Here is a 121514-nt window from a genome sequence, read left to right on the forward strand (position 1 = left end):
AGCCGAGACTCAGAATCATTCACACACTTCTCTTTGGAGCTTTTGTGGAAGTTTCCAGAATTCCATAATATTCACCTCCTGAATGGTGGCTGCCCCTTATCAGCCAGGGCTGGGGTTTCCAGTGCCCTTGGAGAGCTTGCTTTAGAGTCTTGGAGAGACGGCCGTGCTCTGCGTTTGTATGTCTGTCACATCTTACCATCATCACACACTGAATACACAACATGTGTCAGGCACTGAATTTGTTTGTTTGTTTTTTGAGACAGGATCTCTCTCTGTCGCCCAGGCTGGAGTACATTGGCACGATCGCCACTCACAACAGCCTCAACTGTCTGGGCTCAAGTGATTCCCCCACCTCAGCCTCCCAAGTAGCTGGGACCATGGGCACATGCCACCACATCCGGCTAATTTTTTAGCTATTTGCAAACACAAGGTCTTGCAATGTTGCTTAGGCTGGTCTCAAACTCCTGGGCTCAAGTGATCCTCCCAATGTGCTAGGATGACAGGCGTGAGCCACCGCCCCCAGCCTGGGTTTGGTATTTTGTAATCCTTCAGGTACTGGGGAATTTCCTGGCTGAATCAATGGAAACCACAGTTTCATAGGGAGACAAGCAAAGAAAGTTCAAGGAACAGAGTTACAGAGAGAGAGAACGAAGGAGAAAGAGGGAGCAACAGAGGGCTGTTGAATCACACAGTCTTAGACCCTGGCCCCAACCCCTCTTCTCAGTTCTGAAAGGAACGTCTCAGCAGCAGTGAGCCTTCTATCACCAGAGGCGCACAAGCAGAAGACAGGTAATGCTTGGCAAAGGTGAGGTAGAGAAGATCCCAGCATCTGAAGCTGCCAAAGTTGGATTAGATTCCCTTAACGGACCCCATTCAACCTCCAGACTCCATGTAGATGATTCCCATGGTCCAGCTGATTCTTTGTGTGTTTTTGTTTTGTTTTGTTTTGTTTTTTTGAGATGGAGTCTCACTCAGTCGCTAGGCTGGAGCACAGGGGCGCAATCTCGGCTCACTGCAACCTCCACCTCCCGGGTTCACGCCATTCTCCTGCCTCAGCCTCCCAAGTAGCTGGGCCTACAGGCGCCCGCCACCTCACCCAGCTAATTTTTTGTATTTTTAGTAGAGACGGGGTTTCACCATGTTGGTCAGGATGGTCTCGATCTCTTGACCTCGTAATCCACCTGCCTCGGCCTCCCAGAGTGCTGGGATTACAGGCATGAGCCACCGCGCCCGGCCCTCCAGCCGATTCTTTTACTGGGCCCTTCACTGATCCTTTTTACCCCAATGTCTTCTCCCATCTCAGGTCCCCTCCCGCAGCCCACAAGCCTGCCCCTGAACTGAGCAGTTTCTCAGTGTGCTCAGAGAGAGAGAGAGAGGGGGGTGTGGGCTGGAGTGAGTGATGCTGGCCCTGGATAAGGATGGGAAACAGGTCCTATAGTTGCTAATGGCTCTTTCTCTGGGGCCCAGGGACCTGGCAGGCACCAACATCTCTGTCCTGTGGGCCAGGGAGTTAATGAGGCAGGTAGGCAGGGTGTGATTCCTGGGAGAGGCAGTAGAGCAGACAGCCCCTGTCCTTTGGGGGCCCGGTACAGGAGTGGCCCCCAGGCCTCCCCATCTCAGCTCAGCTCTGTTCTGGCCTCAGGCAACTCAGGTTTGCAGGAGGTGGAGTTCTGGGAGGAACTCCACACTGCCCAGAACCCTCTTTTGGCTTTCTCGGGCCGGATCCATCTGCTGGGCAGGGCACAGCTGTGCAAGGACCACCAGCCTTTCCTGCTGTCAAAGGGCTCACAAGCCAGGGAACAGGACCCAGGAACCTCAGAGTAGCACAAAGTAGGCAATGACAGCAGCAGGAGAAACTCGAGGTAGACTTCAGAGTGAACTTCCAGGCAAGTGGTGAGTTCTTGGGGCATGTCAGCCAAGGAGGCTCTGGTTTAGGCTTAGCCAGAGTCTGATTAAGAAAAGGAGGGTGGGACTGGGCTGACGGGACTCAGGCTGTGGAGTGAGAAGGGAGGGCACGGGGAGAGAAGGAAGGTTGGGCAGGAGCTCTAAGAGAAGAGGGCTTTTGGGAACTGAGGGTGAGCAGGGGCAGAATGACATCCTTCCTTTACCCAGTGCCTACCGTATGCCAGGCACTGTTCTGAGCACTTAGCTCGTGTTACTTCAGTTAGCCCTCACACCATCAGGCGTGCTCCCCCATCTGACTGAAGAGGAAAGTACTGCATAGGGAGGCTGAGTAACTTCCCCGCAGTCACGTAGCAAGTAAGTGCTGGAGCCAGTGTTAAACCCAAACGCCGATACCCATAGACTTAACTCCGAAGTTATGCAACTGCTTACAGGAAGATGCGGATGCTTCGGGGAAGGAGGGGCCAGGTCCTTGAAGCCTCGTATTGCTCCCTGCCAATTCCTCTCCAGTAATAGTCCATGTCATTGGTGGGTGTGGACCAGGAAAAAGAGACGAAAAGGCAGTGATAAATGCCAGGAAAGTGGCTGGATGACAGTCTTCATCCAGGACAGGTCCTTCATTTCCCCTCCTCCTGCCGTCTCTGAAGCTGGTGGGACCCGGGAAGGTGGCCGACATCAGAATTCACAGAGGCCCCCTCTCCAGTCTCCCCTCAGCTGCCCTCAGGCACGTTGCTGCCCTGGGGCCCCAGAGACGAAGCCAAGTTCCCCAGGCTGGGGCTCTGCAGGAGGGACTCAGAGACTCCTTCAAACCTGGCTTTGAGCCCGCAGGAGAAGAGTGTCTCCAGCCCCCACCCCGGTGTGGTAGAAAAGGGGAGGGCAACTCCGGTAAGGACTCCTCTGCTGTGTCTTGTTTGCTGCTGGATTCCGGGAACCTGGTCCAGAGCAAATGCTCAGGAAATATGTACTGAGTTAGCAGGCAAGCCTCCAGCTAAAGCTCCCGGGCCCTGGCCTGGCCTGCAGGGTGGCCAATGGTGACATCAGCCACTGGGCTGGCTCTAGGATGTCTACATCCCATCTTGTAGCCAGAGTCCTCCCAATCGGGGACTCCCCCTGCCCTTGACATGTGGGACAGAGTGGGGGTGAGAAGAAAGGTCTGACCACTGGGTGCAGACTCCCCCACCCTGCCAGGGGCCTGCACAGCATAACCTAGAGGGCAGTGATTCCCAAGCTGGTCTGCCCTTAGAATTATTTGGGATCTTTCAAAAATGCCAAAGCCCAGACCAACTATGTCATGTCTCTGGGGGTGGGACCCAGGCTTCTGTATTTGTGAAACTCCTCAGGTGATCCCAAAGTGCAGAGAAGCTTGGGAACCACTGGAAGGGGCTTCACACCTTCTCAAAGCCCTTTCAGACCCACTTTTCCATTTGAACCTCAAATTAAACCTGCTTGTTTCACAGGGCAGGGTTTTGTTTTGTCAAAAAATAGATACATATGTGTGTGTGTATGTATGCACATATATATTTGTCAGACTATGAAAGCAATGTGTACTCCCTGCAGAAATTTTAGAAATAAATTTTAAAGAAGAAAATGAAAATTACCCTAGTCTTACCACTTATGATAGTTACTATTGACATCTGTTTTATTTCTTTTTATTTCCTTACTTTCTTACAGCTGAGGAAACTGAGGTAGAGAAACATTAAGTAACTCTCCCAGGGGCCAGGTGCGGTGGCGCCTGTAATCCCAGCACTTTGGGAGGCCGAGGCATGAGAATCGCTTGAACCCAGGAGGCGGAGGTTGCAGTGAGTCAAGATCTCACTCCAGCCTGGGTGATAGAGTGAGATTCTGTTTCTAAAATAAATAAATAAATAAATAAATCACAGGGTACTGGAGCTAGCAAGTAGCAGAGGCAGGATTTGAACCCAGGGTACTAATGGAGTCCATCCCATGGGGTTGTCATGAGGTCTGCAGGGGCTAATGTGTGCCAAGGACAGGCATTATCTGGGCCCACTCCATGCAGGGGTCTGTGAAAAAAGGAGGCTTAGCAGGAATGGGGAAGGCGGCCTTTGGGGCTGGCTGGTTTCTACTTTGTCCTTGTGTGTTTGAAACAGGAGAATGGAGCCCAATGCTACGTTCGCCATACAGCTCACGGCCACACCTGAGCAACTGCTCCGAGTCATCTTTGCTGGGGTCTGTGGCCTCATCCTGCTGGTGGGGCTGTCAGCTAATGGGCTCATGCTGCTGGTGGTGGGCTGGGGCCCGGGCTCCCCCCACCTGCTCCACGCCCTGACCCACAGCCTCATGATGAACATCACGCTATCTGACCTGCTCTTCGTGGCCTGCATGGTGCCTGTGCTGCTGCTGAGCTTCCTGCAGCACAACTGGTGGCTGGGCCCTGCCGTCTGCACCATTAGCCAGGCCACCAACACAGCCACCACGTTCTGCATCTTCTATAGCATGGTGGCCACAGCTCTCCTGCGCCATGTGGCTGTGGCCCGGCCTGACCTGGCCTTCCCAGCCGGCTGGGGCACCCGCTTGCTGCTCTGTGGGGCCATGTGGGCCCTGGGCCTTACAGCATCCCTGCCCAACTGGCTGTTCCAGAGGGTGGCAGTGGAGGAGGAGACAGCGGGGGCTCCCAAGACCCAGGCCTGCCTCTTGCTCCTGAGCCCTGCTGGGACCTCCTGCTACTTCAGCCTGCTGGGAGCCCTGGCCTTCCTGCCATGCATGCTGGGGCTGGGCTGCTCTTTCAGCCACGTGGGCTGGCTCCTGTGGACCCAGCCCGAAGGTCCCATGGGAGAGAGCATCCAGGAGCATTAAGAGAACACAGGGCTCAGCCTTGTGGTGCTGGTGGTTTTTGTGCTGATGTGGGGACCCTGCTCCACGCTGGGTTTGTGGCAGCCATGGGCTACCTGCCTGCCACACCGGCTGCTTTTGTGGCCTCCAGCCTCTGCACCATCCTGGCCTACTCCAATTGCGCTGTCAGCCCTATCCTCTGCTTCTACCTCTCCCGCCCCTTCCAGGCAGGACTCAGGGACCTCTTCTGCAGGCCGATGATGGCCAGGCATCCCAGAGGTGTGGGAGTGGCAGCCTCAGTGGTGGCGACTGTCCAGCCTGGCCGTGACAGGCCCTCAGGAGGCCTGTGGGGCCTGGCAGGGGTCTAAGAGTATAGGCTGATGGATGCGCTGAGATTCAAGGGAGATGGGAAGACCCTTAGGGACCTGACAGCCCACCCCCTCTATTTTACCAGTGGAGAGACTGAGACCCAGAGGGCAGATGGCCCAACCAAGGTCACAAAGCAACTAAATGGCTCAGCTAGAGCTCACATCTCTAGGTAACCAGATGGATCCTCCCACTCCACCTTCAGGCTCAGATCTCTGTAGGCTCCACTGCTCTCTAATTGTGTGATCTTGAGCCTCTGTGTCTCAGTGTTCTCATCTGGAAAATGGGATGATGATAGTACATACCTTCTTCACAGGGTTGTTATGAAGATGAATTTGCTAAACACATGTAAAGTGCTTAGAAGGATGCTTAGTAAGTGCATATGCGTGCTGGTCATTGCTACTATTATTATTTTATTTGTATTAATTCAGGAGTATTTGAGGTGAGTGGACAAGAGGAGGACAGAGGGGCTTCCAAAGGCAGAGAAGTGGGTGGAGAATGATCTGGGGGGGTAACAGCCTAGGGTCCTTAATCCTGAAGGCCAGGAGATTGAGTAGGGGGAGCAGAGGGCCAGCCACAGCCTGGGGGGTGAGCTCAGAGGCAGGACAGCCTTTCCCCTCTCTGCCCACCCCTCCAGCTCTGTTCCACACACCCCTCAGCCCAATAGGGGGACAAAAATCCAGTCAACCATGCAGCCATGACTCCGGGACTGCGAATGTCTGAAGCCCTCCTTTCTTCCCTGTGGCTTCTCTTCCTGAAGCACCTGGGGCAGGGATCCCTTTCAGAGCCCTTTTCTTCTCTCCAGAGCCCAATTTGAGGTCTCCATTTTTCCCACCCTCAGTGCCCTCCCTCTGGCCTGCTCAGGGCAGGCTTCAGGCTTCCGTGTTGCCCTGGAAACCCGGGAGATTGTCTCTACTGAAATTCCCAAGACAGCACGTTCTGCTTGGTGACGGTGTTACCAGCAAAACACACACACACACACTGACTCTGTGATACAAAGCTTGAGAAACGTTGGGTTGAACCAAATCAAACTGGTCCCTTTGCTGTAGGACTTACCAGAGCCTTGAATACCCAAAAGGCCACTGAGACTCTCGAGAGGGACGCACAGCAGGCAGGTTCCCAAACTCCATGCCAGGGAGCCAGTATTCTGTGGAACACACCTTGGGAAAGAATCCACAAGATGCTACGGTGTTGGGCACAGCAAAGATGCTCTTGGTGTCCCGTCCCGCCCCTGGCAGTGGCTCTGCGCCTCAGTCCCCCTGCCAGGCAAGCACCCTCTCCTGACACTTTCCCACAGCCCCTGTGGTGAGATGACATGAGCTGCTGGTTATGGGAACTTCCCTCCTTCCAAGCTGTGACCCCACCCTGTTCCCACTCAAAGCGTATCAGAATGTAAGTCACAGGGGCATGTAATTATAGGGACAGCCGTGAATCAGCACCCATTTACTATAAAATCATAAGAAGTAAACAAGTCCCAAACTTTGGTATAATTAGTTCCAAATTTCTTGTGATGTTCAGGGTGGGAATGGCTGCCTGGAGGGCTAATCTGGGAACAAACTTGCCCAGAGAAGGGAGAAATCCCCTTTTGCTATGATCCTGGTCCCTGATGGCCACAGGGATTTATATGTGAAGAGGAACAAGAGGAGAACAGTGTTTCTTGGGCACCTAAAATGCCGTGGGTCCTGGGCGCATGTCACATATGTCACATGCAACCTTATGTACTCGTCACTCTGGCCACGCGATGACCCTGCAAGGATGGGGTTGGTGGTGACGACCCCATTGCACAGGGGACGCCAGACTCCTCCTCATGGCACAGTGACTCTGGTGCCCACAGATTACCCAGCCCCTCCTGATGGCTTGGCATCAGTACCCCATGGTTGTAGTATTTCCTCGCTCACTGCCCCAGAGCAGGGGCACCCCTGAGGGTGCAATTCTGTGTGTGCATCTCCAGCATGGTCTCCAATACCTGAGTGGGGCCTGGCACTCATGTTTGGTAAATACTTGTTGAGAGAGATGAGTGAATGAGTGATCAAATGCAATAAAGCAATCCATTTATTTTAGAGGAAATTCTGATGATGTTACTCACTTCTCTCACCTCCTCAATGGCTTCCCGTTTCACTCAGTAAATGCCAAAGGCCTCATCATGGCCTACGCGGCCCGTGCATTCTGGCCTCTTCACCTCTCCGACCCAATCTCTAGCACTTTCCCTTCCTGCACTCAGCTCCAGCCACACTGGCCTCGCTCTCCTGCAAATGCACCAAGGAAGCTCCTACCACAGGGCCTTTGCGCCTGCTGGTCCCTCTACTTAGAGCTCCCTTCCCCAGATATCAGCGTGGCTCCCTGTCTTACTTCCTGGGGGCTCACCTCAACCATGACCTCCTCTGAGAGGCCCTCTCTGACCACCTCATCGAAAACATCACCCTCCTTCTCCCTCATGTGTCTTTAGAACTCTTGCCACCACCTGAAATGATGTTACTAGCCTATTTGTTGATGTGTTTGCTGGGTCTCTCCCATATTATCTGTGTGTGTGTTGTAAGCCCTGTGCGGGGACAGGGTCTGTGCTTTGTTCATGGCTGCATCCTCAATGCCTAGCACAGAGCGTGGCACATGGCCTTTGATTGTAAATCTCACTGAACCAAACAATTGAAGGAAGCCAAAGAGGAGAACTGGACCCTGTCAAACAGCAACGTCAGTGCTATTTTTCAGAGAAGAAAGAAAAACTTCGTGCTTTACTAAAAGAACCAAATTTACTTCAGTTTAAGGCAAATTCCACACAGAGACTGTCTCAGAGACGGGCACAGAACCAGACACCGTAGAAACACCACCACCATGCATGACGGGGAAGCAGAGGCAGGCGGAAGACGGGGGCCTGGCCTGCACCAGGCACGGAGAGGTCAGTGGGCTGAGGAGCTCCATGCGGCAACAGGGATTGGCATGCATGACCTGCTCCCCGAGTGGGCAAAGGCTGGGCAGCTGGGTGGGCCCGGGAGGGAGATCCCCTTCTTCCCCACCTTTCCCACAGCAGGGGCAGGAGCTCGGGCTCAGATGCCAGAGCCCCAGACTGAAGGACTAGGGTGTGTTTGGGGTGATGGGATGGGACAGGGTGACCCAAAAGCCAAGGCGGCCTCAAGTAGGGTCACATCTGTTAGGAGTAGGATGGGGGGAGCTGGGCATGGGATGAATGACCCTCAGGACGTCAGACCTAAAGGAAAACCTGGGGCCATCTGGTCAACCCTCTTGTCATACAGACATGGAAACTGAGGCCCAAAAGGTAGAAGGGCCTTGCTTGGGTTCCCACATTAGGCAGTGGGGGGAGGCAGGGCTCAAACCCAGGACTCCTGTCTCCTAGCCTCATGGGATACAGAGCAAAGAGCAGGAGCAGTGTGGGAATGTGGGGCTGAGCCACTCCTTACTCAGGCCTCCAGGTGGGCAGAGGCGTGGGCACCAAGGGCCCTGGGAAGCCTCTGGAGGGAGGAAGGGATTCCTGAAGCCAGGAGTCAACCATGGAAGTACCTGTGGGCCCACACCAGGGAGAGGCCTCCACAGGCCATCTGTGTGTCTAGAACTTGCATCGTACTGAGTTCGAGAGGCACCAGAAAGGGCTCTGTGCTGAGCAGCCTCCACTTCAGGCCCATCACATGGCCTACGGTCCATGATTACAGCACCCCATGGGTCCCCAAGGCTCCCAGTGCATCCAGTGTCCCTGGGAGGGTGCACATGTTCAGGCCTTCCTGCAAACCCATCAGCTTCATGGGGTTCACTGGAAATCGGGCACAGGATAGACCACAGGGCAGGGCTCAGGGACAGGAGTAGACACCATGGGAGGATGTGACGGAGATGGGGGGCTGGAGGAGGCCAAGCCCAGGCTTCAGGGTGACAGGTAAGCAAATAGGATTGCCGGGGGTGGGCGACAGGGACCCCAATCACCCTTATTGTTTACACCTTCCTGGCTGGGTTAGAGCCAGGTACTGGGGAAGAAGAGAAGGGCTGGGTCCCTGTGTACCCCTCTTTCACCCGTACCCCCCTAACTCCCTGGGTTTGGGCAATAAGTGAGGCCAAGAAATTGAGGAGGGGTCTTCAGAAGCCCCACCCCCTGGCAGACTCCCAGGCACACAGATGTCCCAAAGGCCGGGCAGGCCAACTTCGGGGAGTCTGGGGCCCTGGCCTCCCGTTCGCCTGGCCTCTCCCAGGCCCCAGCCACCTGCCTGCTGAGACCAGGTTCAGATGTGCGTGTGCAGGGGGGACGCAGGGGGCGTGCGGGCTGGGGACTGCGAGGGCGAGTGGGTTGGAGCTGCGGGTGGCGGACGCGGGCGAATGCCCTGTGCCTTCATGTAGGACACCAGTTGGTCAGGGATCTCTGCCAGCACGTCTCGGGCCAGGCGGGCCATGCTCAGCACGTGGTTGCCTGTGCGGTCCACGTAGTCCCGGAAGGGTACAAACTGGCAAGTGGGAGGGCAGGGTCAGGCAGTGCCTCCTGTGGGACCCTGGCCCCCAAAATCTCCAGGCCTGGGGTTGCATCCCCACCCACCTCCCAGCCTCTGCTCACTTGACTCAATCCCCCCACCTTTCTGAGTTACCTGAGGGACTGTATCCCCCAACTCCCTGGGTTTGGGCAGTCAGTAACTATAGTCATAGTCACTATTTCATTCACTCGACAAAAACTGAGCCCTATTCCACACCAGGACACACCACTGAACACGATTTCTCCACCTCGGCACTAAGCACAGGCTCTCAGTAGGTGCTTCCGAAATGCCAACTGAATCCCTGACTTCTGGGGCACGTGCCCTCCTGGGTCTCCCCCGACCTGTCCAGCAGAGCCCTCTCTCTCTGGCCTCTCTTCGTTCCTTTTCTCTCTGGGGCTAATCTGGCCAATGCCTAATGCCAGGCCCATCTGGCTTCTTCCCGGGGGTGCCCTCCATCCTGAGCGCCTCCTCTGGCTCACTCCTGCCTCCAGGCCTTAGCATGGGCCGGTCCCACCTCCCAGGTTGTCTTGCTCTGGTTTCTAGCCCCCTATGTTTGGTCTCCACACCTGGGATACTGGGCCCCAATTTTTAAACCAAGGGGGTATGGAGGATGTCGGCTTTGTCTTCTGCATCTCCTAAGCACTAGGGCCTCCTCTGCAGGGGATGAGTGGGGGAAGTGCTTGCGGAAGGTGCATTCTTCCGCGTGACTGCATGGGAATTCCCTGAGGACAAAGATCTTTCTGCTCATTATATTTGCACCGTTCGTGGAGATGCTTACATTGATTCAGTTAACCGAGCAATGCCTATTCTTGGAGAAGGCTGCAGCAACAATAAAGACACTGCCTCGGCCTTCAAGGGGCAGAAAAAAACCAGAACGAGGCTGACCACAGAGGCCTGGAGGCTGAGGAAGGGCTGGCAGAGGGTTCTGGCCTCTGGCTGGGCACCCGCAATGTTAGGAGTGTGTCCCAGATGTGACAGAGGGGGGCCCAGCCCAGAGCACAGCATGGCCGAGGACTGACTCCTACTCCCTTCGGTGGTGGCTGGGCCACTTTGGGGCTCCCAGTGCCTCCCTTCTGGGCCCTTCACCAGGGAAGCCCCCAAAGGGGGTGTGAGGTCCGCCTGGCTAGAGGGGCTCTTGAATTTCCCATGGGGCAGGCAAGGCCTGGGCTTCACCTGGACGATGTCGCGTTCAGCCAGCTTCCCCCGGGAGGAGATCCGCACGTCGTCGCCATCCAGCTCCACCATGGCTGTGAGGGGAGGAGTGTCATGGGGCGGGGTGAGATTAACGGTGGACCCCTGGCCCTAGCAGGAGAGTGGACTTGTCCTTCCATCCCAGGCCAATCCAGGGCCGAGACCATTGGCCCATGCCCCGTGTTAGAGATGAGGAAACTGAGGCCAGGGGCCAGGAGGAGCCCGATCAGGTGAGCCTCTGACTTTGAGCCCAGTGCTTTGGTTCACCACCCTCCCCAGACTCCCAGGGCTGGAGGAGAAAGAAGTGACTTGGGGCCTCCTCCCCACAGCCTTGGGAAGTGGGTGTGGGTGCACACCCAGACCTGACACACCCCTCCCTGAGCAAACAAATGCGTCCCACACCCTGCACACTCACCCAGACACACACGCCCAGGCGGGAGCTCTCACTCTTTTGGGAGGGGTCATTCCCAGGGGACCACAGCCTCTGGGGAAACATCTGGGGTGGGGGCAGGGGTGCGTGGCTAGGGAAGGAAAGGAGGGGAGGGCAGCAGCTGGACTCACCGTCGAACTCTGCCTGGCCCACGCCGACGATAATGATGGACATGGGGAGCTTGGCAGCCTGGGAGACAGTATGGGGGGCAGGGGAAGGTTGGACCCAATTGGGACCCAGTTAAAAGGAAGGAGAAATCAGGGGTAGGACAGGAAGGGGTGGGCAGGAAAGAAATGGGAGAGTGAACATGGAGAGACAGAGGAACACAGAAAAGGGGGTAGGGAGAGGGAGGGCACTCAGAGATAAAGAGCAAAGGAAACCAGGCTGCGCCTGGAGGAGAGAGGGAGGGTGGCGGGGTGAATGGGTCATAGGTCTGCTTTGGTGAGTCACCCCCATCCCCTCTTACAGGGAGACCACCGGCTTGGGGAGCCATGTTCCTGAGCTTCCCCAGCTCTGAGCCTCCCCTCCCACTCCTTTGACCTGGCCAGGCCGGCCTGGGAAAGGGGGAAGCGGTCCTAGAGATGGGTTAATGAGGGAGTCATTGGGGTCTGGAGGGAGTAGGCCAGAGTGTGACTAAGAGGTGGGAACAGAGCTCACCAGCCAGATCTCTCATGATCTGGGCACCCCTTCCACGCCCCAGAATCCACTATCCAGCACCGGACTCTGCAGCCAGAGGCCAGAAGGTGGATGAGGGCAGTGGGGCCCAGTGAGGGAGGGAAATGAGAAGCCACGCCCAAGTCATCTCCAAGCATTTCCCTAAAGTCAAGGAGGTAGGCACACCCCCAGGGTTCCCCTAACGGGGAGGAAGACACCCCTCAAACTGCCTCCCCCACCGCACACTCCTTGCTTACATTGACAATGGCCTCCTTGGTCTGCGCCATGTCCGAGATGACCCCATCAGTAATGATGAGCAGCACCGAGTACTGGGAGCCGTCCTGCACGGCCGCTGCATTCCTGGGTGGGGCAGGTGTGGGCTCAGGTCTGTCTGCGGGACCTCTGGGCATGTTCCCCCCAAACAAGGACCCTGAACACTTTGGAGGGTGGCAGCTCTTGGGGGAATCTCTTCAGGGTCAGGACTCCCTGAAAGGCAAGTGCGTGGGAAGAGACACCCCCTCCCACCACCCAGAGGCAGAGCTGGTGTGGAAACAGAGGCCTTGTGAGTGCCTGGAGGCGGTGGCAGCGGCACTCACCTGGCCACGTGGGTGACCACGGGGGCAAAGTTGGTGGGGCCGTACAGCTGCACGGTGCGCAGGCTGCGGTGGTAGGCCTCCAGGATGCCGTCGATGCCGCAGCACGAGGGGTTCTCCTGGTTGCCATTCTAGGGGACAGAGGGCAGGGAGGCTGAGCCCAGGAAGGAAGGACAGGGGTGCACGATGTGTGGGAACTGAGTCCAGGTGGGGAGGCCAGCAGGCCTGGGCTCCCCCAGGTCTTCTCTGGTGTGGGGTGGCGGGGCAGGGGAGGGAGCTCCCAGGGCCCATCCTGAAGCAGTGCGTGCTTCAGGTGAGCTGGGTCCAAACCTGCTCCTTACCCGGCTCCCTGTACCTGTTCAGAGATGCCCCGAGATCCCTGGCTGCTTCCCTCAGGGAACCTTGGGTAAATCCACTCTGCCCTAAAATGACTGCTGGGTCTCAGCAACTCAGGAAGGACCTGTGGCTGATCTGTCCACGTGCATACTGGGCCCAGCACAGCGCCTTGCACCCTCAGGCATGAGAGGGACGTCTGCTCTGCCTGAGTGTCCCCAGCTCATGGGAGCCAGGGAAAGGGGTGGCCTGTGCAATCATCTCCACAGGGCCCGGGATGCCCAGATGACGCTATGCTCCACATCACCCTGGAGATCCACGTCATCCCATCTCAGCACTGACTCAGGGATACCCAACCCACACCACCTTGTTCACTTTTCTGGGGCCCTGAGGGATGGGTCAGCCACAGCTCGCCTCCACCTCCACCTGCGTCTTGTCAGGAACAAGGAAGCCAGGGCCAGCTGTGGGCAGGCAGCTTCAGACGTGGAGGGGCAGCATCTGTGATCAGGGAAGGGAGTGGATTTCTGGAGCCCCCCTACACACAGCAGGCAGTCTACCTCCACTGAGGCTGAGCCTTAAGTCCCCGGGCTCAGAGGAAGGGAAACGTCCCCCCACCCCCAGCTTGTCACCACACCCTCAGCCTGGTCAGTCCTCTCTCCCACCAGCGGGACCTCCTACCAGCGGGAACTCGTGGGACACTCTGCCATCCGGGGGCAGCTTGGCCCCGAAGCCCAGGGCAGGGAACATCTTGTCACTGTCGTAGTGCTGGATGATCTCTCCGACGGCAGTCAGCGCCAGCGCGTAGGCGTTCAGCTGGTAGGGGCTCATGTAGTGCAGGGATGTGGACTGTGAGGGGTTCCCTGTAACACAGGACATGGGAACCTTTGACCATCTGGACCCTCCAAGTCACCCCGGGTTCAGAATGAAGAAGGGGGTGTCCAAGGGCACCCCTAACTTTTATTAATTCTTGACTCCTCTCTTTCTCTCATACCCCATATTAAATCCTTCAGCAAAACAGATCCAGAATCCCTCCTCTGCCTCTCCTCCTCCCCATACCACCACCCTCTTGCTTATAGGATGCAGCAGTCTCCTAACTGATCTCCCACTTCCTTCTGCCCTTGTGCCTCCAGCCCATACCCAGCACAGCAGCGACTCAGCCTATCCGCCTCAGAGAGATCATGCCTCTCCTCTGCCCAAAACGCTCAATGCTTCCACCTCCCCCAAAATGAAACCCAAAGTCCTCGCAAGAGCCCGCAAGGCACTCATGATCTGGCCTCCAGGTCATCTCCTACCCTCCTCCCTGTCACTCGCCAGTCCCAGCCTCACCAGCCCCTCGCCATTCCCACCTCAGGACCTTGGCGATGGCTGTTCCCTCTACCTGGGACACTCTTCCCCAGATGTCCACTCCCTGGCCCACTCCCTGGCCTCTTCAGGTCTCTGCTCAAGTGTCACCTCCTCAGTGTGATCTTTTCCAAGCAGCCTATTAAAAATTACAGCCTCCCCCAATCCTTCCTATCCTTCTTCCTGGCTTAATTCCCCGCCGAGAGCCGTCTTCGCTACCAATATAGTCTGTATTTAACTTATTTGTTCATTGATGGGAGGTAGTACAGCACAGATTGCCAAGGTACCAATCCTGTCTACCTCCTGCTAGCTATGTGATCTTGGGTAAGTTCCTTAACCTTAGCCTTAGTCTCTTCACCTGTAAAATCAGAGCAATAATAGTTCCTACTTCATAGGATTGATGTGAGTATTACACAGATGCTATCGATATTATGATAACTATCCTCAGTGTTATTATTACTAAGGCCCCTTCCAGCTCTGATAGCCCAGTGCTCTATGATGCTAGGACTTACAGCTACAAGAGGGGCTCCTGACACCTGTAGAGGGCAATACCTGGGCATTTTTGATTGGTGCAAAAATGAGCACTGAGCACCCCTAATAGAGCCCAGAGCCCAAGAGAGGTTGTGATGTTTCTAATCATGTAAAGTTGGGCACTGTTATTGCTCCTAGTGACTCAGCCACAGGCTGACACTGGAGAAATTGGGAGGAGGTAAGGAAGCCAGGGCAGCCCCAGCCAGGTAAGGACTGGGGTCCCTGGGCTGGATCCTGCCTCCCTGAACACCACAGAGCTCAGTCTTGGCTCTGGTTCTCCACTCCAGCCTGTGGGTTGGACTGCACAGAGGAGCTGGGATTTGATCCTGGGGGGGAAACATCTCCAGGGCCCTCCATAGGCCCAGAGTACACACAATCCCATTCCCCCAGGGAGACTGGGTGTTCCTCAAGGACAAGGCTGTGGCTCAGAGCCCAGATTTATGTCAATGGTCCAACCTGGGGATACTTCTGCCATCTTGGTTGTATCTTTGGTCCTCCAGACCTAGGTACATCCTCTTTGGTGAGGAAGAGGCCAGAGAGTATGAGGGTCATGGTCCCAGCCAGGGCCAGATGCCACAGCCCTTAAAAGCTCTCTCCTCCCACCCTGCTCCTCTACCCATCCCCCAACTCACCATTGGAGGCAGTGAAATCAATGGCCACAGTGAAGTTGATCTGGGTCCTAGAAGAGGGAGAACAGCAGGGGAGTCACCTGGAGGGAGGCTGGGCTGTGGGAGGGGGGACAGTGCTAGACATTGGCTACCACCCTGGCTCTGCTGCTTGCCAGGTATGTGGCCTTGGTGAAGTCATTCATCTCTTTCTAGTTCTGGAGAGCTGAGATAGTAATGCCAGCTATGCCCCCCTAAAAGGATTAATGAGCATCAGAAGAGTTATGCAGTAGGAAAGCTCTTTGAAGATGATTGTGTTCTGTGTGGGCATGTGGCTATGGTCGCTTATTTCCTCCACAAACCCTACCCCCTGGGCCCACCTGTGTAGGCTGGGTGAGGTTGGGTCTCACTGGATTGCTGACTCAAATTTGGAGTGAGATTCAGGACGAAAACTCATTTGACAAAAAAGAGAACCAAATAGACATTATGCATCTCCTAAAGAAAGAATAGAATACCACCCATGAAGTTGTCTTACCAAAAAATTGAACCTGATTCTGATTGAGGCTCCAGAGCTGTCTAGTTAGTTACAGGAAATACAAGGGACAGAGGAACACATTAAATGACACCACAGGAGATGCAGCCAGCAAAATCCAGTCTTTGGGAAACTCTGTAGAAGCACTACCAGAGACAGCAGCAGCACCATTTCCTGGGAATATGCTGGGCCTCTCAGACTCTATCTAGCTCTCCTGAATCTTTTTTTTTGAAAAGAGGTCTCGCTCTGTCACCCAGGCTGAAATGCAGTGGCGTGATCACAGCTCACTTCAGCCTCAACCTCCTGGGCTCAAGCAGTTTTCCCACCTCAGCCTCCTGAATAGCTGGGACCACAGGCACACACCACCACACCTGGCTTTTTTTTCTCTTTTTGCAGAGATGGGGTCTCATTATATTGGCCAGCCTGGTCTTGAACTCCTGGGCAAAAGTAATCCTCCTGCCTCAGCCTCCCAAAGTGCTGGGATTACAGGTGTGAGCCACCACATCTGGCTGAATATTAGATTCTCTTGGTGGGGTACAGGAATCTGTGTTAGCAAGCCATTCAGGTGCTTGGGGGGAATGAATAGATGAAAAGAGAATTAAGAGACCAACCCACCAATCACAGCCTATGGCTCTTGCCTGGATTTCTGACTCAAACAAACCAATTTTAAAACTATAAGATAATTGGGGAGATGTAAACATTTACTAGATATTTAGTACTAAGGAATTGTTAATTTTTTAGGTGTGGTTATGGTATTGTGGTTATGTTTGATAAAGAGAGAGTCCTTATGTTTTAGAAAGACATCCTAAAGCATTTGGGGATAAAATATGATGGCTGGGATTTGCTTCAAATTGGATATTGGGAGCCTGAGGTGGGAGGATCGATTGACACTAGGAGTTCAAGGCCAGCCTGAGCAACATAGTGAGACCTCAAAAATTAAAAAAAAAAACCCCACTAAAATAAAAAAGAATAATAAATGACTGAATGAAGGGTGGAGTGCATGAAACAAGACTGGCTATGATGTGGTAATGGCTGAAGCTGGGTGAAGGGTACTTGCGGGTTGATTATACCTTTTCTCCACATTTGCATGTGTTTGACGTTTTCTATAATAAAAAGTTAAATTTTGAGGATTCAGATTCAGGCTTGAGACTTTCTGAGGGCTTGGCCATTCTAGGTTCTCTGCCGGGTCCAGACAGAACAAAGCTGACAAACACAAGTCCCTGATAAAGTCTAGTCTTATGGTTCTCACACATCAGTGAGCATAGAATCACTACGGGTGCTTGCTTAAGAAGATTCCAGGGCTCCACCCCAGAAATGCCAATTGAGTTTGTCTGGAGTGGCTCTCAGAATCTACCTCTTGAAAAAATGTCCACTGCCTTCATCCAGGGATTACGAGGACATGAGGCTGGGATCACACTGGGGAAAACTCTGTTCTAGTAATTCTTAGTTGGGGCTATGGATGATGTAAGATCAGGTAGGCCTCACCTCACTTGCATTTAGCAGAAGGTGCCTATCAGAAACCACAGCTCTATCAGCCCAAGATCCCTGTCACAAACACAGCAGAAGGTCCCTATCAGAAACCACCTGATCACAGCTGAGCTGCTGCTCATGGAACCCTCACCCCCAGGGAAATGTCAAGGACATGGTTAGCAGGAGACCCAAGCCAGGGTCTGCTGGCCACAGACAGTCATCCCCACCTCTTTCTCCTCTTCTGCTGGCTGGGGGCAGAGCATCCAGAGGATTCCAGGCAGTAGGATAGAAGGAGCCGCAAAGCTAGCAAGAACCTGGGTCCCTGAATGACTGCGTGGATCATCTCCCCACCCAACCCTGCCATCCCACAGATGAAAAACAGACCTTTATTTGTATGAAGGCTTGAGGTTAGGAAATTATGTGTTACAGCAGTTGACCTACCATACTCATCTGCTGTTTGTTGTCACCCCCGCTTCAGTGTGGAATGTAGAACGCATGTCTTTGTTAGAGGTAGGGAGACATTTGGAGGGTGAAAGTCCCGCTCCCAGGGCCACTCTTGGGAAGATGATTCTGGCCTGTGGGACTATACTGGAGGGATACTGTTGGACTGGCTCTTCCAAATACAGGGTGAGGGGAAAGGCAGGCCTTACTCTAACTAGTCCTCCCCTGCCCTGGGTTCTGAAAAGCCTTGGGAAAGGAAGCAATTGGAAAGCAGATCCTCTTGTGGGAAAATTACTCGCAGCAGCCTAGTGTCTCCTGCCTAAGGGTAGAACACAGGCTGCTGAGCAACCAGCTCCTCCTCTGACAGTGGGGCCAAAGTACCCATACCCTTCCTCCTGGGTCCAGGTGGGCAGGTGAGGGAGGCCAGGGAGGAGAGGATCCCTAGACATCAGCTTCCTGCCTGGGCATGCGTGCCAGGCTCAGTCCCTGGAGCCAGCTCCCTCACTCAGCCTCTCCAGAGAGTTTAAAGAGAGGGCTGGCTCTGGGGCTATAACCTGCCCAGTATGGGTGGCACCAGCTTAGCTCAGCCTCTGAGGGCTCCTTTTCGATGAAACCTCACAGCATCCAGCCCTTTAACTCATCAGTCTCCATCTTCATCCCACCCCACCCGCTAACTGCAAGTCAGGCAGGCTAGACTGATTCATTACTATAGAATGAAAGGCAGCATGTTATGGGAGAAGGAACCCTGCCACCATCTAGGCGTGTGGCTTCAGGCAAGCTCTGTAAAATGGGGATAACTGTTCTGATCCTGCCCACTGTGTTCTGTAAGTTGGGGGTACTATGCAAATGAAAAAATTAAATAGGATGGACTGGGCGTGGTGGCTCATGCCTGTAATCCCAGCCCTTTGGGAGGCCGAGGCAGGCGAATCACCTGAGGTCAGGAGTTCGAGACCAGCCTGGCCAACATGGTGAAAGCCCGTCTCTACTAAAAATACAAAAATTAGCTGGGGGTGGTGGCGCATGCCTGTAGCCCCAGCTACTCTACTCGATAGGCTGAGGCAGGAGAATTGCTTGAACCTAGGAGGCGGAGGTTGCAGTAAGCCGAGATTGTGCCACTGCACTCCAGCCTGAGTGACAGAGCGAGACTCTGTCTCAAAAAATAAAATAAAATAAAATAAAATAAACATAAATAAAAATAAACAGGATGAGGGGTGTTTGAGAGTTACCAGGTGCTATGGACTGTAAGGGGTGGCTGATTAATGGGATTGAGAGGGAAGCAATTTTGATGGGGGAAGAGTGCAAAGGCAGGGTCTGGAGTCAGCCCAGAGGAGGGGCAGGTAAGAGCAGAGGAGCTCCTGAGTGACTGGAGGCAGGGTGTGTGCTCAGTGGGTAGGAGGAGAGCTTGCAGCCTTGAGACTGCAAGCTCAAGGCAGCAGGGACTGTTGTCATGGGAAAGTGAGTGTGGCTTCCCAGGACCTGACTTCTCCCTCTGCCCTGGAGAACCAGGCAGCCAAGGGCCCACTTGGCTGGGATGAGCCTTTGGCAGCTGCTCCTGCCTGTCTCCTTTCCAGACAGGTGCAGTCACTCACCTGCGGGCTCTTGGCTGCCCACGCCCTGACCTGGCACCTGTCCTGGCAGGCAGCACGCTGGGCAGGCTCTACCCTTAGAGCCAGGCTCCTTCCATGAGCTGCTGGCTGGGGCCTCCTGGCTCCCCCATCTGTCTGGGCCTAGGCACTGTGCCTGGTGGTTCTTCCTGCTCCTTAAACTCATGTTTGACCACCTACTGGCCCCAGGACCAATCCCTGGCTTATCCCCAATCCCGCTGCCCTTACAGGTCCCTAATAACAGTGAGCAGGTTAATCACTGTCCCCCTCCCTCAACCAGACAGATCAGAGGTGTCAGAAGCTCAGAGCTGTAAGGAACCTTAACACTTACCTATTCCGTTCTCTTTGTGTACAGAGGAGGAAACTGATACCCTGAGAGGAAAAATGACTCGCCCAAAGGAATCCAGCAAATTAATGGCAAAGAGAGGCCTAGAGCCTGGGCCTCCTGACTCCTATTGCAGGGTTCTTTCTACATCCCCAAGCCCTTGGCTTTCTGTCACGGAGTCCCTACCAGCTCCAGGTCCTGTCTCTGCATGGAGACCTGACATGACCCAGGCCAGCCTCCTTGGCTCAGGAGTTCCCTCCAAGCTGCTTGGGATCTGGGGATGTGCAGGGCTCTGGATGAGTTGTCTCAGCCCAGACACCAGGGTTTGCTCAGAGCCCAGCACCACAGCCTTCAACCAGGGCTTTGAAGAGGCCAGGGTGGGGCCAGAGCCGGTCCTGTCGGTGTGTGGGGCCCTTTCCCTCTCCCCAAGGCCCATGAAATTGGCTGTATCTCTTCTCACCCTCCTTTGATGTAGTCAAGGAAGGTGCACTCTGACTCCACAGCAAAGGAAAGCAGGGTGACCTTGAAAACAAAAGGGAGCTTGGTCAGTGGGGAGCCTGGGGTCAGGGGAGATGGGTTACAATTCGAGAGCTGACATTGACAGAACACTCGGCATGTGCCAGTTTTGCATGCATGACTGCATGCACTGCCCACACCACCCCATGAAGTACTATTATTATCCCCACTTTATAGCCAAGGAAACTGAAACCCAAAGAGGTGATGCAATGTGCCCAAGGACACTGCCAGGGCAGAGAGGGGATCTGAAACCAGGGTGTGTCTGACTTCAGAGCCTGCACTCTTGACCTTGACGGAAGGGTCCCATCTGTGTCAGTGGAGCCGGGGTCCAAGCCAAGGGTGTTAGTTTCCTCTAAGTGGGCACTGGCTCTTCAGCCCCAGGGACCTAGGGTGGGGTGTGGAGGACAAGGGGGCCCTCCTGGCACAGGCCTAACAACCTGCCAATGCCGACCAGCTTCAGGCTTCCATGTGCCTAGAGCTATTAGTCCTGAAATGTGCCTCTTTGGACTGTGCTTATCTTAAATCTTACTGGTCCCATCTCATCCCTCTCAGACCCAAGACCCTGCCTCATAAGCAGCCCATCCTTTTCCCCAGAGGTAACTGACTACCCCAGGCCCCCTCCCCCAAGCAGAGGCCTTTTAACCTATGCCCTGGCAAAGTTAGCTTTGGCTTTGCCAAGACAGGCAGCTACCTGGCAGCTTATTATCATAACAATTTAGAACCAAGGAGACAAATGAAAGCCTGGCATCCTAGGCCAATTAAATGAGACAAGATTAGGGCAGAGGACCTTTCACCTGTGTAAGAGAATGAACTCCTCTCTGGTAGTTTGGGAGCCCCCTATTCATGAAGATTCAGCTGTTTTTACAGGCTCACTGGGAGGGCCAGGTGAGAGTACCACCCTTACTTGGCAGTAAGACCCCCACCTATTGTGGTTAAGGTGTTAGGCACCTGGATGAACCACAGGCCTCCTTCCAAGTGTGGCAGCTCAGACTCACTAGGAGTGGACCACGGCAGTGGCTTCAACCCTGACTGATGACCATGAGACGCCCTGGGGGGCTCTTAGATCATCCTGCAGCCCAGACCCTTTATAGCCGAGTTTCTGGGGCTACATGAATGTTTCAGAGATCTTCTTTTTTTTTTTTTTTTTTAGCTCTTCACATAAGTCTAATCTGCAGACAGAGTTGACCACTCCCCATTCCAACCCCCAGGATGAAGCAATGCCCTAACTGCCCTGACCATATGGGTTCACCCAGGGGCTCGCAGGGTGAAAGCAGACTTTCCCCTACTCAAAGGGTAGTGTCCCTAGACCAGAGCATCAGCATCACCTCGATGCCAGGTAGAAATGCAGAAATGCAGATTCTTGGCATTTTCACAAGATCCCCAGGGGATTCTGCACACCATAAGTAAGGGATGAAAAGCACTAAACACAGATTCCTGGGTCTCCTAAAGTGGAATTCCAGGGAACTGGTCTGAGCGTCTGTATTTCAGCAAGCTTTCTGCATCCCGGGTGATTTTTCGTGATGAAGATGGAGAAACGCTGGAGTAAAGGAAAGTCAAGAGACCTGGGCCTAGACCCGCTCTGTCTGCAACTCACTGTGTGACCTGGGACAAATCGCATGCCCTCTCTAGACCACAGTTTCTTCGTCTCTAAAGTAAGAAGGCTGGATGAGATCAGTGGTTTTTGAACCTTTTTATTCCCAGCTGGGGAAGGTGCTGTCTTCCCTAGGGGAATTTGGGAAGGTGTGGGAGAATTTTGGGGGTTCTCATAATGACTAGGGCTCTACTGGTAGCTATGGGCAGCGGCCAGGGGTGCTAAACATCCTGTGAGATGAAGAATTTTCCTGCCCAAATGCTGACAGCATCCCCACTAAGAAACACCGCAGCCTTGGACAAAGGAAATATGACTCCAAGCCCCAGTCTGTGAAGCAGTTACAATCAAAGAAGTGGTGTTCAGTCCCCTTTGAATGAGCAGAGTAATTTTACAGTTCACAAGCCTGCATCTCCCATGTGTCTGTCACAGCTGCCCTGTGCAGTGGCAAGGTGGGGATGATTTATTAGTCCCACTTTACAGACGGAGAAAATGAGGTTCCTCAGAGGAACCCCAGAGCTCCCGAAGACCTCTTCTAGGTCTGGAGATACAGTCTGCCTGACTCAAATGACCAGGCTTGGCTGCACTAGCCATGGGCCTCTAGAGTGAGGAAGGAACACAGAGAGGATGAACCTGGGTGTGTTTGCACTGCAGAGAAAGTGGCTTGTTCTAGAAATGCACCGTGAGCTCCACCTCAGGGCCTTTGCATGTGCTGTTCTCTACAGCAGGAATGCTGGAATTCCCTTTCCCCAGTATCCTCAATACTTCCTCCATTGCCTGTCACTTTACCCTTTATACTTTTTCCATAGCACTCATAATCAACTGACACACACAGGCGTGTGTGTGTGTGTGTGTGTGTTTTTCCTCTGTCTCCTCCCACTAGAATATAAGCACCAGGGATTTGGGTCTGTCTTGTTTCCAGCTGTATCCGATGTGCCTAGAACAGTGCCTGGCACACAGTAGCACTCAGTAAGTATTTGCTGAATAAACGTATGAATGTCCTGAAGACCAGCCCCCAGAAGCCACTAGGCCGGCGTGTCATCCCAGGAAGGTCACGGTTAAGCAGGGGCAGCGCCTGTAGCAGCTGCCAGCTCTGGAGTGAGATGTCATGTTGACTCCCATCTCTACCACTTTCTAGCTGTGTGACCTTGGCTGAGTCACTTTCCTGCTTGCAGCCTTGGTTTCCTCTTTCATGACTAGGGGATGATAATATCTGCCTCTCAGGGCAACAACCTGTGAAAAGCACCGACGTGGGGAATTTCCCAGGGTAGGGGCCCAATAAATACGACTTCTTTTCCTCTTCCTTCCTGCAGGAAGTCCCGTGGGTGTCTCTGCGATTCCTCATGCTAGATACAGCCAGCGCCTGTTGTGTGGTCTGCAAGTCAACTCCCTCCCCTGGCTGTTGCTCCATCTGCCCCACCCCTCCCCACCCCATCTCTCTTGCATGTCTGATTCCCACACTCAGCCCGTGCACACACACAGACGCACGGGCCTCCCTGATACCAGACCTAGCTTGGGGCTCAGAATGTCTACACCCGGCTGCAGAGACCGGGGTGGCTACTCACTGTGCCAGAATTCACGTATTTCTTTTTCTTCATTTTCTTTTTCGGGTTTACCACCTGCAGGAAAAACCAGTTACCAGGTAAGGCATGCTTCCAGCAGTCAGGGTGGGTCTTGAGGGCTTCCAACCACCCATGGGTGTGGTCCAAGCCCAGCCCCATTAGGGTGTGGGGTGTGAAGACCATGGGGCCAGGGGAGAAGGGTTTAAGGAGGATTTGTGGGAGACTGGTATTGAGTCTGGGTTACACAACTGGGTTCTCCCATCAGACCCAGGGTCCCACGATCAACCAGGAATATTTATTTAACCTTCTCTCCCACTGCTCCCTGGAACACACACACCCTCCACCCAGTACAGCCAAAGAAGTCTTGATGTTGCAAAGCGGCCCTGTCCGTACCTGTCCCTTGTGTTGGTTGAGGCTGCTCCCCTCACCCAAAATACACCCCCTTCCTCTCCAGCCAATTCCAATCTCCCCTGTTCCTCCTTTGGGACCCAGCCCAAGGGCTGCCCAGGGCCTCTGAGGCTCCCCTCTCCATCACCATCCCTCTTACTTGGCAGCAAGAACCTCTTTAGCTATTCTTTGAGTGTAAGCTTTAACTTCCAAACCAGACCTGTGTCAGATAAATCATGGGGCTAGGCTCAGAGTAGGTGCTCAGAGAAGGCTTGTTGGTGGCTAACTCAGCGGTCTCAACCAGGGGTGATTTTACCCCCAGGAACATTTGGTAACATCTGGAGACAGTTTTGGTTTCCACAACTGAGGGGGTGAGTAGAGGCCAGGGATGCTGCTAAACATCCTACAGTATACAAGACAGCCTCCCACGGCATGGAATGATGCAGTCCCAAATCCCAGTAGTGCCAAGGCCAAGACTGGGCAAAGTGACGAGAGCCACCCAGCCCTGAGGCCCCCCACGAGACTTCCGCACTTACTGTATTTGTATTCTCATTTGACCCTCACCAGTTTTTCTTTGTTTTGTTTTTAATAAGGGAAGTCTAGGCACAACTTTTCCCTAATGTCCCATCAAACAAAGCCAGGCAATTTTCATACCTCCTGTGCTGCCTGTTGGTTTCTGGTGAACTCATTTCCCCTTTCCCTGTCTTTGTTCCCACAGAGGCCGTCAGCTGATCTTTACCGTGGTCTCTTCTGTCTGGGTGAGTATTGCTATCTACTTCCAGCAAGAAGGAAACTAAAGCACAGAGACACCAAGTGATTTGCCTAAGGTCACACAGCCATCTGGGTAGTGACAGGATTAGAAACCAGGTTTCCTGCCCCCGGGCCAGTGGTGCATACATTGGTGCCACCTTGATAACAGATACAAACAGATCTCTTTGACATATATTTATGGGGTGGGTGGAAACATATATTGCTTCTCCCCTGGAATCATCTATCACCTATGTTGGAGAGAGAAGATATGTCCTCAGGGCAAAAAGTGACAAGGGCCATGGAACAAGGGGGATCACAGAAGTATCAGGGGAGTTAGAGGAAGGAAAGACCACTCTAGGTGAGAGTGTCAGCAAAGGCTCTCTGGAGCAGGAGGTCTTGAAGGCAGACTTAGAGGCACAGGAAGGCTCTGGGCATGGAGAGATGGATGTTGGAGGAGGTTCTGTGGGAGAAATGAATAGAACCCAGGCCCAGTTTGATGGCAGAACCACAGGGTGGAAGAGTAAGCTGGGCTGGTTGGAGGAGAGCCTAGAATGCCCAGTGAAAAATGTCTGAATGTCACCCAGCGGCCTGCAGGGAACTCTGATGACCCCAAGCTGGTAGGAGACAAAATCAGAGCAGGCTCTAGGACACTGGGGCCTGGTGGAGGTGAGTGTGAGGGGAGGAGGAGGCTCATCCAGGAAATATTTGCCTAGTTCTGCCACCTAATAATAGCTGTGTGACCTTAGGCAGGTTACTTAACCTCAATGTGCCTCAGTCTCCTCATCTGTAAAATGGGAATAAGAAGTACCTGCCTCCCGGAAAGGTATGATGATTAAATAGGCCACTGCAAGCAAAGTGCCTGGAACAGTTTGGAATGTAGGAAGTATTATCTATAAGTGTCTGTTGCTTTTTTCTTAGACAGGGTCTTGCTCTATGGCCCAGGCTGGAGTGCAGTGGTGGGGTCATAGCTCACTGTAGCCTCAACCTCCCAGGCTCAAGCAATCCTTCCAGGTAGCTGCCACCATGTCTGGCTATTTTTTTTTTTTTTTTGGTAGAGATAGGATCTCGCTATGTTACTCTGGCTGGTCTCAAACTCTTGGGCTCAAGCAATCCTCCTGCCTCAGCCTCCCAGAGTGTTGGGATTACAGGCGTGAGCCACTGAACCCAGCCTTAGTTGCTATTTTTCAAAATTACTACTACTATTATTACTGCCACCATGAATCCATGCGAGAGGTCATGAGGACTTGGGGGTATTGGGACAGGTGCTAAGCTATGGTGAGAACAGCGCTGTCAAGAAGTGACCATGCCTCTTCGGCCCTGGGGGTGGCTATAGAGGTTCGAGAGAAAGAGGGGTTGGGGTGACCAGGTAGACACAGAAGGAAGGCGCTGGATTTGGGGCACAGGTGGGAAGTTCACGTGGGAGGTCTGGCAAGCTGTGCAGGTAGAAACTGAGGGCCTGGGCGAGATGGTGAGAGAGCCCGGGAGAGAAGACCAGAGCACCCTCTTTAGCACTGGAGGATGCCCCCTCCACGGGGTTACCCAGATGGTGAGGTGCTCACAGACACATTCATGGGAAAACAGCTTAAGTAGGCAAGCTGTTAAGATGAGGGCAAAACGGCAGCCCCAGTGCTGCACTGTGCCTCAGTTTCCCAATCTCTCCCTTGAGGGTGTTGAACTATCGGAATGGACAGCATCTCAAACTTTTGCTCCAACATAGCCCTCCCAGCTGGGGAGAATGAACCCGGAGTCCTGAGAATAACCAAAGATTTGGCCACAAGCATGTTTCTTCTAAGCTTTCTATGTTATCTTTAAATTAGCCTGTATTCCACATTTCCACTCTCTAATGTAACTGCTTTAATGTTAAAGCAATGTTCTGTTCTCAGATCCCTGTTTACCCTGAGGTTTCATGCCCCCAACCTCAGCCTCTCCAGCCCCGCCACGGTGAATCCCATGCAGGGGGCCAGCGCCACCTAGGGGCCAGCCCAGGAGCTGCCCGTCCACTAAGTCGCCTCCTTTCTTCTTGGTGGTCAGGCGGGGACAGGACAGGTCTGGAATCCGCCCTCCTGCGCACATTAGGTGGGGTGGGTGGGGGCACTGAGGGGCTCCTAGGGGCCAGGAGCTGTGCTGGCTCTGGGGATGCAGCAGTAAGTGCAACACAACCCCCACCCTGAGGACTTCAAGGTCTTTGAGGGGGTGAATAGTGTCACAAAACAGAAAATAGCCAGAGGGGACCCCAGGAGCACTGACAAGTGTCCACTCCAGGCTCTGGGGTGGGGCGGGTGTGCAGGTGGACACAACTTCCTGGAGGAGGAACACCCACAGGGAGGCTCCGTGGACCAACAGCTCCTACCCAGGAGAAGACAAGAGGGAGTCTCAGGTGGAGGCACCCATATGAATCGAGCCCTGGAGGCTGAGACAGCACGGAGGTTCAGAGAGCCTCAGGTGGCAGGACGGGGATGAATGTGGGAATGGGCAGAGGGAAGGGGCAGGGGCCAGCTCCTAGGGGCCTCCAAAGGCATGTGATGTGTGTGTTTATTTACATGCACAGCCAGGCGTGGTGGCTCACACCTGAAATCCCAGCACTTTGCAAGGCCGAGGCGGGTGCATCACCTGAGCTCAGGAGTTGGAGGCCAGACTGGGCAACATGGCAAAAACCCACCTCTACCAAAAATGCAAAAAAAAAAAAAAAAAAATCTCCAGGGTGGTGGTGTGTGCCTGTGGTCCCAGCTACTTGGGAGACTGAGGTGGGAGGATAGCTAGAGCCTGGAAGTAGAGGCGGAGGTTGCAGTAAGCCGAGATTGTGCCACTGTACTCCAGCCTGGGTGAGAATGAGACTCCATCTTTAAAAAAAAAAAAAAAAAAGCATGCGTACACAGATTGCGGGTGGCTGGCTGGGGAAACAGCATCCCGAATGAAAGAGCTTGGAACTTCACCCTGTAGGTCAGTGGATCTCAGCTGCGGTGGGAGCATCTTTCAGTATCTCTTCCTACCTCCCATGTGCGAACCAGGCTAAGGAGGTGGGTGGAAGGCCCTACACAGGATTTAAGCAGGGGAGCGATGTGGTCAGATCACTATTTTGGTGGAGTACGCTGGTTACTGTGTTGAGGACAGAAGGAAGAAAGGAGGCTATGGCAAAGCCCCATAAGGGGGAGATGATGAGGTTGGTGGTGGTGGCCTGAGATGAAGGGAACGATGTCAGAAAACATGGGTGGTAGGCGAGCAGTGTTTGCTCGTGGACTGGATATGGAGTGAGGGATGGGGATGTTAAGTATGACCCCTAAGGTGCCCTGAGCCCCCATGATGGGAATATTTGAGATGAAGCCGGCTCACCAGGAGGACGTGAGTGCTGCGGGAGGTTTACCTAATGAGTTCAGTTTTGGAAGGCTGAGCCCCAGGAGGGGCCAGCAGACAGCTGGACATAGGAGCCTGACACTAGGGCAATGCCAGGGCCCGAGGCACAGGTCTTTACTGGATGAAGCCTGTTCCCTTTTCAGGCAGTTCTGATTCTAGCAAGGCCTTCCTGCCCCAAACCAGCCTCCCCCTGGGACTGCCAGAGCTGAGCTCCTTTTTCAGCTGATGGCCTTCCGATGTGTGCAGACAGTGCTTCTGCCTCCCAGTGTGGCACTTTCTCTTGTTGATTACAAAGAAGCAGGGATCAACAACTGAGAAAACAAGTCAATTGAATGCTTTCTCCTCTTAGCCCGAAAGAAACGGCTCCTTCTGGGCCTGTCAAGCACCTTTAGAAGCCAAGCTCGGAGAGATCTGACCCCTTCCCTTCACCTCCCTAAATCTCCTCAAAGGAAGCCAGAGAACGGTGGCGTCTGCTTCTCTCTGCCTGGGGTGGGGCGGGGGAGCGGGGACAAAGACAGCTTCTCTCTTTGCAGATGCAGAAAACAAAGCAATGTACTGTATTAGAGCCCTTTCAAAGAAATTCATCCACACTCCATCTTCACAGTAGCCATGTTCAATCTCATTCAGCATGCAAATGTATAACAGGCACCTACTGTGTGCCCGGCAGTGCCCTGGCCAGTGAGGGGAGACAACAGACAGGGCTGTCACCTCACCGGCCCTTGGAAAGTCTAGTTGGAACACAAGACCTGCCCACTCAGAACCGACATACAGGGCAAAGGAGTGGGGGTAGCATGGGATTTGAATTCAGTGATGGAACTCAAGGCCAGCTCTTCAACTTTGCTGGCTGAGTGGCTGCTAGCATGAGGACAGTGCCAGGATGGTAGGATGGTTGTAAAATGTGAACCTCTGGGCACACAGTGCTCAGCAGATGGTGACAGAAGACAGTGCTGACCTCTGGGTCAGGCATTGTTCCATTAACTTATTTAATTCTCAGTTTGCATGGCACAGAGTAGTTCAGAGACTTGGCCATGGTCACACAGCTAGTAAGTGGTAGAGTCAGGATACGAACCCAAGCAGTTATTTGGGTTATAAGTATCTGCCATTAAGTGGGTTTGGCACGAACCATGATGTCTCTGGAAGTTCAGACAAGAAAGAAAGCACGGGGACAAGAGTGGCTGGGAAGACCTCTCAGAGGAGCAGGACCTGAGCTAGATTTGGAAGGTGGGGAGGGAATTGCAAAAGGGAGAGCACACAGTGGAACGCGGTGGCTCAGGCCTATAATCCCAGCACTTTGGGAGGCCAAGGCAGGAGGATCGCTTGAGCCCAGGAGCTCAAGACCAGCCTGGGAAACATAGCGAGATCCTAAATTTAAAAAATTAGTTGGGCATGGTGGTGCATGCTTGTGGTCCCAGCTACTCGGGAGGCTGAGGTGGGAGGATCGCTTGAGCCTGGGAGATTGGGGCTGCAGTGAGCCAGGGCAACAGAGTGAGGCCCTGTCTCAAAAAAAAAAAAAAGGGGGGGAGAACACACACACACATGCACACGTATACACACACACGCACGCGCACACGCACATACATGCGCACACATGCACGCACACACACACGCGCACACACACATGCGCACACACACACATACATGCGCGTGCACACACACACACATGCAGACATTGTCCCTTGAGGGCAAATGCTACTGTTACACCTCCAGAGAGATCAGGTGCCTTGTCCGAGGCTCTCCAGCTCTGGGGCTAGAACAAGGAAGGTATCCTGACCTCATTCTCTTGAAGTTTTCATTCTGAAACAGGTAAGATACTCAGCAGGCCCTGAAACTGTTCTGATTGAAAGCACAAGGCCACCTTGAACTCAGGACCTCAGGTCTCAAGCCCAGAACCTTCGTATACTGGCTCCCATCGTGCTCCTATCTCTCTTGCTTGTGGGAAGTGCTCTTTATGGGGACACTATAACTCAGTGATTTGGAATCAGCCAAGTCTGGGTTGTTTTGTGTCTTGATTTTGCCACTTACTGAATGGTAGAACTTTGGGCAAGTTCTCGCACTTCTCCAAGACTTGGTCTCCTTAACAGTAGAATGGGACAATAACCCCTTTCTCACAGGAAAACACACCAAGCCCCCAGCCCAGTGCATGGCTCACTACAGTCCTCAGTGACTGGGCCACTTAGTAGTGCAAACCCTGGATTTCGGGTGCCCACCTCACCTCATAGATGTTGAATTGGCTCTGCCCACGGGCCAGCTCCCGGTAACTGGTGGTGAACTCCCCAATGAAGTCATGGCTGCAAGGGAAGACGGCTACTGAGACCAAGGCCAGGCTGTGCCCTGCCTCTGCCCAGCCCCAGCCTTGCACACATCCGTTTCTTTGGCTCCCAATTCTACCTGGGACTCCACTCCAGGGGCACATGCCAGCAGACAGGCTGGGTCCATGGGAAGAGAGCCCAGTGTTGCCCACAGAGGAAGAAACCCAATTGTCACCCAGTAAAGAGCAGGACCCTGGAAGAACAGCACCCACTTCTACTTGGATCCTTGTTTGAACAAGGGTATTTGGGGGACAACTGGGGAAATTTGAATATGAAATGAATAGTGAATGGCATTTAAAAATATTGTGGCCAGGCGTGGTGGCTCACGCCTATAATCCCAGCACTTTGGGAGGCCAAGGCGGGCGGATCACCTGAGGTCGGGAGTTTGAGACTAGCCTGGCCAATAAGGTGAAACCCCGTCTCTACTAAAAATACAAAAATTAGCCAGGCGTGGTGGTGGACACCTATAATCCTAGCTACTCCAGAGGCTGAGGCAGGAGAATCGCTTGAACCCAGGAGGTGGAGGTTGCTGTGAGCTGAGATTGTGTCACTGCACTCCAGCCTGGGCAACAGAGCGAGACTCTATCTCAAAAAAAAAAAAAAAAGGATATTGTTCAATGTGTCAAGTATGATAATGGCATTTGTGGGTAAGTGGGAAAGTGCCCTTATTTTTTAGACATTTTCAATGAAGTATTTAGAGGTAAAATACCATGAAGTCTATAATTTAAGCTACATTAGCAAAACATAGATGAAGCAAATATAAAAAAATTTAACAAATGTTAAATTCAGGTGATGGGCTTACAGGTGTTCATTAAACCCTTCTCTAATAAGATTATTTTTAAAACACAATGAGAGCGATGTCCAGCTGGGTGGCTGCAAGTGTTTTCTACAGTGCCCACACCTTCTGGAGTGCTTACATCAAGCACGGCCAAGACTTGTACACAGCAGAACTCCCACTGACCCCAGGGTTGGCTCCTTTAACTTCCCCAGTCACTGCCAGAGGGCCTTGGTCAATGTGCTGGCCTGGGGCATCCAGCCGGAGACTGATGCCTAAGAGGTGTCCCTGGGGCCCCGCCCATCCCCCATGAGCCTACACTGTATTGTGTCTACATATTTACAGCTCTCAGCATTCTGACTATGAGCAACTTCATGGTGGGACCCAGTGGCACCTGGTAGCTGTCCCCAACTGGCACAGAAGAGGAGACTATTCCAGGCAAAGGAGTACGGGAACGCCAGGGTAAGACGAGGCAAATTCCAGGTGGAAACAATGAAGCTGACTGTGAGGTAGCTGAGAGGCAAGGAGGGGAGGGCATAGCGGCTCTGGAGCTTCTTGCAGGATGGTTGGTCTCAGGGGAAGGCGAGTTCCTTGGAAGGGGGCTTGGGTCTCACCTGGAGCTGCATTTGCATAGCACTTTACATAAGATAAAGCAAACCCCCTGTCCATATCACAGACTTGGGAGGTACCAGCGGACACTGGGGGACCCTGAAGTCCTCCTAAGTCACTTCTTGGTAGTGCCACAGAATGGAAATGTCACAAAAGTCAGGGTGACATATTTGGATTTGGCTCAGCCGACAAGTAGAAGCCAGGGAGGGTTCTGGACTGAAGCTTCGAGAGGCCTGCTCCTGTCCTCCTCTATGGATTCCCAGAAGTACTGCCTTCCCAAAGACCCCGAGTGGGAAGCACCCTCCCAGCAGCCAGGGACAGCCCTACACAGGCACTGTCTCACGGCCCATGAGTCCACTCACGCCTCCTAGCTCTCCCTTCCCACAGCCCATTCCCTCAGTCCTGGCTCTCTGCAAACAGCTCCTCTGATGAGCCGAGGGCTGTACGGGTACAATTGGCCTCCCTGATAGGTTGTGGGGAGTCTCTGAGGGCTGGGCTCCTCTGCATCTCCGTCACCCCACAATGCTTAGCCCGAGTCTTCACGCAGAAAATGTGTCCATGAATGCTTGAAGTTCACTGGTGTCTGTGCCCTAGAACATGCACTCTTCAGAAAGCCCTAAATTCTGCCATGCGTGGGGAAATTGTGGGTACTGGCGGGCCCCTGGGCAGCTATTTGGGAAAAAGGAGGCCTCTTATGCCCCTCACACCATACCCTGCAGGACAGAAGTCCTTTGGTGCCTCCGTGGAGCTGGATGGGGAGGAGCTACTGCAGCAGAGGACCCCTCCCCCACCCTCCACACACACGCAAACCCAGGCTCCCTCACCCCCCAGAGCCACTGCGGGTGGGAGCCTGGTCACAGCTCCTCATGGGAGGGCAGGGCCCAAACCCCTCCCAGTGGCTGTCCCCATCCCCACTCACCTTCTCGCCCCTGCCCTCCTGCCTGCTTACCTGCCGTCCCGATCCCAGTCGTACACCTCCACCTTGATGGTCCTGCAAAACAAAGGCCTTTGCTGGGATGGGCCCAACCCCACACCCACGTGGCTGAGGATGGGGGCCTCTTCATGTTCCCGGACCAGATAGGGAGGCCAGGACTCCCTCTGGGCCCCAGGGCCCTGGGTGGGGAGGCAGCGGCCTGAGAGACAAGGATCTCTCTTGAGGCCTTTTAGGAAAGGCCTTAGGAAAAGGGCAGCCAGGGCTGTATAGGGACTGCCCAGAATTTCAAGGAGAATGTGGGAAAAACAGCTGCAGACTTCAGTTCACCCCACCTTCTTCTTGGCCACTGCAGAAGGGGCATAAGCTCAGCATGGAGCCGCACTGTGGATTTACCAGGGGTGGAGGAGTGGGGAGGTGGGAGTGTGGTGCTCCCTGGATCTCAGGCCCCGGCAGGGTGGAGGGGAGGGGAAGAAGACTGCTTGTTGAGGGTCTGAGGGCTTTGGGTGTGGGAGCCAGCCCTGCGCGTCAGGGAGGAGCCCAGGGCCCTGGCTCGGGGATGGCCCGCTGAGTTTTTCCATCCCCACGACTGGCTCCTGAGTGAGGGTGTAATTATCTTCATATTTTAGCCTGGCTGCTTTAATTAGTTTGTTTTGACTCCTATGCATGCGGATGGGCTTTGAGAGCCCATTTTATTTTTAGCCATGTTCCCATGGCAACAGGCTAGCGGACCAGAGCTGGGAGGAGGGAGGTGGAGGGTTGCGGTTAACCCTTGGTGCCAGCTGCTCGATCTTCCAGGGATGCCCAGGGACAGGGGAGCTGCCAGGGTCCCACAGCAGGGTCAGGTTTGGGGAGGTGGGAAGGGCCTGGGGAGCTAGGGTCTTCAGCCTTCAGTTCTTAGTGGGGTGCAGAGAGGCAGGTCCCCGGGCCTATCTTTGTTAACATCCCATCATCTCGCCCATCTCCTCGGGCCTGCCAGGAGTCAGCCTTGGGCTTCTGTGGCCCCCCCAGGAGGAGGCGCTGTCTCCTTTCAGATGAGCATCCTCAGGACCAAGGGTAGGCGACAGATCCACCGCAGCAGGGCAGAAACTGTTCTGAATGAAGGAATGCCCAATAGGTTGTGCACAGACTGGATTTCTGTAAACCAGAACTCCTGTACAATGGGGCAGGCATAGAAGCCCACCATTTAAAGGAATCCTTTAGATTCTTGTGAAAAACAAAAAAATATGTCTCTTTGAGGTGAATTATTGTGGAAAGGAAAAAAAAATCACCTAAGCCCCTGAAGGTGGGTTGATGAGCTGGAAAGAGTGGAAAGACCAGGACGGCCCTAGGCTTGGACCTGGGCCCCTCACTATGGGACCTGAGATGTCACTTAATCTCCCCGAGCCATAAGCCACCATTGAAAGGAGAAGTAATAACGGCCTTGCAGAACAGCTGCAAGAACAAGCTAGTAAGGCCCGCCTGCTGCATGGGAGGGTCTCTACAAAAATGCCTCCTTCTCTCCACTTCATCATTTGGCCTCGCTCTGATAGGTTTTTGTTTGTTTGTTTGTTTGTTTGTTTGAGATGGAGTCTTGCTCTGTTGCCCAGGCTGGAGTGCAATGGCGTGATCTCGGCTCATTGCAACCTCCGCCTCCGGATTCAACTGATTCTCCTGCCTCACCCTCCCAAGTGGCTGGGATTACAGGCGTGAGCCACCACACCTGGCTAATTTTTTGTATTTTTAGTAGAGATGGGGTTTCACCATGTTGGCCAGGCTGGCCTCGAACTCCTGACCTCAAGTGATCCACCCGTCTCGGCCTCCCAAAGTATTGGGATTACAGGCATGAGCCACGGTGCCCAGCCTCTGATAGTTTTTCGTATGAAATTTACTTAAATCAGGGACACTTGAGCCTAGGTACTTGGGCTTTGCAACTTCTGATTCAAGCCTGACTGCCTGGCCAAATCAGTGGCAGCTTTTCAGACACAGACTCCCAAGCCCAGCTCTGGGCAAGATTCAGGAATCTGTTTTCAAGGCTTCCCTAGTGACTGTGCTGTATGTGTTCTGGAGTGATGACCTCCACCCCACTGTCAGATGGGAAAATTGAGCCCTAAGAGCCTCCAGTGACTTGCCTAGAGTCACCCAGCTAAGGGTCTGAGCCAGAACAAGACCAAGGCCCTGACTCCCAGTCCAGGACTTCGGTCATGGCCCCACAAGGCTGAAGTCTCTCTACCCCTGCCCAGTGGCCTCCCAGTCCTTCCCCAGACCGCTAAGCTCTGCAGGGGACCTTCAGAGACCCCAGCAAAGAATAGCTCTCCTCTGACCACCAACACCAGCCCCTCGGGTGACTAGATGGGTGATGGCCACATGCTCAGAGGCTGGAGGAGGACCCCAGTCGTGGTGACAGCCCTGGATATCCACAAAATCACTGGGGAAAGTTTTAATCCCAGGCCAGAGGGCCTAATTTAATTGGTCTGGATAGGACTCAGGCCTGGGTAGTTTTGAAAAGTTCTGTGATGGATTCTAATGTGTAACCAGAGCCACTGACCTTCTCTAGAAGACAGCACTAGTTTTCAAACTTGGTTGCAATTTGGAATCCCCCCGAGAAGCTTTAGAAATACTGACACCAATGTCTTACCCGAGAGATTCATGATCAGTTGGTCTGGAGTGAAACCTGGGCATGGGAATTGTTAAAAGCTCCCCAGGGGGATTTGAACTTGCAACCCAGGTTGAGACCACTGAATGAGATTCCTGTGCAAACTCGGCCTGGCCTCCATTAAGGCTCCAGGGATGGCTGCAGCCTGGGGGTCAGATTAGCTCAAAGGCTGCAATTCCAGCTTTGGGAGAGAAGGAGGTGAGAGAAATAGTGCCCAGAGACAGGGGCAAGACCATGGGGAGAAGACAAATAAGGCTTTGACTACTCTATTCACAGTTCTTTTTTTTTTTTTTTTTTTGAGACAGAGTCTTGCTCTGTCTCCCAAGCTGGAGTGCAGTGGTACGATCTCGGCTCACTGCAACCTCCACCTCCTGGGTTCAAGCAATTCTCCTGCCTCAGCCTCCTGAGTAGCTGGGATTACAAGCGCATGCCATCATATCCGGCTAATTTTTGTATTTTTATAGAGACGGAGTTTCACCATGGTGGCCAGGTTGGTCTCAAACTCCTGACTTCAAGTGATCCGCCCACCTTGGCCTCCCAAAATGCTGGGATTACAGGCGTGAACCAGCGTGCCCAACCATATTCACAGTTCTGTGGCTGTCCACCCTGGTTGGGCTGCCTGAAGTCACTGCAGATGCCACTTGTCACCTGCTGGCCTTGGCTCCCAACCCCTTAGCACAGGGCCAACAAAAGCTGCAGTCCAGCTGACTGTGACTTCTGGGGCTGGCACCCAAGAGAACAGGCTTATTGGGTGTGGGAAAATGAAATGGGCTTCTGCAGACCACCAAATGAACACCTTATCTGGCATACAAAGGCTCAGGACAGAGGCCTAACCTAGGAGGCAGCAAAGTGGGCAGAAAAGACCTTCGGCTGTGGGGTGAGCAGCCCTGGCTGGCAGTCTCAGCTCTTCCAAGTACTAGGTCTGTTGCCCCGAGCAACTGGCTTAACCCTCAGACACTCCCCTCCTTTCCAAATTGAGAAAAATCACACCCACTTTGGAGCTGCTGTGCAAGTAAACTATCTCCACGTGCAGTCAGCGCTGGACACATGTTGCTCTGTTCCTGTCTAAAACACTCAATCCCTTTATCCAAGCTCCTGTCTCCCAAACAATTCCCATGCTTCTTGAAAATATCAGCTCCATGAGGCCTGGGATTTTTGTTTGTTTGTTTACTGCTGTATCTTCAGCTTCTAGAACAGTGCCTGGCCTATATCAGGTGCTGTATACATATTTGTTGGCTGACTGAGAGCTCCTAGCAACTTGATGAAATGGGCTGTGCAGGTAACAATACCTTCATTCTACAAAATCACAAAAGGAGGCCAAGAGTATGTGGCTTTCCGTGAGTCACACAGCTGGTCAGTGGTGATGCCAGGAGTCAGTGACCTGGGCCTCTGGACACCTAGAGCCACAATGACAGAGCCAGATACGTGTAAGCCTGGGCAAGCCAGCAGGGATGAGAGACACCAGCCAAAATGCCAGGCTGCCCCCACGGCACACCAACTAGCTCTATCTATAGTTTCCTCCCAGCTGAGCTGCAAGGTCTGCCTCCTAATGAGCCTCTGCCTGGCAGGGGGAAGGTTTCCCTGCGGCTTACAAGTCCCGAGGGCTGGCAGGCCCTGAGGGGTTTTGCCTTAAATGGACTTGAGTCACTCCAACACTCAACTCTTCAGGAAGAGGAGCATTAGGGCCTCATCTGGGGCAGGCAGTGAGACTGGCAGCAATCTCGGCCCCCAGGTTGCACTGTACAACACCGGGCAGTGCCGCGGTGACTGTGCCTCCCGTCTGAGCTTCAGCTTCTGCATGTGAATACCGAGAACGGTACGACGCCCTTCATCGAGGCCATCTGTGGAGGTGCCTGATAGGGTGCCTGGCCCTCCTGGGAGCTCATCTGTGGCTGGATGCAAAAGAGAAGGAACTCATACATCAAGGGTGCCAGGCAGAAGTGGGAAGCTGCGGTGACTCCTTTCCTCTCTCCAGGTGAGGACTCCACACTCTTAACACCCTGTTAAAAATCTACTCATTCAGCATCAAGGTGTGAGTAGCCTGACCCAGACAACTGTGGTTTAACAGGGACAAATCCTCAAGTCACAGAACATTAAGAGAGTAGGGCAAGTTCCAGGAAGGCAGGGGAAGTGCTTCTGGTCATCACCCCACTTTACCCCACTGGAAGGCTGGCTTGGCTCTGATCCTGATGCCACTTCCTGTGACTTCAGCTCTGCTCAGCTAGGTCACTCAGGTTTGGCCTTGTGTGGACTGGACACATAGCAAAGGCAGGGAGACTCCAGGCCACAGGGCCAGGCCAGAGGCAATTTCAACAGGAGGGAAATGCAGCTTCTCCTTACTCTGGCAAGTTATATAATATCTTCTCTTCTATTTCCCTTGTAAAATAGGCACAGCACTAGACCCGGCTCCTAGGGCTATTGTAAAATTTAAATTCACAAAATAAGATAACGCATTTAAACCAATTAGAATACAACTTGGTCCATGTCCTAAGTCCTCAGTAACTGTAATCACATTACCTGGCTTCTACACCCATCATTCCAAGAACACTGCCCTTTCTCATCAGGCCCGGGTTCTCATCCTCCTGTACCTCTTCTCACAACAGGAGGGGATGCTCCCTGACCATGCCGCCCTCCTCTTAGTTCCCTCCTATCCCTCTGACCATCTCCTCTTCTTTCTTGCTCCTGGCCTCTGGCATCATCCACAGGGCCTCTCAGGGCACCAGATCTCTGGCCACCCCCCTCCTGGAGACCCTAGACTGCTGTCCCCTCCTGCTTTAGCTGTGCCTGGTCCACAGCTGCCTCCTCTCAATGTGGCTGAAACCATGTTTACCTCTCTTTCCCCAACCTCTCAACAGCAGCAGCTCGTTTTCAAACAACAAACATAATCTTTATAACTTAAGAAGGATAATTTTTTAAAAAATGGGTTTCAGATAGGCTGTGAAAAGAACTGCAGAACACAAATCTGTGTGAGTAAGAATCTGGCTTCCGATCACACTGCCCATTTCTGTCGGTGGTGCCACCTTTTCCTGCCCTCAAACGCTGAACCATTATCCCTTCCCCTCTTTCACTCCCTTACCCAGGCAGGTACCAAGGCCTTTTGGGTCTTCCTCTTCCTTCTTGCTGTTCCCCTCTCCTCTCCCCTCTGAATTATTTGGTATTAAAGCCAGAAGGACGTTAATGCTTTGAGGACTAAAACCAATCCAAGCAGCTTCCCTACCTCTAATCAGAAAGCAGAACTGCCCCTAACCCCTGAGCAAGGTGCTCATTAGTAAGCCTCCCCCAGATGCACCCTGGTCACAGCCCTGTCATGCCATGTCTTGGCTATTTGGCAACAGAGCATAGGGATTAACAACACAGAATGTAGAGCCAGGCTGCCGGGGTCCAAATCCTGGTTCTACCACCGGCTGGCAGCAAGACACTGGGCAAGTGACTTAATCTCTCAGGGCCTCTCTGTCTCCTTACCTGTAAAATGTGGCTAGCATCAGCACCTCTTTGCAATGAGCTAATTGTTGGGGGGATTAAATTAGTTCCTATACATAAAGCACTTAGAGCAGGGCCTGGCCCATGGTTAAGTGCTATAGGAGTCTTTGCTATTATTATGACCTGTCTGTCTCCCCACTGGCCTGGGAGCAACCTAAGAGGGAGGCTTGGGTCCAATAGCTCAATAGGCCCCCACAGCACCCAACACAGTGCCTGGGGCCTGACTGGCTTGGAAGACACGGCTGCTGGATTAAATCAACTACGTTCTGTGAGGCTCCAAGAGGTGTCTTGGAAGGAGGGGACAGTGGCCCCATTTTCCTGCACAGGGCCCTCCCCTGCCTACCCTGGAGGGCCTTCTGATACTGGCACCTCCTGAGTGTCTGTTGGGTGCGTGGGTTACACTAGGGCTGGGGGCGGGGGAACAGGCCTGATCGTTCTCGGAGCCAGAGTGACATCCCTGGCCTCCTTGATTAACACTACTGTCAGTCACGTCATGGAAGATCTGCTTCTGGTCATGGGGGAGAGCCATCCTGCAGTGAGATGAGGCTAGGCTCTGCCTCAGAGGGGGAGGTGGGAGCCTGCCCCTCCCACCAAATAAATACCCACCTCCTCCAATGGCCCAGTGGTGAAGCCAGGCCTCCGAGCCCTGCTGCCCCTTTCACTGTCCCTGACAAAGCTGGCTCCTGCAACCCTGGGAGCTCCTCTCTAGAGATACAGGGTTGTGAGGGGTCAGTTGGGCCAGGGATCCCCAATTCCTTCTGCCCTGTGAGACTTTAACTGCCATACTCTCCCATCCCCCTACCTTGAATTTCCTCTCACTTTGTTTCTATCTCCCTTTATTCCCATGCCCCTGTCCCCAGGATCCTCCACCCCTGACTTTCCAGCCTTTCCTGGGCCTTCTTTAGAACTCACTGCTCCAACCAGCCTGTCTTCTCATCCCCTCACCCACTCTAGAAGCCCCAGGAGCCAGCTAGATGTGTAACAGAGGCTTGTTTGACTGCAGCGCTAAGACAGTCTTTGTTCCCAGTCTTATTTTGTGCACTTATTTATCTGTCTAAAATACATGTGCACATCTGTGCTGCCTGTGGTCAGACCACAGGCTCCCTAAAGATGGGAAGGCGACCCTGTTCGCTTAAATCCGCACAGCTAGAGGCGCCACGCTGGGACACAGGAGGCACTCAGTGACCACCTGTGGAACAGACTGTGGCTCTTCTGTCCCAGCCAAGAGGCAGGAAAAAGAACAAGCTCATGTCTCAAACTGGCAGCCTGGGGGTTTCTTCGGAGGGAAACAGGGGTACCTGGAGGCCATTCATCTGCTGATCATCCCCTCAACATGCCTTTTCAGGCTCCCAGCTGCCCCAAGGTGTCTGGTTTTGTTTGTTTGTTTTCTTTTTGGTCTTTAAGGTTTTCTTTTTTTTCTCTTGAGACAGCACCCCAGGCTGGAGTGCAGTGGTGCAATCATAGCTCATTGCAGCCTTGAACTCCTGGGCTCAAGTGATCCTTTCACCTCAGCCACCTGAGTAGCTGGGTCCACAGATGTGTGCCACTACACCCAGATAATGTTTTTTAATGTTTTAATTTTTTTAAATTTAGTTTTAAATTAAAAAAATTTTTTTTTGTAGAGATGGGAGTCTCACTATGTTACCTGGGCTGGTCTTGAACTCCTGGATTCAAGCCCATCTCAGCCTCCCAAAGTGTTGGGATCACAGGCGTGAGCCACCACGCCTGACCCCAGGTGTCTGTTTCGACACCCCAGTGCTCCTGTCGGAGTGGCCCAAAGAGGCCCAGCTTTCGTAGCTGTCCAGAGAGCCCTGCCCGTGAGCCCCCTACCAGCTCACCCACCTGAGCTGCAGCAATCACCAGGAGACAGGGATGGGTTCTCCTGACTCAACAGAAACCAACACAGTCTCACAGCTCCCATTTTGGGTGGTGGCCCCACTCGCTCTCTCGGTGCTTGCTACAATGTATAATTACATGTTTCCTTGTGTGATTATTGGATTAATGTCTGCCTCCCCTACTGGCATGTAAACACCACTAGGTTGGGTGAAGGGTGAAGACTGTACCCTGCTGATTTCCCAGCATCTAGCACAGTGCCTGGTACATGACAGGGGTTCCCTAAACATCTGTGGATGAGATGCTGAATTTGGTATTTTAGGCACACCAGAGCCTCGTTGTGTAGGTTGTGTCGTGTGAGCGTCAATGCAGTCCTGTAGAGTAGGCAGACATTTTAATACCCATTTTACAGATAAGGAAACTCAGGCTCAGACAGGTCAAGGATTGCCCAGGTTGACAGTGCTTTTTGGTCACAGAGTCAGAATTAGCAACCAGGTATCTGGTATCTACACTCAACAATCTACACTCAAATGATGATGAAGATGATAGCCAACATGTAATACATACTACATATGTAGTAGGCATATGTTAAAACAAAAAATCTAGCTTGGGCAACATGGTGAAACCCCATGTCCATCAAAAACACAAAAAATTAGCCGGGCATGGTGGTGCATGGTTGTGGTACCAGCTACTCGGGAGGCTGAGGTGGGAGGATTGCTTGAGCCCAGGAGGCGGAAGCTGCAGTAAGCTGAAATCGGTGAGATGAGAAAATGTCCCTTCACTCCAGCCTGGGTGAAAGAATGAAATCCCATCTCAATTAAAAAAAAAAAAAAAAATCTGCCAGGCATGGTGGTTCACACCTGTAATCCCAGCACTTTGGGAGGCAGAGGTGGGTGCATTGCTTGAGCCCAGGAGTTTGATACCAGCTTGGACAACACGGCGAAACCAGTCTCTACAAAAATAAAAAATTAGCTGGGCGTGGTGATAGGTGCCTATAGTCCCAACTATATTCAGGAGGTAGAGGTGGAAGGATCGCTTGAGCCTGGGAGGTCCAGGCTGCAGTGAGCTGTGATGGCGCCACTGTCACTGCATTCCAGCCTGGGTGACTGAGCGAGACCCTGTCTAAAAAAAGAGAAAGAAATCCCAGAAGCTCTTTGCACTCTACCCCGTTTGTTTATGGCAACTAGGCTGGCAGGATGTATCCCTAGGATCTTGACTCCCCAGTCTGTTGGCCAGGAATTGGGACCAGCTGCCTCTGCCTGCATCAACACCCTGCTTCCCTGCTGCCATCTGCTCCTCCACTGGGAACAATGAAAAGACAAGCTGCTGAGCTCCAGGCCTGGGCACCCGGGACACCCATCTGGGTTTCCCTGGAATCCTGGGCACTTCCCATCCCCCTAACCTTGGGAGTTTGCCACCAGTGGGGATGCCAGACAGAGGGGAAAGAGGTGGGGTGGGTGGGGAGAAGAGGATCTGTGAGGCTGTGAAGAGGCAGACATTGCCGGGTGCAGCAGGGGAAGAGTGGAGGGGCTCACCAAGCCCCAGCCTGTGCAGGGCACCCCCTACTGCACAACTCCAGAAGGCCTCGTTTCTACTGATGGGACTGACCATGTCAATATGAATGGGGCCTCCCTCACTTGTGCTTGGGGAGGGCCCAGAAGCAGAAGGAAAAAAGAAGGGACATTTTCTCATCTCACCGATCGTAGTCGCCGTTGCAGAGGGCTCTCACGGGAATGGAGAAAGTTTGCCAGACTGGATTTAGGGTGTTCTTCATGACCTCGGTCTTGTGGCAAATGGTGAACCTGGTGAAGAAGAAGAGAGGGAAAGGCTGTCAGGCCCAAACCCAAGGGAGGTGAATGCAGGTCAACAGAGGAGTCAGCTGGTTTACATCTCTGGTTCCTGGACGACGGAAATGATGGCTTCAAAAGGTGATGAGCTGCCAATCACTGACAGCAGCCAAGCTGACACTAGGCGGCCATTTGCTGGAGATCCTGCAGAAAGGGTTCCTGTACCAGGTGAGGACCTGGAGGTGGGGACAAGTCCCAGGGTGTCAGGAGCCCTGGGTTCTAGCCTCTGCTCTGGGGCCACCTCACCGTGTGACCTTGAGCAAGCTCTCCCCTCTCTGGGCCTCCAGCTCCTCACCTGTAAACCCAGGCAGTTACCCTCTATCAAAGATTCTCCATCTGCAATCCACAGAAGGATGAGCAGATGAACCTCAGGGGTCTGTGAACCCCAGAAACACTAGGAGAAATTAGATGTATGGGTCATTTGTGCCTGCTGCTCCCCTGGCCTAGAATATTCTCTCCTCCACTTCCATCTTTGTGACTCACTCCTCACTACCTTCAAACGCCATCTCCACGAAACCTCCCCTGACTACCGTATCTAAAATTGACAACTGCCTGGTCTCCTGCCTCTCACATCCCCTAGACTCCTCCCAGACTTTTTTTTTCTATTTCATTTGTCACCATTTGACATTTTGATATAGTCTATTTTTTCCTTATTTATTCTGCTCATGGTCTGTCACTAAAATGTAAGTTTCATAAAAGCAAGGATTTTTGTCTCTTTTGATCACTGGCACATCCCTAGTGCCTAGAACAGTGCCTGGCACTTCATAGGTATTCAGTAATTCTTTTTAAATGAATCAATGTATTTCTTGGGGGGCGAGTTTCCATAGCTTTCACTGGTATGTCAATCCAATGAAATTAAAGCCCCTAACTTAGACAATCTCTAAGACCCTTTTTGCTTTTCCCGTCTGAATCCATGAACCTGTTTTGCAAACTGAAAGTTTAGAATTGACTTATCCCAGATGGGCCTGAATCTGGTGTCCCTGCCCACGCCCCATGCCATGCTTGGCTGGACCCATCCTGGAGGCCAGCCCTGCCACATGGATGGGCAGTCACTACCAGGGCTGAGCTGGAGGCAGGGGCGTCTCTCTGAGATCTCCCACAACCTGCCCCAGCTACATCTCTGGTTGGAAAGGTCACCCAAATAAGTGCCTGGGCTCCACCCATACCCACACAGCCGGTGTCATTTCTTCTCTGGCAATTTTCAAGTCAAAATGTCATTCTGTCACCATGGCTTAGCGTTTTTCTTCTCTGCTCCTTCTCGCCCACCCACTGGAGTGTGGAGATGCATGTGGGAGACCTCCCCACACACCCCAGAGTTGGTGGTGAGGATGGGAATGGGGATGGGAGCAGGAGGGGCCACAGCTGCCCCTGACTGGGGCAGGCAGGTGGGGCAGGAAGAGGAGCCTGGGGCAGTGGGGGGAGGGGAGCTGGAGGGACAACAAGGAGTAGGGAATGGGTGGTCCCAGAGGGATGGGGGATGATACTGTGCAGAAGCCCTGCTAGGCTCCAAATACCACCCCCCAACCATCACACAGACCCTTGTGGACCCTCTGCAGCCTCCCACCTCTGGAACCACTGACTTCTCCCTTTCCCTCCTCTCGCTTGAGAGCCAAGCTTCACCAGGTGTTCTAAGTGATCAGGTGCAGCTCCAGGGGCACAGCAGGTGCCTCCTTGCCTTGTCCCTCCTCCTGTGGCTGGTGTGACAGTTCCCTCTCCTGGCTCCCTCACTGACCTTCCTCCTAACTGGGGGTGTCTCTGCAGGCCTTCCACTCCTTTCCCGGCAAACCCTCAGTGACCACCCTGTTCTCACCAGCGCAGCCATCGCCCTTTCACAGGGGCGAGATACTGGCCCACCGCTAGGCGGGCCTCCGGATCAGTTTCTTCAGTGCCCCACGGGATCCCCTAGAAGGGATCAGTGTCTCCTTGCCCCTGGAATGCTCCAGCTCACACTTGGAATGAAACTTGCCCCCAAATAAACTCCCACGACCTCCCGGGTCTGATCAGACCAGTTCCCCTGCTGCTCTGCAAGCACTCTGGGTTCCCTTGGCTCCACTGCCAGGGAGAGGGCTCTGACTTTGGTCCCATCCAAGTCCGGCCGAGTGAGGTCCCCTTATTGTCCTTTTGCCCCCTTCCTCCCCTCCCCAGTTCCTTCCCCTGCATTTCCACGGCACAGCTCCAGGGTGGGAGCTGGTAGTACCTCCCACCTGTTCACCATGTCGGTCACGAGGCTCTCCCTTTCCCCACACCCTCCCCACCCATCCTACACAGCGCTCTGCTAGAGCAATCTTTCCCAAGCACCCTTTGCAGCGCACCCCTCTCTTGCTCCCAAATCCCTCTCCTCCTCCTCCCAGCCGGCCCCAGCCAGACAAGCCCAGCTTGACCCTGACTCTGCCTCCCTGGAGGGGGCCTGTGTGGACGCCCGGAACAATATGCAGGCCTTTTCCTCCCCAACATGAAGTCAAGTCAAAGTCAACAGAATTATTTAAAGAAATCCTTCTGGGAGTCCTTTGGTGAGACAAAGAATCCTTTTGTCATGCAAATGATCATACCTAATTTCCCTTGTTTTGTACGTTCAGGAAAACTGATTTTTAAATCAGTTTTCCCTTTAACTGAAACACACCTCCTCCTCGCTGCTCCCCTGCCTAACCCCCCACCACCACACACACACACACACACACACACACAATTTCAAGGGGAATTGGGGGGACAGTCTTTCTGCCCTCTGGGCACACTTGCTTTGCCCAAACGTTTCTCCCTTCTCTAGCCCTTTATTCTTCCCTGCTCCCCCCACCCCCACGGCAGGGACCCATTTTCTTCCTCTCCTTTAAAACCTGCTTCCAAGTTTCCCTTCTCCAGCAGCGCTCCTCTAATTAACCTCCCTGGCCCCATCGCTTCCTCATTCTGCAGAATCCCAGCCTGTAAGTGGCCACAGCCTGCCAGAATCATGGCGCTTAAAGAGACTGTGGAGACCACATAATCCAACTGGTTCATTTTACAGATGAGAAAACAGGCCCAGAGAGGGGTCTTCACTTGCCCAGGGTCACACAACAGGGTGCTGGGGAGGACCTAGGTCCCCAGACCTTCCACCCAGAATCTGTCTCCCTGCATATATTACTGACCTACATTTGCCAACATGTTGTGTATGCTTCCATTTTATTGTGGGTGGCTTCTAGATTAGGGAGAAGAGAGGAGGAAATAGGGGCTTCAAAGTCTGGAGTTCCAAATGAAGCCTATGGCAGAGTGTGGGGCCAGGCAGCAGAAAGGGTCCAGACTGGCCCTGTTGTGTGGGCAGTAGCGGGGGGCCAGGCTGGGGGCTGCTCAGAGGGCTGTGAGGACAGGGGGCTGGGCTTGGAGATAGGAGCTGATTTGTGTAGAATGAAGGAGCTATCAGAGGTTTCCCATGAGGGACTGGCCCCCTATTCCTGCCCTAGCCCTGTTTTTGCCTAATCCCCCCACCCTCCAAATACCTAGCTCCCACCACTCAGTACTGTTGCTAAGACCCACAGAATGGCACCACCAGCTTAGAGGCTGCTGCCACCTCCCACCGACCACACCTAGGTGCTCAGGGCACTACCCTGGGGCCCCGGACTTCCACCCAGAGCCCTTGCCCTCTCTAGAGCAGAAGGAGATGGGCCCAAGCCACCCTGCCTGGCAAGTCACCACCACCCGTCCATCCTTGACCCCAGAAGGGACGAGAAGGCGCAGTGCACAAGTGCCCCCAGAAAACTCACGTTCCATCCTCGTTGCTTCTGTAGAATACCAAGAAGGGGTCAGATTTCCCAAAGAAATCTTTCTTGTCCAGCTTGTTGGCACAGAACTGCATGGTGGCGACATCCTGGTGGGAGGGAGGGAGAACGGGGTGTGAGGCAGGAGAAGGTGGAAGCACAGCTCCCAGACCCTGGCAAGCATGAGGAGTCCAGGCACTAGCCCTGGTTGGAATGCACCGACTAAGTGCCAGGCCCTTATTCCATCCTCAGACGGCCCCCCAGCAGGCCTAGCAGACCACTTGGGTGGGGAAGCACGTGGAGTCCACAGCTGCCCCAGTGTGAATCCTAGCTCTGCCACTTTCTCTGTGTGAACTTGGGCAAGGTAGGTGACCTCTTGGAGCCTCAGCTTCCCCTCTGGAACATGGGGTTGATGATAGCACACATCTTGTGGGGTTTTCATGAGGACAAAATGAGATCAAGTGTGTGACATACTTGGCAGAGTGAGGCACGTGGCAACCCCTTGATGGATGTGAACACACGTGGTTTCATTACACTTTCACTGAGCGGCTCGGAAAGGTGACATAGCAAACCCAAGGCCAGTCTGAGCTTGATCTGCAAGCCCCAAAGCCCTCTCTCTGGCCACATTGCCTCACCACCTCACACCTATGTGTGGTTCCTGGAGGAAGTTCGAGTTTCGGCATCACTTTCACACCCACCAACTCATGAGAGGCTCACCCAATGCTCTCAGGTAGATACAGTGGGGTCTGTGGCCCATTTCACAGCTAAGAAGCCAAAGGCTCAGAGCAGGGAGTGGCTTCCCCAAGTTCACCAAGCAGAGCCCACCTGCTGAGTCCCCAGCCCTGCTCCCTGCCCCAGCTGACCCAACACGCAGAGGTGTCCCGGCCCTGGTGAGGATCTCTGGACCCCTCAGCCCCTCAGCTCTCTGGGGCCAACGGGGCACCGGGCAGAGATGTCCCTGTTGTCCCCTTCACCCCTCCCGTGTGGCCTCTGCAATTTGAAAACTCTGCATCCTGACAAATCACCTTCGAACCAGCTGAGCTCAGGGCTCTGTCGTCCAGACCCCAGGACTTGCCCTGCTTTTGGGGTCACTCCGCTCCCTCACACATCCCCCCTTCCTATTTTTTTTTTTTTTTGAGACGGTGTCTCACTCTGTCGCCAGGCTGGAGTGCAGTGGCGCCATCTCGGCTCACTGCAAGCTCCGCCTCCCAGGTCCATGCCATTCTCCTGCTCAGCCTCCTGAGTAGCTGGGACTACAGGCGCCTGCCACCACACCCAGCTAATTTTTTGTATTTTTAGTAGAGATGGGGTTTCACTGTGTTAGCCAAGATGGTCTCGATATTCTGACCTCATGATCCGCCCGCCTTGGCCTCCCAAAGTGCTGGGATTACAGGCGTAAGCCACCGCACCTGGCCCCCCCTTCCTCTTAATGAGGGGGAGTGTCTTGAGAAGGGTGACCCACAGCCCAGTGAGGACCAAAACGGTGGCAGAGAAGAAGACGTAGCTCCCATGAAGTTGAAGGACTCAGTGACAAGGTTCAGCGGTGGCTACGGTGGTTAGGAATACGGCTGCTGGAGCCAGGCTGCCTACTTCAGTCCCAATCCCATCCCTCCTTAGCTGCGTGACTTAAGGCAAGTTATTCACCCTCTGTGTGCTCAGTTTCCCTACTTATAAAATGGAGGTAATGGCAGTGCCCATCTCATAGGCTCGTGAGATAAAGTGAGTTAACAGGAGTACAGCGCTGTGTGCGTGTGAGCTGTTATTATTTGAACACCTGTTTCCCTGCCCAGCCACAGTGTGTGTGACCTCTGTCCCTGCCCCACTCCCACCTCCAGCACCTCACATGCCTTCCCTCGGGGACATCTGATGACAACAAACACAGCCTCCATTCATTCACTCACTCACTCATTCATTCAACATTTATTAGATGCCGTCCGTGTAGGACAGTCACTGAGCTCAGCACTTTACACCCCTTATCATATTTAGTCCTCAAAATAATCCTTTGTTACTTTTTACAAGTGAGGAAGCTGGAGGTTGGAGAAGTTAGGTGACCTGACCGAGATCACCAGCTGGTAACTGGTAAAGCAGAAAATTCACACATAAATAAACTAATTTCAAAGTCATGCCTCTTCCAGTACCACTCTGCCCCCCTGAAAGAGAACAAATTACATTTCACCACTTCCCTGTTTTCTTTAGAATTGGCTGATTTCTTCAGACTCTGGGCTTGCCTGGGCAGGGAGGGGCTGCATTCCGGTTACCCTGGGATGGGGAAGAGGCTGTAAGCACAGGTGGTGCTGGAGACAGAATGACCTGCCCATGGAGGTGCCCAGGTAATGACGACTTTTATTATGCCTCTCATCATCGCCCACAAGACAGGGAGAAGGAAGCTAGATTGGGGGCTTCCAAGGCCCTAGAAGCTCCAAGAATCCTGGAGCCTCCAGAGAAATCTAGGACCTCAGGCCCCGAATAAAAGAACAGCTGACTTACTGAGCACTTACTAGATGCTAGGACCTGTGTTAAGCCTTCATACTTTATACAACCACACAAAATAACTCTTGTTTCCCTATTTTACAGATGAAGAAACTGAGGTTTTTAGAGGTTAAATCATATGCCCAAAGTCCTAGAGTGCGTAACTCAGACAGTCAGATTTCAGAGTTTTCACTCTTATCCCTCCAGAAAAGTCCCTAGGCTTCTAAAGCAGCAGGGCAGGCACACCCTCCTCAGGAGAAAGTTCTAATCCCATCTCATGCTGGATGGAAGGAACACTTTAAATGCCCCCCAAGGGAGCCCCATCCATGTCCTGGGACAGGGATGTGGCCCAGGACTTGATGGGCTACTCGCTGGCTGTATAAATTGGGGGGCCCAGAGCAGATGGAAAACGTGAGGCCCCCTGTTCAAAAACAATCAGGAGATTCAAGATAGTGACAGCAGAGCATTAAACCAAGCACAGGTCCCCGTATGACTACACAGGCCACACGCCTCTGCAGCTGGCCCTGTCTCCTTCCCACAGAGGTGACCCGCAGTGGCATCAGAAAACCACCAAGAGAGGCCCAGATTCCCAGGGGAGCAGCAGGGATGGCCCCAGCAAGGAACTCAGAGCTCAGAGCTCTAGTCCTGGCTCTGCATAGCCTTGAGCAGGTCACTCAAGCTCTCAGAGCCTCAGTTTCCTCGTCTGTGGAGCGTCGAATGGGATGACCACCACAATCCTTTTAAGCTGAGCAGTAGATGCCACATGGGAAACACTGAAATAGCTATCTCTTGTGGGGAGCAGTGGCACTCAGGGGACAGTGAGGAAAGCCAGGATCCCCCCAGCCTTCCCAGCCCTGGCCAGGGTTTGGTTGTCATCATCATGACCTCGCACAAATCTGGAAGTCGCCTGAGTGACACTCTTACCTGGAGAAACACAGGCAAGCCACCCAGGACCTGTTTAGCTTGCACTGGTTGACTATAAAATGCATACACTTGAAACAACCAAACAGAGGCCACAAAATCCAGAGACAACAGCTCTTAGTTTTGCTTCCTAGGAAACCCTCAGGCCCTGTGAGATCAGGAATGGGGGAGAAATATTAGAAAAAATGAAAGAACTTGACAGGCCATAAGTTCCAGGGACATTCAGTGCTCCACTGGGAGGGCTGCTGTCTCAGCCTAGCACCCGATGGCGAAAAATGGCACAAAGGGACAGGCACAGTGGCTCATGCCTGTAATCCCAGCACTCCGGGGGGCCGAGGCGGTGGATCACCTGAGCTCAGGAGTTTGAGACCAGTCTGACCAACATGCCAAAACCCCGTCTCTACTAAAAATACAAAAATTAGCCGGGCATGCCTGTAATCCTAGCTACTTGGGAGGCTGAGGCAGGAGAATCGCTAGAACCTGGGAGGTGGAGGTTGCAGTGAGCCGAGATCGCGCCACTACACTCCAGCCTGGGCAACAAGAGCGAGACTCTGTCTCAAATAATAAAACAAAAACCAAAACACACACACACACACACACACACACACACACACACACACACACACACACACAAAACGGCACAAAGGAGCCAAGGGCCACCTGGTTGGAATCCTAGCTCCGCCACCTCCCGGCTGAGCAGCTCCTAGTGGGTAACTTAACCTCTCTGAGGCTGGGTAATGTAGAAGAATAGCGCCCCCTTGTGAGCCTGTGGAGAAGGCGAAAGGAGATGGCCTGTGTCACATCCTCGTCCACAGTGCCTCACACAGAGCAGGAGGTAACACTTGCAGAGTGCCACCTCATACTGGGGTGAACCATATGAAATTGCCAATAATCAGCTGTTGTTTGCCTATGAAAATGGCAATATAATATGGTTCTACCCACACAGGCACACAGAGGGGAACAACACACACTGGGGCCTATCAGAGGGTGGAGGGTGGGAGGAAGGAGAGGATCAGGAAAAATAACTAATGGGTGCTAGGCTTAATACCTAGGGGTGAAATAATCTGCACAACAAACCCCCATAACACAAGTTAACCTACATAACAAACCTGTACATATACCCCTGAACTTGCAGTAAAAGTAAAAAAAAAAAAAAAAAAAAAAAGGTTCTACCTAGTACGTGCTATAGTAGGTAGATATAATGTTATATGTATTAATTCATTGAATCCTTTCAACAACTCTATGAGGAAGGCACTGTTATTCCTTTTTTGTTTTTCAGACAGGTTCTCTCTCTCTCTCTGTCACCCAGGCTGGAGTGCAGTGGTGCGATCTCCGCTCACTACAGCCTCAACCTCCTGGGCTCAAGCGATCCCCCTGCCTTAGGCTCCTGAGAAGCTGGGACCACAGGTGTGTGCCACAATGCCCCATGCCCAGCTAGATTTTTAAATTTTTTTTGCAGAGACAGGGTCTTGCTATGTTGCCCAGGCTGGTGTTGAACTCCTGAGGTCAAGCGATCTGCCCACTTCAGCCTCCCAAAGTGTTGGAATTACAGATGTGACCCACTGCACCTGGCTATTATTCCCATTTTAAAGATGAGGAAACCAAAGCACAGAGAGGTTAACACCCTTGCTTAAAGTCACACAGCTAGCAAGAGGTGCTAAGATGGGAACAAGACAGTCTGGCTCCAAAGATTAATAACTGAGATTCCAAATGATGACCTCAAGTCATCAAGATAAGTTTAATTACATTCTAACCTCAGTTTGAGAAGTCAGAGAAGTGTGAAATCCATTTTAGAAAGGCCTCTGTGCAAACTAGTTAAAATTAAAAAAAAAACAAAAGATTGGCTCTGAAACTCAGCTAACTGGAAAAATCCGCCAGTGTGCAACACTTTCTCCCTCTAACCCTGATGGCAGATAAGTGAGGCATTGCTGGGGGGTTGGCAGCTGATTTTGTTCCTTAGCCTTATCTGCCCTCCCTAATACAATCTAGACCCAGAAACATTTGCCAAAAGCCCACTGTGATCATCTGCATTGTTGCACCATTGTAGACTCTGTGGGGGATAAAACAGGCCTTCAGAGAAATTTCTAGACTGAAACGAAGGCAAGCTTCCTCCCTAATGGGTACCCATGCCACAGGGAAGTCCTTGAGACAAAGAGTGTGTAACTAACCGCCTGGGGGCTGTGCCTTGGAAGGTCACTCTGCCTTTCGTCAACAGTCATAGGAACAAGTGGAAGCTTGTGAATGGTTCAACCCCTTGATATATGTGTGAACCCAAGAAGAGGCTGGAGAAAGTGGCAATAAGATGGACAGGGCCAGCAGGATAACAGAGCAGCAAATTCTGGCTGAGGGTCAGAGGTTCAGCTGTTTGACAGCCTCAGCCTGAGAGCCGTGCTCTCTGAGCACATGAAATGCCGTGCCCTCGGCTGGGCATGATGGTGCACAACTGTAGTCTCAGCACTTTGGGAGGCCGAAGTAGGAGGATCGCCGGAGCCCAGGATTTCGAGACCAGCCTGGACAACATGGTGAAACCCCATCTCTACTAAAAATACATAAAAATAGCCATGTGTGGTGGTGCGCACCTGTAGTCCCAGCTACTCAGGAGGCTGAGGTGGAAGGATTGAGCCCAAGAGGTGGAGGTTGCAGTGAGCCATGATCATGCCACTGCACTCCAGCCTGGACAACTCCATCTCAAAAACAAAGAGAGAGAGAGGAAAAAAAAAAAAAAAGAAAGAAAAGAAATGCCATTCCCACCAGAAGCATCACTGGAATCAATCACAGAGAAGATAAAGCAGCTCCTGCAATATATAATTTCCTGCAATTTCTGTCTTTCACCCTATCTTTTTAAAAAACATATTAAGTTCTTCTAAAACATCAGGATTGCCTCCATTTGCATCTCTCCGCATGTTAATGGGGCTGCTGGGGAGATTATAGCAAACAGCCTTGCTCTCCAGAGTGGCCTGGTCTGCTCTGGCATGTTAGCCCTCCCTCCCCTGAAGAGGGCTGTGAAGGTTAGAGGTCAGGGGGAGAACAGAAGAAGGCTGTTGGGTCTCAATGGCAGCTTCCAGATTCAGAACAAGTATGAGGTGAGTGCAAAATTTAAAGGGGACTCAAAATTTTGGTCATCAAAAAAATTTTTTTTAATGTGACATTTAAAAAATCAAAATCAATGCAAAAGCTATAATAAACAGAATATCAAAATTTTAAATGAAGACATTTTATAAGTGAAGCAGAGGCACAGAAAAGTAACTTGCCCAGGGTCACATAGGGAGTAAGCAATGGCTTTTGGTCTGGATCCAAAGCTCAAGTTCTTAATCACCGTGCCTTACAACTTACATGCCCTAAGAAGCACTTTTAAAGCCAGGAACAGTGGCTCATACCTGGAACCCCAGCTACTCAGAAGGCTGAGGCAGTAGTATGGTTTGAGGCCAGGAGTTTGAGACCAGCCTGGGCAACATAGTGAGACCTCCATCTCTAAAAAAATAACAATTTAAAAAATTTAGGCCTGACGCTGTGGCTCACGCCTGTAATCCCAGCACTTTGGGAGGCCAAGGTGGGCAGATCACTCGAGGCCAGGAGTTCAAAATCAGCCTGGCCAACATGGTGAAACCCCATCTGTACCAAAAACACAAAAATTAGCCAGGTGTGGTGATGCATGCCTATAATCCCAGATACTCGGGAGGCTGTGGCAGGAGAATTGCTTGAACCCGGGAGGTGGAGGTTGTAGTCAGCTGAGACTGTGGCACTGCACTCCAGCCTGGGTGACAGAGCAAGACTCCGTCTCAAAAAAAAAAAAAAAAAAAAAATTAAAAAGAAGGGCCACGGTACATTTATTTTCTTCTCCTTAAAATGTGCTGGATTTTCCAAACCTCCTAGAATTAACATATTGTCTTTTTTAGTCAGAAAAAAATAAGACATCAATGAAAAAGAAAAAGAATCAGCACTCCAGTAGGAGGAAACACACCAGGAGCTGGGGGTGATTCTGTGAGTAGGGCCCTCTAGGAGGAGGAGGCTGGAGCTGGGCTCATGGGATAGGACGGCAGAAGCAGGAAACCTGGGACGTCAGCGAACACCCCACAGGCTGGAGGTTATTTGTACACAGATGGTGGGCACAGAAGCTGGTCTGAGAGCCTGGGCCTGTCTTTATGCATCGACTGTAATAACCACGTTGAGGCCAAGCTAGCTTTTCTTTGTTGTCTTAATGACTGACTTCCCAAACAATCCAATCAGTTGTGTATCTGTTGATTTGGTCATTCAGAGGCCAAAAACCCCAGATTGACCGTTTTCCCTCCCACTCACTGAGCCTGTGTTTCTGGGATACTAACCAAAATCCATCAACTGATGTTCAAAAGAAAAACAGGACGATTTGGATATGAGGATGTTCACTACAGTATTATTTATACTGTTTCCTAAAAAGAACAGCTTTGATAAATTATAGCCCATCCATACAATAGAGAAATAACATGCAGCTATTAAGTGCATGTTTTCTAAAAATGTATAATGATACAGGAAAAGGCAGGCTATAAAACTGGATACTATATTATATCAATTATAAGAAAAATTACGTACATGGACACTCAGCAAGAAAGCCTTGGAGGAAGCACATCAAAATGTCAACAGTGATTATATCTGGGTGACTTTTCCATGCTGTTTATATTTTTCTGTATTTTCCAACTCGTCCATAATGAATATGTAATTTTTTTTAGCATCAGGAAGAAATGCTTTTGTTTTGTTTTGGCTTTTTAAAAGCCAGATAGATTATTTCTAAGACCAAAAAAATTCAAACTAACCTTAAGAAGGGTGATGTTTGAATGCTGGTTACACGGGATGCTCATATCGGTCCCAGCCACAACACACGACTCTCCTATGTATCAACCTGCATACTTCCGAGTCTCAGAGAAACTTCACCACCTCCCCCACTTAACTTGACTCTTCCTTCTCATCTCTCTTTCTCCATGGCTCTTCCTTCTTCCCTCATCTTTCAGGTAGAGAAAATGGCCTCTCCCTGAAGCTTGTCTTTGGAACAACAAAAGTTTTGATTGTGTTGGGATCCAGGCTGCTAAGTTCCCCAGCTATGAGGTCCCACACAATCTGGCCCCAACTCCCACCATCACCACCCACAGTCTCATCTTTCCGATTCCTCATCCATCACTCCTGCCCCAGGGCCTTTGCACTGGCTGTTCTGTCTGCTTGGACCAATATTCCCCAGGTAACTGGAAGGGTTCATTCTCCCACCTGTCTATATATATTGGCATATTACATAGTATCTACACATTTTCCTTTGGGATAGTCAAGAGTGTGATAAAATAGTTGTTGTAAGAAGAGGCGCTGGATCTGCCAGGGCTGAGGACCACTGCTGTAATGTGATTGCTGGCTGGCATTTCTATCTCTCATACTAAATTAAAAATTCTGGGACAGCAGGGACTCAGTCAAAGCATATTTCCTGAACTGAAATGAAAGAATACATGAGCACGCTGGTGACACCTAAGGGGTAGGGAGGCCCCCAGGGGCAGTTATGGTGTGAAGTTATAACTCCCTTTGCAGGAGAGAGATGAGGCACACCCTTCTTCCTCCATCACTGCCTCCTCCATGACCACCGCCACCATCCTGGCTGGGACGGCCAGTTGGGTGGAAGGACCTGACTAGGAGGTGGTAAAGATGTACTATCCTGAGCCGGGAAGTCCTGACTCCAGAGCAAGGCAGGTCTGGGTGGCTGACAGGTCTCTAGGGGGAACCAAGGGGCTGGTAAGTGGAGGGCAAAGAGCTATCCAACCGTCTGTATTGACAACAACCCCTACCTTTTCTTTTTTTTTTTTTTTTTTGACAGGGTCTCACTCTGTGCCCCAGGCTTCAGTGCATTGGTGCAATCATGGTTCACTGCAGCTTTGACCTCCCAAGCTCAAGTGACCCTCCTACCCCAGCCTCCTGAGTAGCTGGGACCACAGGCGTGCACCACCACACCCTGCTAATTTAAAAAATTTTTTTTGTAGAGATGGTCGGGGGGGGTCTCACTATGATGTCCAGGTTGGTCTCGAACTCCTGAGCTCAAGCTATTCTCCTGCCTTGCTCAGCCTCTCAAAGTGCTGGGATTATAGGCGTGAACCCCAACCTCCACTGCTCAAAGCCAGCCTGCCTGCTGAGGGCAGTAGCCCCACAAGGAACAGAAGGTCGGTGACTGTTCCGTGTACCGTGAGGACTCGAGGCTCCAGGGGTGAGGGAAAGACTGAGGATTAGGAGTCCAAGGCCTGAGCTAGAATCCCAGCAATCTTAGGCAGACCACTAACTTCTCTGCATCCGTAAAACAGGGTTACTCACACCTACCCAGCCCCCCAGCCTTGCGGTCAGAATCAAATAAGACTAAATAAGAGGGTCTCGGTAAACCAATGTTGGCCAGTATTACAGGCAGTAACAATCGTTTTACTGCTTATTACAGGCAGTAACAATCGTTTTACTGCTGAGCAGAATTGAACCTTGGGTGATTCAGAAGGCCCTTCGGGAGACCAGCCTCATCACTGTCAACATCAAGTACCATTCGATAGTATTTGGATCAAATTCTGATTGTGGGAACTTCTTTGACATTTAAATTCCAGATGAACAAGGCTTTTCTATAACCTGTCAAACTATGCTGGTGACACACTGGAGTCCACTGTCATCCTTTGCTGGTTCCCACCCGCCCACGTCGTCCCCATGGATGAAGAGAGGGTTTGTCTACTTCGGCAAAATGTATTCATTTGAGCAGGAAGCCCTGCTCTGGTGAAAAATCATCTCTCAGACCCCACCCTCTTCCTTTGATCCTCCCACTGAATGCTGAGCTGGAAAGACGAAGCAAAGCTGTTCAGATGTAATTATTTTAATTCAGCCAGATGCTGGGAATTAGTCTCTTTTCCTTGCAAGGATTCTAGGGAGAGACAGAACTCAGCTAAAGATGCCCCAGAAGAAAAGGAGCTGACAATCTCAGGAGGAAGGGAGGGCACTCTCTGCCCCTGACATAGACCCCTGGTGCTGGAACAGCTTAAATCAAGAAAACTGCTGCTATCCCTGGGTGAAGGAGTAGGGAGGACTGGGGAAGAAGGAGGAAGAGGAAGGGTTTAACACCTGATAGGTATTAAACCTAAGACTGCTTACCAACCCCTGGAATGCTAGACCAGTAATGGCCACCAGCATTGTCTAGAGCGTTAGAATTTCCAAAGCGCTTTCATGTATGTGACTTTATTTGGTTATAAACTAGGAAGAAAGTCACCAGCTGGGCTAGAAGCTTGGGGAAACGCTGAATTTAGGTTCAAGGAATTCAGATGCACCCTTTCCTAGGCATCCGTTAGACACACTCACGTTCATGAACTCCTTTAATCCTCACAGCAACCCTATCAGCGCCAAGCTGCAGGTGGAAAACGGAGGCTCTGGGAGCTGCAACAGCTCTGTTCCACAGGGCAACTGATTTCTCTCCCTTGTCTGAACTCCAGTGGCATCCAGATCCTCAGCGGACACGTGTGTTTTGTCCATGACCTGGTGCTGAACACTCGGTCTGTGCTTCCTAATCATTCAGTCCCATATTCGTGATGGGTCCTCGGGAATGCCTACTGCACCCCGAGTCCTGCCCTGGGGGTGCACATTGGGTGGGGTTCATTCCCACTGTCAAGTGCCTTCAGATCCACTGAGATTAACAGATAAGCAACCCGGGTGAGCAGTCACATATGAATTTTTTTGGTCATCTCTAGACTGCCCTGTACGATCGATTCTGTGTTCGTGTGTCTTATTCTTCCACTGGAAGTCCTTGGAAACAGAGTTTGTAACACCACAGTCCAGTGGTTAAAGACCTTGGCTCTAGAACCAAACTGCCAAGTTTCAAATCTCTTCTACTCAGTGGCTGTGTGACCTTGGACAGATCAATTAACCTCTCTGTGCTTCAGTTTCCTTATCTATAAAAGTGAGGAAAATTAATGAGGACCGTAATTCATCAGATGTTATAACACATCATACTACATACTACATTATATATTATAATACATTAGATAAGTAAGTCAATACATGTAAACCACTTAGCACAGTGTATGGCCCAAAATAATGACTCAATTAATGTTCTCTAACACTGTTATACCTCTATACCAGCAGCTCTCAAAGTATGGACCAGGAACCCCGAGGGATCTGTGGGGTCAAAACTATCTACATAATAATGCTAAGATGAAGAGTTTTCCAGAGGTTATCTGACAGGGATTTCACAACAGATTGACTACAGAAGCAGCTATGAGAATCCAGATGTCTTCCATTAAGTCAGACATTAAAGAGATTTGCAAAAATGTAAAACAAGGCCACTCTTCTCATTAAATGATTATTGGGAGTTATTGTTGTTTTTCAAAATATGTGTTATTTTATTTATTTATTTTTTGAGATGGAGTCTCGCTCTGTCGCCCAGGCTGGAGTGCAGAGGAGCCGAGATTCCAATCTCAGCTCACTGCAGCCTCTGCCTGCAGGGCCCAGCTAATTTTTTGTGTTTTTAGTAGAGACGGGGTTTCACCATGCTGGCCAGGCTGGTCTCGAACTCCTGACCTCGTGATCTGCCTGCCTTGGCCTCCCAAAGTGCTGGGATTACAGGCGTGAGCCACCGCGCCCGGCCCCCAAAAATGCGTTATTTATGTTGACCCGTAATGGGTTCAACTATCGTTATTTTTAAAGGAATTAAATTATTTTTAAAGGAATTAATACATACATTAAAATTCTGTTTAAATTTCTAGTAGGGTAAATATTGATTGATAGCTGATCCATAGCACTGACCTCCCAGGAAGGTAGGAAAATCTTGTTTCTCCTGGTCATCCCTCCCAGCTCCATGGGAAGCTGTGTTCCCAGGGTAGCCCAGGCTTTGTTTACGCTTGCACCCTGCCTCTCCCTGCATCTGTCCCAGCCTCCTCTTCTCTCCAAGCCCCACCACTTTCCCACTTTTATAGCCACTCTTAGGTTAGATGGTGGTGCTTTTGGGGCTGAGCCCGGATCTTAGAATCAAGCTGACCTGGAGTAGAATCATGGCTCTGCTGTTTGTCATCCTTGAGCAGGTGACTTTGCCTCTCTGAGCCTCGATTTCCTCATCCATAGAATGGGAGTAACATTTTAGTACCTGCCTCTTAGGATGATTGTCAAGAGCAGCGATAACTTATGTAAAGTGCCTATTACTTGACAAATACTGACCATCACCATTATGATACTTTATCATTATTATTAATCATGAGGTCCCCTGAGCCCCTTCTTTGTGTGCTCAGCTGTCCCCATCTCCTGCTCCCCCACAGTCCCACAGAAAAAGCAAGACCAAGGGCTGCTTGGGACTGCAGACTTCTTCCCAACACATGCGTACGCACAGACACACTCCATCCGCCCCATGCAGGGTGTCACCCTACTCCAGAGCTGAAAGTGAAAAATGACAGCTAAATGTCAAGCACCCAGGCTTCCTTCAAGACTGAAAAGGTCTTTGCTGCCACAGTGTTGGTGCCAAGGCAGTCTCGGCTCAAGGACACGTGAGTGGCGGCTGTGATGGGGAGGGGAGGGAGCCCTGGCATGGGAGCTAGGGGACGGGGCTCAGCTGGGCTCTGCTGCTGACTGTGGGTGAGCTCCTTCTCCTCTCCGGGCCTCAGTCTGCTCAGCTATAAAAAGGGAAAACACCCACTAGCTCTGATGTTGCAAAATTCTATGACAGCCAGGTCAGCATCAGGAGCCCTGTCTACCCTCGATTCCCTCCAGGGGCTCAGGGAGGCCAGCCTGCACTCCATCACCCCCACCCCAACCACGTCCTGTGCTGGAGTCCTCTGCCACTCACCCTACAGTTGCTGAGCTCCTCAGCGGACAGGATGATGGTGCCACATTTCTTTCCTGGGACACCACTGGGAGAGGAGAAGATGAAAGAATGGAAAGCCAGACAAAGACAGAGCCATAAACCTGACACTCCCTCAATCAGCCCCCTGCCCATCCTCCCCCTCCCCCTACCATCCAGCAGATCGCCCCAAAGCCCCTGAGAAGACAGAGTCTCCTGAGATCCTTGTGGCAGTGTGGCCTAGTGCACTGCTTCCTGGGACCGGGTCCCCGAGCCTGGAGCTGCCCCACCCCTGCTCCCCGAGAGCCCACCAGGAAGGGTAGTGCCTGCAGTGAAAGTCCTAGAATTGGAAAAGCATCCAGACTCACCCGGAGGCTTCCAGACCAGTGGTTCTCAAACTTTCCATCCAAAGACCACTTCTGTGGGCAAAAGACCTCATGGGCTAGCCACCCCACCTCACACCCAGCTGACCCCCAGCGTCCCGGGACAGTCCAGCTCTGAGCCACTCTGATGTGTCACGGGAGGGAGGAAGGCAGGAGGGCTGGTGGCCCTTGCTGGCAGCTTGCCCAGGCTCCTTCCCATGGCTACCTCCCCTTAAATGCCTTGGCTGGGGTCTCCCTGGGAGTGAGAGATCCCAGCCGACTGTGCAGCTCCCCAGTGAAGTAGGCAACCAGGTCAAGGTCCGTGAAGTCGGTCCACCCCAGCACATCCCTCCAGGAGGGCAAGTTCTTCGGCTGGGGCTCCACCCAGGGGAACTGAACCACCTCTTCCCCTGGTTAGATAGGACCCCCTCCTTCAGGCACCATCCCAGCCCACTCTAATGTTTGGGACTAAGCCAGAGGTGGGGGAGTCCCAGTGTAGTCAGGGGCCACTGGGAGGGAGAGGAAAATGTCGGATTGTCCAGCAGCTCTGTGACTTTGGGCTCATTCCTGTACCTCTCTGAGCCTCAGTTTTCTCCCCTATATAATGAGTGTGACCGTATATACCACACAGTGCTTGGCACAGAGAAGGCCCGCAGTGAGCAGCATCCCCCTCCCTACACCCTTTACTTCACAATTGTGCAATGCTGGTAAAATCCAGCCTCACACCTCAGGCCAGCCACAGGGCCACCAGCATGCTGTCTGTGGAACACACTTTGAGAACCACTGATGGAGCTCTTCCCAGCACCAGCTATTGGAGGGAGAGGCTCTCAAACAGAGGAGGCAGGGGAGGAAGGGAAGCCGGCCCTGGAGGGCTGGCAGGACAGCCCAGATCTCTCCAAATCAGGTGAGCAGAGCAGGGGCCACATCTGGGGCATCCCCTGCCACGGACAGGGGACAGTGCCTGCCAGGTTGTCCCCCTAGACTTGGGCAGCTGAGCTGAGTGCCTCAAAGCCCTTCCCCACCCGCTGGTCTGGTCCTCCATGGTAGTAAAGACATGATTTGTTTGCCCAGGGAGATAGAATCCTCCACGCCAGCCTCCTCCGCCCCATGTTTCTCCATCTGTTCCTCTCTTTGCCTCTGAGTCCTTCTTCTATTTCCGATCCTTCTTTCCCTCCTCTCCAGCCCCAACCTGCTCCCACCTTCTTGGCCTTCCTTTCTCTCTCTCCCTCCCTCCCTGTCTTTGTATCTCTGTCTGACTCCTGCTGCCTCCCCAGTTGCTGCTTCTCTACTCTCCAGGTGAATTAGCATCCATGCTCTCCCTGGGCTGTGAGCATCCCTGGGCCCGCTGGAGGCCCCTTCCCCACCTGCAGCTGGTGCAGTGGCATATCCAGCTGCTGCAACCTCAATTCCTGAGAGCTCTCAGGGAAGGCCAGGGGAGCTCTGCTTACCCCAACAAAATGCCCTTCTGCAGAGGCCCCTCCAGGCAGAGGTTCCCTGCCCTGCACACCCCCACCTCCAGCCCCGGTGGGTGAGTGGGCGTGAGAAAGAAGCCAGGGTGGGAACTCCCCAACCGGGAAAGAAGGGGAGGGAAGGAGGGGGAGGCTCTGCGTTGGCCACATTTGCATGAGGCCAGCCGAAACCAGATGGTCAGGGTGGTGGAGTGAGGCTGGCCCACCGCAGCTGGCGAGCAAACGAGCAAACGTGAAAAGTGGGGATTCAGCTGGATCTACTCTGTGGTGAGGAGGAGGCGGACATCCAGCAGCCAAAACAAGGGAGGGGAACAGGGGGGAAAGGATAAAGACAGGGGAGGAAAGAGGGGGAGAGAAGGGTGGGGATTGGGGGCCTAGAGAAGCCAGGCCAGGGAGAGGGGAAGGGAACAGAGAGTGCCCAGCCCCACTATTCCTAGACAACATCCCCCACCTGTAAGCCCCACCCTCTCTCTGAAGTCCCAGGAGCCACTGGGGCTTGAGATGCCCAAGCTCTAGCTTGGATGGGGGAGGGGCCCACTGCCGAGTGGGGGCCTCTGTTCAGGACCCAAAGAGCCTGGGAGCCTAAGGAGGAACCCAGGACTCTCTGTCCCCAGATCAGGGCCAAATTCGCAGTGATGGGAGCAGGGACGAGGCCCAGACTCTGAGGCCCCCTTTGCAGAGCTGGCTGAATGTCTAAGGACTCCAGGGCCAGAGATGTCTGGCAACCTACCCGTTGGACACAGCTGGCATGGGTTTGCCCGTCCTGGAATTCAGGCTGAATGCGCCTATCCTGTGGAGAGAGAGGGGGAGAGAGAGCATGCCATGAGCTGAGTACCCCCACCCAGACAGGCCAGCGCACTTGGCATCCAGATGCTTGGAGACAAGCGGCTGCTCTGGAAGTCATTAAAACACGATCAAAGCCACAGGCCAGAGCAAGTGGAGTCCTTCTTCTGGGCAAATTCCTCTCCTTCAGTGGTTCTCAAGGTGGGATGCCCAGACCAGCAGCACCAGCATGTCCTGGGAATGTTATTAATAGGAATGTAAATTCCCAGGCCGAGCCCATACCCACAGGATCAGGAACTCTGCGGGGTGGAGCCCGGCAATCTTTGGTGACACTGGTACCTGCTGCAGTTTGGGAACCCCTGTTCTCCCTTTCCAGACTCCGCATCCAGACTGCAAGATGGGGAGACTGCTGGAAGAATCACATGAGATCATGATATGGGCTGAACTCTATCCCCCAAAATTCATGTATTGAAATCTTAATATCCAGGTCCTCAGAATGTGACTATATTTGGAAATAGAGTCTTTTTAATTTTTTTATTTTCATTTTTATTTTTGAAACAGAGTCTCGCTCTGTCACCCAGGCTGGAGTGCAGTGGCGTGATCTCGGCTCACCGCAACCTCCACCTACCAGGTTCAAGTGATTATCCTGCCTCAGCCTCCCAGGTGGCTGGGACTACAGGCACGCACCACCATGCCCGGCTAATTTTTGTATTTTTAGTAGAGACGAGGTTTCACCATGTTGGCCAGGATGGTCTCGAACTCCTGACCTCAGGTGATCTGCCCACCTTGGCCTTCCAAAGTGATTGGATTACAGGCGTGAGCCACCATGCCCAGCCTGGAGATAGGGTCTTTAAGGAGGTAATTAAGGTAAAATGAGGTCATGGCAGTGGACCCTAATCCAATGGCTGGTGTCCTCATAAGAAGAGGTGACTAGGACACAGAGGTGTACAGAGAGATGACAATGTGAAGACACAGAGATGAAAAAGAAGACAGCCATCCTCAGAAGACATGAACTCTGTTGACATCTTGATCTCTGACGTCTAGCCGCCAGAATTGTGAGAAAATCAATTTTTCTTATTTAAGCCACTCAGTTTGTGGTATTTGCCACAATGGTCCCAGCGAACTAACACAGATTTCACAAGCAAAACACTGACCCTCATGCCTGGCCCAAAATAGATGCCCAGTAAACAGGAGCTGTTCACAGGGTTTAGTCAGGAAGACAACTAAACTAAGACACGTGAAATCTTTGATGGGGTAAAAGGTCCACCTCCTCCTCCAACATTGCCGTCAACCTCTGTATTTTATTTTATTTTATTTTTGAGATGGAATCTCGTTCTGTCTCCCAGGCTAGAGTGCAGTGGTGTAATCTCAGCTCACTGCAACCTCCGCCTCCTGGGTTCAAGCGATTCTCCTGCCTCAGCCTCCCTAGTAGCTGGGACTACAGGCATGTGCCACCACGCCAGGCTAATTTTTATATTTTTAGTAGAGACAAGGTTTCTCCATGTTGGTCAGGCTGGTCTCAAACTCCCGACCTCAGGTGATCCACCCGCCTCGGCCTCCCACAGTGCTGGGATTACAGGCATGAGCTACTGCGCCCTGCCAACCTCTATATTTTAGATCTTGCTTGTCCTTTAAGGCTCAGTTTCAAAAGCCATCTCCATAGGAAGTCTCCCTCAATACTCCCCCACCCCCAGAGGGTGTTTCCTGTCACCAACGGTGGACCAGGTGAGAGCAGGAAGGAAACAAACCCAAATGACTAGTGGCTTTGGACCCAGGCAGCTGGGAGTTGGGAAGCACAGACACCCTCCCTCATAGGGCATCTCCATCCTGGCAACCCAGGTAAAGCCACAGGTGGGGGTGCTGCTGGAAAGAGCAGATGCTAATGGGTATGCTACACTCAGCACATGGTTAACACTGAAGTGGGCACAGGGGCAGATGTTCCTAGAGAAAGAATATAAAATTACGAATGAAAACTGTTAGAAATAAGTCCTAAGAGGGAGGGGCCTAGCAAATATGAATGTGAATTTTGTATGCTTTTTTGCAAGAGGCCCTCAAATTCTATAAGCTACAGAGACCCCCAAGACAGGGCTTTTCCCCCGTTCTCAATAAATGATAGCTATTTTCACTGTTTCCTAGGAACCCAGAGATGAGACCTTTTGGGGGCCAAGGAAACATTTCCAGGGGCCCTGAAGTTATCATGAGTTACTGGGGGTCGCGGGCAAGGATCTGGAAGAGAGACCACACACACACACATTGCAGTTATTATTATTATTTTGAGACAGAGTCTCACTCTGTTGCCCAGGTTGGAGTACAGTAGCCCAATCTTGGCTCACTGCAACCTCCTGGGTTCAAGTGATTCTCGTGCCTCAGCCTCCCGAGTAGCTGGGACTACAGGTGTGCACCACCACGCCCAGCTAATTTTTTTGTATTTTTAGTAGAGACAAGGTTGCACCATGTTGGCCAGGCTGGTCTCGAACTCCTGAGCTCAGGCGATCCATTGCCTTGGCCTCCCAAAGTGCTGGGATTACAGGCGTGAGCCACCGTGCCCGGTTCACACTGCAGTTATTGATCATGGTGAGGGGACAGCGTCCAGTGGGAACTTGGCAGAAGCAAGTGGGGGGCTGATGATCTCCCTTTCCCGGCCTCTTTGCCCTGTGGCCTGGATGCCTGTCCCAGTCTGCCCTCTCTTTCCTGGGCCCTGCCCAAGAGTGTCAACCTAAAATAATCAAAAGCCTCGGGATCCAGTTAAATTAGTTTATTTAAATGCAAAGTGTGAGGGTGGCCGTCCAGAGAAACATGGACACCAAAGAATGGTGACCAGTGTTCCCCAGTGTGGGGAAAGGTAAGAATCGTTTATACAGGCAAGGGCCCTGCCCCTGGTACTTCCTGAGAAATAGGGACAAGAGAGGTCACCCTCACCACCTGGCCAGCCCTGGCTGGTCCCTGAAGACATCATCAGGCTCCACTGTGAGAAGCCTTGGATTCCTCATCCCAGAGCCTGCTTCAGAGTAACAGCTTTTCCCTAAAAGCAAATTAAGGTCAGGGACCATCAGGGACAGGATGGGACGGGAGGAGCCTCACTGTACCCAGCTCTGGCCTACAAGCTGTGAACAATCTTAGGAATATGCTATGTGAGTAGAGCCCTGGGTTCAAATCCCAGCTCCCAGCTCTCCCTCTTCCTAGCTGTGTGTCCTTGGGCAAGTCACTTCCCCTCTCCGGGCTTCAGTTTCTTCTTCCACACTATGATAGGGGTCATGGTGGGAATAGACTATATGGTGTCTAGTCTATTCCCTCCTGGGCCTTCCCAGGAGATGGGACTCTAATAACGCAGCCTGGGTTCCCCTGAAATACCTGGATTACAAGCCCCGTGAGAGCAGTGAGGCATGGGGTCTCTTTATTCCTAATAACACTGCAGATGCCAGTCATAGCCAGCTGACTGCTTTGTCCCCATCCTGAGCCAGCCCCCAGCAGAATGGGCGGGAAGTTGGCCTACCACTGGGAAAGCAACCCAGACACTCACGTGAGGGGCTTTTCCAGGCGGCTCCCAGGGGACCCCACAATCTCTCCAAGGGTGCAGAAGGCCTGGCCCAGGAAATCCTGCATATCCAGGGAACAGAAGAGACCAGTGTCACCCACTCTGCTCACAGCTATCCCACCTCCCCCATCACCCAATTCCTGGAAGCGTGAGGGCCCTTAAATGACAGGACGCAGCGTCGGACACACATTCCATCACAGCAAAGCCCCAGGCTCACCCAGAGGATGGCATTTCAGAAACTATGGAATTGCTGAGCAGTCACTGGCAGAACTCACGTGTTTGGATAAATCAGGACTCTTAGAGTCAACGTCGTATCTGCAGGGGACACAGAGAAATGATGAAGGCAGCTGCGGACGTTCTGCCCAATCCTGCCTGGGTTCTCAAGTTGAGTCAGGGCCCCTGTCCCCCAAAAAACAGGTCCCAACACAGTGAATATTTCCAGGAGTAATGGCTGGAAGGCATGACAGGGAGCCTTCTGGGTGCTGGACATGTTCTGTCCTTGAGCTGGGTGACATCAGAGGGGTGGAAACGGATGTAAAAATGCATCGTGGAGTAGGCACAAAGATTTATGCGCTTCACTGTATATATGTTATACCTCATTAAAAACGGAAAAAACTAAATCAATGAGCTCTGTTCACAGGTGGCTAAGCCACCTTACCTTTCACTCCCTTCACTCACAGAGTTCTCCATCTTTGCTCTTTGCAGCCAAGCCTTGGCTGCCCTTGCTTCTGACCTTCCCTTATAGCTTCACCTTACCCAGGCCTGCCCAGCTTGCCCACAGGCCTGGTCACTCAAGAAGGAGGGAGGCATTGACACCTTCACCTCAGCCGGCTGCAGGCAGCATGATGCTACAGCTGGCCTCCTCCCCTCACCTGGGGCCTGCTCACCGGGGGCCTGCTCACCTGGAGCCTCACCTGCAACCTTCCCCCAGCATCTCCCACCCACCCACTGGCATCTCTGTGGCCAAACAGCCATGCTAGGCCCAGATGACTCCTGCTGAGGGATGGTCACTCTCTTATCAACCTTCTCCAAAATGTCACCAGGTGACTTCTCTACAATAGGCTGTGTTGACTCTCCTCAGCCTCAATACCTCCCATCTCTCCCTCCAAAGTCATTTCCTTCCACTGCATTCTTTCCTTTTCTCCCTAAGATCCCAAACCCCCTTCTTTCCCACTCTGACCACTCTTCTGTGGGGCAAAGACTTTTCAAACCATCCCATACCCCATAAAAACAACATCACAAACTTCCCAGCCTGTTTACCAAGACTGAAATTCCACCCTGATCTTTAATGTCAGGAGAAAGGCACTCTCATGTTCCGACGGATGCTGGATGCCTGAGCCCCATCAGCCAGGCCACCTCTGCAGGCGGGGAGGCTGCAGGGACCCTCTCCCAGAACACTCTTAGATGGAGGAAGCAGCCAGTGGGTACCTCCTGGTTGCCAGGGGAGAAAAGGGCTCCCAGAGGCACAGCCAAGAGTTGCCTTCAGGATCTTTCCTCAGCAGACATTCCCCAGCACCAAGCAGCTTGCCTGATGCCATCCCCAACTTAACTGAGACGAACTGGGGTGAATGCCATTGTTCTCTCTCTTCTTCCCCCTTTCCATCTCTCCTGGTAAGGGTGCAGGCGACTTCAGCTAATTGTCACTTCTATCCCAGGCCAACCCTGGGCTCCCACTAATTTCTCAGCTCCTCCCTCAACCACAGGTCTGTGGTCCTACCTGCCAGCAATCTTCCTCCCCACCTGGCTGCATCTTCAGCACCATCTTCCACTTACAGATCAAAACGGAGGTTCTGCTTCTCCTCGAAAAAGTAATCCACAATGAACTTGCGCACGAAGTCAGGATTGAGCGTGTTGTCGATGACTTCGGTGCGCCCAAACTGCAAGAGAAGATGGAGGGTGAACCTCAGGGCCGGGCTGGTGGGGCCGGCTGGTGGGGCAGGGGAGAGCACTGGGCTCAGAGCCCCTTAGTCCTGGTTCTGGCAGTTATGAAAGCCCTGTCTCTCCAGGCTCCTGACATCCATTCCCTCCCAATCAAAGCATGAGTTCTTCCATCTGACAGTGGAAGCCATGTACATTATGGCTCCAACCCGTACGGCTTCTCCCCATCTCCATGCAAGCTGATGGTCTTAATACCTGAGCAGGCCCTTCCCTTCACCTGGCCTCCCCGTCTCTGCCAGTGGCATATCCTCATTCCTTCAAGGCCTGATGTAAATGCCACCTCCTCCAGGAAGCCTTCCTGATTCCTCCAATCAGAGAATTTTATTTCTCTGAGCCTCCACCGAACTTGTGCCCCCTCCATGACCACCATTCTGAGAATTGATTCCACAATTAGGTGTGTACTTATTTGATTCCCCAATTGCAAACACAAGGGCATAGGCAGGGACTGTAGGAGACCACCTCCTAAAAGATCCCCACCTTTTGGTATTCGTGCCCTTGCATAATCAGCTCCTCTCGAACGTGGGCTGGACCTAGTGACACACTTGTACTGAACAGAGTATCGCACAAGTCATAGAATGTCACTTCCAAGGTTATGTTGTAAACAACTGTGACTTCCGTCTGGGCACCCTCTCTTGCTCTGTCTTGCTTGCTCACTTGATAAAACCAGCTGCCATGTTGTGAGCTGCCTTATGAAGGGGCGGCAAGGAAAGGAGGAGGCCCCAGGCTAATACCAGCGAGGAACAGTGGCTGTCAATCTGCCCATCCGTAAGAATTGGAATCCTGCCAACAACCACTGGGTGAGCTTGCAAGCAAATCTTGCCCAGTTGAACCTTGAGATGATTGAGGCCCCAGCCAACACCTTCACTGTGACCTTGTGAGAGACCCTGAGCCAGAGGACCCAGCAAAGCTGCACTCAGATTCCTGCCTGCTGTTTAAACCACTAAATTCTGGGATAATTTATTACTCAGCAATAGCTAACTAATTCAGAGACTGAATTGTCTTGGTTGCCCTTGCAGCGGATATTCTAGAATTTTGTACATAATAGGCAGTCAATAATTGAATCCCATTCAATTTTGCAAATGACTTTAGGCCAAATCACTCCCCATCTTTGGGCATCAGAATCACTTGGTAAAATACAGATTGTGGAGGGCCTCACTCCAGAGGCTCTGACTCAGTAGGTCCAGAGTGGAGCCTGGGAATCTGCATTTTAAAAGTCCTCAGGTGATGCTGATGCTGTGGGTCTGGGGACTCCACTTTGAGAACCACTGGGCTAGGTGGTGTTCCACTGGGATCCAAGTCCCCTGGAGGCTCCATAGGCCATAGAGGAGGGCAGAATGGGCACGATTCTAGGCCAACCATCCCATCAAAGCGGCTCTCTTTTATATCTGCTCAATACAGTAGACATTTTGAGCAAAATTTTTGTTTCAAAAAAGGGGTGAGGGGCTAAGAGGTGAAGTTTAAACCCACTGCATTTACAATAGACTATCATTCAGCCTTAAAAAAGAAAGGAAATCCTGTCGTGTGCTGCAACATGGGTGCACCTTGAGATTACGCTAAGTGAAATAAGCCAGTCACAGTAGGACAAATAATGTATGTGTCCACTTACAGGAGGTATCTAAAGTGGCCAAATTCATTGATGCAGAAAGTAGAATGGCAGTGACCAGGAGCAGGGTGGAGGGGTATAGGGGGAGTTGTTTATGGGTATAGGGTTTCAGTTTTGCAAGATGAAATGTTCTAGAGACCTGTTTCACAACAATGCAAATACATTTGTAACTCTACTGAACTGTACACTTAAAAATGGTTATGATGCGGCTGGGCGCGGTGGCTCACGCCTGTAATCCCAGCACTTTGGGAGGCCGAGGTGGGCGGATCACGAGGTCAAGAGATCCGTAAATTCAATAACAATCTTACAATGCATAACCCCTGTTCCAAAAGAGTTCCTGCATTCTCCTCTCCTGCTCTTATTCTTGATGAATACCTCCTGCCTTCAGACAAAAGGAACATGTCTCTTAATGGCTTTCTTGCAAAATATTCCAGGTAAACACCCAGGTTTGAGAAAATCCTCCTTTAAGGAAGGGACTTACTTCCTTTCTCTCAATACACTTGCCCTCCTCCTTCAACAACCTCACAGCATCCCTCTAGTAGGATTTTAGATAAGGCCCAGCCCAGAAGGAGCAGACATCCTATATGCAGTTTTCCTCCCCACCCCACCCCACCCCCATCCTGGCCAACATGGTGAAACCCCGTCTCTACTAAAAATACAAAAATTAGCTGGGCGTGTTGGCACACGCCTGTAGACCCAGCTACTCAGGAGGCTGAAGCAGGAGAATCGCTTGAACCCAGGAGGCAGAGGTTGCAGTGAGCCAGGATTGCGCCAATGTACTCCAGCCTGGTAACAGAGTGAGACTCCGTCTCAAAAAAAAAAAAAAAGGTTATGATGGAAAATTTTATGCTATGTGCTTTTTTCCCCCAAAATTAAAAAACAAAAAACATTAGCTAGGCATAGTACCATGCACTTGGGGTCCCAGCTACTCAGGAGGCTAAGGTGGGGGGATGGTTGAGCCCAGGAGGGTGATACTGCAGTGAGCTATGATCACACTACTGCACTCCAGCTTGGGCAATAGAGAGAGACTCTGTCTCTAAAAACAAAAACAAACAAAAAATCCACCACACTGTATGCTCCATGAAGGCAGAGGTGCTGTTCGTTACAATATTTACCAGAGTCTCAAAGTAGTAAGACAGGCAGGTGCAAAGCAAAGTATTTTAAATGGGCATTAATCCTTCTTAATAATCTTGAGTGTCAGAGTGTCAGTCTTCCTTGATGGGGCTCTGCAGTCCAGGAAAACACCAGCACATGGGCCCCTCACACATGTGGTAGATGAGGCCCTGGGTTACCTGGGGCTTACCTTGAGTGTCCCCCCTACCCTGAATTAAGTTAGGAACTTCCAAAGGGGCTGGGTGCGGTGGCTAACACCTGTAATCCCAGCACTTTGGGAGGCTGAGGCGGGCGGATCACTTGAGGTCAGGAGTTTGAGACCACCCTGGCCAACATGGTGAAACCCCATCTCTATTTAAAAAAAAAAAAAAATTGAGCCAGGCTTGATGGCACATGCCTATAGTCCCAGATATTTGGGAGGCTGAGGCAGGAGAATCACCTAAACCCAGGTGGAGGTCGCAGTGAACTAAGATGACACCACTGTACCCCAGCCTGAGCGACAGAGAAAGACTCTGTCTCACTGGAGAGGGAAGCTCCCACTCCAGGTAACATGGGGTCATCTGAGGAGCACTAGATTTGGCATCTTTTGTCCCTCACTCCCTTGGTGAGTCAATCTCATGTTCCAATCAATCTCATCGGCTAAATCTCTTCCTTTGCTGTGGCCTTGGTCTGGCCTCATCACTTTCTCACCTTGTCACCTCGACTACCATGGCAACCTCCTAAGGGGCCCCCAATATGCGCCAATTCCTAATGCTTGGAGCCTCCGCTCCCTGGCCATCCTGTTCTCCAACTCCCCACCCCTCCTATGTGCGCCCATCATCCTCCTGAATCTCCAACGCTGCACTTACTGTGCGGCCTGATAATGATCTACTGAGTCTATTTCTACCCCTCTAGATTGTGAGCTTCTCAAGCAGGAGGAGAATCCAAGTTCTCCTCATCTTTGTAGCCCAGGACCTAACACAGCATTTAATACACAGTCTCAGGTTTAGATCATAATAGCTACTGTTTATTGAACACATACAATGCACCAGGAGCAGTTTTAAACATTTTGTGCCGTATGGATATTGACCGATTTTGCATCTATGTGTAAATTCATTTCAACATTCCTGATCACCTATATGTGTGTGTTGTTTGAATTATTTGAACTGGTTGCAACATCTTACTGGTTTCCTCATTAATTAACAAGCTTTGATCATAAATACTTGTCATGCTAATTTTAAACTTGTATGGCAGTCATGATTTTACCTTTTTAAAAAATATATGCTTTAACAGGTGCTTTTTAAAAATACCCATGCTCAGCCCCACCACAGACCAATTAAACACAAATCTCAGTGGGTGGGGCCTGAACAGCTGTGCTTTTTTAAAGTTCCCTAGGTGATCGTAATGTGCAGGTGGAGTTGAGAACCACTAATGAATGAGAAGACAGCAGGAGGAAGGAAGTAAACTAACATTTACTGAGCCCCTACTGAATGCTCAATAGCTTAAGTGCATCATTAAGTTATCTCATTCAATTCTCACAAAAATCCTGTGAGGTATTACCCATTGTACAAATGAGGAAACTAAAAATCAGAGAGGTTAAGTAACTTGCCCAAGATCACACAGCAAGGCAGAGCTGGGACCTAAACCCAGGTATATCTAACTCCAAAGCCCATTATATTTTCACTGCATCTAACTGTGAGGAGTCATCAAGCATTATGAAAATCAAATAAAGATGAGGTTTACTTCACAAGCATTTGTACAAGTCCCAGTATGTGTCAAGCAATGGAGAGGACATCAAACTGAATAAGACTGAGTTCCTTTCCCACTCCCTAAATTCAATAACAATCTTACAATGCATAACCCCTGTTCCAAAAGAGTTCCTGCATTTCTCCTCTCCTGCTCTTATTCTTGATGAATACCTCCTGCCTTCAGACAAAAGGAACATGTCTCTTAATGGCTTTCTTGCAAAATATTCCAGGTAAACACCCAGGTTTGAGAAAATCCTCCTTTAAGGAAGGGACTTACTTCCTTTCTCTCAATACACTTGCCCTCCTCCTTCAACAACCTCACAGCATCCCTCTAGTAGGATTTTAGATAAGGCCCAGCCCAGAAGGAGCAGACATCCTATATGCAGTTTTCCTCCCCACCCCACCCCACCCCCAGCATAGGCTCCAAGGAAAACACCCATTAAGGAAGATGACAAGGCTGCTTTTAAAATGGCACTTGCAGCTTCAATAGAGGGGAATACCCTAGAGATTGATTCTGCCTAAGAAGACAATGGAGCTCCCCTGGAAACAGGACACGGAGGGGAACTCCAAGCCCACCCCCAATAACTCCTAGAGCAGGAAAGGGGGCACATGAGCTAGGCTGGACAGCGACAGATTACTAAGACTCAGAGGTAGTTAAGACATGCAGATCACAAACAACCGCAAATCCACAATCTGGGGACTTACTGAAGATGTTTTATAGCCTTCATTACTTGGACGAATAACAAAGGGGAAAAAATGCTAAAACTTGGATTTTAAAATCTGAGAAGCCACCAGGTCCTGTCAGGCCCAATTTATACCCCATTAATGATGGCAGGAACACAACTGAAGAGACATTGAAAAAAAAATCAATTTGGCTGCTGTATTTCATTCTACATAGACTTATAGAGTTTTCAAGCCAGAAGGGACTTGGAGAGATGAGATATTAGCACCTGAGCACTGGGAACCACAGGATGGCATGCAATCTAACTGCTGTGCAGCAAATCCTGCTTAGGGAAGGAGCAGGGCGGTTAACCCCTCACCACCCGTAATACAGAGCGCAGCCAGCCCTGTTCATTCTGCCAGCTCCCTGGGCATGCCTGTCCCTGCTTCCAAGCCTTTCTGAGCTCCTCTGTCCACACTTTGGGCTCTGAGGATACTGGGAGTGGGGGATCCTCACGTTGCTCACAGACCACCAAACACTGGTAAGCACAGGAATTCTGATGAACAAAGGCTGAATGATGCCCAAGCAATCTGCATGCAGGATGTGATGCAGAGAGCCCTAGAGAATTGTTAGGGAAGGTGCGCAAGTGTGCACTGGGGAGGCTGAGGGATGAGAACTGGGCAGGAGGCTGAGTGACAGGGGAGGTGACAGGGGACCTCCCTGGGCCCCGGGGCTGGGACGGTCTCCTACTGGTCAGAAGGAAAGAAAAAGTACAAATGAGAAGGAAGCCTGGAAATGAGGGAATGTGCCTTCTGAAAGACTCTCTCCCTGGCAACAAAACTCAGTGGAAAAAGCTTCTGACATGCCCCAAAAGATGGTCCCGAGGGCTCCTAAAACCTCTATGACTAAGCTGCATGAATATCAATTAAGCAGCGTTAATTACATACCATCAGTTCCAGTGAGACCCTCAAAGTGAGGGCAGACTTGAAACTTCTTTCAGGACTAAATTAGGTGACTCTCTGGGACTCTGCTACACGTGACAGCTGGGATGTATGGGGCAGGTAGGCAGCAGTGTCACCAAACTGCCCTCAGAGGGAAGCCCAGAGCAGGGCTGAGGTTGAGAACCCAGGTTGGGCAAGCAAGGTCTTCATGCCCCACATCCAACTATGGGGCCAGGAGGGGACAGCCTCTGTCAAGACACGGGTGCCCAGCCTGTAGGGGGCTCTTGGGGCTGGCGGTTGGGCCTGGGCTGATTTAGAGGATGGAGAGTCTCGGGCTGCTGCCTGCTGCCCGCCCCAGCTCCAGTCTTCATCCTACAGGAGATTGCTTCCCTTTGAATAGCATCACTATCGTTCCCTCACCCTGTGGCTTCCAGTGGGGTTTGGCCAGTGGGAGACACTGGTAGGTGGGAGACAGGAAGAGACAGAGGTTGGGGTATTTCTTCCCACTCCTGCCCAGCCTCAGCTCCATGGTTCTGGGAGAGGCTGCTTCCCTCCAGGACCACAGACCCCACCAGGCAGGCCCTCCACCTCCCACTCAGAGAGCAGCAGTGCCTTCTCCCATCACCACGGCAAGCCTGGGTGGTCACAGCTCCCTGCTGTTGCAAGTCCCCAGGTGATGCTCTATCCCTTGTGGATTTCCCCAAGCTCATCCATACCCTTGAGAGAAATCTCTTCATTAAAATCTCTCCAGTTAAACCCTCTGAGTTTCTCTTTCCTGCTGGGACCCTCACTGATAAAATTTATCTCTCACAAACATGTTTACACACATACAATTTCCAACTCAATTGAACGTAAACCAAGACAGCCCCTGCCTCCACCCTATTCTGCTCAGACTCCAGTGTATAACATTCATGTCACCAAGAAAGTGCATGACTCCCGATCATGCAGCAAAGATACCAATGTCCTGTGCCAGCCCTTTGGGATGCGGGATCTCAGCACTGCTGTCCCATTTAAGGGCCTCACTGGGGGCTCTCAGGGGCCATGGCCCCCCAACACCTGCCTCCTCCACATTGTAGAAAGTGGCCATCCTGGCCCCATCCACATAGGTGCCAGAGTGAGGACTGGGGGATGGACAATTCCTAAATAAGAGTCAGGGTTTGAGGCTCCTAACCTGGGCTTTATGTGGGTTTGTGACATCCTGAAATTGAATGCAAATGTCTGTCTGTACATGCCTGCATTTTCTGGGGAGAACAGCCAAGGTTCCCTCAGAGGGAAGCACGTCTTCAAAAAGCTTTAAGAATCACTGGTCCTAGCTCTGAAGACAGGTCTTAGGGTTTCCCACATAAAGCAGTAAAGTGAAGTCGTTAATAGTGCAGAGTCTGCGGCCAGGCCTCTGGGTTCAAATTTTGGCTCTGCTACTCCCTGGTTATGTGACCTTGGGCAAATGCCTTTACCTCTCTGTGCCTCAGTTTCCTCTTCTGTAAAATGGGAATGGCAATTTATCTACATGTTATGGGACTGTTGGAGGCCTAAATGATTTGATTTACATCATATACTTAGAAGAGAGCCTGGGACGTAAGACATGCTCTGTACATAAGTGATCCCACACTCTGGTTCTTTCTACATCCCTAACTCTGGTTCAGCCATCCAGGAACTGTGCTCATCTCCCAAGCCTTTAAACTCAGCTTTATCTCTAAGATGCTCCCAGTCCTACCACTAACATTTCCTATTCAGCTCCCACTCCTTTCTGCTCATCTTCCGCACCTGAGAGGGTTTTCGTCCTCCATCTAAAGGGGTCTCCGAAAGCCCCAGCTCTCAGTGGTTGCTCTCTAGATATCTTCTGTATGCGGGGTGAGACTGGAGGCAAATGCAGGGCTGGCCCTTTGCTCGAACAAACCAACTTCTCCATCAGGATCCAGGCCCTACCCTCCCTACGGGCTACCCACAACACCAGGGTCCTTAGTACCCCAGGCCTCAGTTGAAAAAAGGCCGCAGAAAACCTAAGGTTTTCTTAGAGACCTGGGGCCTAGAGAAGAAACTCACTGTGGCCACCAGCAGGGAAGGAAACGAAAGGCAGGAGGAGCCCTTGGGCATGGAAGCCACGTAGTGAAAGTAAAGGAGAGAGGTCGCCCGCTCAGCCTCTGATCATGGACTAGGATGTGGAGAGAAAGGCAGCCCAGGAAGAGGTGCCCTCTCTGTTGCTTCCAGATTTCTTTTCTTTTTTCTTTTTTTTTGAGAGGAGTTTTGCTCTTGTTGCCCAGGCTGGAGTGCAGTGGCGCGATCTTGGCTCACTGCAACCTCTGCCTCCTGTGTTCAAGTGATTCTCCTGCCTCAGCCTCCCCAGTAGCTGGGATTACAGGTGCCCGCCACCACGCCTGGCTAAGTTTTGTATTTTTAGTAGAGGCGGGGTTTGGCCATGTTGACCAGGCTGGTCTCGAACTCCTGACCTCAGGTAATCCACCCCCCAACTATCGGCCTCCCAAAGTGCTGGGATTACTGGCGTGAGCCACTGTGCTCAACCTGCTTCCAGATTTCTAAAATCTGGGCCCCTTCTTCCTCCTCATCACCCACCAGCTGGGAGGCAGCAACAGACAGCACAAGGACATCTCCCGGCATGTGAGTCAACTCCCCACAAATGCCCATGGCTGCAGAACACTGGGGCCCAGGGCCAGGGAGGGCCCAGGACCCTCCCAGGCCTGGCTTGTGTTGCTTACGATCTGCCTGAGACACCCCCTGAGAGGGTGTACCTCCCTGTTGCTAAAACAGAGTAAATCATTCCTTCCTCCAGATGGAGGACAGAAGGGACATGCAGGGAGTGTCTGTTGCAGAGCTGGTCTCCAATACTGATAGTAACCCTCACAGAGCCCTACTGCGTGCCACGCACTAAGTGTTATCCATATGGTCATTCATTTAAGCTTCATAACAACCTTCCGAAGCAGAACTATTATCCCCACTTTACAGATAAGTAAATTAAGATAAGGCTCAGAGAGATTGAGAGACTTGCCCAAGGTCACACAGCTAGCAGGCGATAGGAACAGGATTCAAACCCAGGCTGGCTGGCTCCAAATCAATAAGGAGTTGATATAGTCACTAATCAGTAAGAGGCTTATGCTGCGAATGGAGGCTGGGACTAGGTCTGACAGTTTTCATCCCTGTAGTTTCTCTACTCCCTAGCGCAGTCTCTGAACTTCTGGGATTACTGTGCCTGCTCCCTTGTTAACACTCCCTGTGGGTCTGGGTGGACCCATAGATCAGGTCATAATGTGAGTGTCCCTGACCTAACACCCTGCCCAACCTCTATCCCTCTCCTTGCAGCCCCTACGCAGAGAGAGAGAGAGAGGAGAGAGAGGGAGGAAGGAAGAGAGAGACAGAGAGAGAGAGAGATTGAGAGAGAGAGAGGAGGAGGAGAGAAAGAGTCCTCAACCCTCCTGTGATTTCCTTTTAAAAATGTTAACAAGTTGGGCCAGCACTTTGGGAGGCAGGAGGATCGCTTGAACCTAGGAGTTCGAGACCAACCTGGGCAACATAGTGAGATCCCATCTCCACAAAAAATAAGAAAATTAGCCAGGCATGGAAGCACACGTCTGTAGTCCCAGCTACTTGGGAGGCTGAGGCAGAAGGGTCAATTGAGCCCAGGAGATTGAGGCTGCAGTGAGCCGTGATTGTGCCACTGCACTCCAGCCTGGGCGACAGAGCAAGACCCTGTCTCAAAAACAAAAATCCAAACAACAACAACAAAAAGCCAAAACAACAACCAAAAAAAAAAAATCAAATTGACTTAGGACCTGATTTTAGAGCTGGAAGGAACCAAATCCTCTCAATTAACACATGAGAAAACAAAGGCAGAGAAGGTGGGAGGGGGGCTGTTCTGACCACGGTCACACAGCTCATTAGGAAATGGATGCTGACGGGTACCCCAGCCAGTGGGGCTCCCAGCGCTGAGTGGAGCCCTGGTTCACCCAGAAGCCTGTGGACATCCCTGCTCAGGTTTCTTCCTTCCACCCGATCCTCCTCCTCCTCCTTCTGCTTGGTATCCTGACTTCTCAACTTCGAAACACTTCCACACATCCACGATCTCATTTAACCCCCTCCAATGACCCCGTGGCAATGAAATTATTATCATCTCCACTTTACCAATGAAAGAACGGAGCTCTTGGAGGCCAGAGAAGCCCTCCCAGAGGCAACCCACGGTGGGCGAGGAAGGGCCGGGACTCCCAGGAGTGAGAAAGGCAGAGCATCCCTGGTGCTTACCACAGCCCCTACCTCAGGCATGCGTGGGTGGCTCTCTGCAAGCCTGAACAATCTTCATGGCCCTGGATTTAGGCAGCTCTTGCCTTTTTACAAATTACAGCTGGATTGAGCTTCGGAGCCATCCCCCAGCTGCAAAGCCCCCAGGGGCTGTGCCGGTGGGATAGGAGGCTGGAGCTGACAGACTGCTGTCTACCTCACAAGCTGCTCACCCTTCCCCAGCCGTAGATCCCCCAATACTTTTCATATATTATTGATAGCTCCTTAATTGGGGATTCTAAAAGCCTCGCTGCAGAGCCCAGCCCTGGCCCCTCATGAATCATGTTCACCAGGATTAAAATTAGAGGCCAGAAGGCTACCTGACTCAAATAGAAACGGAAAAAGGGAATGTGCTTTCCAAGGCTGGCCCTGGGAATAGGAGCCAGGTGGGGGCGCCCCGTGGCTGGGAAGAGTGGCCTGAGATCTGGGGACAGGAAAGGAGGGCCTGGGGAGGCAGAGGAGCACAGAGGATCTGGCCATGCCAGGCCTGCCACCATCTGGGGTCTGGAAAGTTCTCTCTGGTTCTGTCACTGAAGGAGTCCAGAATTCTGTGGCCACCCCTCCTCGTTGCAGTGAGGAAAACCAGGCCCAGAGAGAGATGGGGCTTGCCTAAAATCACAGGGAGTGAGCCATGACCTTGGCACCTTTCGTTTCGTAGGCCTGGTGACCTCCCAAATGGCTGCCTGTTTTGTTAAGGCTTCCAGGTAAGGCAGGGCAGAGGTGGAGACAGGGGCCCTGAGTTAGGGAAGCCCAGGCCCTAAAGGCCTCCCTGTTCTCAGGCCTGGTCAGAGAAGCCTCCCTATCTCGCCCAGAGACCAGGGTCAGGGTGTGAAACTTTACCAAGCTTAGAATGAAAGACTTCCTGCCAAAAAGCTTAGTTCCCAATTAGCCATTGTTTCAGATAATCTGTTCAATCATCCCAGCTCCTGGGGGAATGACCCTTTACCAATGAGCCTGGCTGCCAAGCTGCCAACAAAACACTCTCCACCACCTTGTCCCCACCCCCAGCCTTCCAGCCCCGGGTCTGACTGTAGAGGGTGGGGGCCCTGAGCAGTCCCCACCCTAAAGGAAGCCAAGCATCATGGAGGGGGCCCTGGGACTTGTCCCCCAGCTCACTCCAAAACATCGATAGCTCCTGCCAAATGGCATCAAGGTGTCTGAAATGATACTGTCAATGGTTCCTTCCTCCAGATAAAGCATTGGTTTCTTACTTAGGGCTTCTTATAAGAAGAGCCATTATTGAGCTTTTTCTGCAGGCCAGGCACTTTACACGAATTAGCTTATTTACTCCTCACAGTAGGCTTGTGAGCCTAAGTGCTTGGCCAAGATCCCCCAGCTGGGCAGGTGGTGGGCCCATTTTTAAACTTGACTTTGGAGTGCACACTTTCAACAGCTCAGCCACAACTGTAAAGCGCACCTGGACACTAACACTGAAAAGCAAATAGATCTATCAGCCACCAGGGGACCTGGCCTAGAACTCAGGCTTTATTAGAAAAGCCAACTCCTTTCTTCAAATGAAATCTCAGGCTCATTTCTAATGTATTACACAGAAATAATGAACACCTCTGCTTGAAGGAGGAAAGGGAGGCAGGGGCTACACACACATTCACAGTGGGTCCTGGAGCTGCTACCCTCAAATCCTGAGGATAGAAAAGCACACTTTGGGCTGGGTGCAGTGGCTCATGCCTGTAATCCCAGCACTTTGGGAGGCCAAGGCGGGCGGATCTCCTGAGCTCAGGAATTCGAGACCAGCCTGGCCAACATGGTGAAACCCCATCTCTACTAAAAATACAAAAATTAGCTGGGGGTGGTGGCATATGCCTGTAATCCTAGTTACTCGGGAGGCTGAGGCAGGAGAATTGCTTGGACCCAGGAGGTGGAGGTTGCAGTGAGCCGAGATTGTGTCACTGCACTCCAGCCTGGGCGACAGAGTGAGACTGCGTCTCAAAAACAAACAATCAAGAAAAGACCACTTTGAAAGTCAGTGGCCTGGGCAGAGGAGAAGACCAGGGACTCCAACTCGGAAAACCACATTCACATCCCAGCTCTGCCACTTTCTAGCTGAGTTGCTGGGCAAAGCCAGGATCCCTCTGAGCTCTGCTTCCTCATCTGGGTGTGGTGAGGGCCAAGGGAGATAGTGGGGTGCTGCTGATGTGGAGACTGTACAGGGTAGAAGGCATATCAGTCACCCTCTTATTTAAGGAGGGGCAGGAAAGGGATAGAGCCTCTTTACAGCTTGCCTGATGGTACTGTTTAATAATAAAAAGAATATTTACAGGTCCTGAGCACAGGCAGGCACTGCTAAGTGATTCTGCCATGGGGTCCCTACCACAGTCCACTAAGCGGGCATTGGGAACCCATTTTATTGATGAAAAAAACTAAGGCTCAGAGAGAGGTTAAGAAAGTGGCAAAGTCAGGATTCAAAGGGACATCCCAGACAGCACCTCACTGTGCCAAAGCAGGTTTTAAAGCCCTGACCCTAAGACTGTCAGTAGGTGGCCATAGCCCCATCTGGTCCCTAAAGTAAAGCTTTGGTCCTGGACTGCCTAACCCTGATCATGGGGAGTCAGAGCCCTGAAAGTTCAGCTGCATGACAAGAGCAAAGGCCACTAAAGGCTTTCCAAGTGACCTAAGGCTCAGGAGGGACCTCTCCTTGCAGAGGCAGACTTCTCTGCAAGAAGGAGAGAGTCCAGAAAGCCTACCCCAAGCTTGCCTTGGAGTCCACCTCTTAGAGAGGCCTGCCTTCCGCTTTTTGCCTTAGCAATGCTGATGGTCCACTCATTCCTTTATATCTTTAGATAATGGTCTATGTGGAATGACCAAGGCCAGGTCACCAGGGATCCTAAATTGGGCTCAAGGCCAGGCAGGCAGAGGGTTATTTCTTTTCAGATTTAAACTCTTGGCATTGAACGAACTGGATCCCCTGTGTTCATGCCCACCACAGTCTTGTTCCAAAACCTCCACAAGACTGCAAATTATCTTCCTGCTTCTGCCCTTTCCCCTGCAGTCCACTCTGCCCACAGTGGCCAGGGCTGTCTTTCTGAAACATAAACCAGGCTGCATCACTCCCCTGCTTAAAACCCTTAAATAGGCCAGGTGTGGTGGCTCACGCCTGTAATCCCAGCATTTTGGGAGGCTGAGGAGGGAGGATCACCTGAGGTCAGGAGTTCAAGACCAGCCTGCTCAACATGGTGAAACTCTGCTTCTACTAAAAATACAAAAATTAGCCAGGCATGGTGGATGCCTGTAGTCCCAGCTACTTGGGAGGGTGAGGCAGGAGAATCACTTGAAACCGGGAGGCAGAGGTTTCAGTGAGCTGAGATCGAGCCATTGCACTCCAGCCTGGGCAATGGAGCAAGACGCCATCTCAAACAAAACAAAATAAAACCCTCAAGTAGCTTAGCATCACACTTAGATCAGTATCGGAACTCTTTATATGGCCTCTGAAGCCCTACAGGATCTGAACCTGATGACCTTTGTGACCGTATTGTCCACTGTCTTAATTGTTCACACCACTCAAACTACACCAGCCTTCTTTTTGTCCTTGAAATGCAGTAAGCTTGTTCCCACCTCAGGGTCTTTGCACTTGCTGTTCCCTCCACCTGCAACACCCTGCCCCCCAGAATGATGCATGGCACCACTCAAGACTCAGCTCCAGTGCCACCAAGTTTGGCTTAGTTCACAGGATCTCCAAGGGTGGCCTCTCCCACTGTGATGGAGTGCCCAGGTCAATGGTAGATTGCGGTTAATATTTCCAGGCATTCTCACAAGCATTACCTTAGTTAGTCTACCCACAAAGGTCTCTTAGCCCCTTTTTATCGATTAGTAAGCTGAGACTTGAGAAGATAAATAACTCACCTAGGTCACACAGTTAGTAAATATCAGAGCTGGTATGAAAACCCAGAGTTTTGGACATCAAGTTCAGGCCTCATCTGACAAATGCATTTGACTGTTATTCATGATGTCTTTAGGGACCAGATGGGAAAATATAGCACATAGGTGGCTGAACGGCCTACCCCAAAGGTCAATTAAAAAACTGAAGTCAATCTGGGAAAAGATCTCTAGTGGAGGAACGCAGTACTCCATCCCATTCAATTCCTTGTCACCTGTGTCGGTGAGGACTACAGCTGACCCAGGACCAAGAGGCATAACCAAGATGCTGAATGCACGATCGTAATTCAACATGGTCTCCATAAACTGTAACAACGGACTGAATCCAACAAACGACACATGATGGCAATAAATGTGAAATCACAGATTTAGGTTCAAAAACTCATTGCCAACTCTGAGGTAGGGAAATTGGCAAAGCTATTTGGACAGCAACTCATGGAGAAAGACACAGAAGTCCCCAAACTCAGTACGAATTAAGTCAAAAACACCTGCCAAAAGATCAGTGGCATACTAGATAGTGTCGCTAGATGTGTAATCCTCAGAAGCAGACACAGAATGCAGAGGCCAGCAGGGAGGAGCGTGATGATCTAAGGCAAGCCCCTGTGTGGAGGGAGCCAGCCCATGATGCTCTGGGCTGCAGAAGGGGATGGCGGGGACACATGCTGTCCAGGAGGGTGCTCAGGTCGGTAAAGGGATAGAAAACAGTGATATGAAAAGCCTCAGTTTCCTCCTCTGTCAAATGGGGCCAATAATAATAATAATACCTCCTTCATAGGACTGTTGTGAGGATTCATTGAGTTAATGCAGGTAAAGTACTTAGAACAGTGTCTATGGCCAGGTGCGGTGGCTCACGCCTGTATTCCCAGCACTTTGGGAGGCCAAGGCAGGTGGATCACTGGAGGTCAGGAGTTCAAGACCAGCCTGAAACCAACCCCATCTCTACTAAAAATAGAAAATTAGTCAGGCGTGGTGGTGCACGCCTGTAATCCCAGCTACTCAGGAGGCTGAGGCAGGAGAATCACTTGAACCCGGGAGGTGGAGTTTGCAGCGAGCAGTGATCGTGCCATTGTACTCCAGCCTGGGCAACATAGCAAGACTCTGTCTCAAAAAAAAAGAACAGAACAGTGTCTGGCACCTTGCTGTCATGTGTTTGCCATTATCATTACTGTTGTTGATGTCGTCTCTCTGGGTTGAAAGTGAGCTCCTCTGGTTGTAGGCAGCATCTGGTCCCCCTTTGCACCCCCAGCATTCATCCCCCAGCACATAGTAGGTGCCTGCTGTAGTCTGAATGTTTGTGTCCCTCTGAAATTCACGTTGAAATTCTTATTTCATTGTGATGGTATTCAGAGGTGAGGCTTTGGGGAGGTGATTAGCTCAGGAGGGCAGAGCCCTCATGGATGGGCTTAGAGTGTGTTCATCCCTCCCACCATGTGAGGACACAGCAAGATGGAACTGGCCCTCACCAGACATTGAATTTGCTGGTGCCTTGATATTGGACTTCCTGGCCTCCAGAACTGTGTAAATAAATTTCTGTTGGTTATAAGCTACCCAGTTTATGGTATTTTTGTTATAGCAACCTGAACAGACTAAGACAGTGCCCAACACATGCTCACAGAGGTTATGTGAAGACACATGTCAAGTTGCCCCGAGGAAGATCATTCAGAATATTCAGAGATAAACCATCAATCTCAGCTGCTGGTGAAAAGTTTAACAGGCTAATTCTCCTCAAAAAAGAGACTGAGTGCTTTGGCAGGGACATGTGGGTGTGGTGGCTGGGGCCAATGACTGCAGTGGTATGGGGCGATCTGCTGGACACCCTAAGATTCTGTGATTCCCATTTCTTTTCCAAGAGGCCCTCAGCCAAGACAGCTGCCTGGTGAGGGAGGGGCAGGGATCTCCATACCCACTTTTCAAATGGGAAACCTAGAGGGGTTCCCTATCATGTCCCTCTTCCCAGTGGGAGCATTTCTGGGACTCTTCCCACCTGGCCATCCTGCCTTAGTTAGTCTACCCACGAAGGTCTCTTAGCCCCATTTTATAGATTAGTAAGCTGAGACTTGAGAAGATAAATAACTCACCTAGGTCACACAGTCAGTACATATCAGAGCTGGTCTGAAAACCCAGGGTTTTGGACATCAAGTTCAGCCCTCATCTGACAAATGCATTTGACTGGACATGCAGAAGGCCCTGGCAGGACTTGATGCAAACAGTGCTTGATTTTCTGGGCTAAAATTACATCTTGAGTCAATTTTCATGAAATGTGGTGACAGATTTAGGTGCTGGGAAGATGGAGCTTTCTCAGAAGGCATAAAATGACCCAAATCGTTAAAACCAGCTGAAAGCCGGCAGCCAGGGGCCACGAGGGCAGATTTCATCCCTCCCGGGGTTGGCTCGTCTGCAGCCTCACGCAAACCCTACTACGTACAGAGAAAGTGCTGTGCCTGCACTGGACTTCCCCTGATCACAGGATTATTATTTCTCGGCCAAGATTATTATTTCTCGGTAACAGAGAGGTGATTTGTTCCTGAAGGGCAATGAACTAGACGGAGGAGTGGCGGGAACTGGTTCCTGTTTACTTGCAAGGGCAGTCTTCCATCCCAGAGGCAGTTCCATAGAAACAATCTGGATTTTTCTTTAATTCTCCATTCCTGATACTTTCCTCTGTGGGTCGCACAGAGAATCGAGCAAGGAATTACAGCCCCTCTCCCATCCCCAGTATGTTTGTTTGTTTGCTTTCGAGACAGGGTCTCGTTCTGTTGCCCAGGCTGGAGAGCAGTGGTGCAATCTAGGATCACTGCAACCTCTGTCTCCTGGGTTCAAGCGATTCTCCTGCCTCAGCCTCCCAAGTAGCTGGGACCACAGGTGTGTGTCACCATGCCTGTCTAATTTTTAGATTTTCAGTAGGGACGGGGTCTTGCCATGTCGGCTAGGCTATCCCCAGTATGTTTAGATGCATCTTCCTTTCTCCAGAAATAGCTGTGTGAAGGCCGGGTGCAGTGGCTCACGCCTATAATCCCAGCACTTTGGGAGGCTGAGGCGGATGGATCATCTGAAGTCAGGAGTTCAAGACCAGCCTGGCCAACATGGTGAAACCCTGTCTCTACTAAAAATACAAAATTAGCTGGGCGTGGTGGTGCATGCCTGTAATCCCAGCTACTCGGGAGGCTGAGACAGGAATGTCATTTGAACCTGGGAGGCAGAGGTTGTAGTGAGCCGAGATCACGCCATTGCACTCCAGCCCGGGCAAAAAGAGTGAAACTCTACTCAAAAATAAATGAATAAATAAAGCTCTGTGAAACAGCATGTGCCCTAGGGGTGGCCCACGTGGCTGAGCTCTGCCATCTTCACTCCTGGAGTCTGGGCACGGGTCCTGCTCACCTCTCATAAATGAGGTCAGCCTCCTTGATCTCTACGGACCCTTCTGTTCTGACATTCTCACTCTACAACTCCAGCTGTCCTCAGCCTGACATCCATGAACTCCCTGTATTGACTCTTCCTGTATCTTGCCAGCCTCACATCCTGATTACCAGCCATGCTCCTCTGTCTGTGCTGGACAGCCCCCGTTGGCCCCTCTGCTTCTACTCCCAGCCTTTCCCCACACTGCTCTGTGCCCAGGAAGACTGACCCAAGTTGACTGCCCCAATGATCTGTTGGCCCTAGGTCTCCTACTGAGGTTCCACCAATGGGAGGCACCAACAGGAGATAGGAGGGCGGGAAGAGACTGAGGTTGCCTGAGTTGACTCTGTCCCTCCAGTGGGGCTCCTGGTCCTGTTTGGAAGTCCCTTGGGGTTCTAGAAACCAGGACTCCCCTTCCTCCCAAGGCCTGGAGTAGTAATGGCTCCCTCCTATTGCTACCCTTGAGACTCACCATCTTTCATTGATTTCCTTGAACCCCATCCACCCCTTTATTACATCCCTCAACAGTGCAGGATGCTACTGGGCCCCTGGGTTATGTCTTCGCACGTCACTGAAACCTGAAACCCAGCTCAACTCAGCTCCTCCACAGACTCAGGCCAGTCCTGCCCCCGTCTGTAGGATGAGGAGGTTGAGCCAGATGATCCTGAAAGTTCCTTCCAACCCATATCTCCTCTGTTCCACATCATGCACCCCAGGCAAATGGCTTGTGTTTGGGCTCAAATTCCATTTAAAAAAATCCAAATGACCTGTCAAAATGCCTTAGTTGAATGTGGCCTTCTGGCTGCGACTTTCCCTCCCCTGAACTCCCATTTTCTTCCATCCATACTTCCCTTCTCGTCGTTTCCCGTTAGGATTGTTCATCCACATGCATCTCCCCTCCCAGGCTGCAAATCTAGTTCCAATTCACACATTTGGTGATGCTCTGTTCTTTTGACCCATCTCCCTATTTTCCCCAGCGCCTGGCACTTCATAAATGCTTCCTGTTGCAAATATTAACTGAGATGGGAAGAGCAACCAGGAAGGCCCCAAACACTTTGGATGATGCCATATAATGAATATTTACTAAGCACTGACCATGCACCAAGGCACTTTACTTCCGTCATCTCGTTTCACCCTCACCGCAGGCCTATAAGATAGGAGTTACTCTCAGACGCCAGATGTGGAAACTGAGGTGCAGAGAGGTTAAGTAACTTGCTCTAGGCCCCACCTCCAGAAAGGGCTGGAGCCAGGAGCAAGCACAGGTGTATTCCACACCAAGGCCACCTGTCTTCCCTCTACTCCATCCTGCGGTGGGTGTAGTAACAAGATGTGACTTGGACAATCAGAAACCCTCAACCAAATGAAGACAACTCTCAATTACAGAATGTAATTAATGGCTCACCAAAGAGTGCCCTTCTGAAGAGCCCTTCCAGACTTTCCTTCATGAATCACGAGGACATGAACACATTCCTGGTTTTTATGAAGCACAGCCAAAAGGCCTCAAAAGTCATTAGTTCACTTAAGCAGGCTAAATGTTTCCCTAGCAATCTGATTTATGCTTTAATTGGCATAGACTCTTGGACAGGGTGGAATAGTAAACTTTAGCCCAGCCCCTGTGGAAATATTTCCCACATTTTTTTTGTTTTTGTTTTTGTTTTTTCTGAGACAGGGTCTCGCTCCGTCAACCAAGCTGGAGTGCAGTGGCACGATCTCAGCTCACTGCAACCTCTACCTCCTGGGTTCAAGCAATTCTCCTGCCTCAGCCTCCCAAGTAGCTGGAACTACAGGCATGGGCCACACCCAGCTAATTTTTGTGTTTTTAGTAGAGATGGGGTTTCTCCACGTTGTCCGGGCTAGTCTCAAACTCGTGACCTCAAGTGATCTGCCCGCCTCCGCCTCCCACAGTGCTGGGATTACAGGCGTGAGCCACTGCACCTGGCCCCCACATGTTTTCTTTCTTTGTTTTTTTTATTTGTTTTACAGATGAACTTCCCAGATGTTTCATGAATAAAATTCACCCCCTTCAACCTCTTGGTCCCACCAAGTCTGGGTACTGGGGGCAGAGGGAGACAGTTCCGGCCAGTCCACCAACGAAGAAGGGAAATTCATTAATAAAGCCTGGGTTACTGAAGTGTCACTCAGACTTGATTTCAGGCTTTATTAAGTCTTTATTAAGTCTGGGAAGGCCTCCTCACCCTCAGGCTCTTGTCATTGGTCATTTTGTGCACTGTCCCCCTCCCTTCCCCTTTCCTTGGACCCTGGGGACAAGCCTGCATCCTTCTGTTCTTCACAGCTGCCTCCTACCCCTCTCTTAGTGGAGACCCCAGGCGGAGTCTCTATCAGGAGTCCACCAGCCTCCCTCCCAGGAGTCAGTGGAGATGGGCATGGGATGAGGCTGCCAAGGCCAATAGGGCCACAGCTTCAGGCAAATCCCCTCTCCCCCCATTCTGGTGCCTCTTCTGATCACCTGGAGCACGCGCAATCTCCAGCCAGCTCAGGCAGCCATAAAGGCCCCTGCAAGCCAGCTTCAGCTCTGCCACTCAGCAAGCACATCCCACCTCGCACCATGGAAGAAAACAACATTCCTCCCTCGGCCCCTGACCTCCTGGACTTCAACCTTGTCCTTGCTCAGCCAGACCCTCTTCTCCAAGAGAGAGGAGGGATCGCTCCTTTTGTTGTTCAAACAGGAGCTAGCGGCTCCCAGGACCGGACCCCTCATCCTGACCCAGTTCCCCTTCCCCGCTTTCCTCTTTCCACCTGAAACCATTCTCCCGTGAGGGCTCAGTGAGGGGGCGAGGAGGCAGAGGTAGCAATGTGGCAACAGCCACCACGGCCTTGTCAGCCTCTGTAGGCCCAGCTCCCTTTCCTAATCCATTCATTTTTTTTTTTTTTTTTTGAGATGGAGTCTCGCTCTGTCGCCCAGGCTGGAGTGCAGTGGTGCGATCTCGGCTCACTGCAACCTCTGCCTCCTGGATTCAAGCAATTCTCCTGCCTCAGCCTCCCAAATAGCTGGGACTACAGGCACGCACCACCACACCTGGCTAATTCCTAATCCATTCATTTTTTAAGCAACCATGTATTAAGCACCTACTGTGTGCTGGACTGTTCTAGGTGCTCAGAATGTAGTAGTGAATAAAGCAGATGAAAATCTCTGCCCTGTGGAGCCGACACATGACAAACAAGATAAATAAGTAGGCTGGCAGGGTGGCATGTGCCTGTAATCCCAGCAGTTTGGGAGGCAAAGGCAAGAGGATTGCTTGAGCCCAGGAGTTCCAGACCAGCCTGGACACATGCTGAGACCTCATATCTACAAAAGAAAAAAAAATTGTTTTTAATTAGCCAGGCTTGGTGGCATGTGCCTGCAGTCCTAAATACCCGAAGCTGAGGCTGGAGGATCGTTTGAGCCCAGGAGTTTGAAGCTGCAGTGAGTCATGATCACACCACTGCACTCCAGCCCAGGCAACAGAGGAAGACACTGTCTCAAGGAAAAAAAAAAGTAAACCAGGGTATGGGAGATGAGAAAAAGTGATACAGAGAAAATAAAAACCAGGTAAGGGGAATAAGAAGTGTTGGAAGGTTGGAATGTTAGATAGGGTGGCCAGAGGAGGCCTCCACAGGGTGACATCTGAGTTAAAACCTTAGGGAAGCATGGAAGGGCCACTAAGCCATGTGGGAAAAGAGCATTCCAGGAAAAAGGAAGAGCAGGTGAAAAGGCCCTGAGGCGGGGGTGGGCCGTGTGACTGGAGTGGGGTGGGGAGGGGCCCAGCGTCAGGAGATTAGGTCAGCAGGGAAAGGAAGTCACAAGGTGGGGGGACTGGGAGGCCATGAAGGGACGGTGCTTTTGCACGATGGGAGCCACAGGAGGGCTCTGAGCAGAAAGGAGACAGAATTTGACCCGGGTTTTAACAAGATCCCTCTGGCCGCGGGGTGAGGAATAGAGTGAGGGTATCTAGGAGACCCCATTCACTTCACAAATGTCCCTGCCATTCTTGGAGTGGGCCCATCAAGTCAGCCCTCTCTCCCTACTCCCTGTTACAAGGGACAAAAGGCACATGGAGTCGGGGTGGGGAGGGGACTGGAAATGAGATGAGGCTGGAAAAGGGCATCATCCTGGGTTGGGGTGGATTTTGGAAGCCAGGGTGGGTTTTGGAGCCGGGACTTGATTCAATGCAGAAGGGAGTCAACAAAGTTTTCTGAGCAGGGAAATCACCTCACTGAAGCCACGCTCACCTTAGTCAGAAGCCATGGGAAGGAAACTTGCTGTGGATGAGGCCTGGTGCTAGAAGCTGCACTCACGCCTCCAGCCAGCAGACAAGGTCTTAACGGGCACGGACTCCTTCTTCGTCTCCCTGGGACTGGGGCTCCCTGAGGACAGGGCTATGTCTCCTCTCAGACTGGGGCTGCCTGAGGGCAGGAACCATCCCCTCCATCTTCAGTCTGTTCATGCAACAACAGGGATGGGACTTCATGCTTTGCACACCTTACTAGCCTTCAGCGGGGCTTAGATGCTGCAGTTAGAAACATGTCAGGGAAATTGCTCCCGAATTAGAGACAGACAGACAGACAGAGAGGAAGAGGCTGGTGTTTCTGGTGTGGGAAGGAGCTGCACCTACCTCCCGCCACTGCTTGTTCTCCATCCCTTGGGTATACATGACGCACACTGCGGGGGGAGGAGAAACAATGGATTAATACCTCAGGCCAAGAGGAAGGAGGGGTCCCGGATGAAAAGGATCCTGGATGGGCAGGCACCTCAGCAGACCCAGCCTGGGTAGCACTGTTGGATCTGGGTAGGGGTAGAGGGTGTCTCCTGGGGTGGCTGAGATCTTGGTGAGTGAGTCTAGGAATCTGGCCCCCCAGGCCTGGACAGGGTTGTAGATGCACCGATTCAGAGGGGTTGCATTGGAGAAGGGAGACTAGGTGTGCCTGGAAGGGGCAACCTTTAGGAGGAGGGTTGGCGCCATTGCCTTCTAGGCTACAGCAAGGGTCTGAAGTGTGAGGCAGGTAGACAGGTGGGTGTGATGGACGACAAGCAGAGCTGTGGTGGGGGAGAGCATCAGAAATCCTCATTGCTCCTTTACAGCCCAGAGCAGTTTCATGAGGCCTCTGATTATCATCAGCCCCACTTTACAAATGGGAAAACAGGCTCAGAGGAGGCCAAAGACCCATCCAGGTCACACGCTTGGGTGGCACTGCTCAAGGCTAGAACCTGGACTCCAAAATCAGTGCTCATCCCACCAGGTCACAGCCAACTGGAGCTCTTAGGCGTACTGGTTTCTCTGGGACCCTGTGGCCCCAGACCTCCAACCCCTCCCAACCTGCTCTGTTGTGTTGAGGCTTCACAAGCGTGCAGGCTGGGAAGGGTCAAATCTCCACAATTATCTTTCTCAGACACTATGGGAGAAACATTAAACAGGCTTGACACACTTTGAACGCGCCCGGCACATGGTTAGTGCTCAGTAAGGGCTCAAGCATTGCCGCTGTAATTAGTCATAGCCTTGTCGCTATTGTTACTGTTCTTATTGTCAGAGCAGGACTTACGTGGGTCGGACTTGGAAAACATGTCTTTGTCCAGGAGGTTCCTGAAAGAGGGGGAGAGAGGAGGGGTTAGCACGGCTAGCTGAGAGGAGGCGACCTCAGGGGATTCAGGCTGTTACTGAGACCCAGAGGCTGCCTCTGGCCTGGCCTCAGGCAAAACAGTTCCACAATCGTTTATTAGGCTTCATTAAAAGCCAGGCACTGGGCAGGCCCTGGAGGTTCCTCAGCCCACCTGCCTAAGGTGTGCAGAACTCCCTACCTCCCACCCCTATCATCACCACAAGCACTCCGGGTAGGTGCCCTGGTCTTGGTGCCCTGTGTCGCACAGCCACTCACCATCGGGGGATTTCCGAAACTGCCCAATGTCTTAGCCCTTTCTAGAAGCTCTCCTTTAATCACTTCTCTGCTTCTCAAAAAAATAAGATAAAGCAATCAAAACATATCCACCTACTCTCCCATTTTCTCTACTTACAGCCAGTTTATTCGATGGTCTCATCTGTGCTGATAGATTAATGAATTACACCTCCCAGGGGAAGCTGACTAATTTGGACAAGGTCCTTCTGTGGTCAAGACCAGGGCTAACACATGGCCCTGATAATCAGACTGGACGGCACAGCAGCAAGATGATGGACACAACATTTGGGGACAGGACGGTCTTTCAACAGGTGCTAAGCTCACCTTGTCCTGCCTCCATGCAATAAAGGCTCCCATTTACTGAGCCCCGGCGATGGGTCAGGCAGTGCGCTGTTTTACAAATATGAGCTCCCGATTCTCATGCTGCCCTGCAAGGTTGATCCTAGGCAGGTATTGTCCCATCTTACAGATGTGGAAGTGGAGGGGAGAGGAGGGGAGGATGGGCAGCCTACATCCTGCACATCTGGTATCCCTCGTTTCACAGCGACCTGCTGCCATCGGGAAGCAAGACAGCCCAGTGGAAACGCAGTCTCTGGCTGGGAAGTCATTCAACCTCTCTGAGCCTGTTTCCTCATCAGTACAACGAGACGGTAGTATCAATCTTGAAGGCTGTTGATGCCCTGCCTGGATCCCCTCAGCCCTCACAGTTCCTGTACACACCCATGGTTTCCTCTTGTGTCTGTTTCTCTCCTGCGGGCTTTCTTGGGCAGGCTGTCTGCAAGGGCCAGAAAGTTTATGCTCCCAAAAGGCAGCACTCAACCAACAGGAAGGGGCTGTAGGACTGACTGCTCAGCTTCTTCACTCACCCTGGAGACAGCTCTGCTCTACAGTCTCTCCGAAGTCCCAGAGGGGACTGAGCCCCAGGGGCCGCCAGGAGACCTATCCATGAACACATCCCACGCTGACCAGGTCTTCCTTTCCCTGCTTCCCCTGTAAGCTGCCAGACAAGCCCTTCCTGCCTGTGCAGCTACTCCTGCCAACACTGCCCTCGAGTCTTTGTTCTTTTCCCAACCATCTCAGCCTTGTCCCGCCTCCCTTCCAGAGGCCCCAAGGGATCTTGTCACCTTTCTTCTCTACTCCCACAACCCCCCACAGGTGCCTCTGCCCCTTGAACTGCTTTTCTGGAGAAAAGAAACAGTCAACACTGGTCTGTGTTGCTTCCTGAAAGCCAACTTCAAATATCAGAGCTAGGCCGGGTGTGACTGCTCACGCCTGTATTCCCAGCACTTTGGGAGGCTGAGGCATGTGGATCACTTGAGGTCAGGAGTTCGAGACCAGCCTGGCCAACATGGTGAAACCCATCTCTACTAAAAATACAAAAATTAGCCCGGCATGGTGGTATGCGCCTGTAATCCCAACTACTCAGGAGCCTGAGGCAGGAGGATCACTTGAACCAGGGAGGTGGAGGTTGCAGTGAGCTGAGATCGCACCACTGCACTCCAGCCTTTTTCAAAACAACAGCAGCGGCAACAACAACAAAACAAAACAAACAAATGTCAGAGCTAGATGAGGCCCTGAGGAGGATCTGTTCCTCTTTCTCCTCCATGATGGGGACATGAAAGACCAGGGAGAGGCAAAGGGCGACCGTGGCCCACAGCAAGCAGTGGTAGAGACAGAAAAGTCTAGAAGGAGGCCTTACCCTGAGTCACTGTCACCAAAGCCCTCAGCAGTGACAGCCTGTCGGGCAACTTGACCCCATAATCAACCCTACCACTCATGCCCCACGCCCTAAGGTGGGAGCCAAAGATCAATCAACAGATGGACAAATGCAACAGCAGCCTGAGGCCTACACATGGCATCCTCTGGTGCCTGGGGAAGCCCCAGATTGCATTCATTAATACCCCCAGCTCCAGTCCCTGAGCAGATTCCTAGAGATGCCCCCAAGAGAGGAATTCCCAAACAGCTTCAGGAAACCAGTCCCTGGAGAACTCTCACCCCTCTCCAACTCCAGTCTCTACATCCAGGGGCCACTCCCCAAAGGCAGCCGCCCCCAGCTGGGCCTCCCTGACCCCACAGGCAACCACCTCTCTCCTGGCCCCCACCGGCCCCTCCACCAGACCAGACCTGCTCCCAGTCAGCTGTCACTTCGGAAACCATCTGATAAACCTCCCAGCCCTCCACAGAGAGCATCAGATGAACGATAAACAAGGCATCTCTGAGAAGTAGGCAGCAGGGGCTACACATGAGACACCACTTCTACATACAGTCATTCACACCGAGGCGGGCTGACTTCCCTGGGCCGACATTCTCATCCTGAAGTGTGCTAAGTTTGGGGGTAGGGGTGTCTATCTTGATTTAAACAAAGGACAAATGCCTTGAGACCAAAGGTGACTCTACAGTGGTGGAACCTGAGGCACAGTGAGGAGCTGAAAGTGATAAGGAGGAGGGGGACTTCTCTACTAAAGCAAGCGCTTTAGGTTTATCTTTGAATTCTATAATAAAATTCAGCAATGACATAAAATCCTCGAATGTTCAAGCTGGAGAGGACCTCAGAGGTCACCTTTCCCAACTCCTTTACAAATCAGGACTGTGAGACTCGGAAGGACAACGCTTAACTCCTCCAAGGTCTGGGTCTCCTCCAAGTGTGGCTCTAGAACTCGGATCTGGTCATATCCAGGCTAGGGAGAAAGAGAGTGAGGCCCTGGATATCAGCCTAGATACGTGTGTGTGTTTGTGTGTGTGCATGCGCGTGCGTTATGGGCGGTGGGAGGGGGAGGTCTTATCCTCAAAGACAAGTAGATGGGGCTTTCCCTGGTCCTGCCCACTTCCCAGCTGGGCTAGAGGCACACAGCTAGACTAAGAAACAGAATCTAGCCACCTGGCTCCTTGCCTGGTGACGTCAAGACCCTCACCGAATCCTGGGACATGGGTCACCCTGGCAACCAGCACCCCAGGATAAAGCAAACCCTCTCTTCTCCACTCTGCTGAAATTATTCTTGCCATCCTTCCAGACTATTCCTGTCCTTCCTCAGTTTTGCCTTTCCTGGACACTGATGGACCGCTACTTCCTCTCCTCTCCCCTGAGCTCTCTCTGGCCTGGAGTGTGCAGCCCTCTGACTCGTAGGACCCCATTACATACTCTGTACACAATCGGTTGCAAAATCATGGGTGTATCTGTCTCTCACACTGGCTGTGCATGCCTCCATGGCAGGGTTTCCCGCCCTGCCACAGGCCAGCCTAGCACCTGAGTCAGAGTAGTGGCCTGGCAAGCTGGATGGATGAAGGACGACCAAAAAGAATGGCCAGATGGGTGAGCGAAGCCCGTATCTCCCCACCTGGGTGGCACACGGTCAAGCTCAGGGACGGCCCCTTGCACTTCCTCTCAGCTGTGGCATGTAGTAGTTAAGTGCATGGGCTCTGCAGTCAGACAAGCTGGGTTTGCTCGCCTTGTGCCTCAGTTTCCCCATCTGTAAAGTGGGGGGTGGGGCACAGTAAAAATAGTTCAGGGCTGCTGTGGAGATTCGATATGTGGAGCACCTGGGACCTCGTCAGCCTTGTCAGACAGGTCAGCTGTCGTTGGCCCGGTGCTGAGTAGAGCCGTCACTCTCCCGGTGGATGCTCAGGCACACCTGTTGACAAGCGCAGCACAAGCAATCTCCACCCTCACAGGTCCAAGGAAGAAGCCCGCCCCCAACACACTCCCAGGGCTCCCTGCTGAGTCCCTTCCCCAGCTCAGCCCCTCTTCAGCCTCCGTTCCATTCCCCACTCTCAGCCTTGAGGACCTTCTGCCTCTCGCCTAGGTCCCTGCGCCCTACACCCTCTCTGATCCCACACCTCGTCCACACTTGCCTCCATCCATCCCTCTCCCTAACTGCCTGTCCAGACAGAACCCTCAGGGCCTGCTTAACCTCCTGTCTCGGCTTTGGATGGGTGGCTTCACCCCGTGAACAATGGACCTCGCACTTCTGGGGCTCACCCCTGCCCCCGGGTATAAAATGGCAGTTCCTTGGGCTCTGTTCCAAGTCTGGCTGTGTAGATCTGAAGCAGGGCTCCAGAAGCCATGTTTACACAAGTGGCTGCCAGATATCCCCCTATTATGCCTCTGATGGCAGCCGTCCAAATACCACATGTTGAGACACCGTCTCTTAGGGCCTCAGTTTCCCCCGCTGCAAAGTCACAGACAACAACACACACACGTGTAGCACCAGAAGTTTCTTCGAGGTAAAGCGCCTTCCCCACTGATCCTCACCCTGATCCACTGAGGACTTCCAGGCCCGGGGCAGTGAGTCACTTGCCCACAAGCACACAGCCAAAAGCCTGGGGGAGGAAACCGGGTCTTCCGCCCTGAAGAAGGGCCCGAGACACCAGGGCACAGACAAGACCAGACCACAAGTACTTTTTCTCCACTTTCTTTCTTTGGAGAGCACAAAGAGAAATTTTTTTTTAGCAGGAAAAACGTATTTTTTTTTTTTTTTCTAAAAGAGCATACAACCCTTCCGCTCTCTGCACAGCAGCCTGGAGCTTGGCTTCTTTTGTTCCTTAAATCAAGGCCAGGAAGCAGAGCCAAGAGCCCCTTTCCTCCCTGCTTTCCCTTGCGGAATCATTTCCAATTCAGTGGCAGTGAGAAAATGGTCATTCATTGGGCTGTGAGGTCAGAAGTCTCCAAGGCCCCAGCAAGGACAGAAAGCACTGGAAGGGCAAAATGAGAGCCCTTGGCAGGTGCTAAAGGAGGGGCCACAGGGTAACACCTCCCATCTGGGGGAGCTTAAGAAAGAAGTTGGGCACATGTAGTCTTAGCTACTCGGGACGCCAAGGAGGGAGGATCACTTGAGCTCAGGAGTTCGAGACTAGCCTCGGCAACACAGTGAGATTCCATCTCTAAAACAACAACAACAAACCAAAAAAAAAAAAAAAAGAAAGGTATGGGTAGAGGCTGGGGTGTACCATCCGAGAGGGAGACACAACCCTGCACTCAGGGAGCCCAGTCTGACCAGGAGACATAGCCTCTGCCTCAGGGAATCCTCAGCCAGAAAGGGGACATATTTGCTCTTGAGCTGAGATGCTCGGTGAACTGACCATCACGCATCCCTGGTTGTCTCTAAACAAAGCCCAGAAGTGCTGCGTCAATGCACTGAGCAAAGGCTTTGGCTGCAGCATAGAAAGAAACATTTTCCTGGGGCAGGACCCATAATGGAGGTCATGGGCCCCCAATAGGCAAAGTATGGCATATTGGTATATATGGATACCACATATATGGATACATTCTTCTGGAGAGCTTTCATTAGCTACCCGAAGACATTCATGAGTCTAAAAAGGTCAAGAAAAGATGGTGTATCTTCTTCCCAACAACTCACCCTAAGCATCCGTCCAAACTTGGGGGTGAAAAGTGGGGGCATTGAGAGCGTAGACTTCAAGCTTCATCTCTGGATCCATCACCCAACTCTGTCCCTTACTTGCTATATGACCTCTGGCATGTCATTTAGCTTCTCTGTGCATCATTATTCCCATTTGTAAAGAAGGGCTAATAACAGTCCCACCCTCCCAGGAGTTTTGTGAGATTAAACTCACATAGTAAGTTGCAATGCAGTGCCTGGCATACAATAAGTGCTCAACAAAGGCCTGTGGAGAATGAAGATGGCACCTAAGAATGCTCCATATTCTCCCCTCTCTTCTCCCTAAAGCTTGGCTTTAGCAGGACCCAAGCCCTACTACCCTTGCCCACCACGGCTGACTGGTTGCACAGCCTTCCTTGAGGAGAGAGTGGGGACAGGAGAGCCAAGGTCAGGTAGAAACGGGAATCCTGGCTGGGCTTGGTGGCTCACGCCTATAATCCCAACACTTTGGGAGGCTGAGGCAGGAGGATCACTTGAGGCCAGGAGTTTGAGACCAGCGTGGGCAATATACGGAGACCCTGTCTCTACAAAAAATAAACAAAATTAGCCGGGTGTGGTGGTGTGTATCTGTAGTCCCAGCTACTCAAGAGGTTGGGGTGGGAGGATCTCTTGAGCCCAGGAGGTCAAGGCTGCAGTGAGCCGTGATCACACCACTGCACTCCAACCTGGGTGACAGAGGAAGACCCTGTCTCAAAAATAAATAAATACATAAATAAAAGAAACAGAAGGCTGGGCACGGTGGCTCACACCTGTAATCCCAGCACTTTGGGAGGCCGAGGTGGGTGGATCACTTGAGGTCAGGAGTTCGAGACCAGCCTGACCAATATGGTGAAACCCTGTCTCTCCTAAAAATACAAAAATCAGCCAGGCATGGTGGCAGACACCTGTAGTCCCAGCTACTCGGGAGGCTGAGGCAGGAGAATCGCTTGAACCTGGGAAGCAGAGGTTGCAGTGAGCCAAGATCACGCCACTGCATTCCAGCCTGGGTGACAGACTGTGGCTCCATCTCAAAAAAAAAAAAAAGTTGAGTGTAGGAATTGGAAAAAAAAATAATAAACAAAAAAACCCAACAGGAATCCTGATGGTCCCACAGAGGCCCCTGAGGTACTGACCAGCATCACCCCATTTCTGCATGGAGCAGATGCATTTGCATCTGGCAAATGGAGGGGGAGAGAGATGACACCCATCAAGTATATAATCTGTGCCAAGTCCTTTGTTATGTACTTAGCCTGTGACACTCTATTTACCCTCCATATCAACGCCAGAAAGTAGACTTTGCTCCCATTCTATAGGCAAGGCCACAGAGGCTGAGCGATGTGCCTGATGTCACCGGCTTGTCAAGAGGCATGCAGAAATTTGAACTCTGAACTCTGAAGCTCCAGCTCATTTAAAGGTGCCCTGGGGAGTGCTTGCACTACCAAAGCCAAGGACTCCCAGAGCCCCATCTGGGCCAGCAATTCTCCATCTTATCCTCACTGTCCTGCTTCCCATCCTCAGCCTCTCGGAGCTGCTCCCAAACAAACGACTGAAGAGGAGAATTGGAGGGTTTCCCATGTCCTCCTGCCCGGCTCCCAGACCTAAAAGGCAGAAGTAATCCAAGGAAAGCAGGGCGGGAGCTGGGAGGAGAGAAGCCTTGGCACCTAGCCCCTGGCACCTACCCATCTCCCCTTTCAGATCCCGTTCTCACCCGCGTGCTCTGTTTCCCTGCCAAGCAACCTCACCAAGGTCTAAAAAGCAATTTTCACATGGCTTAAAGAGCTCTCCTTCCTGGGACAATTTGCATTTTTATTGTTATTAATTATTTTAATAATTGTCCCTCTCACACTACATGGCCAAGGGAAAAGAGCAGGAGCTCTGGCCTCAGATGTATCTGAGCTGGAGTCCCCACATGGCGACATGTGGCCCTGACAAGGTACTTCCTCTCAGTTTTCTTATCTGGGCATGGGGTCACATACCTGCCTGTGGAGTTGCTGTAAAGTCAACAGCTTCAAACAGAAACGTAGGAAGCACACTCAATTCCTCTCTTTCCCTTATTCCCCCTCCTGTCCCATCAGCAAGTTTTAAATGTTTCTAGTTCAAAATAGATCCCAAATCTGTCCACTCCTCCCCATGCCACCATCAGTATCATCTCTCACTTGGAGGCCTCAGTAGTCTTCTGCCTAGCAATGTGCTTCCATGCCTGCCTCTCTCTACCCTTCACCAGTCCCTTCTCTTCACGATGACCAGAATTCTTTTTATTTTATTTATCTTTTTTTAATTTTTTTGAGATGGAATCCCACTCTGTTGCCCAGGCTGGAGTGCAGTGGTGCAATCTCAGCTCACTGCAACCTCCGCCTCCCGGGTTCAAGCTATTCTCCTGCCTCAGCCTCCAGAGTAGCTGGGATTACAGGCACATACCACCACACCCGGCTAATTTTTGTATTTTCAGTAGAGATGGGGTTTCACCATGTTGGCCAGACTGGTCTTGAACTCCTGACCTCAAGTGATCCGCCCATCTTGGCCTCTCAAAGTGCTGGGATTACAGGCTACAGCCACCGCACCTGAACTCTTTTTATTTTTTATTTTGAGACAGAGTCTTGCTGTCACCCAGGCTGGAGTGCAGTGGTGCAATATCAGCTCACTTCAACCTCCGCCTCCCAGGTTCAAGCAATTCACCTGCCTCAGCTTCTCGAGTAGCTGGGATTACAGGCGCCCGCCACCACACCTGGCTAATTTTTGTATTTTTAATAGAAACGGGGTTTCACCATGTTGGCCAGGGAGGTGGAGGCTGCAGTGAGCAGAGATCACGCCACTGCACTCCAGGCTGGGTGACAGAGTGAGACTCCATCTCAAAAAAAAAAAAAAAAAAAAGGCCTCTCAATAGCAAATGAAGATCAATATCAATTATCAAATAAATGAATGTGTCAGTAGTGTTCAGTTATTGGTACCTATTACCATGATTAAACTGATTTAGCACATTGCAGTTTATATAGAATGTCACAGACTTAATCTCTTTAGTCTTCAGAACATGAAGACAGAGGATGTGGACAGGACCAGTATTTTCCACCAGTTTACAAATGGAGAAACTGAGATTGGAGAACTTAAGCAATCTGGCCAGGATCCCAGAGAAGATAAGCCAGGAGTGGCACTGACTTTCAGTGTCCTGGCCAGGATTCTTCCATACCCAAAGGTATAAAGCTGTCCTGTTGTTACTGTGAGGTCTGTGTGAGGCCAGCAGAAGAGACCTTAGGGAACCTCACAAAGATTTGAAATCACAAATCTTTTTTTTCTTGGCTGGCAAACAGGCAGAAAGAAAGGCAGTCATGGGTTCAGTCAAGTTGTGCTTGGAGAATCAGTCACCTAACACTGTCCACTGTCCATTGACTGTAGGAAAATCTGAGGAGCAGGCCTCAGAGATGCAAATTCTAGGCTCTTGGAAAGCCTCCTTACTTTCCAAATGGCCCCATAGATGCCACGTTTGCCCATCCAGCAAACATTGCCCACTCTCTTCCTGCTGACAGAATCCACATTGTTTAGATCTGATGACGACTCCCTGAAATCCGGGAAGATGGCCCCTGTCCCTAGTCTAGGAGTGCACATGAGACCCAGCTTTGACCCCTGAAATAGAAAGGAAAGTTTGCTGAGAGACTTTGGAAAGGATTGTACTTTCCCGGTAAAAAGAACTTTTCAGAGAGAGGACTCTGGCCTCATGCCTAGCTTCCTGTCTTTGGATGCAGTTGTGATGCCTGAAGCAGAGGCAGCCATTTTGTAACAACGAGGCCTACTGCTAAGATGATAGCAAAATACAAAGACGACTGGGTCCTTGATGATAAAGTGAGCTGACAAAGTAGCCCTGATATAACCTACCTCCAGATTCATTGTGATCTGAGAAAAATAAATGCATTTCAGGTTTAAGCCACCATCAGTCAGATTTTCTGTTACCTACAGCTGAATCATTCCTACCCAAGCCTGACTCCTCTCTGCCCCAGAGCTTTCCAGTCTAATTCCCCAGCCTTCTCCCTACCCTTTCTTCCCAAGGGCAGAACATCTCGAGTGATTGCCTTGAGTCTAAACAGGGTGAACTGTGAGCTGGGAAAGGAGGGATGGTAAACTACTACCGTGTGGTCTGGATGGCATCGAAGGCTGGCTTCCATCCTGTGACTCTTTCTGGTTTCTGCCCCCCCCAAGGATCCCTCCAGTTCTGGGTTTGCTGCTCAGAACCACAGGCATCTGTTAGCAAGGAAGGCCTCTCCCATCCCTGGGGAGAGACTGCCTACCTTTTGGTCACACCTACCATAGTTGGTACTCAGGCCTCCACCACCATCCTCCTGGAGAACCCAACCTCCAATCTCAAGAAGCCCTCAAGGTCTTGAAGTCTGAGGGAATAGGAGTTGGATCCCTCTTTCCAAAGTGTACTCACTGTGTAACCTTGGGCAAGTCCCTTAACCTCTCTGAGCCTCAATTTCCTAATCAGCAAAAAGAGAAAATACTACTATCTATCTATCCTAGTTTAAAAGACGTAGCAATTGTGATTGGCAGAAATATAAGATGGCCTCCAAGATTCCAGTCTCCTGGCACACGCGTCTGTATAATCCCCTCCCTTTGAGAGTGGGCGGGACCTGGGAATATGATAGGTTAGTCACTCATGCGATTGGGTTATGATGTATAACAAAGGCGATCAGATATTCACTCTTGTGATTACAGTTACTTTACATAAGACTCTGTCATAGCAGATTAGGAGAGATTCTCCTGCTGGCCTTGAAGAAGTGAGCTGCCATGCTGTGAGGGGGCCATGTGGCAAGGGCCTGGGAGCAGACTCTAGGAGCTGAGAGTCACTCTGGTCCAATAACCAGGAAGAAAACAGAACTTTAATCTATCTGCTGCAAGAAATTGAATTCTGCCACCCACCAGTGAGCTTGGAGGAAGACTCAGAGCCTTGGATAAGAACACAGCCCTGCCAATACCTTGATTCCAGCCTAGTGAGACCCTGAGCAGAAAAGCCACTTTATGTCATGCCTGGACTTCTAACCTACAGAAACTAGGAAATGAGAAATGGCTGTAGTTCAAAGCCACTAAGTTTGTGGTAATTTGTCACATAGCAATTGAGAACTAATATAATAACCTTAGTTTGAAATATATAAAAGTATTATGTGAGGCCAGGTGCAGTGGCTCACACCTAATCCCTGCACTTTGAGAGGCACAGGCTGGAGGACTGCTTCAGACTAGGAGTTTGAGATCAGCCAATCAGCCTGGGCAACCGAGTATGACCTCACCTCTACAAAACAAACGAACAAAAAAAAAATAAAAAAAAATTTAAAAATTAGCTAGATGTGGTGGTGTGTGGGCGCCTGTAGTCCTGGCAACTCAGGAGGCTAAGGCAGGAGGATCGCTTGAGCCCAGGAGTTGGAGGCTGCATTGAGCTATGACTCTACCACTGCATTCCAGCTTGGGCAACAGAGACTGTATCTCAAAAAAAAGGAAGGAAGGGAGGGAGGGAGGGAGGAAGGAAGGAAGGAAAGAAAAAAAAAACAAGTTGTATTATTTATTTGAATAGGTTAAAAACAGATGGGCTGGGAGCAGTAGCTCATGCCTGCAATCCCGGCAATTTGGAAGGCCGAGGTGGGCCGATCACCTGAGGTCAGCAGTTCGAGACCAGCCTGACCAACATGGTGAAACCCCGTCTCCAGTAAAAATACAAAAATCAGCCGGGCCTGATGGTGCATGCCTGTAATCTCAGCTACTCAAGAGGCTGAGGCAGGAGAATCGCTTGAACCCAGTAGTCAGAGGTTGCAGTGAGCCGAGATTGGGCCACTGTACTCTACCCTGGATGACAGAACGAGACTCCATCTCAAAAAAAAAAAAAAAAAAAAAAAAAGTTGAGTGTAGGAATTGCATACGGTTCAGCCTAATATGATGTAAAGTGCCTAGCATGCAGTAGGCGCTCAGTAAATGCCACTGTTATTATTCCCCTAGCTCCACTGACCTGAGTACCTTAGTGTATTCAATGGTTAAATGGACTTCTTTTCCTAGCACTGGCTTTGACAGCTGCCGCCCTCCCCCAGGCTCCTCCCTCCCCCAAACCACCCTCTCCCTGCCTGTCAGAAGAAAGCGCTCAGAGCTGTTCACACCCCTTCTGAGAGACCCAGGGCACAGCTCCTGAGCCGGGCTGCCTCTCTGGCTCCAGGGCAGCAAAACGCCAACCCGAACAGACAGCAGAAAACAATATCTCTGGGGCAGAACAACAGCTGCCCACCAGCCCCATCCCAGCTGGTGGGGAGAGGGAAGCCAGCAGGGCTAAGCAATGGGCTGCTTCCAGACTCGCCCCGCCCCGTCTTCCCTGGGTCTTGGGAACCCACCATGTGGAACTGTGCATTGCTTCTCCAGCAGGACCCTGCGCAAGTGCAAAGGTTTCTTGTTATGTAAAAAATGCAAATCATTCTTTCTAGCCAACATGCTGGGCCAGATCCCTGCATGGAGACCTGAAAAATAGTGGCGCCTTTGGAGAATGGAACGTTGGACAGGTAAGTTTTGATTGACTCGGCAGGATGGCTCACACAGTCAGGAAGGGTCTAGAACAGGCCATCAGAGGAAGGAAGAGCTCTTGGCTCAAGGGAGGAGGGTCTTTAAAGTCACATTTTTTATGATGTCTACTGGTATCTAGTTCCACAAACCATCTGCCCTACTCACTCCCAAAACAACCCTTAAGAATCTCTAGATTGGCAGGGCACAGTGGCTGATGCCTGTAATCCTAGCACTTTGGGAGGCTAAGGCTGGTGGATCACCTGAGGTCAAGAGTTCGAGACCAGCCTGGCCAACATGGTGAAACCTTGTCTCTACTAAAAATACAAAAATTAGCCCTGTGTGGAGGCAGGCACCTGTAATTCCAGTTACTCAGTAGACTGAGGTAGGAGAATCACTTGAACCCAGAAAGCGGAGGTTGCAGTGAGCTGAGATTGAGCCTTTGCACTCCAGCACTCCAGCCTGGGCAACAGAGCAAAAACGCCGTCTCAAAAAAAAAAAAAGAATCTCTAGATTGATCAGATCTCCAGGACACACACAGACCCTGGGAGCCAGCTATAGAGGCAAATTTTTATTAACTTCCGGGTATCAAATAAGCAACAACATCAGTTGCTATTCATGGATTAATTCATTTAAGCCTCATAACTGATAAGGATCATTATGCTTTCTTTACAGATGGGGAAACTGAGGCATAGACAGCTTAGTAGCTTACCCAAGGTCATAGGAAGAGAGCTGGGATTTGAAACCAAGGAGACAGATTCCAGGGCTCACATTCATAACCGTTGTGCCAAATAACCAAAGGCTTTCTAATCTTGGGCCCTGAGTTTACCACAGTCAGTAAAAATAATTGTTTGGGAGTATAGTATACTCTACCTGAAGCAGGGGCCTGAAACTGTCCATCCCCAGTGTCATTTGCCTTCAGTGGAGACTTGGCCCCGTGGTGGCCCTGTGCTCTGACTCAGAAGTGCGCCTGTGCCAGGCAGCTTTGCTTAGCTAGCTGAGCCCTAGGATGGGCACAGCAGGTGCAGGATCCTCCCCTAGGCACAGAGCAGAAGAAGCCTCTGTGGTAGGGGAGTGGTAGGCCCCCTCATGAGGAGGAAGGCAAGTGGAAACAAGTGTTCCTGGGAGCCAGAGGTGGCAACTCATAATCTTCCCTGAAACATTGGCCCCTCTACCCCAGCTGCCCATCCTGAAACCCTCTGGAGTTCTCACCTGCCAGCCCCTCTGCCTGCCCTACTGTTCTGGGCTCACCAGCAGGTGTCACTCAGATGCCCAGGGCAGAGCCTCCCCAGAGCCTCCTGTTCTGGAGCCCTGAGAGCGCTGACCACAGGGTGCAGGGGGGAGGGACTTGACTTTAACTGGTGACCATGGAGTGAAGAATATGCTGGAGAAAGCCACTCTCTGCATTTCTCCCTCCTCCCTGTGCTCCTCTCCTCCTCCTTTTCCTCCTCCTCCTTTCTCTCTGTTCTAGAACCTGAATAGTTGGGCCTGGCTGAGGCAGAGAGATGCATCTACAATTTCAAGGCCACCCAGACAGTTTTCTCACCTCCCCTCTGTTCTAAGTGACTGCTCCCTCCTCATCCCTCCCCACCAAAACCCACTTCCCCCCACCTCTGGCTTTTTGGAGAACATGAGCAGGCCCCAGGTCAGGGCCTTCCTCAGCTCATGGATCATGTCCCCCAAAAGGGAATTGACCCAGGGTCAGCCCCAGAACCACATCCCCCAGGAAGGCCTCTTATGCAAGAGGTTTGAGTCCTTTGGACATCTTTACTTCCAGAAAGCAAACAGGAGGGGCCAGGTGCTACCGCCTTCCGGTGATCATTGTAGCTACTTATTGAGCACCTACTGTGTGCCAAGCAAGTGCAAAGTAGCTTGCTAGGTGCTTCATGCTCCTCCACTCCTGCAAGTTAATTCCTCCAACAGTATTTGGCAAGTGCCAGGCACTGCTCTAAGCACATGAGCTACCTTGGTGAACAAGGTTTCTCCATGAGTACATGCTGCTTATTGTTTGTACCTGACAGGTGGGGGAAACTGAGGCTTAAAGTTTGCCCCAAGTGGTGAAGCAGAGATTCTGTTTCAAGGTATCTGACTCCAAAGCCACACTACCTGCCCTCCATCTCCTTTCCTCTCCACTGGAGTAGAGGGTGCATGGGTCTGACTCAGGGTGGGAATCCCTGCCCTCAAATGCTTACACAGTTGCTTTGAGAGGGGAGGGATGACGTCTGCACACCTGAGACATCTCAAGAGGTTTCATCCTCAGTATGTGAGTGACCCTGTGGCCCAGGCTGAGTACCTAGGGCCCACGGGACACAGAAGACAATGATTTGAGCTGTGTGTCTCATGGGTGAGAGGATGCCTGAAAGTGGGGAGCGTGAGGCCAGGCTTTTCAGGAGGGGGGGGATCATGAACTTGGGGAGATAAAGGAGGAGTGAAATCTGGATGGGGAATGGGCTGTTTAGAGGCTTGGAGGTGGGAAGGATCCCAAGACAACTGAAGATGACAGGCATGATTGAAGGCTGGGAGGGAATGCCAGGCGCAGGGATGTGCGCGCAGGAGAAGGGTGGGGAGGCCGTGCTGCTTTTGATGGCTGAGGAGGTGAGACTGGAGCTAATGGGCCATCAGGAATCTCCCAGCAGAGTAATGACAAGATGCAAATGGCGTTGGGAGATGATCCTGACGGCATGGTGTATGGGACCTGGGAGCTATCACAGGAGCCCCCAGAGGGCCTGGCTTAGGGGGGAAGCTACGTTCAACCAGACTAGCCTTCACTGCCACTTATCCCCAAGTCTTCAAGAGAAAGTCACCCTGAGTCCTTCCCTCCTTCACGCCCCTGCCCAGACTCTCCAGCCCTACCTACACCTCATCAATGCCACAACTTAGTAATACAGGACTGGGGGGCAACAAGGTTACCTCTCATGGAGGGTCTGACCAAGGAGCAACCTGGAAGAGGATGAGATGGGTGATTTCGAACAAGGGCACAGCCAGGGCTCCAGAAATGCTGTCGGTGATCTGGGGCAGGGGGCATGGCCTCTGTGGGGGAACCTCAAAGTGGGTGATGCTTCAGTGGCAGCACATGATCCTAGGCCAGCCACAGAGAGACTGAACTAGGGAAAAATCCCCCTTTGCCACCCATACCCTCTTACTGCCAGGGGCAGCCTTCCCCTAGCTAGGAGAACCTGGGGCCGACCCAGCTCTTAGACAGAGAAGTTACCCCCAAACCCTGTGTGACATGAGTGAAGATTTGGGCGTGGTAGCCCACAAAAATATTCCCCCTCCTCCTCTGTTGGACTCTACAGTTTCACAATCAGTGTTCTATTCCTTTGGCTTAAGATTTTTGACCCAAGTTATTTTTTTAATGGTGCCACTTTAAGTTGTTATCATGTATCCACACCTCAGTATGAATAAGTCAATCTGATCCTTTTCCAGGAGTCGATTTCGTTGTTGATAGAGATGAAGGAAGGCTTTAAAATCCTAGAGTCTAGGACAGTGGGGTGGGGGAGACTGGTGAGGGGAGGATCAGGATGCTGGGGCAAAGAAGGGGCAAAGAGAGAAGAGAGGAGGGCACAGAAGGGAGAGGGTGGACGAGCCTGGGAGGGATGGGGGCAAATCACTCACTTCGTGATTTGGGGATGGGGTGATCAGAGAGAGCCTGAGCAGAGACCGTAGTACAGCCTTTTACCAACTCCCTCTCCCCACTTGGGTGCCTGGACCCCCTGTTCCTGTGTCTTCATATCTCCTCGATGCAACAGCCTGGAGCGCAAACTTTCTGGGATATGACCCCAGCCTGGCTTCCTATTCTGCCGTCGCCACCCACAGCTGGACAGGACAGGGGCTCTTGGCAGATCGGCAGGGGCGCAGTCCTGGAGACCAGGACACTCTGGGAAGGGGGCGCGCGGAGGTTTAGGATCGAAGCGGCAGGGGCCGCGGGGCTCTGCGTCCAGGGCCGGGGCAAGGGGACCCGGCCAGCGGGAGGCTCACCTGCAGGACACGGTGATCTCCACCTTGGTGGCCGGGATGCTGCCCGCCAAGGAGTCGAACTCGCTCAGCGACGCCATGTCCTCAGGCTGCTCCATCGCCCACCGCACCCCCCACCCCAAATTAGTCAATCCCTGCGCGATTCACGCCTCCTCCGGAGCGACTGGAGCCCTGGGCTCTCCCCCAACTCCAGAGCCTGGGCTGGGCGGCAAGGGGAGGAGAGAGGAGCGCGAAGAGGGGGCGTGGGAAGTGAGAGAGGGAAGAGGGCGGAGGGAGCGGGGGCCGCGGATCGAGGAGGGGGCTCGGGTGACGCCGCGAGGAGGCTAGGGGCCCAGTGGGGAAGGGCAAGGAGCCCAGGGAGCGGGGGCACAGCGGGGAAGGCAGAGAGGGGCGCGGGGAGAGGGGCGCGGGGAGAGGGCACCGGGAGGGAAACGCGGAGTCGTGGAGAGGGGCACCAGGAGAGGGACGCGCGTCTGTGGGCAGAGGTAGAGGGGATGCAGGAGACAGGGAGAGGGGCGTGAGGAGCGGGAGGCGCCGGATGGGGCGCTGGCGGCGGGGGTGGCGGGGCGCCGGCAGCGCGGAGCCCGAGCGCCCGGGCTGCGCCGCCTCTCCCTGGGTCTTGGCGCCGGCGGCGACGGGGCTGGGACGCGGCTGCGAGCGCCACCTCCTCGGCTCGGGCTTCGGCTCCGGAGCACCCGGGCTGCGGGAAAATCAAATCTGCCCGAAGCCGCAGCCTCCCGCCACCCGGGAACGCCAGAGGGGGCGCCCGCAGGGGCCGGGGCGGGGCCGCGGGCGGGGTCTGCGCGCAGGGTGAGTGTGAGCGTGTGTGTGTGCGCGTGTGTGTGTGTGTGCGCGCGTGGCGGGCCGGGGGACGCGGTCCAGATGCTGGGGACGTGGCGGGTGACAGCAAGAGGTGGTCCTGGTCGCGCGCATCTTCATTTGCGCCCGCCCCCTCTCACCACCCCTATCTCCCATCAGGGGTCTCCATCCTGGGGGAGGGGGACGGTTATGGGAACCAACGGGCGCCTTTTTGAGAAAGGTCTATGCAGGGTTGAGAGGGGGCATAAGTGGGAGGGAGGTGTGCAAAAAAGATCCCCTCCCAGGGGCTTGGGTGTGGAGGGTCTCTGCTGAGTGTGCGCCCTACTCGGGGGCAGGTCTCAGTCCAGAAACAGACCGTACATCTCCTTCTGGGGAGGTGTGTGGGGGCGACCCCAGTGCCAGGAGGGACTACCTCGGTTTCCCAGTGGCCCAAGTGGGGTCGGTGCATGGGCGCCTCCCCCATCCGTGGTTCCCGCCAGCCGCGGCCTCGCCAAGTCGGCTGCCAAAACCACGCGCCAGCGCCCTTCCACTCCCCCGCCCGTCGTGACCACACGACTGAGCCAGCCTCCAGGTCTAGAAGCTCCTGCCACCCAGTCTGGTGGCAACCAGACTGGGAGATCGGCCCGAGCTCCCTGGGCTTCTATGCAGCCAGCACCGAGTAGGCGCGTGCTGTGGGCTTGGCGAGCGAGGGGAGAGTTGGGACACCTCTCCTGCAGTCCTCTTCCCAGCCAAGCCCCTCGCGATCCCCCGCCCTAGCCCAGCCTTGCCCTCCCGGGCATGAGGTTGCAGCGCAGAGGCGTCTCCCTGAGTAAGGCTGCACGCGTAGACTTGACTCTAGCCCATCCTCAGCCTCAGCCTAAGCTTTGCCGAGCTGGAACCTCCACTTCCTCACCCATCGCCTGGCACATCGAAGCCGATGTGCCTCGGGCCGGCGGGGAGGCCAAAAACCTGGTGCTGGGCTGGGCAGAGTTGCGCTCTCTGGGCCTTGTTTGTGGCAGCGGGACTATAAGGGGCTCCTCCGGATTCTGTTTGAAGTCAATTCCTGGAACATCAGATACTGTCAGTCAAAGATAAATACAAGAACACATTCCTCTGCCTGTTACAATTTCCCCATGGCTCAGAATCAGCTGGACTGGGTTCTGCCGCCTGGAACAGGCAGCAAGGGACAGAGGCTGTAATTCCCCTGACAGCCAGGCACAGCTGGGTCAGGAGGCCCCACTCCACGGAGAATAATTCTGTCTTCCCTTCCTGAGGATGCAAAACTGAACTCGGAATCTCTATGTTCCCCATCCCCCACATACCTGGCATAAACAATGCTCAAAGCATGCTTGTGGGATATGTTCTCCATTCACTCCAGGAGTGTTTACTGAGCATCTGCTGTGTGCCTGGCCCAGTGACAGGGCCTTGGGAAACCTTGTTCATAACAATAATTAGCATCGTTTTATTTTCAAAGATCTGGGCCAGACACCATGCTTACTTTTTTTTTTTGAAATATTAGTCACATACCATAAAATTACCATTTTAAATTGTATAAATCAGTGGTTTGTAGCATATTCACAGGGACCGTGCATGATTTTAAATTCTCAAAATAATTTTATAAGTGAGATATTATTACTTTTAATGGGAAAAGCTGCAGTTACTTTGCACCAACCTAATATTATCTACATTTAATAAGTAAGGAAGCCAGTGCCCAGAGAGGCTAAGTAACTTACTCATCATCACCCAGCTGGGGACTGGCATAGTGAGAATGTGAAACAAGGCAGTTGAGACCAAAGCCTGACTCTGAGCAAGAGGCTCCACTCTCTCTTAGGATAGGGCCAGACAATGGAAAATCATCCGTGAAATGAGGCCTTGTTGGGAAAGGCAACAATAGGGAGCCATTGCAGGTTGTTGAGCAGGTGAGTAGTAAGATTGAAGTTCTACCCAGTAACCTTGCAAAGTGACAGCATTTGGAGTAGCAGCCCCAGGGTCTCTTGTAGACACTTGTCTGTGTCACTCCATTCCCTTTTAGTCGTTGCACTTTCACTGCTGGCTATTTGACAAAAAAAAAAAAAAAAAGAAAGAAAAGAAGAAGAAAAAAGAAAAAAATGTATATATATGACACATGCTGTGTGCTGGGTGCAGTCCTAGGCTCAGAGAATAAAAGGCAAAAAGGACACAGTATCTATCCCCAAAGAGTTCCCAGGCTACTGGGAGCCCCAGGACATGAAGAGAGAGAAACCACAGTGCAGCATGAGGAATGCTGTTGAGGTAGGTAGAAAGGGCTCTGGGAGGCCAGGCACAGTGGCTCACGCCTGTAATCCCAGCACTTTGGGAGGCTGAGGCAGATGGATCACTTGAGGTCAGGAGTTTGAGACCAGCCTGGCCAACATAGTGAAACCTCGTCTCTACCAAAAATACAAAAAAATTAGCTGGGCCTGGTGGCAGGTGCCTGTAATCCCAGCTACTTGGGAGGCTCAGGTGGGAGAATTGCTTGAACCTGGGAGGCAGAGGTTGCAGTGAGCCGAGATCGCACCACTGCACTCCAGCCTGGGCAACAGAGCGAGACTCCATCTCAAAAAAAAAAAAAAAAAAAAAAACGGCTCTGGGAGAAGAGTGACCAATGGTTCTGCCCCAGGAACAGGAAGAAGGGAGGGTCAGGGTCAGGGGAAACTGCAAAAAGGAAGTGATACTGAGATGGACATTGAGGTGATGTCTTAGAAGTTTGTTTCCCCTAGAAGCTGACCCTGAGACAAAGATTTGTATGTGAGTACTACATTTGGGAGGTGTCTTGGTCTGTTCCTGCTGCTATAACAAAATTATTTAGCCTGAGTAATTTAATAATAATAGAAATGTATTTCTCACACTTCTGGAGGCTGAGAAGTTCAAGATCAAGGTGCCGGCAGGTATGGTGTCTGGTGAGGGCCAGGTCTCTGCTTCCAAGATGGTCCTTGTTGCTGTGTCCTCCAGAGGGGCAAACACTTCCTCACATGGTGGAAGGCAGAAGGGCAAAAAGGGGCCTAGCTCAGGGATAATGCCTTTCATAAGGGCATTAATCCATTCATGAGGGCAGAGGTGAGACGGGGAAGGGAAGGTAGACAATAAAAGGTGCTTTATCAAGCCAGTCATCACTACAGGCAACTAGGGTATAGTCCTGCTGCAGAACTCTGGGAGACTGTAGAACGCATTTCAAACTTAGGCTGCCAGAGGGGTGAGGAAGCTGGGATATGTTTATACCAACTTCTGCCAGTCATTGGCTCAGTGGCTGAGGGCTGCTTTTGGAGGGTATTAATTTCCTGGCACTTCTGGCCTAACCAGCACAGAGAGGCCAATGCAGGTTCCAGAAGCCAGAGAAAGCCTTAGGCAAAGAAAGGCAGTCGGGCGTGGGACTGGAGCACACTGAAGCGGGAAAAGTTAGAGGCTGCAGTGGGCACTGGCAAGGCAGCGGCTGCTACAGATGATGAGCTTCTGCCTGGAGGACAAGGCTGTGCAGGCATTCCTGGCAGGGGACTAGCATGAGGAAGGGCCAGAGATCTGCGACTGGGGGCTGTAGTGTGGCTGGAGCACAGGGTCAGGGTTGGTGGAGGTAGAATATGAGGCCAGGAGGCGACGGGCCATGATGCAAGGCCACAGCCTCCGCTGGGCACAGAGGCTTTTCAGAAGGGGACACTGGAGGAGGGGTGGTCTGAAGGACACCCTCCCGCTGCATGGCCAACCAGAACATAAAACTTACTGATCAGGAGCTGGGTGCAGTGGCTCACGTCTGTAATCTCAGCACTTTGGGAGGCTGAGGTAGGCGGATCACCTGAGGTCAGGAGTTTGAGACCAGCCTGGCCAACATGACAAAACCCTGTCTCTACTAAAAATACAAAAAAAATTAGCCTGGCATGGTGGTGCAGGCTTGTAATCCCAGCTACTTAGGAGGCTGAGGCAGGAGAATTGCTTGAACCTGGGAGGTGGAGGTTGTAGTGAGCTGAGATTGCGCCAGTGCACTCCAGCCTGGGCGACACAGTGAGACTCTGTCTCAAAACACAAAACAAAACAAACAAACAACAACAACAAAAAGAAAACAAACAAAAAACAAAAAAAAAAGCAACTTACTGATCAGGCCCAGGGGAAAAATGTTCCCAGCTCTTGCTCAAATGAATTGCTGATAGTTCAAAAGCAGCCCCACAGATGTTGCCGTTGGAGGAGTTGTTTCTTCTTTGAGATATGATAGTGCCGAGTAACCCTGGTCACTTGTGATGTCCAGGCAGGCCAGTGCGTGCGCTGGCAGGTGCTGCAGACGTGCCGTCTGTGCCTGGCAGCCAGATTAGAAACAACCATGGCCCTGGCCCACCCGCCACGTAACTACCACTCGTTCCTCTGATTAAGAACGTCAAGCACGGAATGGGCCATGCCCAGAAGATCTGGAATAATCAGCATCAGCGTTTTGCCTTTGCCATCCAAGACTGCAAACATGCTCTCATCTGACCTAATCCACGGTGTTAATGACGGCAGAGCAATTTTGAGAGGCAACTCACAGCATTGATAAGGAGGGGAAAAGCACCATCGGGCTTAGGGGGCAGAGCTCCTCACAGAAGAGACAGCTGCTGTCCCCTCACCCCTCCCAAAGCACTACTTGTAAATGCTGCCCTCCTCTCCCCGTTTGAGGCTGGGGATGGTGGGAGAAAAGGGCACAGAAGAGCAGAAGCGGGGTTGTGCAGGGGACAGGAAAGTAGGGCTGCCCATGCTGCACCTAGAACAAACTAGAAAAAGGCATTCTCTACTGTGGGTAAATGCAACCTTGAGTCAGGCAGGACACAAGGTTTTCTGGGCAGAATGTGGGCTGGATTGAGCCCCCACTCACGCCTTCAGCTGGGTGCCCTTGTGCACTAAACACCCTGCACCACTATTCATGGTAGCCCCAGGGAGAGAAGGAAAGACAAGGCATGGCAGGAACTGAAACCGTCATCTGAGTAGAGAGGCAGGGGAGATGCAGTGTCTGATTCCTCCCATTAATAGAAATCCTAGAAGGGGCTTGGTTGGAGACCATCCAGTTAAAACCCCTTCTTTTACTGAAAAGCTTAAAGAGGAAGAGTGATGGAATCAAGGTCATCCGACTCTTCCCTTGATAAGAAACTCCATGAATAACAGTGAGGCCAGGTACCCAAGAGCAATGTGGACCTGACTCCAAAGGTGTGGCAAGAGGCCAGCCATGGGACTCTCCATGTTGCCAGTCCCTCATTCCTGCTGGAAGGGTGGCAGCCTCCCTGCTTAATGCCCCACCCTCCCAACCAGAGCCCATGTTGCCCTTCCCTTCCGCCATGTCACAGTGCCAGCTAGCTCAGTCCATGTTCCATCTGGGCAAGAAGCCCCATGGCCCTCCTGCTGCCAGCCCAGTAGCCCTTTCTGCCCCCAGGATCCACCCCTCCACCCTGCCTGGCCCTGGCATCTGTCTGCAACCTGGTGGGCACCAGCTCCCTGCTCACTTCTCTTGGCCTCCTCTTCCTTCCAGCCACTCCTGCTTTTCCAAGTAAGGGAGGCCCCCCATGCTTACAGTCTAGATACCAGAACCTTCACAGCAACCAGAGGATCCACTTAAAAGCAAGGTCAGGTCTTGTCGCTCCTCTGCTTAAGACCCTCCCCTGGCTCCCATCTCATTCTATGGAAAAAGGACTTGCTGGGCTTTGGGCTCTGCTCGTGACCTGACTTCACCTCCTCTCTCGCCCTGGCACTGACTCCATTCCAGCCACACTGGCCCCTCACTGGCCCTGCAGGCACCTGCCTCAGGGCCTTTCTATTTGCTACTCCCTCAGCCCAGACCACTCTCCCCTGGGTCCCTGAGGCCCCTCAGGTCTCTGCCTCAATGCCCTCTCCTTGAAGAGGCTTTCCTGGTCACACTAACCAACATAGGACCATGTTGCTCTCACTCCCCTTACGCGCCTTTATTTTTCTTCATAGCATGATCCTTGCCTGTTTCCCCCACTAGGATAGAAGCTTTCTGCAGGCAAGGACTTTGTCTGGTTCACTGTTGCATCCCAAGCCCCTAGGGCAGGGCCTGACACATGGGAGGCGCCCAGTTTGTGAGGTGACTATGTCCAAATCCACTGTTGGCCTCCAAAACAGTGACTCCTTCATGAGGACCCCTGGTGAGCACGTGTCAGTCTCAGACAGGGCCTGAATCTCCCCCACTACACACATTTCTTATCTATCTCCCCACTCCTAAACATTTATTCAGCATCTGTCATTAATTGAGCTGTTTACTTGTTGTTTGACAACTATCACATTGTGACTTTCTGGGCCCCTGGGCCAATACCACAGAGAAGGGAAGGGATTTTTATGTGTTTACTAAGGACTCACCATGCAATAAGCATGTAAGAATTTAACATCCATCACTCATTTATTTATTTATTTATTTATTTGAGATGGAGTCTCGCTCTGTCACCCAGGCTGGAGTGCAGTGGTGCAGTCTCGGCTCACGGCAAGCTCCGCCTCCTGGGATCACGCCATTCTCCTGCCTCAGCCTTCCAAGTAGCTGGAACTACAGGCGCCCGCCTCCACGCCTGGCTAATTTTTTGTATTTTTAGTAGAGACAGGGTTTCACCGTGTTAGGCAGGATGGTCTCGATCTCCTGACCTCGTGATCCGCCCGCCTCGGCCTCCTAAAGTGCTGGGATTACAGGCGTGATCCACCGCGCTCGGCCTATTTATTTATTTTTAAAATTTATTTATTTATTTATTTATTTTTTGGATGGAGTCTTGCTCTGTCACCCAGACTAAAGTGCAGTGGCGTGATCTCAGCTCACTGCAACCTACACCTCCCAGGTTCAAGCAATTCTCCTGCCTCAGCCTCCTGAGTAGCTGGGACTACAGGCGCCCACCACCATGCCCGGCTAATTTTTTGTATTTTTAGTAGAGACGGGGTTTCACCATGTTAGCCAGGCTGGTCTCGATCTCCTGACCTCATGATCCACCTGCCTCGGCCTCCCAAAGTGCTGGGATTACAGGCGTGAGCCACCGCACCCGACCTTATTTTTTAAATTGAATTTAATGTTTTAAAGACAAGATCTCACTATGTTGCCCAGGTTGGTCTTAAACTCCTGGCCTCAAGCAATCCTCCTGCCTCGGCCTCCCAAAGTGCTGGGATTACAGGTGTGAGTCACCGCGCCTGGCCTCCATCACATATTTAATCCTCACAATAAGCTCATTATCCCACTTAACAAAACTGTACTCCTCTGTACCATGTGCTGTGCATAGTTCACCATGAGGGAGAGAGAGATGAGGGAGACACAGTCTCCTTAGAAGCTCAGTCCAGTGAGGTTACAGCGTAAATTTTGAGTTTATGTTTTAGGAAATATGTAGGAGAATAATGGGCATTATTTGCTCCATCTTTTCAGATAAGGACACTAAGGCCCAAAGTAGTTCGGTAATTTAATTTGCCCAAACTCACACAGGTCAGTGGCAGAGACAGGGTGCAAACCTAGAACAATGTATGTCCAAAGCTGCTGTCTTTGCTCCTTAGGACAGTGCCTCTGCTCCCCGACCTGACTCAGGGGCCTGTCCAGAAGCCTCAGCCTCTGCCATGGCCCAGGCCCAGATCTGAGCCCCTCACACGTCTGCAGTGCCTAGCCCAGCACCACAAGATCTGTGCCCAGGCTGTGACCCTTCCACTCTTCACTATGCCCAAGTGTAGACATCCCAGTCTGTAACCTCCCCAACCCCTGCCCTCACACACATTTAACCCAATATTTAGCTTAATATTGTCAGTCATGGGATTAGAGGCCTCAGTCCTGCAAAGGACTTTAAAGATAATCCAACTCGCCTAGATTTTACAGATCTGGGAACTGAGGTCTAGAGAAGGAAAGACATTCACCCAAAGTTGTTTTGTTAACAAGCAGTAATTAGAGCCAAGAGCTCATAGGCACGCTGATTAGAATCAGTCTCCTGGATCCTTCCTTCCTTCACCTCAGCTCCTTCAAGGGGGGATGGGTTGCCTTGACTTTCTGTTGATTGATAAGCAGAGATGTGCCATCTGTGCCATTTGGCACAAGGAAGACCAAAGTGACCTTTCACCGCCCCACCCTCACTACCAGGTATATCCAACTGGAACTAGCCCCATATGGTTGCCCCTGGGCCTTTCTTCCTGCCATTTCCTCTCTGCCTGGCCCAAATCCTAACCATGTTTCAGGTACCATCTCTTCCAAGAAGCTAGCCTGGATTCTCGCAGTCTAACCGAGTTTCTTTTTCCACTGAACACCCAAGCTCTTCACTTTGGTGGATGTTTCCCCTTTCTCCCTTGGCAGGGGATATGTCCTGATGGCAGGGACTGGGCCTTCTTACCCTGGTCCTCCACAGCCTGGCCTTTCCCAGCCTCAGCCTCAGCCTCCTCTTTCTTTGTGCTGGGTTTAATTTCATTTAAGTACATTACCCACCAAGCCAGCCAGTCTACTCGTAGGCCTCCTGAACTCTCTCTCTCTCTCCATTCAATGTAAACCCATTTCCTCTTGTTTCAGCATCTTGGGAAATGGAAAATGAGTCCTCACATTTCTTCGGATGCTTAAAAGCAAACTAGGTCCCACCCTGAAGTCTCAGCCTCCCAACACTTGATGCCTTCCTGATTGGCATCAAGGGCGGAGACGGAGCAGCTGATTTTCACGTGGGCGGCCTCTCCTTTCTCTCCTGCTCCAGCGGCTGTGAGGGTCATCGGCTCAAGCTGCAGGACTCCGCCCCTCCCTCCCTCAGGCCATGTGTGTGGGAGGGGAAGGGAACTGACATTTCACTCCAGCCCTTAGATTCTTTGTCACCACTGCTCCTTGGCACCTGCCTCTCCTGGCTGTACCTGTACCGGGGCAGCCTGAGAAGCCACCGAGGGTGAAACACTTCTTTTCTTTTAAGCTCTAAATTCATTTTCATGCCAAGCTGCTTGTATTTGCCTGCCTGGCTGCCGAAGGTAACTGAAATGTGCACAAAATGCCACAAGCCTGGCTTTGTGCGGAAGCTTAAGTCCCGGTGGCCCTGCCCCCAGTGCTCGCCTGCTCGCTCGCATCTCCAGCAGCCCGCCGAGATTTCCTTGGGTTTTATTAGCTCTGACCCTACACTGGGAGAGGAACTCATCAGACACACTTCACATCTTGCCTCCTCCACCTCTGGCTAAGAACCGTCGCCCCGATTACGGGAAGTATTTGTTCCCCAGTTCTCTGATAATTCTGTCAGGAGCCTGCGTGAGGCTCAGGTGTCAGACTGCAAGAGCTGCTGCTGACAGCCCCTTGGAGGCAGCTGGCCTGCGGAGGGGGCCGGCGGGGGAGTTTGCAACAGAGTGCCGGGTTCTCTGGTCTCTTCCTCCAGCTTAAAAATGGGGTTAATAATATAACCATACTACCATTCCTTCCAGAGTTGGTATGAGATTCCAATTAGATGAGGATGTACTGGGAGCTCCCTGGGAGAAAAATACTATTATAAAATCGTAGAGGTTTAAACTAGATGCAGTTAAAATGAGAGTCTGGGCCTCTCATTCTACAGATGGAAAAACTAAGGCTTGGGAAAGGAAGTTACCAAAGTCAAAGTCAGACAGTGACTAGTCCTGGCTTGAAAACTAGTTTCCACATTTTTTCAGCTGGAGGGAGGAGGGGAAAAAGAACGGCAGGGAAACCATCCCTGTGTGAATTAAGAGTGCAACAGAGGGAAAGAACAGACTCCTAGCTCAGCCCCGCCAAGGCCCAGACAACTAAGGCGGTGCCTTCATCTATGAAACGGACTCATCTACGAGAGGGGCATTGTGATGCCCTGTCCACAGCTCTTCAGAGAGGATTAATGGAATAATATGTATAAAGTACCTGGCACCTCGTGAGCTCCCCAAACACAAATTCCTTCCCTTTTCTTATTTGATCTTAAACAGCATCACAAATGCTTTCAAAAAGGGAAGCACAAAGGAAACATTTCCTTCGGAGCCGAATGTTGCCCCCAAAATCACGAACTTCGAACTCCCTTTCCTTTGAGGGCCTTTCTTATACAGTGAAATTACTACTTGCCCCCGTCAGTGTAATGAGGAAGTGGAAATATGACTTCTCTCTCCTCTCCACTATTTCTGCTGTATAAGAGCTTCCTCACAGGTATGCAGGGCAGCAGCTCTTAATGGAGCTGTGGCCAGATCCTCACGGAGAGGAAAGCGATTTCTATGAGATTAGCTGAGTGGTGAGGATAATACAGTTATGATCCAATAAACATCCTGATGAGGGTCATTTGTGTGCCCTTCCTCCTGCTGTGCCTCCACAGGCCTGGTTCAGGCTCTGATTGGAAGGAGCGTAGAGACAGCTGAGGCTAGGGCCAGCCAGTCAGTTTGGCCTGGGGACACGCTAGGATGGAGAAGTCAGTTGAACAACCCCAGCCAGTAAGGCAGGAGATTCAGGTTCTAACCTCTGCCCTGCCACCAGATTATTCCTTTCCTGCACCTCATCTTTCTCCTCTGTATGTCAAAGGTGGAGATCATAGGAAAAGAGCAGAACTTGGGATCCAAATTCCCCGTATTCAAGCCCCAGCCCTGCCTTTTATTAGCCATGCAAGGTCCGGCCCTTTATTCCATCCATTCAGTCTGTACAAGGCTTTGTGCTACTTGCCTTTGGTCTTCAGTTTGCTCATCCAGGAATGGGCATAATAATACCAACTTCAGAGGCTGGTTTGGGGGATTAAGAGAAAAATACATACGAGGAGCATCCACAGACCATGAAACACAGAAGGGACAATAACTTTTTGCTTTCCTCTAAGGTTCCTTTTCATTGACTTTCTCTGATTCTTTTAAAATATTTGCTGGTGGTGGATGTACAAGAGGAGCTCCAAAATTACTTGTTGAATGAATGAATTCAACTGTAAAGCAGAATATTAAGCAGCCAAGAGGGAACTAGCCCTTTAGAAGGTACGCTACAGAACCAGGACCTGGTCACAGGACTCAGCCAACCTTACCATGCACGGAGGGCTCCTCCATCTAGTCCCGTAGACAAAAAAGAAGGCCGGCCAGCCCGTGTCAACGGAGCACGTTTACAGGCTCATTCTGTGCCAGGTGGACATCTCAACTCTACCCTCTCACAATCTGAGCAGTTGCTGGCTTTCCACAACCAAGAAATAGCAGGCATGTCTTAGTAACTCATGAAAGGTTTCTGCAGGCTTCTGCCTTTGAAAAAGCTGCAAGGCTAAACTGTATTCACAGCGGCCTCTAGTGGCAAATTTCCAAAATAGCATGCTAAATGGAAACTTGGCAGCTGGAGGAATCTTCTCAGAATGACCTAGATTCCCAAACTGGGGGCTAGTTCAAATCTTCCCTTAATGAACGAGCGCTCCAAGTTCCAGAAGTAAAGTGATTCATCAAAGGTCACAAAAAGGCCTCACATCCCTCAGTCCCTAAACCTTGCCCACAACTGGCCATCTGTGGTTTCAGATGCAATTAAGGATCTTGAGTTATCCATTTGGAAAAACAATTGGGAACCCAATTCCCAAATCAGGCCAAGCCAACCTTAGAGTGAGACCCTAACATGTTTTCTTCCCGCTTTGCTTCTCTCTCATCTGTAAGAGTGTTGTTGGAAGATCCCCTATCTTGGTATTTACCTAAAAAGTAGTAACTCACTCTTTAGGCAACAGGACTCTGAGACCACAAAGTGCTTCTTTGTAAGCAGTAAACTCCACCGCTTTAACGTGCTTTTCAATGCTTCCTCCTCCACATGTTGCAAGAATATGGTGCCAAAAGGGGCCCCAGTGATGGCTCTGACTGGCTTGAGGATCTGGGGGCAGCAATCGTGTTTGTGTGGGGAAAGCTATTTTGACATATTCTGGAGACACAATCCAAAAATACATCAGGCTGAGGACTTCCAGAGAGCTCAGTGGAAAGGCTTGGCTGCCATACCAGCTGAAGCCTGGGTTTGGAGAGTTGGGGTACAGCAATTTCTACAAGAGGATCTCAATCTTTTTCTGATGGAGAACATTTTATTTGATACATTCAGCAATAACCTCAAATTACTACACAAGGTGCTGGGAAGACTTACAGAGGGGAGTAAGACAAGGTCCTTGTTCTCAGAGGTTAGCCCAGTGGGAGGGAGAGGCTGTGAGGTGAGAGGCTGAGACAGGTCAGGCTGTGTATATGTCGAGATGAAGAGGCAGGACAGGTGTGTGGTGGCTTCAAGGGCCACTGGTAGTAACAACTAGCATTTTGGGGGTGTTTTCTAAATGCCAGTTCCTGTTCTAAATACCTGTTCTAGCTCATTTAATCTTCATGATAGCCCTTGAAGTTTGGCCCATTATTCTCATTTTATAGTGGAAGAAACTAAAGCACAGAGAAATTAAGAAACTTAAGTTCATGCTGCTGCTAAGTGGTGGAGCTGGGATCTGAACCCCGACAGTCAGGTTCCAGAGCTCTTTCCCCCAATGTCATCTTTGTTGATGCTCTTTTCCCTGCATTTTCTGTGATGTCTACTGACCACCCAATCTTACCCACCCTGGTGTCCACACAAGGTATCTCAGTGCCACATACCAGGGTCTGAAGTCCATGTTGTACTGCCGTGGGAACAGAACACTTTCATAAAGCTCAATCCCAGTAGCCAAAGCCAGCAGCTTATGTTAAAGCTCATCGTGTGCTTTGAATCTCTTCACTCTTCCAAGACCACCAGGATGAGGTGGAGAGCTCTGCTCCAGGAGGCATAAGATTGGTTCATGGTCCTGACTGCCCTTGCTCTTAGGAAAATCCCCCCTCCCCAGTTTCATGTTGGACAAATGTGACCTCTAGGACCTCACTACTCAAAGGGTGGTGTCTGGACCGGCAGTCACCATCTCCTGGGAGCTGGCGAGAACTGCAGACTCTCTGGCTGAGTGCTGAGTCAGAAGCTGCTTCCTAACAGGCTCCCTCAGTGATTCCTGCATGTAGTCATGTGAGAAGCCCTAGGCTAGGGCCCTTGGGCCATATTCTTTATAGTCTGTGTGCCAAGCTTCTCTTATCCATCATCCCAGGGGCACCTGTTTGAAAGCCTTTTCCACTGGCGTATCTACTTCCAACTTTAAGCCTTCTCCAAATGTCTAGAATCTCTTTCCCTTCCCCCATGAGAAGCAGCAGAGCTGTCTCTCTCCTGTGCCTTGATGAGCCCCCCATGGTCCTCCACACCTATCTTCAATAATCCCCATCCAAGTTTTAAACTTATCCTTGCTTTCTCCTGATAAGCCAGGAGAAAGCTCACCACCCTCACCGTGATGAGATGTAACAAAAATGAACTATCTCTAGTACACCCCACTTTTATGAGACCTGTCTCAATGGTACTAATCCTGACAGGATGTAGACACTCATATGACCAAAGAATTAAGCAGGGTTCCTTTTAGATGAGCTTCCCTTATAAGGAAACGGGAACTTCTACAACTCTGGCTAACTGGCAGAACCACAAATTGTGAAACAATTCAAGCTTCACTCTCTGAGGTTATATCCTCTATGAAAACTGGTATGTGCCCACGTGACTGCCTTAGCATGGATTTGGTGTCCCTTTCCAAAAACAAGGAACTGTGCCTGTGTGGCTCTCCTCCCAAGGCATGCAGAACCTTCTTTGCTTCAGAGTAGCCATGATACGTTTCCACCACGCCTGTACCCTGGATGAAAGTGGAGATTTTCAGGATTACGATTCTGGGAGGTTAGTGAACAGGTGCTATTCCTTGCTCTCAGAGGCAGATCCAATTATGTCCACCCAGTTCAGGCTGAAAGAAATACATTTCTATTTTTTCCAGAGTGTAGAACACTACTTTGCATACAAAAGCCATCTCTGGGAAGTTACAAAGTCATTTATATGGTTTGTTGTTGGGTTTTGCTTTTTTGCTACTGAGAGAAAAGAGAAAGGTAGAGAAAGAGGTTGAAGGTAGGGAAGGCTTGGGGAACAGAACCTTGTTTGGCCATTCCATAAAGTAAATCACCATTTCCAAAATTGATAGAGTAGTAAGAAACATTAAAGTTATAATCCCCTCTTCAAGGAGCTACCAGCTTAAGGAACCAAACACCACAACATATACTGCCTCTGGTCCCATAATAATGTGCAGGTGGGCCCTCTGCAAATTCCAGGGATGGTGCAGGTCTCTTAGCACATACACCTGGTTCACTTACAGGTAATCCCCCCAACATGGTTTGGCTCTGTGTCCCCACCCAAATCTCATCTCGAATTGTAATCCTCTGTGTCGAGGGAGGGATCTGGTGGGAGGTGACTGATCATGGG

The 121514-nt window shown here is 51.7% G+C and overlaps 2 protein-coding genes across 9 annotated transcripts; one reads left to right on the forward strand and one right to left on the reverse strand.

The window, feature by feature from the left end:
• Positions 1–4014: 4014 nt before the first annotated feature.
• On the forward strand, positions 4015–4716 carry LOC109027317 (pyroglutamylated RF-amide peptide receptor-like). Its single transcript, XM_019029479.2, has one exon. It carries the CDS (start codon positions 4015–4017, stop codon positions 4714–4716), a length of 702 nt encoding a protein of 233 aa, XP_018885024.1.
• Positions 4717–7786: 3070 nt separating this feature from the next.
• CPNE5 (copine 5) lies at positions 7787–107230 on the reverse strand. Of its 8 annotated transcripts, none has more exons than XM_019029480.4 (22): positions 106514–107230; positions 90294–90334; positions 89369–89415; positions 66972–67075; positions 65474–65513; positions 65184–65260; positions 61611–61670; positions 59418–59468; positions 59056–59119; positions 45876–45979; positions 41995–42099; positions 32368–32409; positions 29938–30013; positions 23241–23294; positions 20032–20093; positions 15227–15273; positions 13401–13582; positions 12393–12520; positions 12054–12156; positions 11274–11331; positions 10695–10768; positions 7787–9497 (listed from the first exon to the last, which is right to left on the reverse strand). In XM_019029480.4, the coding sequence occupies exons 1-22, from the start codon at positions 106606–106608 to the stop codon at positions 9279–9281; spliced, it is 1833 nt and encodes a 610-aa protein (XP_018885025.1). In that variant the 5' UTR covers positions 106609–107230; the 3' UTR covers positions 7787–9278. The 8 variants fall into 8 exon arrangements, with proteins under 8 accessions (XP_018885025.1, XP_055246283.1, XP_004043973.1 ...); XM_055390308.2 differs by having other exon boundaries at positions 59418–59465; positions 106514–107069; XM_004043925.5 differs by lacking the exon at positions 59418–59468 and having other exon boundaries at positions 106514–107067.
• Positions 107231–121514: the final 14284 nt, after the last annotated feature.

The sequence above is a fragment of the Gorilla gorilla genome, chromosome 5 (genome assembly GCF_029281585.2).
Source record: "Gorilla gorilla gorilla isolate KB3781 chromosome 5, NHGRI_mGorGor1-v2.1_pri, whole genome shotgun sequence".
NCBI classification, from domain to species: domain Eukaryota; kingdom Metazoa; phylum Chordata; class Mammalia; order Primates; family Hominidae; genus Gorilla; species Gorilla gorilla.

What these genes read in the sequence shown, in the direction of transcription:
- LOC109027317 (XM_019029479.2), top strand. Translation starts at nt 4,015, where the DNA reads ATGGAGCCCAATGCTACGTTCGCCATACAGCTCACGGCCACACCTGAG.
- CPNE5 (XM_055390305.2), bottom strand. Translation starts at nt 106,608, where the DNA reads ATGGAGCAGCCTGAGGACATGGCGTCGCTGAGCGAGTTCGACTCCTTG. An exon ending in GACTGGGATCGGGACGGCAG is followed by an intron (nt 30,014 to 32,367) that starts GTAAGCAGGCAG and finishes CTTCCCTTGCAG; the next exon opens with CCATGACTTCATTGGGGAGT. An exon ending in GGGCCAGGCAGAGTTCGACG is followed by an intron (nt 10,769 to 11,273) that starts GTGAGTCCAGCT and finishes CTCCCCTCACAG; the next exon opens with CCATGGTGGAGCTGGATGGC.